Below are 144,179 nucleotides of genomic sequence, written 5' to 3' on the forward strand. Positions count from 1 at the left end.
ATAACTACGTGTAGTAAAATAATAAGACTGTGGATAACAATGCCATTTTTAATAGCTCCCGTATAACTGAACAAAATTCAACGGACGTGGTCTCCTTGAAACTTTCTAGTATAATCGAATAATAGTGTTATCTCCCACTCCGCGTATGTGCCAGTAAGTCAGCCATCTGACTCTCCGACCCGCCACGAAGGCACACGGATTTAAACCATAGAAACTGAATGACCGGACCGCCGCAGCAGCAACATTGGCGGTAACTGTTGTTGAATCCTAAGGGCCGTCACCGGCCACGGTACAACCCTCCCAGGAGGAAGTACGTCCCGTCAGCTATGGGAGGAGTCAGATCCCCCACCTATTAGTGTGCCCTCCAGGGTGGCGGGATCCAACCACCATGCCGGAAGCATCTCATCCTCATTTCGAGGTGCCCTCCCCCCGGGGATCTTGGGCAAGCCAGTAAATGGGACTAGAGCTGGGGGTTTTATTTTCAGGGTCGCATATGTAAGAGTTTTCTGCTTCGTAGTATAATAAAGAAAATCGCAATTTGGAAGCTCTTTTTCCAACCATTGAACTGTAATTTGGCATAGAACTGCAATTTTTGCAGCCTGGTCATCTACTAAATTTCATTTATCTAATCGTTGCGTTTTTGATTAACTATGTTTGCATGCATGTGAATATGCAGAGTGACAGACGGTCAGCTTTTTGACGTATTTGGTTCATAATTTGAAACTTTGATACAGAAGAAGTGTATTCAATTTTATTTATTTATCGCCCTGCCTTTTGTAATTCTTGTGTTCACTTGCTCTTAGGTAGACAAACGCATTTTCTCTGCATGGATATTTTTCAAAATTAGAGTGAAATTTGCAGATGTTTTACAAAATAATCATATTTATTCACAGACATACACACTGACATAATTTAAAAATGTAATTTTCGGATATTTCTAAAAGGTTTGAAATATGAAAATTCATCAAAATCTCTAGGTCGAATTTTTGAAATGATTGCAATATTTTCTCTTCGTGTGTTTTGAAAAAAATTACAACCATGATCATTTATTTTTTCAGGATGTATTTCTTAAAATTCTTAATATCTTAGAAGATTTTAGATACAAATACAGCAAATAATTTAATGAAATAAGAGAGAAAGTAAAATTGATTACGTATTTGTGAAAGTATTAAAAAAGCAGCGTAATCTTATAAAAAATAATTAAATAAAAAAATAAAAAAGCGTAAAAAATAAAAGCGGATGAAGATTTAAAAATGATATCCATCATGAAAACCGTTCCAATTTCATTCCAATAATGAAAATCACTTGTTACAAATTATACATCAAAATATTTTTAAAAATTCATTAAAATCAGGGGGTGGGGTGGAATTGGAAGACAAATAAATTGGAATCTTTAAAAATATTATTATTATTTTTGTATTAACGGTGAGTAAGAAATGATTTTTTTGTGATAACAATTATGAAAAATATAGCAAATTGTTTAAATTTTAACTAATAGAAATTCGAGCTAAAATTTAGAAAAAATTGCTCCGAATGCACATTTTTATTGTCCAAGATATTTTTGGCAATGGTCGTTCGTCCTTTTATGAAATCAACAGACACAGAAACAGAAAGGCACAACCAGATGCATGGACAGATAGACATTCTGCTTCATAATTAGTAAGAATTAAAGTTTTTCTGTGAATTTTCAAATGAAAATGTTGAACAGTATCTGTGACTCATTTTACAAAATATTAACACAAATGGAATTATATCTGGGGCAGTAGCACTAATTTTTTTTCGGTTTGCAATTTCGAATAGAAACTGAAATAAAAAAAAATCCAAAAAAACAATAATAAGCAACAAAACCGTCTTCGTTGTATGACAACAAATAAATAACGATTCGCGTGAATTCTAGCTAACTACTTCAAAATAAAATTAGTTCAGATATGAAAGTAGGTTGAAAAAAATTGCCCTTTCTAAGAGTATTGCGCACAATAAATTGGAAGCAAATGAAAACTAATTTACCTAAAGATCTTGTTCGGAACCATTAAACATTCGTTCTAGATATTAGTCGAAAATAAAATGAGAATGATCTTCCAAAGTTGGGAAATGAAAACTATTTTGTGACTCCCTCAAGCGTGTAACCATAGTTCTTTGGCATAGGTCGTGAAATTTCAAAGCAGGGCGCATTTGGAGAATGCTTTTACACACAAGAGAAACGCTAATTTTTTTTTTTTTTTTTTGGATCATAAATTAAACGCGTGCTAAAGAACTTGAAATTCTAAACATAAATATGTAGATAACAGTTTGGCTTATTTAAAAGCCAAACGATTATTATTTAAAAGCCCAATGAATCTTGGGAAAAATGTATGCTGAGCAAACGTAGAATGACATTTAGAATATTAAATAAAAAAATATTAAATTAATATAAAAATTACAAACATCAAAAATATTGAAACGAAATTTAAAAATTTCAATCTATATATACTTTTTGAAATTCTTGTTATAAAAGCAATCTTTTTTTTTCTGAGGAAAATAAATTATTTAAAGACGAAAATATTTTAGGAGATTAATTAATTGGCTTTAATTTATTAGAAGTTCTCTTAACTGTTTCTGAAAAAATAATAAATCAGAAATAATATCATAAATCTGTATATAGGCCTAAAAATAATAAATCTGTGCATTCTTAATTCTAATAATTGAAATTCTTATTGTAAACCATTGAAATTCCTATTATAGAAATTATCATAGTGAAAAAAAAAACAATTAATTTAATGATTAAAATATTTTAGGTGATAACTCTAAATAAAGTTACTTTTTTAGAAATTTTTCTGCTTTAATCACTGTTGTTAATTAAAGAAATTTGCTAGAAGATTACCATAAACGTCAATTTTAGTACTTTTTGGACAAAATAAGAATAGAATAATAAACGATAATAATAATAAGAAGAAACGATCAATATTTAAAATTCAAGATACAATAACGAGCGCTTGCTTTTAACAGTGATGAAATCTTATAATACACGAACTGGAAGTAAGATGTGCTCCCGATTCCAATGCAATGATCTCGAATTTAAATGTTTATCTCTAATTTTATTTGAAATATACGCGATGGCAACGAGTATGAAAGATGATGGAATACTTAAAAGATACGGTAATTGGTTGATTTGTAAAATGTTTAATGTAATATATTCGTAAATATATGCAAATATTAATGTAAATGATTATAAAATTGCCACTCGAGACTCGACGCCGGATTTGAAAGAAATATTGAAGAGCAGCAAATCTTTGCTGAATTAAAAAGTAAGTCAATCCTGATTAAGAGATTAAATCTTTGCCTTGAAATTCTAAATGCTTGTTTGGTGTACATTTGAGTCATAGTTTAGTGTTCTCTTAAAATGGCGTATCTTATTAAGCAGATAAAAGAAAATATATTGGAGTTAACCATGGAATCGGCTTTCGGTAGGTGATAAATTCAATCATTATAGAAGGAGTGAGGGTAATGAAAAAAAAAAAAAAAAAAAAAGAAAGCATTTCAATTGAAAATGCTGAAAAAGAAAAAGAAACAATTGTTGCTGAAAAGAAGATGCCGTTCGAATTAGAGAGTGTTTAGATTACAATTTTTGATTCGGAATAGTGATAATGTAAATGAAACAAATTTATTAAATGCTAAAATTGATTTTCCTAATTTAGAACTCAAAAAATTAGTTTAAATCTTATTTTTTTTAAAAATGTAATAAAAAATATGCATTGCTTTTATATATTATTATTTTGAAAATTTCTTACTAAAATTTTGAGTTCTCTTATTATATGTAAAGCTAATTAATTACTAATGGAAACATAAAGATTCCCTGTAAAATTAAAAATATATATATTTCTAAAATACATTTAATTCATTGATCTTTATTTTTAAACTTAACAAAAACTATAAAAAAATTAACAAAAAATTATATTAAACAAAAATTATCACAAGATAAAATAAGCATATACTTATTATTGTGTTTTGAGGCCTAGTGTTACTAAAAACCAAACCAATTTGACATATTTTGTTTTCAAGGCGACGTCTATATGTAGTTTTGGTTCCTTCCAGGAGGATTTTCGGAGAAAACTGGACCTCATTTGTGCTTCATTTAGAGTTAAATAAAGGTTATATCTAATAACTAGCACAACCATAGCGAACAATGTATTGCTAAAATGTACTTCGTTCTATCTGTTTTAAAATCATGCCGATTAAAAGCACTGGATGAATGTAAAACACAATCTTCTACCGTGTCCTAATATCCTTCTTAATCTGTGTCCTTTGGTGTATAATTTTGCAGTTCATTTAGTGGTCCGGAGAGAAAAAGTAGAATCCGGGGATCAATGGCATTATTTTGCCTCTCTCATTATCAAACGTGGCTTTGTAGGTTTTATGTGGTTACTTTCTACTACATATCAAAGTACAAGTGCTCATGGAAATATTAAAGTAAAATATATCGAATGAGTAAAATATGGAAGAACTTTACAACTTTAAGTTTGAAGACAAAATTAAGGATTGATAAGTGCAAAGCACCATTTTGGAATATATTGAGGATGTCGGGAATCAAATTATTAATACCGATGAATTGAAGACTGAATTATGTGTTGTTTCTTGTTTTAATAACGAAGATGATAAATCATTTTCGACAGTATAGAATTTCTTGTGATGATTCATTCTTTATAGCTGAGGCTTATGCCAAGAATTTTGTAATGAATTGAGCATAATCGGATACAACTTTGAACATATAATTATTGCTTCAAATTCCAGTTCTACGTTAATATTTCTGGACACAATAATATTAAAAGCAAAAATGTCTATTATAATAAAATTGCCGTAGATGAAAACCCATGATAAGTAGCAACGAAATGAGAGAGCAGATAAACTACCGAAAAACGCTCCGAAGAAATAGAGGAGTCATTTATGTCGTTGTTGTTTCTTATGGCACTTGTCATAGACAAGCCCGCTGACAAAGTGAGCGATTTTTAGCCGAGATTTACTTCCCTTGTTTTTCAGAAGGCCATCTGGGACAAAAAGTACGACTTAGCTACTCATTCGTCTCAACCCTTGTTATGGGACGAACTTCATTCATACATTTCATTCACTCATTCACAGATCGTAATTTAGACCTGAATCAGAGAACGATCACCTCTCAACCAGTGCTCCCAGTGGTATTGCTTCGACTTGAAGAACTTTGTGACCATGGCAGTTTCATATGTGCACTAACCACCTTATACACGGAGAGTTTTCGACCAGTGGAGTTCGAACTCATTACCCAAGGGAAGCGAATCCAATGCCGTACCTTCCAGGTTATCCCTCTCCTATACTTCTATAAAGAGAAAGCACAATTTAAAACAACCAGCATTAAAAAAAAAAAAAGCAACGCAGTAGCGTGTGAAAGGTAGAATAACTCTTCACAAGGAAGAATAGCGGAATACTTTGAGTGGAAGCAAAGTGGAAGTAAAAATATGAAAATAGGACTTCTATTTAAACTAAGTTTTCACTGGGCATAGAGTTCTCAAAATCAATCAGAATTTCTTTTTGGAAAAGAATAAAAGATATTACTAGTTAGTAATTAGTTTTAGGTAAATCACATTCTTTATTTGAGTGCGAACTCTGAGAAATCGAAAAAGAAAATTAAAATTCAACTCTCCGCATAGTATTCTCAACAGAATACATCTTCCCAAGTCTTTTTGAAAAAGTGATTATAAACTTGTGAAATGGAAATATGGAAATGAAAGAATGTGTTTGTATATTCATTTTATTCTTCTATTCATATTTCTTCACTTTACTTATTTGCATATTATACTGTTATTATTTCATTTTATTTGCTTTTTCTGCTATTTTGCTTTACTTTATTTCCTTATTTAATTTATTAATTAACACAAATTGATTATTTTGTGTCTTATAATTTTGTATGTGTATGAATATGAGTTCAAGACAAATTTTCAATTGATAAATTTCAAATCCCAGTCGTCATCAGCGCTTTAGTAAAAATAAATAGTTGCAGGAGCATTAGCTTAACCTTCTAGCTCTTTCAATATATTTGATGTGGCATAAAAATAATTTTGATCATTCTATGTCAGCCTCTAAGACTGACAACCGGGGCATCTGTACCCTTCTTGTCCCACTCCCGGTTGCTACGTAATTGAACTTACTAACAGGATTTCTCAAAATAAATTCACAGACCGCCCGTTGTTATTCATAATGCGATATCCGCAGTATTCGGAAACTTGTGAAAGATTTTTAGTCGTGCGGTAAGCGAATTTAGCAAAACGGAAGTTTATGGAGCAGGAAACATATTTCATTTGTTTAATTTCCCTTCTTATACCTTTTACAAATATAAATGTCCGTTTAACCTACAAAATTCTCTAATAATTTAATTTGTAGTCATGATGAATTCATTAATCAGTTAATTCACTGATTTGTGAATTAGTTGAGCTGCTCCGTAATTTAAATAAATCTGGTGTTCATCTGATATTCATCGAACATTTTTATCTCAAAGTTTAAAATATTTTGAAATTTTTCGTAAGTTCTAATAATAAATATGTCCTTTACACCGAATTCTTATGAGTAATATCTAAACATTTTCGGAATGTTCTAATTTTAGTGAACTGTGAAACAATCGGTCAGAAACGACTCATTTCTCCGTCTTGAATTCTAAAATAGCATATTCTTTTCTATTTCTTTCAATGTCTGTAACTACATCCGATATAGACACGGCAGACAGCAAACAAAGAGCATATCATAAGCCTTCTTAATCCAAAAATGTAGGCGCAGAAACCGAATTTCCCGCTCTGCAGCTCAAACCGTGGCCGAATGAACAGATAAGAAGAAAACGAAACAAAAGATTGAAGAAAAAGAGTCCAAACCTGTCCACTGGCCTCGAAGACTTACCAACCGGGTCTGTGACGTCACCACACTCACTATTGCGAGCGAACACGATCAGCCAGCACACGCAAAACCCAACAAGAGCTGGCTAGATACGGTTTGCCACACAGGATAGAGATACTAGTTTTTCGGAATCGGTATATCGCTGCTGGATATGAATCCTCGGCAACGATTCTTCAGGATTCACTGTGTGGTGTCCCTATAAATTTCGTGTAAAATTACCATTAAGGAACAGTTTCTTGAACTTGTAGTAGTTCATTGATTGAGTTAAGGTAGAGCAAAGGTTTGTTTGCGGAAGTAACTTTTTAGTCCTTTTTTTCTTGTGTGTGATATTTATTTTTGGCATGCTGGTTATGCCGTAAGAACTGTTGATTTTCACACTCGAGGATTCGACCGTTATTTGGGATCGATATGAAGTGTCTTAGGATTATTCGTTTCCTGCTGGCTGCTGTATGCTGGATGGCTGTTAGTACTAAAGGTAAGTTTTTCTTCCTTTCTTTTTTAATTAAAAATGTATTAAGCAAGAATATTATTGAAATCATGCGTAATAAATATATGATATTATGCATTTCCCACTAAGCACTTAAATTATTTTTGATAATGATTCATTTGTTAGAGAATGTTAAAGGAGCTACTTGAAAAGAATGAAAGATAAATAAATTCATGTAGAACATTTAAAAATAATGACCATCTAGCATTAATGACTAATTTTCTTATTGTATATTGTAGCTGTATTTTCATTTTAATAAAAATTAAACCGAGTAAAAATGGGTACATTATTATTATTCATTAAAAGAAGATAAAGCTATTATACCTATATCATAAGCGCAGTTAAGTGTTATATTAATTTGAATTAACTATAAATTTACGATAACTTGAAAGTCAAGCATTTAGAAATGGAAATACTGAAAGCTAGAAATTGAGAAGTGCAACAATAAATATTGCGCACAGATATTTAAAATCTTATTTAAGAATCTAATTCAAGATTAAAAAATTTAAAAACTTTTTATGATATTTAATTTAGTACACTAGATGAAAAATGTTAGTAGTGAGTTATAACTCTAAATTGATTTAAAAAGTAAAGATAAGAATTTAAGGACTACTAATTTTGAATATCCTTAGAATTCAGGATAAGTCATTCAGAATTTTAAGGAAGTTTCCCCTGATAAGAGAGATCATGTTGTCGATAATTAGGAAAATTCTATTAACGAAATTAAAATCCTACATTTTTTATGCAAAATTTTCCTTTTTGACCATTTAAAATTTCCCTGTTTTAAATTAATTAGCATGGTTTGAAATATTAATTTTTGTGTTTCGATATTACAGTAAATTTAATAGAAGTGTTTCCAAAAGAAAAATACTTGAATTTAAAACATTAATTTGTTAAAGTTACAAAGAGTTGAAACTCAAATGGAATAAATTGCGTGAATTAAGAATTTTAGAGACATTTATTTTCTTTAAATAATTAATAGAAAAATGATATATCCGTTATAACTTAGGATAAAATACTTAACAAAAACTGAATACTTTTTACGGAAATTCTTTGAAGATAAAGATATTGTGTATGCGACCTTCTGGAAACTAATACACTGAGAATTTTTGTTCTGTTTTCCTCGGGCTGTCTTTGGTTCTTTGCTGTTACACATCAACAATTTCTTCTTTAAACTTCTATTATACATAAACATATTCCTTTCTAAAGATTTTAAGTTTTGTAGTATCATAATTTATCATTTTTACTTCGGGCTTATAGAACTAAACTGATGATGTAATTTTATATTTAGTTTAAATTAGAATTCGCTGGATTATTTTCAGTTCAACGTCTTATGTCCATTATTACATATGACATTAATAAATCAATTTTAATGCATGCATTTATTGAATGCATAATCAAAACTGTTTAGGTATAAAAACCAATGAATCATTTTTCAAAAAAATAATGCATGCATTATTTGTAAATTTTGTATGGAAATAACTTTTATCAGAAATTGTTTCCCGTTGCATTTAGTCAGGGATGTAAAGTTGGTAGAAATACTTCTCGAATAAAGATTATATGTAAGAAAATGCTATTTAAAATGACGGTACTAACGGAAAATATAATGTTTATCACCTGATAAAAATTATATTTGATTTTAAAGCACTGGTAAGATAATAATCGTTTTCTTATTGCTATAGAAGTAAAATTTAATGATTTAAAAAAATATTAGCGCTTTTCCTTTCAAAATGTATACACCTTAAATATTAAGAGCCATGTCGCTTTTGATAATTGCAAATGTAAATAAAGTCAGCTATTTGTATAAAATACTTAATTTATACATTCAAGTATTAGTGTTAAAATAATGTTCTATAGGTTAGTTTGTTTTATTGCCTTTTACCTCTGTTTTAACTTTTTTTCAATCAGAATTTTTTTTATCATTAGTCTGAAAAAAAATGTATTCTTCATTTTTATCATTTAACCATCTGTTTCGTACAAAATGGCCTAACTTGACTGCAATTGAAAACCTCAGGATCCAACGGTAAACTGAAGATCTTAATACATCAGATTTTAAACTATATGTTCTTTATAATGTTTGTTTAAAATATAAAATGGACCTGAAAAAGAGAATAAGTGATTTATTGAACAGCAAACGATAGTTTAGAATAGAAAATTGTAAGCGAGTATGCAAAATATAACGATGTTATTTGGAGCTTTAAACTATTCTCAGACAATATTTTAGTTCTTAGAAATAGTTTTTAGAATATTTCTGGAATTAGAATAGTTCAAATGATCCGGAGAATAAAGCAACTGCTTTTAATAACGATATAAGTGTTTTTCAGAAAAAATGTCAAACTAGATAGATGTGAATTGATATGCATGCATTAAAATACATATCAATTTAAATAATTCACATCTAATATAATTTGTTATTTAAAAACGATAGTTAATGTTTTAAGTTTGAAAAATTATGAAAAAGAAACGTAAGTTTTCTTAAAACTTCAAATAAAAAATGATTGCCAATTTTCTTTTGTTACGGCCGAATGTTCAATCCTAATTATTTATCGATGATAAGTGAACATATATAATTTTCGAAACTGAGAAGTTTTTCTGTTTTTTTTAAGAGATTAGAATTTCTCCATAATGCTATGAGTATTATCGGCTAAATCACATTTTTGTTAAAGCCAAGCGACTGATAAGAATCTAGAATCAATTAAAAACTTGGCAAGATCTAAGAACTTCACTTACAAAATAAAAATCTTGTTCTATTTATACAAAAAATATCATCCGTTGAATGACATGTTTTAAAGCGAAACAATTGATTAAGATCTAGAATCAAATAAAAATTTGTTAAAGATCAAGAACTTCAAGCATTAAATAAAAACTTGTTCTGCTTATGCAAGAAACCTGTAGAATGATATAGATATAAAATATCGGTGTTTCTTTTATATATGTATTTGAATATAGACCTTTTGTGGATTTTAAGTAAAGCGAAATTTCCTATGACATATAACATTTTTCTTTCCTTAATAGATTATTTAGTATAGTTACAAATGGTTTGTGGTCGGTTTTCCTTGTGCCTCTAAGCCGTACACCTTGAGAAACTTGCCAATTCTCTTTTCTAAGACCTCCGCAACAGTTTTGCTTTTGACAGGATAATAGTTAGAAAGGGAAATTTCTTTGTTCGAATTATTTGATGTTTTTGTGCGAATCATGCGTGTCATTGTTTGAAATTTTTAAAAATAACTTTAAGGATACAAAATAAATAAATTAAAAAAACTAAAAAACAGTTTTAGATTTGTATTTTGGAAGAAATACTTTCTATTGTATTTGTATTTAAAAAAAAATGACATTTTTTTTAAAACTTTGTTGTCTACTTTTTTTTTCGCATTTCAGATTCTAGAATCAATCATTTTGTTCGAAATTCTGAAAAAAATTATTGAAAATTATTATTTATTTTTGAAAAGAATGATAAGATATGGGCTGTCAAAAATGAATGTGAAATGTAAATTGAATAGTTAAAAAAAACAAAAAAACAAAGAAATTTGCTATTGCTTGGTAAGAAAATTAGTGGAGGGTGGAAATTAAACAATTCCTATGCATTGTTTATGAAAAACTACGGCTTAAAATAATGTCAAATCTGTCTCTTTTTCTTAAAATGGATGACGGGAAAATAAAAAATGAAAAAACATCAAATAAAAATAACCTTAGAATTACTTATTTCACATGTCGCAATAAAATTGACATGTTGTAATTAACTGTTGTTGTAAAATGTACATGTTGTAATTAAATTTCGGTAGATATTACAATTCTAATGTTAAAGTATTAACATGTTGAAATGAATTCCGTTTGAATATTTGGTGCATGGGACGATACATTTCTCTTTCTTTGTCGTGGATTTCTGAAATGTTTGAATTTGAAAAGGCATCATTTGTTTTCTCATACTCAGAAGAGCCCATTAAATGTAGGGGTTCTTTGGAAGACGATTCATTTTTTTCAACTGAATGTTGAATAGAAATTTTTTGACTATAATATCTTCTACATCTATTAATGCAATCATCAGATGTGACTACATAGTTGGAAAAGCATTTTTGAATGTTCGTTTTTACATCCGATTGTAACGGCCGTTGACACTAAGTAGTAAATATTCAATTTGATACATTGAATTTGCCTTGCATTTTTTTCTTTCCTTTCTTGCTTGAAATTTTATTTTTCTTTCACCTTTCTATTACGCTTTATTTTGTTATTAATACTGTATGCGTATTAGATCTTGCTTATACTGCACAATTTCTAATATATGGAGTTGAATATTCATCCTAATTTCATTCACAATTTAATGAAACTCCAATTTCAGGAATATCTTTTCTATGGAAGACTGCTGACCATGCTTGTGGTGGTTAAGCTTCTTTCCCACTGGAGTGGCATGAAATTCTGAAAAAAGGGGAGAGGTGTCCAATGTGCCATATGACCGACCATATATCAGACGTTGTTCACCAAGTCTGCGGGAGTAGTTCTTGCATACTCTCTAATAAAGATGTTGCCCCAGAGAACGACTTGCTTGACACTGACGTATAATAGTTAACGAATGTTAACCTTTAATGTGAATTTAATAGTTTTACTGAATTTTTCGTGAGCATCTTGGCGAATTTTTTGACTATTAATGCCTGTATCCGAACACTCATTCATCGTATGCAAAAATCAAATTTGTGTTTTAAATGAGCTTTTCACATACAAAATCACATACTAAATTTGATATATTTAAATCAGCACATTTTTGAGTTAATGCGTATACATGTTTCTGAAAGTAGAGACCGACAGACGATCAACCCTTTGTTGAATATGGCTCAAAACTTGATAGATGGCAACATTATAGATGTTAAATCTGCGTAACGAATTTTATCCATCTAGCTCTCTTTGTTTTATAGTTATCGGGTTAACTTATATTCGAACAGCCGGACAGACAGACTTCCTCTGAACGGATTTGCTCTGAATTTGATAGAAATCCGCAAATTTGGTGGGAAGAACGTGCACCCATTTCATCCGTTTTACTCAAAGCGTTTTTGAGTTAGCTTTGTCACAGACAGACAAACAGGCGGATGGACAGACGGACAGACATTTTTCAAAAATATATTTGACTCAGGGAGATCTAAAACATGGAGATATATCATGTTTTAGACCTCCCTGAACATTTAAACATTATGTTCAAATTTTTTGAATAGTTTTTTTTTTTTTTTATGCTTCGTGTACAAAAAAGCAAAAAAAAAAAAAAAAAAAAAAAAAATCTGTTATTATTTATAAAATAAGACATAAATAAATTTTCATGAATATATTAATGGAACTTTCTATAATAATTAATATATCAGTGTTATATAATGGCAATTTTTTATTGTCTGGCAATAAGAAATATTTAAGAATAAATATACTTATTATAAATAGTATCTCTAAATGAAGTTACGTAAGTATTAAGAGTAATTCTTAAAATCTAAACTCAAACATTTCCACTTGTCAAGAGAAATGAATGTGTGGGCAATTTTTTTTCGAGCGACTATATTTGTTATTTATATCTTCAGACGATTTTCCTCTTAACTCATTAATATATCATTATAATAATTATAATGAGAAACTGATGTCGCGTTGCAGTAGTTAAAAATGTAGAACGTGACATATTTTTCTCCCGCGAGCCAATTGTGTTCATTAAACATTAATGTTCCAGTAATATCGCGTGCCATGTTTCACTTCTTCACTAACCCATTACACTGATCAGGCGTTACTAATGGATTTCAGATAGTATAAAAAATACACAAATAAGCCTTCTGAATTTTTTTTAAATTTATAAACTAATTGATTGTAGTGCTTTCTTTATAATAATTAAAAGTGAATTCTTCTACATCACTATATGCAATTTTAGATGTGATATATCTGTTGTTTTCGAAATAATCGCGTATTTACTCTTAATGATTTCTTAGTAGATCAGTTTATCGAAATTCAAAGAAAATAACATATAATTGACTGACTATTAAACTATTAAACAAAATACTGGAATCCTACAAACATTTGATTTGTCTTTCACTTTCTCATGTGAATAATAGGGTTTTTTTTCAATCTACCCAATAGATACAGGACTTGTTTAGCATCTAGCGAGCTTAACATCTAGCAATTGTCCTTTTCTGTAAAAGGTTTGAAAGTTCTGGTAGCTTGTTAATCATCATGGGTTTATTTGCTGAATGTAAGCATTTAAAAGAAGAAATATAGCATGGAAATAAACAAATGTCACTGGTATATAAGTTATCATTTAAAAATACCATGAACAACAACGGAATCAGGTAAAAAATGCTTTCAAAAATATTTCCTGAATTAAAAAAGATTCCTTGTATTTACTTTCTCGTATACGTAGTAGAGAAAAAGCATTGTAATCGTCAAAAAATTTGAACCCGAGATTTCAATGAGCCTCCAAATTTTTGACTTTCCTAACTTAAAAAAAAAAAAAAAAAAAAAAAAAAAAAAAAAATTGAAAACTGTCTCTCTATGTATGACAAAAATAAATCAAAATCTCTTAGAAGGAGACACAGGAAGTAGACACATGTATACAAAATATGTAGATTTTTATCAAATTTTGAGCAAATTCCGTTCAGAAGTCTGTCTGTCTGGCTAGTCGAATATAAATTAACACTATAACTACAATGCGAAGAGAGCTAGATAGATAACATTCGGTAGGCATTTTTAATATCTATTGTGTAGACATCTCTTAAATTTTAAACAAAATCCAACAAGGGTTTGGTTGTCTGTCAATCTGTATTTTCAGAAATACGTAAACTTTATAACTCAAAAATGCAATGACTGAAACGTATCAAATTTGGTACATGATTTTCCGACAACAAATGTAGTTCTGTCTCAAAATTTTTGCTTCAATCGAATGAGTAAAACGCGTCTGAAACACAAACTCGGTTTTCGGATATTGTTAGATACATGTCATGGATCAATCGTCAACAAAAAAAAAAAAAAAAAAAAAGAGAGTGAAGGAGCGCCCGATAGATTCAGCAAAATTGCTATATTCACGCGGAAGATTAATATTTCATAACTATTGTACGCCAATGCCAAACAGACAGCTCTCTGGGATATCATCTTTATTAAATTGTGTGTAACATAAATTAGCAGGGCATATCTCGTTAGTTTCGCTAACGACAATTTCGTTTTTTTTTTCTCTCTTCTTAATGGAAATCTAATATTTTTAGCAATTTGTCAGTGAAGGATTATGCATCATTTAGTGCAGATTATGCATCATTTTTCCAGTTTCTGGATGTTCATAATGTAAGAGTTAGCCACCATATCATTGTAATATACTAGAAAAATATTCATATAAAGCATAGAAAATAAGAAATGAATTTGCTTAAATTTTTAAAATAAATATTATGATATAGTTTCAAAGAGAGAAAAATAACTGAAATGATAATTCCCTCAACCATTTCACTCTTGCAGATTAGTTTGTATTACAGCTTTTCTTTCGAAAAAATTTCAGGTTTCATTTACTATTTACTGGTTATTTAGATTTAAAAATGATTAAAGGGAATAACCTAAGTAACTGTCTAAATGTGTCATCATCCTTAAAATTAAATGTGCATTGCCGAGAATACTAGAATAACAACGAAAATTGTCAGCTCTTTTTGCTTCTCTCTGTTCTTTGCCGTATCATTTCTAAGCCAATTTGGCTTTTGTAACGAGCTTAGTGCAATCATAAATTTATCAAAATGAGCTTTATATATCTTTCGGTTTATTTTAGATCTAGACATACATATTAGAAACTAAGCAGGTTATCTAATTTGTAACAATTTTCTATTGTTACCACACGTTTAATACTCAATCTTTGCAATTAATCTCATTTCAAACTCATTCAATTGTTTAACACGCATTTATCTGTAGCATCTGCACAAACCCTTCGAGAAAATCCTTTCTCATTTCTTTCAACAATTACTTTTAATGCTTACTTAAATTAACCGAAAGGGCAAGTTGCCATTTGTTTAACCACTGAAGTCATTATGTGTCACAAAATGCAAATGAGATATGATCGACCGAATTTAAATAAAATACGGATAAACAAATGCAGACGATATTATCTGATATTTCCTTGCATTGTACAAAGAAATGGGGGAAATGGTATTTGTAAAAACAAATTAGTCCACTTAAGCAATGAAATATGTCGTAGATTGAATCCTTCTGTCTGGGTAGAAATGTGGGTTCATTTATATTCTCCTGCATAGAAATTGATTGAAATGAGGGAAGAATTTCCTTTAAACTTTCCTCTATTCTGTATGATGAATCATAAAAATGGGCTCATGTCTGAGAAGATTTTTTTAATTTATTTAAATAGTGAAGACATTCATTTTAAAATGACAGGTATAAAACGCTGTATAACCCACAAAAACAATTTATGCATCAATCTTTATAGACTTTTAAAATAGTTTACACATAAAATTTTAATAAAGGGATTTTGAAATGTTTGAAGATTTTTATGAATTGATTTCTAATATTGTTTGTGTAAAAATAGCTTTACATTTTAAATTATTGTTTCTTTAATTATCTATGTCATTTCACCCGGAATATTTATTTTTTTGCTGTTAAACTATTAATAACTATATATTTTAGCTGTTAAACTATAAATGGAACTCGTGCTTTTAAAATTTCTCTTTCTTAATTGATAAGACAAAAAAATATGATTTTAATGCAATCATTTTATTACAAAATTTCTGCGCGATCAAATTTTTTATATAATACGAAATAAATGTAGTTGTGTAGTAGTAATTCTGCTTCAGAATTAAGATCCAAAGAAAACCATATTTAGACATACTTTAGAAACACCAGAATGAATTTGAACTGTTTATTGGAACAGAGAAGTTAGTTTAAATTTCATCATCCAATGGAAATATAGTTGTATATTAATATTAAATTAAATTAAAAATATGTTTAAAACTAGGAATAAATTTGCATCGAATTGAAATTCACATTATTTCAAAGGTAATTTTTTAAAATTATAAGTTAGCAAAAAAATCTTTTTGTGAGGTAATATTTTTAATTATTTCTTCTCGTAAAAAAATATTTTTGGTAGATGGGAAAAAAAAGACTTATGTAGATTTATGTAAAAGACATACAAACAAACATTCGTCTTTATGAAAATGAATAAACACCGTTGTAAACATGATTTCGGAGTTAGTTTTTTATTGAAACAAAATAAAAGTATTGCAACTTTCAGTTATTAATAAAAATTGAACGAAAGAAATTTAAGTTGGATAAATGTAAAAAAAATCATCATATCAGTTTACATGAATGAATGAACTTTATCACATGAATTCCCTTCATCATTATTATAACATATTAACAAATATATTATTAATATGTTTATGCAATATTAAAAATTAATTAGCAAACATACAATTAATACTGTTTCCATTTTTCTGATGCTTATTAAAATTTCGTTTATAATAATAATAATAATCATTCTTGTAGAAAGCCGTGGGAGTTTAAAATTACCTAATTACCAATTATTAATGTTTGCAAATTGCATTCACTGGAAACAATATTTGATGGTTTATGTTAAAGAGAAAAAAAATGACCGTAATTATTTTCGAAATATTATGAAAATCATGTATTTATTCATTTTTTTTTTTCGATAATTAAAAGGATATCTCTGAACTTGTAAATTCAAGGATCAATATTCTCATACTTATATTTAATATTTTCCTTTCCTAAAGTAAAAGATAATATAATTTTCATTTGTTGATTTTAAATTATCATGTATTATTGGCTATGGAAAAATCCTCGTGTTAAGGAATTGCTATAAATTACATAATTACTGGATGAGTGATATTTTGAAAAGTCCTCCCTTATTTGAGAATCCATTTGTGTTCATTCAGAACATTAATCTTTACTAATAATAAAGATAATTGTGTATATATGTGTTTATAAGAGAGGATTAACACTCTACAGATCAAATTATCATACCTATACAATTTGATACATATATATCTTGGAAGATGGATTTGTGCAACTCGCAAATATTTAAAAAAAATTAATTTGAAGTTTAATTAATTTAAGCTGAATTTTGGAATCATTTTGTGATAAATTCGTAAATATTACAGCACAAAATTGATTTTTAGCAACATCTCTTAAAATACAAAACTTTTTATTGATGCCTTTTAATAATCCTGCAAATTTTCTTTGAATTTTGTAAATTTTTTAAAAATAACTTTTGCCGAATTTCCCATAATGCATTATGCTGATACCTTGAAATTCTTACCCTTTTCATTGTTTCAACAAATATTCACGCGCGTGGTTTTTTCCCCTTATTGAAACCTAAAGAAAAAGGATTCTGTTTATCGCCTTTGGATAGTTGACAAGATAAATCCAATATCGCGAAATTTAGAAGATAGATCAACCAGATATTTATGTTTTTAATAGATCATGATATTATGGGACTGCCTTCATCAAAAATATTCATGTACTCGATAAACATAACTTCAGTAAGACTAAAATATGACGGGTTTAATGTCAGACAATTTGGCGGAATCATGGATATGAAGATATATCCAAAATATTTATCTGAAATCAAATATAACCAATATTCCTGGTGAAACAGCTGGTCGCCTAAAGGCGATTAGCTTGAAAAAAAAAAAGAAATATTTTCCGTATCAGCATACAATAAGAATATTTTTCTTTACATTAATTTTTAATCCTGAAATAACACAGCGTACTTAATAATACATTTGCTGCGTCCACAAAGATTACAGATGTTTGTAGAAAAGAATCAAATCCTTTACGACTTATAGAGCATGTAAAAAGAGTTGTAGATAGAGGCATTTTGGATTCACAAGTTAAGATAATTTTACTGGTCTATATTTATCTTTTATTTATGAGAAAAAAATTCCAATATGCTATATCATTTTCTGTAATGTAAAAAAAATTTCTTTGAAAATAATATACAGGAAATTTTTGGAAGATATGCTTACATGCTATGCAAATATAAAGAATAGAAATTAAGCAGTGATAGTGATGATGTATATCACCAGGAACATATTACAAACGAAACAAGATATATACAGCTGGAAACGATTATATTCTTCTGATGCTATCTCCAACCTTATGTGCAGCGTGCTTCCAGAGATTTGGAAGTCATAGAATGCTTGAAAAAGTACCCATTCTGTTCATATCTCAAATCGAGTGGTCGTTTTGAGAACTTCTGGAACAATTTAGTACCTGTTTTACCCGAATTTTTAATCATGGAATTCAAGAATTATTCTCAATATTCCCCAGATTTAAACTTTTTTTGTTTATGATTTGATTCAAAAAATAAAGAGGAGACTTCATATCCGCTTCTTAAGATTCTTAAAGCCATACACTGCTATATCTAAACCATTAGTAGAACTGGTCCTACGTTAGGTATCCTGCGACTTCCGCATCACTTACAGTAGTTTGTATATAATGTAAACGAGCCATGAAAAAGCTATAAAAGTTTAAAGCCAGTATCATTGCTGTATGGACTGTAATTGCACGTTAATTTTAAATCTTCTTAACTCTTTCTGTATATAAAGATATATGATACATCTAAACGCATTCAAATTGATGTTTCCTTTTCTTACTGAGTTTCGAAAGTGCTGAATCAGTCATTAGATAGTTTGTCAGGGTCTTGCGATTGAGTAGAGATAAAATATTCATTTCAATAATACTGCATTGATGTTAAAAGTTGACGTGAATTTTGATTGTATAAAAAGGATTTAAATATTTGGAGCTGGGGCTGATAAATATTAAATCTGCCAATTTCTACATGAAGCAAACGTCCTCTCATTTGCTTCGTGAAGAAGTTTTGCATGTTCAGGTCTATTTGTTTAATGGTAATTCAAAGTTAACCTCTTCGTCGCTCGTAACGTGTCTAATGCATTCAAGTGAAAGTTCTGCAGCGCGGCCATAACTCTCTTCAAGCGTTCTACAACATTTTAAAACTTTTAAACGCTTAAAATGCTTTATAAATGTTTATTAGTTTGAATTTTTATTTTTGTTTGTTCTAATCTGTACAGAGAAATCTAATCTGTACAAATATATTATAGTATATAGAGTATATATACTAATATAATATAATTAGTACACAGAGATATATAATAATCTGTACAAAGAAAACAACACTACATGTGGCAAAAAACAGAAGATTGCTGGGGCGATATTTTCGCGGACAGGAGAGGCAGGCAGGCGAAAGGGTTAATAAACCCAAAAGCTTTTTGTAACTTTAAAATAGGACACTGAACATTTATCGATTCAGAAAACACAGAAGAATACATAAATAGTACTCCAATTAGATTTTCATAGTAAACCAATTTCTTTGATATTTATGTTAAGATAACTAAAAGCATTTATTTATTGTTTGTATTTTTATATAAATAAACATTATTTTGAATTCAAGTTTTGGATTTTCTTGACAAAGTTTTTAATTAAAAGCAAAAAATAGGTTTGTTTGCAAGCTGATCCCTTGTTTAATGAACAAGAATGAGATCTCTTTAAGGAAACTTGAGGAAAGTGGTTTACTTTAATGCATAATTATATTTTGGATAGGAAAAACTGCTAAAATAATCGTGAATAAAGATGTTATTTGTCGATTTGCTTGAACAGGATTTTAAAAAACTATTTTTTATTTTATTTTAATGCTTTACATTAGATAGGAGATTTAGTCCAATCTTGTAACCAGTCAATAATCAGTTATATTTAACTAATGCTAAAATTTCTAATACACTCGAGTACCAAGATTTTTAAATATAGATATTTGAAAAAAAATGTAGTCGTTGCAATATTTGTTCAAATAAAAAATATTATCAAATATTATGTTAAATTATTTTTCCTAATACTTTCTTTTTTATGTCCTTGAATTTTAAAAAAAGCATATTTTTTTTCTCAATGGAATGCACAGAAAATAATACAAGACAGGAATTTTTTGTTTATGCTCTTAACTTTAGATTTAACCAGAACAAATAATAACATCTGTTAATTAAATGAAAAGCATCGGATATATCGTCTACTATTGTTTAATTATCAGCAAGTCATAGTCTGTTCCATATATTTTTTTGAGAATCGTTCTTAATTTGAAAACTCAAGAAGAATTTATCGGCATATCTCTTGCTGAGATCATTATTTTAACGGAAGAACAGCCTTCCGCAGAACAACAATCTCGCGTTATGCAAGGATTAACGGTAGGCTGGACGTTCTGAACAGAAGCTCGTATCTTCCTGGACAAACAATGACCAGGGATTGTTGCAGGAAGGGTGTGGTTGCAAGAAGAGCTTCGAAGGAAATCCATTCGCGATTTTGTGAGAACGCGAGCGCGAAAAAAACGCTTGCGTTCCGAATAGTCAACATCCATCCTAGCGTTACCAAGCATTTCAGAGCTTGGGTTTGTTATCTCTTGCCTTAATCGCGATTTGCCAGGCTTTTGTTGAAGTGACGTAAGGTAGAAAAGCTCTCAGTTTTTTACGAAGAAAAGAATTTTGCTGTTGTTTTTGTTTTTCCTGTTTTTATGAAATTGCTTGTTGAGTAAGTTAAAAAGTTTCTAACGTTGAACATTGTAAGCAACAGCAATTAGCATTGTTTTAAGTGGAGGAAATGTAATCATTTTGTCAGGTTTTTGCAAAATTCATTGTGATTTTTCACTATTGAAAATTCTAAATGTTGTCACGTTTCTTCAGAGTAGACTTTTGATAGTAATTGTTTTATTTGGAGTATTTGGAAGAAACAGATGTTTTTTTTTTTAAATTTGTAATTTAATTTAAGCCATTTCGCGCTAATTTACACCACCGTGGTCTTTACATAATTTAATTCGCAATTGCCTTTGTGTACAATTATTTAATCTAAGCATATTATATAATTGTTCATCTTTCATTTTAAATTAACTATCATCCGAAAATTTTATAACGGATTTATCGTTAAATTGTATGCTTCATGCGTGAATTCTGGTTGTGTTCGTTTTCGGCAAAAATGCTGACCATTCCTTTTCACTTGTTGAGCGGGAGAACTCAGCCTGCATTTCGTGGGTAGGCAGTCGCTTCACTCGGGGTCATTCGTTCATAATTGGCCAAGTGCCCACTCGAGTTGCCCGCATGGGCAGGTGAAAAATTCGTTCTGGGAGTGCCCTTGCCTTTCGTGATCATCTCTTCTTCGGACCACGGCTATGAGTGAGACTGTACATCACTAGTCAACAGGTACCTGCAGCAGAAGGTCGAACAGTGAAAGGATTAAAGGTCAGGGTGACTGTACGTCTCTGATAGTGCCTTTGGTTACTGAAAAATGCATGGTATTCAAGTTTCAAAGGCGTGTGATTTATGCAAGCCATTTTCCATGTATCGAAAGATGGTGAATTCTCAATTTATTATATATATAAATGAATGAAATTCTCTCTATTCCTTGGAACTCCTTGGAAAGAAAGATTTTAAAAGATCATGATTTTACATTTAAGAATGTGAAATTGATTGAAAATAACTTTAAGGCTACCTATTTCTATTAAATGCAACAGTTGAATTAATCTCGTATATTGAGATTTCGTCTTAAATACGAGTACATGAGTTACTGGAAATGACAAAATCATCTTTGTTTTCGAAGAAGCTTTCAGATTATAAATTCGAAATAATATTTAAACTGAAGACTTAAACTTGAATTTTTCATAGCATACTAGGATGTTCCATTTGAGGAAATTAACTCCAGCCTTATAGATTTGACAGATTTTGCAAAAATTTTCTGTCATAAAACTTCTTTAATCTATTTTTGTAGAATATTAAAAGCAAGACAGAAGTAGTATTCCCATAATTCCAATTATCTCGTCCATCATATTAACTTGAAAAATTATTTCAATTCCTTTTTTATTTTCAAATCAAAGGACAAAAGCAACAATAACTTTTAGGATTTTAATAACGAAATTATATTCCGAGAATTTATTCCATGTACTATCATTCATTATTTACATCAATATTAATTGTAAAAGCTTTTTGAAATAAATTTTTTTGTTTTTGTTTTGTACCAATTACTTTTTTTCTATGTCTTTATGGAAAACTACATGGTGAACAAGCTTGAGTTCGAAATGACTACTGACTTAGTGAACGTATTTAAAACAAAATTCAACTCGCATAAGAAGTAATTGTTAATTTGAATATTTGCCAAAATTCTGAATAATCATTTTCACATGAAAATAAGATTTAATAAAAAGGAACAGGAATACAGGAATATAACGAATATATAGAACTATTTCTTACGATAAACATAAAGGTAAATAATGAAAAAGAAATTAAAAACAAGTTATTCTAAAGTAAAACGTTATAGGGCTTTAATTTTTTTTCTTGCCAATTAGTGCATCTTCAAGTATTTTACGTTATAACGTTTAGCTATAGCTAATTAATTGTTTTTAAAAACCATTTGCCGTTATAAAATACAGTAAATGGACTTTTTATCTTGAATAATTTGAAGCTAGATATTCTGTTAACCTAAGCTGCCATTTCTTTTTTGTCAATTGCATTATCAGAAATCGGTAGTAATTTAGAGCAATTGTAGTAATTATGCCTCTAATATAATATGAAAAATACTAAGTTACTCTCCATAATTAATTTAATATTTCAAAATGTTATTAACAATAAAATATTCCATAGAAGATTAAGCTTAGGCCTTTATTCACATAAAATTTCACTTTATTTTTATAATAAACTTAATTCGATGCTCAGTATACAAATATCCTTTCATGAAATTGAAATCAAAACATTAACTTTCTAATTAAAATAAAAAATCAATTACTGCCAACGGTAAACAAAGCGAATCAAATCGAATTAAAAACAAACCTATCTACCCTTAACAAAGAGTCATCGGTCCATTAATCCAAATCAAGTATTCAGACATTTAAAGTAGTGCAATAGTATGTGTCTTAAATACGCAATCTAGTTCCTTTTCGTTACTATAGCGACACTGGTAGCTCAATGAACTCAAAAGTCGGCGTAAAAAGAACAAAAAAGAAAAAGACTTCCTCTTCTTTGGAAGAAGAATGAATATAAAAAAGTATAATAAATCCTCTCCCCTCTCCACAACTTCGAGCACCCTTGTCAAAATCCTTTTTATCTTAAATAGTCCCTTTGGCATTGTTTGTAAGATCATCAGAGCGTTTTAGGATGAAGTCTTCGTTTGCAGAAGGTATTTTCTGGAAGATTATTTCTTCCGAAAGACTGTTTAGAAAGCATCTTTAGAAAATATATTCGGTAATTTATGTTTGAGGAAATGTTTCCTCGTTGTTTAAGAGGACTTAAATACGCAGTGAAGTGTTATTGACTTCAGGAGATAATCCTTAAAACTCCACTGACATTTGACCCTCATTTTTCTTTAATCATATTGAGTAGGCTCTTGTGTAATTTTCTCACGTTTAAAATCTTAATGGTTACGTAAAATGGATTTCATCATTCGTTTTAATTTGAGTAAATTATTTTCTTTCCGTAATCTTGCTATGCTTTTACTTTTTTATGTAACAGAAATACAGAAAGAGACAAATGTCGTTATAAAAACATAATTCGAACACCCATTCAAGATTTTGATAATCTCTTTTTGTTCTTCCTGATTCTGAGAATCAATTTTTAAATCTTATCTGTCTGAGATGAAAACGATAATTCAGAAAAGAAATCAGCTAGACTAATTTGATATGATGTTTTTAAGTAAAATTTAGAGACTTTTTTTTCAATTTTTGGACAAAATCCTTTAAAAGTTTTCCGTAAATTCAGTCAAATCCATGTGAAAACATAATTTTAAAATACCATGAGACGATATATGAAATTTATCATATTATTTTACTACTAGAAATAAGAAATCTGCGTCGACTTATAGATGAAACCATCTATAAGCATTCAGTCTGTCGATATGTCTAACCGTATGCTTATAAACAAGATAAACATAATGAGCCGGGAAAATTACGTTTCGCATGAGATCTTGATACCAAAAGAATGTTTTTGTATCAAATTTGAACTAGTCGGCCTAGACGCAAGAGGTCTAAATTCTTAATAAGAAGTCTAGATGCGTAAATGATTCTTGCCTTTGTACAAAAAGATATAAGTAAACAACCCGCTATATTTTCTGAAGATGAGAGAAAAACAATCTAGCTAGTAGATTTTACCATTTGGAGATTTCTGGCGATATTTTCAAAAACATTATTTTTAAAAAAACACCTTTTAAAAACGCTTTTGAAATTAAGAAATATCATTCATTAATACATTTGATTGCTGAACTGTTTTTTCTTCTATTTCTGCAATATCTTGATATATGTTTGATATTTAAACACTTATTTGAAAAAAAAAAATTCTCTTTGAATTGAAATATTTTATCACAGTAAATTCTACAATGAGAATCCTACAAAAAGGAACCAAGAATTTTCTTTTCTCCATAAATTTAAATTTTTTTCTGTAAATCTCATATTAGGCATCATTATTAATGCATCAGTTGGCATTTTAGTCACTACTGTCACTACATTTTTCCGTTTAACAAGACTTTAAATCCAAATGTTATAATTTAATTTATGCTATCAAAAATTGAAATTTAATTTTAATTAAAATATTTCTATGCTGTAAAGCAGTTTAAATTGAATGTTACTAGTTAGTTCCTAGTATCAAGGTAACATATGAATATGTAAAAAAGTTAGAAAATATTTCATATACAGTTATCTAATATTGTATGTAAAAATTGATTATTGCATATATATTAATAGGGAATTCAACTATTCAGATCGATTTCATTCTTCATTAGCAGTAAATCAAGCCTAATTTTTAAAAGAATCTTGCAACTACATTTTAATCTTTTCAAACTTTTTTGAAAGAGCTAAAAAATATTAATAAGATGTTGTCTTCTTTACAATGAGGTATTCAATTATACAACAGTTTCAGATCGATTTCATTCTTCATTATCAGTTACTCTTTTATGTCGAAAATGTCTTTTCTTAATATTGTGTAGACTTCAATTCAACACTCAGAACACATTTTTAACTCTCTCACAATAGATTTGAAACTCCTTTTTTCCTCTTGTAATTTCACTTCCCTAATGATTTGCTCAGTTTTAATCCCGTTCGAAAAATAACAATGGAATTCGAAAAATAACATGGAACTCCGCCTCAGCAGATACCTAAAAACAAAGCCGTATCGATTCTATACAATTGAATCAGAATGATCTACAAAATACTTCTGTTTAGTTCGAATTGGGTAGCAGGAGCACCAGGAAAAAAATGGTGCACCCATAAAATTCTTCTCTGTCAGAATTCGACATGAGAATACTTTAATTGAGGCTTAGAGTGGGCTAATAAATGCTTCCCCCATACACCGAGCACCCCTTCTTTAACCACAAGCAGAGAAGGAAGTGAACGCACCTTCCTGTTTTAAAATTAAAGAAAAACACCAGCAATGGCTTTGAGAAGACAAAGACAAAGAAAAAAAAGTAAAACGGTGCGAAATTGGGACAGCTGCTCTTTTGTTCCGCGGCGGTTAGCAGTGAGCACTGGAGGCACGGGTTGGGCAGGTGGACAACGACCTTCGAAATGGGACTGAGAGATTTTCACAAGTAGGTGTGGAATGACAACGCCCTGGCATGGCCCTTGTCGAATCGCAATGCCCATTTTTGATAAAAGAAATTCGTCAGTTGGTTTGATTTGTGGAAGGTTTCGAGTTTGTTTTCGTAAGGTGGGCAGATTAATCGATGAGCATAGCAATCCAGAAAGATCGTATCGATACTTCTATGGTTGCAATAACAGTTTTTAATCCTGGAAAGGACATCTGTTAAAATTGCAGGATGTCCTTAATGCCTAGCTTGGGCATTATTACAAAAGCATCGCGATAGACAATCCAAGATCTCTTGTAATCGAAATATTCGAGAGGATAAAGTTTAGAAAATACGATAAATGTGAATGGAACTGAAATAGCTTGCATACTTGAAAGTCTGAAGGGCGGTCTATCTGAAAAATGGAGAGCGTCAGCACAGTCTAGATAGTAAATTCTAAATAAGTGGTGATTGTCAGTTTTGTGTATTTCACTGGAAACTGCAACTAAATAATCTATTTATTTTTTACGTTTATTTACGATTCGAAGCAAATGATTATTAGGTATTTTACTAAATCATTATCATTAATGAAATGATTTTACAGTGAAAATTGAAACCATATCCCAACTTAAAAACAACAACAATTGTAAATAGCATATTTGCATAAATATACTAGCCACGTTTAACGACCAGCTTGCTCGCCAAGATTGTTGATTTTTTTAGATTATTAAACGATTAATATTGAATACATTTTTTTAAAATTTCAGTTTATTTGATATGACTTAAAAATAGAACTTTAACTGAATCATTCTGCAATAAATTTGTTACGAGCGCCTTTAGCTAAAAACTAATTTTAACTTTAATCATACTAGAGCTATAACTTGCTTCTAGGACTCTAAAGTCAGAATTAACTGCGCGCGAAACTAATGTATTAACTGAACTTAATCTTAAAAAGCTTTTTTCACACAAAACTGAACCAAACATAAAATTGAAGAATCTATTAAAAGTAAAGAAAAAAATAGTATAATGATATTGATTTCATTTCTAAAGAGATAATTTTTTGAGTTCTAATATAATGTAATCTATTTCCAATCGATAAGTTATAGCGAGTATCCATCCTATTTTCATTCTCGATTATTAAACTTCCGATTAAAGTTTATTTCATAATTTCTTTTACATCATCTGACTAAATGCTCTATATCTTATCTATCTGAGCAAGATATAGAGCAGCATTTATAATATAATAATTTTATTTAATTAGCGAAGTGTTGACTTAAGTGCACCTATAAAAACGCTGAATAAAATGGTCTGCTGAAAATTTTGTACATCTATATATTTACATTTCATTGCTTCCATTCCATAATAAGCAATAAGAGTAATTTATGTGAAACATACGTTATAATGTTATATTATCTATATATATAGATAATATAACATTATAACAGAAACTTTTAATTTTTCCAACTTTAGTTATCAATTGTGATTATTAATCCAAATATTTTATATATGCCTGAAAATTTCTTTCAATAGATGTGTTCTATCTTTATTCAACTGGATTAATTTGTGTATTTTGATTCAGTTATCTTTAAAAAATAAAGGATACGAAGTCTACAGAATCCTGCATTTATTATTAATAATAAAAATTGCTTGAAGTATTGAGACTTTTTTCGTTGGAATTGGCACAATTTTCTCACATAATTTTTTTAATTACCACTCAAGCAATTTATCCATATTATACTAGTAAACTACATTTTTAAAAGCTGCTTTCCATGGTTTGGTGACATCATGCAGAAACTCTTTCTAGGGATTAGTTAACGAATAAAAATAAAAATGCAGCTTTGATAAGACAGAAACTCCGTGAAGCAAAACGAAACTGGAAACAAGGAACTTATTTTAATTAGAGAAGTAATAGCCAGGTCGTGTGTTGAAACATTTTCGCGGTCACGGCTTTGTACTCGAGTGGAAAGAATAAGTTCCATATCTGCCTGTTCCAGGTGACTCTCCGGTTAGTATCTATTGGAATAAAAGAATCTTTTAATTAGAGTTAACTCTCTTAACAAGCCGTACGCAGACAAAAGTGTGCGAGCGAGTTTTTTTCTTTGATTAGTTTTTGTGTTTCATTAAATTTGGCTTCAAAGCAATTTTTTTTACCCTTCTTCATTTACATAAGCTTTAGTTCAAAAGAATCAATTTTATATTAGGAATAATTGTTGGTATTATTCTAAACAAAACAATAGATATTTGTATCAAAAAATAGCTTCTTCCTTATGAAATAAAAGAGATACCATTGTATAAATGATATAATTTATTTTATGAAAGTGCTTGAAGAATGTTTGTAAAAGACCGTTGTTTCGGCTTTGTTTAGTTCAAGTGCTTATGGGAACATGAATTATAATAAAATTTAATTAGATGAGTGGAAGTTGGTATTAAGGCTTATTCATGATAAAAGACATTTACAGGAAGCTTTTCAGGTCTTCCCACATTCCCCCGCACTCCTAAAAAATGTAACAAACTTTCCATCAACAAAATGGGTCGGGAAAATAACCCAGATTTATTAAAAGTGTAAAATAGCAGTTTTAATGAAACTTTTCATTTAAATTCTTTTCGTTAAATTAACCTAGCTAGATAATTTTCTGTCATAAAATTAAAGACAAAGAGAAATGTTTAGCTTTAAAAATCTATACAAATATGAAAATTGACTTGGTTTGTTATTTTGAACAAAAGATAATATTTAGTTATATTTACGTCCCACTCCTGGGTTCGTCAAAGCTATTAAGAACAGACTTCGTCATCTTGAAAAGAAGAATTCATCCATGTTTCAACTTTTCCCAAAACTGAATTATCTTCAGTCTCGATGTCGTTCATCATTGACTGTAATAACATTCGAATTACTTGAAATGTACTAGTTGATTAAAATTAATATGTTTGAGTGAAGTCGTTCCTCAATTTCTTATAAAATGGCATACTATGATGATTAACCCTTTGACGGATTGAGTTCAAAATTTAGTATAGATCAACAATTTTAATGATGATTCTGTATGCTACATTTATAATTTGAGTCATTTTCTTTTTCGTGTTATCGTGTTTACGTGGATTTTTACTGGCCAATCGATTTCTCATAGACGAATTTCATACAAAATTGTGAAATGTTGAGCATGGATTATGAAAGTGTGCAGAAATATACATAATTAGTGGTAAAGCCAGATACTATGTTTAATTTTTTTACTGCATATTAGAGTTATCGTATTCACAATCTTATTCACAGATAATATTCTCAAACTGCATTTTTTTTTTTTTTGGAGTCAGAGAGGTTTGAAACTTGAAAGTTCACCAATATCTCGAAATCAATTTTTTTAGCAGTTACAATACTTCCTCTTTGCATGTTTCGTATGTGAAAAAGAACTAGCAGGAAGGATCTCCTATCCACACATTCTTTAATAACGATGCCATGAACCCCGTCTTGGTGGCATAACATTTGTGAACATTGGGCAAACCCGTGAACACCACAATTTTTATTTTCGGCCCCGAAAATGAGCGCTTACTATATAGTGAAGAAAACTGTGATCGAATTTTATGCATGTTTTGCGATCAAAGAAAAACAAAATTTGATAAGGAACAATAATTTTAGTAGCAGGAACATATATCAAATTTAATTTATTTTTAAGTCGTTGTGTTTGTAAGTTTTCACGTTTACCTGCATGCGAATGCACAGATAGACGACTGATCAACACCTTGATAAATTTCGCTCGAAACTTGAAATGGATCTTTAGATGCTAAGATGTATATTAAATTTTATCTGTCTACCTTTTTACATTTTGTAGTTGTCATATTCATTTGCTCTCATATAGACAAACAAATAAACTTCCGTAGAACGAACTTCATTCAAAATTTGATAAAAGTCTACGGATTTGTTCACTTCACTACGTATCAAGTTTTATCCATCTAACTCAAACCCCCTTTTTAAATTATCGTTTTTTTTTTTTTTTTTTTTTTTTTTTTTTTACAAATAGACATAACTCCAACAATATATTTTTTTGAACCATGGAAGGTCTTAAACAGGAAGATTCATCAAAATTTCGAGTTTCAGCTTTGTTGAGATTACAATACTCCCTCTCTGTATATTTTAAGAAGGAAAATCTATGTTGATAAAAGGAAATATATGTTGAGAGTATTTGGCTGATTAATTCCAATAATTTGAATTACTATGCGAAACTTTATTTCTAAAATCAGCGAAAATAAATAATTTTACCAAAATATTAGCAACCTGTTAGGCTACCGCTTGCACATATGCTCTGCATGTAATATGCGGAAAGGCGTATTGTTAATACTGATTTATTACATAGATAGCATCTAAGCTGCATAACCTAGATCTCAGAAATCAACTTTTCCAAGAAAATGGCAGTTTCAAGATTTATTACCAAAGCCATGGATGCCTCATTGAAATATGCATTCACATGCTAGGTACTATCGCATATAAACTGATGTTGTTCTCTGGAAAGAATTCACTGCAAAATATTCAACCATTACCGTTGGTGTCGTAAGCGCTTTCACCTTGCATTATGCTTTGTCTGTCATGACGTTTGACCTCCAACCTTTTCCTTGTGCTTCAATGTGAACTATCTGGTATAGCCGAAAAGGATCTTCAAGATCATTAAGAGACTTTAACATCCACTTTAGTTTCGGTTCGATGCGTTTTAGTTCCCACAAGTAATAGAACTTTGCTGAAGGAAGCAATACGGCATTAACCGTTGAGGTTCTTCACTTCGTTTTATTCCCAACGGAAATGATGGTTTCTGCTGCCGCATTTTTTTTTTTTTTTTTTTACATTCAGTGGAAAGATGACAAAACTGGTTTTGTTGAAAGAAAATCGCCGTTACGCAACTCCGTTAATTTATTAAATTTAAACATGATTACATAGTCTGAGTCATCTTGGGTTTAGCATTTAATATACTATGTATGTGTTGTACTACGGCAGAAAGATGTTAATGTAGATAGACAAATGGTTTTCAACATTTATAGCTTCGTATTAATCTTTGAATTTTAAATTCAACATAAACTTTATATTCCTTGTGTTGATGGATTAAGTTATGACTACATAAAATAACAGGATTGAAATATGATATGAATGTTTGCTCATTAAATTTAATATTTTAAAATTTCACAAATTGATATTTAAAAAAATGATATTACCAAATACTTTAACAACAACGACATCCTGTTGCTTTTAAACTATCATAGCAATAATTCTCTTCAAAAAATCTGAGAAAAAAATTCGAAATAAAGTTTGAGAATGAAACTGAGAACAACATACTCTAAGTAAGCCAAGCTCTTTCAATCATAATTAAAATACTTATGAATGATTTATGTACTTACAGTTAATCTTTTTTTAAAGTCCGCTTTAATAAAGAGAAAAAATGAAACAATACTTTTTTAGTTATTTTTATTTATTCTGCGCTTATACTTTTAATTTTTTAAAAAGATTTCTCACTAATTGCAAATCAGAAAAAAGTGATTTTTATATCATTCAATATATGACATAAACCTTGAATTAGTTGAACATGCCAAATTATGAGATTTTTTTCCCACTTTTATTTTTTGCAATGAAATGTACTTGATTTCGAATTATTCTTGTGTGTATCTTTCAATTAGCAAAAAGAAATTATCTTCGTCTATAATGCTTATTTTAAACAAAAGTCATGAACAGTTTATACAATCACTTGATATTATACACGAAAGCAAACATTTTACAAACAATTGACCCCTTTGAATAAAATTTTCATTTTCTCAAATAAATAAATAAAAATAAACATTACTGCAAAAATTTATCCTTTTAAACATGTATACCAAACTATATGATAATCTGAAATAATTTTAGGTTCAATGAACATAAATATTTTAAAGAGTAACGATATTCCATAAAAATAATAAATAAAAAAAACCCACTGTAATGCTTCAAATACTTAAAGTCACTTTTTATGTAGCCTCAATATATTGCGTGAAGCCTTTCTAACTTTTTTCTTTCAATTTCAACAAATTTTTAAAAAACGAATTAACTAGTTCACTTTAATAAAAGGACTTTTGAGTCTATGATGATTTATGAATACAAAACAAAATTAACTATAGCTTAAACCAATGTATTATGGTAGGATCGTTATAGAACTTAATTTCTTTGTGCTTCTGAGCTTTTCCAACTATTGTGGCCTAGTGAATTTTACGATTATTATTGTTGTTTATCTATTCTGCTTGCACAAAGGCAATTTCAGCCACTGTCTTTGCATCTCTAAAATGCCCGAAGAAAGAATTGTTCTTTGGTCTTGCTTATGACACAGTGCGAATTCTGTGTTCAAGTGATTTATATTCGCTTGTTGTGTCGCATCGTTGGAACAAGATTCAAGGCGATCTTCATTGTAACGGGTATGGTGTCACGGTCGGTCATGGCGAAATGACCTACATAAAGAATCTTGATATCTCTGCATATCTCGACACTCCATATTTTTGAAGTATTTTCAATGTCCATGTAGGCGTTCAATTGAAATGCGAAGTCATTTTTTGAAGGATAAAAATACATGCCATTTTACATTGGTTTCTATGGACCTTGATGGAATACAATGAGATATTTTTAAAAAATCAATCAGATTCTGTAAATAATTTCCATTTGAAGTGTAGGCAGCCATTGCAAACATATTTGTATGAAGTAAAAATTGTGTTCATTGTTTCAGAGTCATATTATATATCAATGAAATTTATATTTACCTTTCATATACTGTGGAAAATGCTATAAATAAATAAATGCATTCAGTATTTTCTAGCAATCATCTTTTTTTATTCTTGTTTTCCTACATACTCAAAAATAAAAGATCTCAAATATATGAGCATTTGTATCACTCTTTAGCATGATTTGAATCAAATATTCACTTCATCATACTCTTAATAGGTAAACAGTGAAAGATGGACTATCCCGGCCTATTCAGAATGTCTGATTATTTTACGGGAAAACCAGAATGATACAAGCTTCCATACAGCGGAATTTAATTATATTAAATGAATTACAGTATTGAATTACTTTTAAGTATAAAAAGTTTTGTTATAACAATTATTTATTTGTAGGTAACAAGTAATCAAAACAAGATAAGTTTAATCAAATATGGGACAAAAGGGTCCCTTTTAAGTATTTCAGTATCATCATTTTAAGTATTTCAGAAAGAAATAGGGTTCTCTCTATTGAGTGTTACAAAAACTTAAGGTACAAAAAATTTCGACATTAATTTATTTGGAAAATGTGTTAATAGTGCATGTATTGCGAAATACATTCAATAAAAATTAAAACGTCACTGGAGAAGCAACAAAGCATTTGAAAGTATTGTATTTAAGCAAGGGCTTAAATACATCAATTATGGTATGTTCATTTGCAAAACTTTCGAATTATTCTGGCTTCAATAGATTTCAAACAATCGCAATGAAAAGATTTAAATTGCTTTAGCGATCTCCCACGTTAACGATGAAGGTTAAACATATTTCGTCATTGTTTTTAATTTCTTTAAAGATATTTATACAGCATTCCTTTAGGGCTATCTCCTTATCTAGTAATGATACTGCTTAACCTTGTAGTGGAAATTTTAAAAACAATTAAAAGTGCTAGCCGTATGTCGCTAAGTCAGGATAGTCCAGCATTCCCACAGTCAGATCGTTGATTGCATTTTTATTTTTTAAGAATTTAAGAATTTTCAGATTTTTATAAGTATTGGCTTACTTTTTGATTTCATCTGCAACGTATTTCTGATTTACCTTATAATCCTATAAGCCGATTTTACAATCAATTGAGACCTGAATAGATCATGTCATATCGATTATTTCTTTAATAGCAACTGGTGCTATCAGTATCATTGTTTTAAAATGAAAGTTCAAAGCCATACATTTAATATAGAAAACCCGTTTGAATTATTAAAAGTTTTTCTCTATTACTTTCTTGCATATTTGCTTAATCTAACACTTTTTGTATTTAGCTTGGAAATATTGTGATAGAAATCAAGCATGTTATTTAAATATTTTCCTTTTAATTCATTGGGGTTTTAATATTGATTTTCAAATTTGACGAGAAAATCAGATAAGTTTTATATAAATAAGTTTATGCAATATCAATTTTTTTTTGATATTGCATTCACTTGCATATGAATAGACAGGCCAGCATATTCTAAACTCATTAACGGATTTAGCCCAAAATATAGAATGCATTCACAACTCTGGTAATAATACTAGATGTTAATTTTCATCTATTCGCTTGTGGCCCTTCTATCATATTCAGATTCACAAACTTATGAACTGATAAAAAAAAATTCTAAAAATTGTCCTCCCCCCATTCTTAAAAATATCTGAAAAGTGTGAATTCATCAAAATCTAAAGATGATTGACGTTTAAAATTTTTCCTTTGTGTGTGCACTTTGTATGCGAAAAGGTAAAAGAAATTTTAAAAAGGTGGAATAGAACATAAGAACTAATGTGTTTTACTGCTATTCAGAGAAGGTGGAATAATCAATGTCTAAATTTCGAGTTTGAGATTAAGTCAAAAAATTGTCATCTTAAAATCAAATTCGTGCTTGTCAAACATGGTGAAGTAAAATATTCCAAATTCTAACATTGTTACCATAAATGGTTTTTTTTTTTGTAATCAAGTCTGTCAAAGATAAAAATTTTTTGCAAGTTTTATTTTTAATTATATTTGACAAAATCTTTTATTACCAAAATAAGGTAAGCAATAGCGTTTATCTTGGATGTTATTACTTCCCTCAGTTTTAGTTTTACTTCCAGTTCAAATCTGTTTCGACAATATAAAAAAATGCGAAATATAATAAATGTAGATATTTATGCATTTAGGTTTAAATATTTTTAAATGACTGAAAAACTTGAAATGTACTTCCAAGTAATAAATTTACCCATGATTTATCTGAGGACGAAAATATACCATATTTCGAAGATAGAAAATGAAAGCAATGTTTCAAAATAAAAATAACCACGACAACGTAAACAAAGAACTCGTTCTTTCACGAAAGTTCACATCAGTTTTCATATAATAACACTTCTCCGTGTTTTTTTCATACACCCACTAACATTTCTGATCCTGCATTTGAGAGAGATTTATCTTGGAAAGAAAACTGCTCGCATGAACTTCATCTACTTTTGGGTCAAGTCATCCAACTTTTCCTTCGATTCTCCATCAAATAAGACAGTTTCAAGTCATTAATTCACAGCCTAGTCGAACTGTGTTTGGAATCTCTAGTAGGGGGTGCATTTTTTGACCTGAACTTTACTCAGACCCTGATATCTCCAGGCGGAGAAGAAAGTTCACCATGGAATATACCTAATCATTCCATTGGCATCGACCTTCGAATGTGGTTAACTAACTTCCTGATTCCTTCTTGTGTGTTGGATGCTGAACTTTCTTCGCTTTGGTTTCCTTTGCTTTTTCTTCTGTTATGAAGTCGTGGCGACCCGCCCTCATGATTCTATGTCTTTTACACGCTTTGGGTCGTTTCCATGCGGAGGCATACGGAAGATCAAAATGAAAGTTAAAAATGTCGAGACACTGCATGGAAGTAGGCGTATATTTCGAACCTTGTCGGCGTCATTTATCTGTTTTGGAAAATAAAGTGGAATGACCTCTTTTTTTTTCTGGGTATTTCAAAAAGAAAATGCACTTTCTCTCTTTTGTTGGTAATTACCATGGATCAACACAAAGTTTATTTTCGATGAATGCAGTAAAACGTAATCTTGCACGTCATAGTGGTCCTTTTACGCTTTTGTTGATGATTCAAAGATGTGGTAATCTATGTAAAATTAAACCATTTGTGTTTTACATTAGAAAGCTTTTATTAAAAATCATTTCCTCTGACATGTAATGATTTAACTTTTTGAAACTTTAACCGCAGTAGTTACTGGAAAAACTTGTCTTCAAACATTCTTTGAAAGAAACTTAAAGCAAGGAACACATTTAAACAAACAATAGTGACCCACTTTCATTTTAACAAGTTCAAATTAGTGGAAAATGAGATACTTAATCTAAAAGCAGTACAATTCTTATCTTCAAAATCTTCAGGGTTGTAAATATTATAGCGGCCAGTTAATATTATTCTTCAAATAATCTATTTTCACTTTTTAAAATACAAGCTCTAGAATCCTGTTTTGGGAAAAATTTTGAGATGCAAACAAGAAGCTATTTGAAATTCCTGAATGACGCTAAGTCACAGAATTCATACTTTGCATTTTATGATCATTTACATTTTTTTTTCAGAGTTTATTTCTAAATTTCTCATTTTATTTTTTACAAAAAAAGAAATCTGCACAATTCTTGGTTCTTGAAAAAAAAATTAGGAATGGATCTAATTTTCGAAATAATATTCAAGAAGGAGAGAAAATTTTCACTATAAAGCGCAGGCGTAAAATCTGACCGTATAACAAAATAAAAATAACCCTTTTAAAAACTTTTCATTTTTCAAAATTTATTTCAATAACATTGAAAACTCAGTTCATCTGAAACCTGTTTCCAATCTGAGATCGATTCTGGATATTAATTATTAAAAATGAGTAACCTGACATTCAAAGGACAATAAGAACCGTTCTTCCGCTGGATTCATTCCCACGCGATCTCATCATCGCTTCTAATTCTTATTTTCGGTTATTCAGACTTCTATGGCGATCATTGTTTTGGATCTGTATTCTTTTTGACCTTTGAGAAGTCAAGCAGGGACTGTGCCTTGCCGGATGTCAAGGCCAATAATTCGCATGACCGGATACTTTATGATCGCCCGGGTGCCCCAGACATTGACCCCCACCCCCTTGCCCATCTTGGTCATGGTTGGACAACTCGCAGAAGACGATCTCTGCTCGATTCCAAGATGAGTTTGATTGTAAAAATGATTTAAGTGTTCAACTTGATGGGAGTTCCCAGAAAACTGTGGTTTCACGTGAGCTGGTTTTAGATCCTGCGGTAATGTTTCGATACACTTGAAGATTTTAGATTCATCGGTGTTGGAGTTGATAGTAAAATAGTACTATACAGATGCATATGAATTAATAACTAAATTTTGTTTTGATTTTTAAAGTTATTCATAAACATTAGTTTAATTTTTTAATCTATAAATGCTTTTAAAATCAATGCTTTCGAATATTTTTGCATATTTTGTTGAACAAAAGTTTTAACCTCATCTGCCTGTTTTATCTGGAAAAATTCATGACAGTCTCTTGATTAGAAAGGAATAAAAAAAAAAAAAGAGCACCAGAGAAAATTCGTAGTTAATAATAAATAAGAATATTTATGTATATATAAATCCAATATAAAATAATAATTCAGAAAATCTTAATGAAATATTTTAAATTAAAATCCTTACTTGTTTTTTAACCGTAAGCCTTAAAATATTCAGTTGAATTGTGGAAATTTATACTCCCTACCTTAAAGATTAAGAAATAGTATTTTATGTATTATTTTTGCGCTTTTCACCACAAACCCTTAGATATTATGTTTCAAATTTTTTGTTACATCCTTAGTAAAACTGAAGCGAATATATACGAAACTGATTCAAATATTTCCACTCTTTTCATAAAAATTTTTGTGCGTTTTCTTATCTATACATAGTATAAAATGAAATCTCCTGAAAGAGTCTGTAGGTTCGAAAGAAAAAAACTCAAGTAATACTAAATTGATATTAGAGATATTTATACCATTTTGTAAGACATTTATTGGGGAAGGTTTTGGTATATTAAAGTCATATCAAAATAAAAAAAGAAGCTTTATAATTGCGATTTTAATTATTTCTACGATTCGCGCATGAGTAAAACAGCTGTATCTGTGCTTTGCACTTATTTGCGCATGTGCGAAAATCTCAAACTGCGCATGCGCAAATAGCAAGAGCTGTGGTAAGCAAATGCGATACATTTCTTTGTTTACGTCTGATTTTAAACAGCGATTCAAAACTCATTATGCCCTCCAAAAAAAGAAAATCCAACCTTGCCCAGAGCACATTAAATGCCAAAACGTTTCATTTATTGCGCGATAATGAAAATGTAGAGGAAAGAAACGTTCGGTTTGCGAATATCAGAGAAAGAATATTCACACTTAAGGAAGGTTATACTGCGGGCGACGCTGTGCGGGTACTACTAGCAAAATAATAAATAAAATTTCCTTTTTCTTGATATTATTCAACCAGAAAATACACAAAATGTATTTGAAAGGAAAATATCCAAAATGGTTAGATTTTTTAAAAATGGTATTATCGTCACGCAAAATATAATAAATGTAAAAAATAATTAACTTTTTTACGAATAAAGTTATAATCACTCCTTAAATTCCGAAATAATATTCGTGCATTTAAAATCTGATAAGCAAAGTGATAAAAGGACGCAAAATTATCACATTTAGTTTTAAACATAATTATAATAATTTTGTTTAAAAATCTTTAATAATCCTCTCAAAAACTAATAAGTTATCTTCGTTATTGTGTCATGATAACAGGAGAATTGCAGCCAATTCCAAAAATTCATTATGAAATAGATAGGCATGTCTAAAATGACATTTCTGAGAGAGAGAGAGAGAGAGAGAAAAGGTGTATGTTTTAACTGTTTAAATAAACTCGTGCATAATTAAATTTTTATCACAGGATAAAATTGCTGCGGAAAAATATTTCAAAGTATCTTATTTATTTTAAAGTATATAATGCAGAGAAATAGTTTTGAAAAATACTGAGAAAAATTCCTTTTTGTTTGTTATTAATAATCGCAAAGAATTTTTAACAGCAAATAGACAAGAATTTCTTCAATGAAAAAGTTTCAGCTGAGCGGAAACATCACCAAATTTCCAATTTATCCTGATTCCGTGGAAAATCTCAAAAATTTTGTGAAAGTGATATTCAAATATTATGATTAGAGGTATAATACATTCTTTTGAAGTGCGACATCCAAAAAGGTAAAACACTATCACAATCTGATGAATATAAACAAGTATTTTCAGTTATTTAAATAGTTTTTCTGTCAGCAAGCATTCATTCATTTTTTCTACAACTTATGGCATTTTGCCTGCAGCGAATTAGCAGAGAAAAAAAAATTGCATTTGTCAATAAACTCAAAAGATTTATAATTTAAAACTAAAAAATATCTGTTTCAGCAAATGATAAGAATACGAGCTTATAAATCAAAATTTGTGATATAACACAGCACGGTCCTAAGTGATTTCGTCAAAAATGTAAAATGCTATAAATAAAGATTCTAAAGATAAATAAAATCAGAAGGGAAAAAATATTTACTATTTGATAATAACCTATGGGAACAATATAACGAATAGGTATGGGGTCGTGTAGTATATATTATATATACATATATATTCTATCAATACTGGTTTGAAAATATTTCTGATAAAATTATTACATAAAATCACACATTAAATATGCCATAAGATTCTGCAGATTTTAGAGACACAACAATTGCATATATAACAAAAACAGTTGAAGGAAGGTTTTGAATGATTGTAATTTATAGTAGAAGAAATATGCATGCAGATATGAATGTATAAATAGTAGATATCTGTATCTAACAATTTGTTGAGTCATTAAAAAAATATTAACCATTTATTTGCTTGTTTTTTCTGTTAAAACATTTCTTTTTATTTGTGCTAAAGTTTCTTCAATAGCATTTTAGATTTATTTTCGTGTATAAATGTGAGTTAAATACATTTCAATTAAAAACATTTAAATATAAAAAAATGCGGCAAAAATGAGTAGCACCTTTCTTCAAATTTTAACAAATTCTGAAAGCTAATTAAACATTGACAGATTATGAAAACATTGTTAGTGTTTTTTTTCCACTGTTTCTAATATATTAATATCACATTTCAGAATTTTTTTAGAATTTAAAGTTTTATTTAAAAAACGACTTTTGTTTTATGAGCAGTAAATCAAATTTTATCAATAGTAACTGATTATCTTCTTTTAATTAAATTTTTACTGGTTTTCAGTTTTGCAAAAATATTTCTGAATGCCGATTATTAATCTTTCTTTGCATGCACTCAGAATTTTATTCATTTTTTTATTGATTGATTCTAAGAAACATCTAATATTATATTCATTGAACAAAAATTTTTTTGCTTATAATACTCATCACATTTCAAATTTAAAATAGCCTTTCATTTGTAACTGAATTAGAATTCTATTTGGATAAAGTTTTAAATATGATTCATTTTTCGCTCTAAATATCGCGATTTAATTTGTTTTTAAATCTGCGTCAAGGTTCTCTAAAAATTACTAGAAAACGAATTTTCGTGTTTAAATTCGAAAAAATTAAAATTATAAGTGCAAACTAAATTACCATACGAAAACATTTGAACCACAGATATCTTGCTCATCAATTTTAAATAGGAAGTCAGTCCCGTACAGAAGGAGATTAAAATAGATTTCAGAACAAATCTTGTCATCGCTTTTGCATTTCAAAACAGCAGCGCAACAAAACAAGATAGAGGAAACAACCGTCGAATTATTGGAAGGGATAGTCAAGGGACTGACAAGTCAACAGTGGACATCCTACTTCCGAGACTGTAATCGGACTTCAAATCTCATTTTACAAGAATATTTACATAGGATTAACAGAAATTAGAAGCCAACTTTCCCGCTTTCCCATGTCAAAATGAAGCGGAGCATTCAACTGTCATGGAAAAAAAAAGAAACCTTTTGGTCAATGATTTTTCTCGTTCTATTTCAAAACTGACTTCCTTCTAAAATACTGTTAACAGTAATTAATTATGACATGTGATTCATATTTTTATTGAAATCAGAAATGTCCATGGAACACGTGCGTGTAAGAAACCATTAACTTAACCGTCTCGACCATGCTAATCGAAATATCGCTTCTCAAACTTATGGATAAAAAGGAAATTATTCAAAAACTTTAAGATTCAATATAAAAATTACGCATAATTCCACAAATATCTCAGGTGTTCATTGGATTCTTAATTAAATCAGAAGGCCAACGCATTCCCGAAATACTTCTTGTGTATAGCACACCACCCTGCCACTACTGAACGAGGTAATATCGACAGGATTTGTTGTGGCCGATTGCATTCCCGAAATACTAAATATCATCTGGATCAGATAGTAGAAAAAAATAAAACTATTAAGAGGCCAAGAAAGCTGTGAAATTAGTTACCCTACCATCCTAAAAGATGGATTTTATACTGCAGTTATAAAGGTTATATTTAACTTTTGCCGGAATCTTCCTCTTCCTCGAACATCGGGAGACGTCTTTTATTGCTGTTTAAGACATCATAAAGATTTCTGAAGAGCGCACTTAGAATACCTTAGAAGATGCGGAACATTAAGCCTATAAATATTTGCATATGATTCTTTCAATTTCGATTGTTTTGTGGGATTTTATGGCCAAATAACAATTGCCAATGACAGTATTCGTTAAATTACGATGTTTCATTCTCATAAACATTTCCAATTGATGTTAGATCTTTTCTATGAAACACATATGATTTATTTCCTGTAATGTGAAATATTCTAATCAAATTTTAATAATTTTTGATTAGGTTGTTAACATCTGATTAACTTACATCAATTACAGTTTTAATTTTAATAAATGTTCATGAATTGTGAAATAAATCTTAATAAATGGCGGGAAAATGAAAATACTATATTAACATTAGTTTATTGTTATTTAATGCTTCTAATTTTATGATGATGAAAGAAAAATTCTCAAAATTAGATCCACAAAAAAAAAAAAAAAAAAAACTGAGTAAGTGGAATTACTCGAAGAAACTCTAATCTGCATTTTATTTACAAAATATATCTTTTTATTCATCTACTTCAGTATAGTAAAAATTGATCGACCTAGAACAAACTGAATGTTATATGTAATTTTGGTGGACATGAAATGGATTACTAAGAATCTCTAACATTCTTATAAATTAATCATAATGTTAATGGTAATCTTCAAAACGAAATTGTACCCGCTGTCAACTATCAGTCAGCGCCAAAAACAATCCTTTTCGATTATCCATTTCCTACATATCTGAAAGTATTTGGGCACAATTCGTTAAAGGGGTTCTGAAATTGTAATTTTTTTTTGTTGGCTTTTTAACGAACTTATGATTTTCTACTAACCTTGATAATAAGTAAGCACAATGATATAATGTATATTAAAATGTCAAGTTTAGCTAATTATAGTTAAAAGAAAATTTCCGTTTTTCTAGTTTTTTTTTACTTTGTTGATATTCTAATGCTCTTATAGCTTGAGGATATCAAAACTTTTTCATCGTTTCAGTTTTGCGAACTCCTCCGATTACCCACGCCAATCAAAATATAGGTGTCTATTAAATTACAGTCTCATTTTTCTTTCCTCGTGAATGAAGCATAGAGAAAGTATTGTATTCGTGAAAAATTATAACTCTACATTTTGACGAATCTTCACGTTTTAGATGTCTCTGAGCTCGACAAATACTTTTCTTTTGGAATTTTGTCTATCTCTGAATATTAATACGATAATTCACAAACTCTTAGAACAAGACAAATAAAATTGGTACTGGACCATACATCAAATTTGTAGATTTCTATCAAATGTTGAACGAAATCCATTCAGCGAAAGGCTGTCTATCCATCTATCCGAATATAAGTTAGCACAATAATTACAAAATGAAGAAAGCTAGATGGATAAAATTTGATGCACCGATTTAACATCTAAAGTGCAGATCTGTATCACATTTAGATCCAAATTCATTTTTCTGGGGGTTGATCGTCTGTCGGTCATTACTTTAAGAAGCCTGTAAATGTGATGACTCAAAAACGAATGACGGCACTCAAAGTAAACATTCTGTATTCTGATGTTTGTTTAGTAACCGCAATCGAACGATTCATCTCAAAGGATAGCACGTTAATATGCTCTTCCATAACTATTGTGGACCAGTGGCATGCTGTTGTTAATACCCAATTACATTTGATGATGATGATGTCGTGTCTGCGTTACCACGGAAAGAGGGTGCAGTAGCTCATGAAGGTAAAGACCCCTGAGCACCCGAGGGCAGAAGTCTGACTTCTAGCTCATATGCAGATGAAACACACACATTCGCTTGCCCTTTACATACCGCCCCTTTTTACAGGGGGGCACATTCACACACCTCACAGATAGAGCACAGATGAAGAGCAACCATGCGCGAACCGGGATTCGAACCCGGGAAGCCCTGATCACGGGGAAGATGCGCTACCCCTATGCAAGGACACTGGCTCCCAATTACATTTATTAAAGAATATACGGAAAGTTCGTAGGAGAAAACTCCCGCTGGTTCTGTATATGAATTTCTACACAGACTGATTAGTATGGTAATCAGTATTAACTGAAATTAGTATGGTAATTGGTTGTAAAGCTTATGAAATGGAGCGAATTCACCATCGTGCGTCTATTAGCAAAAGCCATTGTATCGATGCTTCCACGATGTTCTTCAATAATGCTGTAAAATATCGGGAAAATATCGTAACAAATCTGCTATTAGGAATAATAATAAATCTTTTAAGCATTATAGATTAAACTTTGAAATCAGTTGTTTATTTTGCAGGATTAAAACGAGAAATATTACAATATAATTTTGTTCATAAATATGGAACATATAGCAATAAACGCTATTATTTATTATAGTTTTTACATAAAAATTTTCATCAAAACATAAAAACTGTTTTTCATTTTGTTAGACTCGCATACTCAAAACCTTGCGGACTCTCATTGTAAGAAGCGATCAGTACTTTTCTATGCTGTAGAATTCAATGCAGGTATTTGAGCAGTTTATTCACCTTCAAAGTGTAGCTCAAATTGGTAAAGATCTTGTCAAATGATAACCAATGGATGATTGTCCCAATCATTGAATACATATTCACTGTATCGGGATGATCAACACTATATCGAGTAATGGACAACCAACACAGGTAATAAATATATAAAAGCCTTAATCTGACCTAGATTATACGTTCTTAAAAAAATCAAATAATAATAATAACAAAGAAGGTTTGAAAGAAAGCGAACAAGATAAAAATCGGAGCCATTAAAATGTAAAGTTGTCTTCAGATGGCTTCTGAGAAATTGAATGCCTAAGATTGTCCAGACGTGATGAAATGGATGCGGTGATCAAAACAAATAAAAAGCTCTTTCAAAAAGGCTGATGAAAGTAGGCCAACAGGTCTGCTTACAAGCTCGCAAATCGCCACACCGATATATTTATTTTTTAAAGGTTATTTCTTCTTCGCGGTCCACTTTGCCAGTCTGCCATTTTCCCTTTTTTGTTCTGTCACACGATGATGCCAACACAAATTTCGATAAGAGCTTTTACAGCTGGAACAATGAACTGCGAGCTCTTCTTTCGTGGTCTTATTCTTTTTCATAAAAAAAGAGTGATTTTTATAAAAGCTTTTTTTTTCTTTCTTTTGGTGATTCTCGCAATTTCACAGCTGGTGCACATGGATCTACAAAAGTAAACTTATAGTGTTTTTTTTCTCAACGGAGCTTTGGTCAATCACTTTCTGTGAAATGGAAAGCATACATATAAAAAAAAACCCGTTTCCTTATAGCTTTCTCTTTAATTATATAAATTAAGTACGAAGAGATCTTAGAGAGGCAACAAATAATAAAATTAGTTAAGAGCGATAAATTTTTCCTCCAATTTCTCCTCACATTTCTCGGTTATTAAAATTATTACTAGTGAGTATTTTTATGTTTCTTCTCAGTAACCAGTGATGTACCTTTCGAGTTCTATAGGATAAAAGTTAAACTTTTATTTTTACAGATAAGGTAAGATATTTCAATTAACTTCAAATATTCCATCCCTTGATCATCAGAAGGGACTTATCATTTTGCTGTCTTTTTATTAAAGTGTTTCATATATAGCAGACTTCAAGAATTTGAATAAATAAGGCATTTGCGTCTAATAAATATTATTATTCAGTTCTAGACTTTTTGAAAGGAAAATACAAACAGTTAAATAACAGGTAAAAATATCTATACAACCTTATATTTAAATTAAATCTCCTGATAATTCTCTATAGAAATATCTAATGATATGAATCCACCGTTCATCACAAAATCTAATAGAAACGAATGCAATCAGCTTTTATTAAATGTTTTAATGGATTACAATTTGAAGTCTACTTACAAAATATTCATTTATATTTAGTAATAAAAGAAAAATAATTTAAAATTAAACCTGATGAATATATCAAAGAAGAGAAAGAAAGTTTTCTGTGACATGCGTTGCATCATTAAAACATTGAAATAATTGCGACTAATAGAGAGTTTTGAAAAACTAGTGGAAGTGGTCTCCCTGTACTTTCTTACTTATCCCTTTGTACTTATCTCCTGTACTTTCTTACAAGACTTATCCCCTTGTTTAACACAAAATTATGGACCTTATGAGCGACTGCATGGCATTGGCATTGGGGAACAATAGTTACGAAATATAGATTTGGTTTGGATTTACCATTTTTACTGAATCTATCGAGTGAATATGTAGTTTCAATGAGGTTTTTCTAATCGATTGAAATCCGAATTTAACTTGGAATTACAGTTGTAGTTACAAAATGATGTACTGAGTTTCATTGATATAAGTCATTGCGTTTACATTTATGCGTATGTACAAAATGACAGACAATCAATGCTTTGTTGGATTTAGTTTAAACTTTGATAAAAATCTGAATATTAGATGTTAAGCCTGTGTACCAAATTTCATCCTTCTAGCCCGTTGCATTTGCAGATACCGAATTCATTTATAGTCGCATGAGAGATAAACTTCCACTGCAAGGATTTCGTTCAAAATTTGATAGAAATTAACAAATGTGGTCTTAAGTCTGTATACCAGATTTCAGACAATTGTTTTTTTGAGCTATTGTCTTTACACACATATAGACTTAAAGCAAATATCTGTGTTTGTCGAAGTCGGGGGAAGTTTGAAAAGTGGATATTCCACAAAATATCGAGTTCGAATTTTTTGACGGTACGAATACATTATTGTTGTTGTTTAATTATTGTTGGGGTTTCTGTACCTCATAACTTTCGAATAAAAAATATTACGCAAAATCTGATTACGTATTCGTAAATTACAACTCAAAGAATTTTATTAATGATATTAAAGTGTAAAGCTTGCACAATTTGCACTTTGAAGGCATTCAGTTGAAGGCGATTATGTATTCGTAAATTACAACTCAAAGAATTATGAATACGTAAATTACAACTCAAAGAATTATGAATACGTAAATTACAACTCTAAGAATTATGAATACGTAAATTACAACTCAATACCTACAAAGTGCAAATTGTGCAAGCTTTACACTTTAATATCATTAATAAAATTCTTTGAGTTGTAATTTACGAATACGTAATCGGTTTTTGCGTAATATTTTTTATTCGAAAGTTATGAAGTACGGAAACCCCGACAATAATTAATGAACACCCTATACTTTCTCTGTATTTCAAGTACGAGAAAATAAAAATACACAAAAAAGCTATTTTTCTTGGAAATGATAAGAAATATCATTTTCCAAGTTTCCGAAAAATTTCTATCTTTCTTTCTTCCACATATTCAGATGTCTTCCACGAACATAACATTCAGATTTTATGATACTTCGTCCTTTCATCAAGGCAAAGTTTTGATATGCGCCATTGCATTTACGGATTGCAGAAATGAGTTGCTTGTTTTGCTAAGTTTATGGGTTTCGAAATTTTTTCTGTTGGTTTTAGTAATGCATTTCTACTCTCTGTCACATGTTGTATGAATATTTATACTCACATGATTCATTTCTCTCTGATAAAATTTGGTTCAATGTTAAGCGAGAAACTATTTTTTTTATCAAATTTATTTTTGTTCTCAAAAGATTTTAGTTTTATACTGAATATTCTTGCTATTGTATTGGAATATTATATGCTTATTCCAAATATTGTCAAATATTAAATAAACGATTATATAAACAAATGTCAAAAAGCATTTAATATTCTAGTGGTATTTTTTTTCTAAACGATTATATAAACAAACGTCAAAAAGCTTTAATATCTTACTGTTATCTTTTTCTAAACGTTTATACAAACAAATATCAAAAAGCATATAATATTCCACTGCCATTTTTTCTATTTGCATTTATTTTTATACTCTATAAGATATATAATTAAGTAAATTCGAGAAACAAATATTTGTGAATTTTAAAAACGTTTTAAACACTAATAAAACTTTGCATTGATCGTTTATCTAAAATTCATTACCTTCAATTTGACCAATCCTAAACAGAATATGACATTCTACATTATTTTAAAGAATTATATACTAGCGAGGATACTGAATATTACCATCAAAGCATTCAATGTCATAGTATTAGTAAGAATATAGACTAGAAGCTATCTGCCTCCTCTGAAAGAAATCTACGCATTGGGGGCGTAACATCAAATTGAAATAAATTCTGTTTTCGTCGCGAAGTAACTTTTGATAGTCCTTGAACTTAATCAGAGATAAAATCTGAATTTTAAAGTGTTTAGAAGGAAGAGAAAGACAGAAATAAGTTTTTAAAAAAGGAAAAAAAGATTCAAGGTTAAAAGCAAAACAGCCCACCACTTAAATGGCATATTACCTTTGGATTAGAAATTAAAATCTTTGCTCAAGTAGTTTAGACTTCGCATAAAGGTTGTTGCAACTCAATATAATATTGAGAAACTCATTATAATTACAATAACTGTAAATTATAAATACAGCTATATAACTGTTTCGTGAAATTTCTTTATTTTTTAAAAATGAATCACATAAAATAATTTAAACGTTTCGCATAAATTGTTTGTATTTTATAAATGTCACTTACTATAAAACAATCAAAAATGGCATACTTTATTGTATTCTTATGATATTACGATTTTTTAAGTAACAGACGGTGCCAGAGTTATGCATATAAATTTAGAATGTTGCTCCTTAAAAAAGTCTAAAGTAATTAAATATTAATTAATGAAGGAACTACATATTGTTTAAATGTTTTATTTAGACCTATTGTCGTCTGACGAAAAGCGGAAGTTAAAAAATATTGCCATTTTTTGGTTTCTGAAAGATCCGCTCAACTGAATTCAGACAAAGCAGCAAGGAACATTTCGTTTAACTCCAACAGTGTTGAGGGCTTTTTCTTCTTGATCTTAAACCTCTAACCAAAAACTTAACAATACTAAAAACAAATTATACCAAATCATTATTATCAACTTCCGTTTGATACAATCATGCGACTATTGTTCTTTCACTGGATTTACATGAAATGGAAGCGTTATTAAAATCGTCACAGCATGGTAATGAAATCCTAACTTAAACCGTAACTGTCGAAGCTTTTCACCCGAACTGAACAACCATTCCAAACATTTCCGCACTGTAGGTCAAAAAACTCGGAAGTCGGTTAACAACTTATCTGTGCTTGCTTTTATGAAAAATTACATATTGTTTTCTGCGATCTAGTAGGGTATTTATGTCAATGTCGTAATTTTTCTGATTTATTATAATTTAAGTAGGAAGTCATTTTTGTTTAGAGTATTCATAGAATTTTTATATTCGTTTGCTTAAATTTAAAATAATTCACAAATATGAATAGGTCTGAATGAAGCAATATCCTTATTTAAGATCAAAATAAGTAAAGGTCGAATTGTTTTCTCTCTAAGGAAGTATTCTACGAAGAGAAAGTATTGTAGTTGTGAAAAATTCGACTTCACGATTTTGATAAATCTCGAATTATAAATCTCTTCAAATTTGTAAAACACATTGTTAGATGTCGATATATATGTCGATATGAAAACATATTGAAGCGCACCGAACTATTCTCATGATATTTTGTGTACAAGTCTTTGATGAAAATTTACAATTTTCCATCAAATTTTGGATGATTTTTTTTTTTATTGAGAAATCTGTCTATTCTCGGAAAAACAACGACTTATAGAAATGAAATTTGGTTTACTATTTTGGCATCATCACAGCAGATCTTGTATCTAATTGTTTGAAAAGAAGATACCCAAAATCCATACTCACTTTTTCCCACTACATTAAATATGGAGCACAAAATTTATCATATTGTTAGTTTACTTTTTGATTATATTCATGACTAGAAATGCGAGTCATGTGTTTATTAGAAAAGTATTAATAATTCATGCGATAAGTGTTTACTTTAAAATATTTATTGAAATATCCATTCTTATATTAAAAAGTAATCACTTTATTGAACAATAATGGCGGATTTAGGTATTTTGCGACCCTGGGTAATACTCATAATGAGGCTTTTTATTTAATAAGATTGTCGATTTAGTCTTATATTTCAGTACATATTTAATATGTTAATTATTTATTTCATATTAAAAACTTTTATTTTATTAACTTTGTGAATATATTTTTTTTATCTTATTTACTATGATTTCATACTACCAGGCATCCAGACTTGTACACAATATTATTGGAACAGGTGCCAGGTTTTATAAATATTCTAATAACTAAGTGAAATATATGGGGACCTAACCAATTATATGACGAAGTATTAATATTTTGTCATTATTACATCAATCAAAGAATTTGTATTTTTTTTATCGACATACTTGTGGCTCTCTTTAAGTCTAGCAGCCCTAGGCAATTGCCTTGTATATTTAATTGGAAATCCGCCACTACAGCAAAATACGATCCATATATGAGTGAAAAGTAACAAATGTTGAATTGTGATCGATCAAATAGAATTATCTTTTTAGAAATAATAATTTCTGGCGTTTAAAAAGTAATATATGTTTTAAGTATTGAATCATTCTGAATTTTTAAAAACTTAAGACACTTTAAAAAATTCATTTATGATTTTAAGCAAGAAGTTCCTGGAACGATTATTATAATGTTCATTTTTCATTTACACTATTTTCAATGGAAATTAAATAAGAAAGTTATAAATAGTAAATTTTATATATAATCAATATTGCTATTTTTAAAAAATCTATTTAATCTGGTGTATTTTATCTAGTTTCCTTTGTCATTTTTCATCCATAATGTAGAAATTATTTATTAATGAACTAAATAACCTCTTACTGTCTACAACTCAAGTTTGAGAATGTCAGTTGATATTATGAAATATTTTTCATCACAAAAACTGCTTGTAATTTAACGTAACATTACAAGATATCTCTATAATAAATAAAAAAAAAAGTCTTTTCTACTTCCATCCACCAGCTGCTTTTGCTATTTATTTAATTCCTGTCGAACTATGACTCATTCCAGTGTGTTCTTTCCGGCGGAACCGAGCACTCAATTTTGTGAGCCACTGACGTGTGAAACTAGCAGACTTTAAAACTCTGTATAACTTTCATCAAAAGAAACAGGCCCATAACGAAGAAGACCTTGAATATAAACCCCAGTTAAGTTGTTTTAAAGGAGGGACAGTCTATAACACAGTTGGTCAAGGTTTTACTGTGTTGACCTTCGTTTTGCCAACGAGAATAATTGTTACCTTTTTTTCTGTTCAGGGAACGTTGGTCTACGATTACAAGAATGTTTGCTGGAAAAATAAATAATTAAATTTGTTTCGTGGAAATGACGAATATAAGCATCTGAAGAAAAGCTATTGTGTTATATGTTATTTTTTTTTCTTTCTTTTGTTAGCTAACAATAAATTTTATTAAAGATCATTAAAATATACGGAATTAATGAGTATTTTATGGTGGATTTAATGCAAAAATGAATGCTTTCAATACAAAGAGGAATGCAATTGTGTTTTTTATTAAAAGCTGTGTAACTTCAAACATGGTACATAATAACATTTAAATGACTGCAAGAAATAAGATTCCTAAATATTAGAGGTTCTTGATATTAGTTTTAAACTTTTGATTTATTTTTTATTTTAAACTTCAACTATGCAATTCTGTTTAAATAAGTACAAGGATTTAACATGAAATAATTTGAACATTTTCATTCATAATTTAAGGAAATGAGTAAAAAAATAATCTGTCAGTTATTAGATTTAAATTTTTGCATTGATAAACTTGTTTTAAATTGTAAAAATAAAAACATATTGGTTAATGGCTAAATAACTTTACATTTATTTTGAAAATTCAAAAATTTAAGTTATGCAAATACGATTGCTATATAGCTTAGGACAAATAATTTGTATATTTCTAGATTTTCATTTGTATTTTTTTTACTTACTGCAACGTGAAAAAAATAATAGCTTCTGATTTTTTTTAAAAAAAAATCTTATTAATTTTTTAAATACTAATTATTTTAAGATAATTTTTTAACATTTAAAAATTTATTTTGATTTAAATTCTAGGACTGATGAAAAACAATCACCAAAATCAGAAAAAAATTTCATATTAGAACGTTGTTTGATTGAGGAATCTGACGTGATATTAATTCAGTTAGAGACAAGAAATGAAATCCTCTACAAATATTGATTAAAATTTTGAATTTAGTCGAGCATCTACATTTTAATTATTTACATTTCAAATAAAATCTTTCATTATAGAAAGATTTTTTTCTTTCAATTTGATTACTGTTAATCATTTAATAATCAATAAATAACATTGAAAGAATTTTAAAACATTGAAATTTATTTGTGTCTTGCACTCCATTTCAAGATTTTAAAATTTTTAAAATTTAATTCGAATTGCAGCCGATTAACAAGACTTGATACTTGGAAATGTCTGATCATCACGCTTTGCATAATACAAGAATACAAAAGTAATCAGAAGAAAATTCCAGATTACAGGGAATTATCTAAATAGGTCAAAATCAACAATAAAAAATATAACTGCAGCCTTCAAAGGTATTTTGCTTCAGATCATTTACATTTCTTTATTTTTCGGAACTTATCCTAGTAATAATGGCTATTCAAAGGCCTTTCCTGTCAAAGGAACATCAATTCAAAATCCTGCAGATTTTCGATGATCCTGCAGGTAACTGATCCGGAACAAATAGCTTCGAAGACAAGTGAAGTGAATGGAAGAGAACATCCGTAAATGGTGGATGCCCTTGTTGCCACTATGCAATTCGCAATAATGCTCAGGTTACTTTGTTGCCGGATGATTGTCATTTGAGAATCCCGTTTTCAACCTCATGCTTTTTCTCACGGTTCTTTCAACAGTTTAGGAGAGTCGTGAATCTAAAAACAATAAATAAAATTGAGGAAAAAGACAATATGTCATTTTTTTCTCCATTAAAGTTTTATTGTTTTTTTTAATGTGTGTAACATTTATTAAAGTTTGTCGTAGATTGTCAGGGGAAAAAAACCCCTTCATACTTGAATATAGGTTAGGCGGAAAAGGAATAAACATGCATTTTAATGTTTTTTTTTCTTTTTATTTTTGCTTACATTCTAAAGTGTAATTTTGGACTTTGATTAAACCAATTTTAGAAAATAAAATTTTAAACGGGTTGTTAAATTATTATTTTTTACTTCTTTATTGAATAATCCTTAATAAATTCTAATTTGAATGGACTGAAGAGATTTCGACAAATTTACATCCAGGATTGTATATTTTTTTTTAATTCAAGAACTGAAAAAAAAATATTTGCTGATATTAAAAAATACCCACCAAAATTTAAAGATCACTCCGTTTTCTGACGTAACTCTAAAATAAACTAATATAAAATCCTGAATTTGATGTTTATATAAGAAATGTTTATATTTCTGTCAATAATTATGTTTGTAATTAAGGTTACAAAAAAAAAGAAAATTAAAATTCATTTTCGTAATGAAGGCATAATTTATAAATTAGTAACTATAGAAATACATAAATATATGAAACAATGAAATCACTTTACTGGTCAAAAAGTTCGATGCCTGGTACTCAATAAGAAATATGTCCTCCTGTAATTGAAATAGTCTTGGATGTCGCTTTTCTGTTTCAAATAATGCTATCAATAAATTGAATGGAGAGATTCGGAACAAATCCTCTTCCAGTTCAACTACGAATTCTTCAAGCCAACTGCCACTTCAAATTATCTAAAAAGTGCTCGATACAACTGAGATTTGAAGAACAAATGGCAAGTCCTTTTCTTCTATTCTCTGCTCCTCTGCTCGTTCCATACTCTGCTCGTTAAAAAAGACTCACTAATAGAGCAAGCATTATCAGCCATCTTCAATGACATTATAATCTGGTATTGTATATGGACTAGGAATATCATTCTGATCATCTACGAAGCGCATACAGATCTAAAAGACCACCTAAAGATTACTCAGAAAATTAGGATTTTATCTCTCCCGTTTCTTTTTTGTTTATTATGAGACTATTTGTTCCTAGTCCTCTCGCTCTCTCTAGATGAAAAGAAACTAGAAACATTTTCCAAGGTAAATCTCAGCATATGGGAAGTGTATTAACAACATCCACTATTTTTGGTCCAAATGACGTTCTTTCTGCTCCATCATAATGTAGCATATCTTTTGCAATCATGTGATAGGAATACGTATACAAATATTCTTGTATATATGAGTGCAATTTGAAGATGGTTTCTATTTGCAACAGTGAATATTTTTCTTTTTGTTACTTAAAAGTTAATCACAGGCAAGGTGAGACGTGAGTAATGCTCCTTCTTTAGACTGTAAAAAGGCATATCATGATTATCAGATGGAATTTTGAAATAGGACCATTTTGGATACGTCTTCTTGTAACTGAATTTTCTAATTCGAACTGATTCCAAAAACTGTACTGTATAACTGTAAATCATACTGTAAGAAGCCGCAAGACGTTTTGAAACTTCAGTTTATTGTAATCTCTTTCCCCCCAACTGATTGCCTTCTACTTGAGTGAATTTAATAAATGTTTTTAAATGGTCAGGATAAGAACAATTTCACATCCAAAATTATTCCGAAACATACATCATTTTAAAATACATGGTATATGAATTTTAACGATATGCGCTCATGACCTATCCTTTAAAAACTATTTTTTATATCTGATTTAATAAATATATATAAGTTTCCATGCATGCCATTTGTTTTGTTTTGTATTATTTTTTCAAATGAGAATTGAAACATTGGTTTTTATTAGATATTAAAGAGGGCAATATTTTTAATCATTTTATTATTCTATTTATATTATATCTGATATTTTCTGTTAGTAATCAGAATTAGTTTTCATTCAAGGAATTCGTTTTCACTTAGCAAATTCTAATTTATATAATAAAGCCTTGATAAAGTTTTTAATATTATTAATTGAATATCATTACCTGGAGAAACTATCTACATATGTAAATTTGCATACATTTTTCATTATTTTCTTATTACTTTATAGTTTTTTCATTCCAACTACATCTTGCATTTCTTTACATCAATATAATGAAAAGGTTAACTTCTGCTTCGAATTCAACACTAAAAACAGATTCATTTAATACTCCTTTCTTTTCGCAAGAAATGTCTTTGCCCTATAAATGGTTCTTAAAAGAAATCACGACTTACACGCGGAATAACACTAGGAGCACACAGGCATTTTTATCTTCTCCGTTTACCCCAAGTATTTAAGTGTAGCAACCACAGTTCTTAGATCTATTACCCTCCAAAAATAGAAGACAGAAAACGTGTCCGATTCCGATAAGATACTTACGAATCATTAGGTGAATCAGATAGCAACGGTTACAACCGTTTGTATAAGAATCCCCACAAAAACAACAATGTACATCGTTGCCATAATTATTATTCTCGCTTCTACTTCCACGTTTCCATCTTAAACACTGCACGACGTGATGGAAAGATGCGGAAATAAAGTTTCAACCCTTTTCGTTTATTCACGAAATGGAAGAACGAGAGAGAAAAAAAAAAAAACATTAACGAAAGAAGAAACATAGTGATAATACCCCGTGGTCATTACGGCGTCACAGTAGAGGGGTAATCTTATTGTGTCCACGCACAAAAAAGCTTTTAGTCCATTTTATTTGATAAGATCAGTGGAGGGATTAGCGTAACCTGGGTAAAAGAAGTTCATGAATTGTCGTTCCGAATGTTGAACCCTGGGTTTCGGACGGACAGTTAAGGGTAAGAGGTTGTCCACTTCTGGATTGCTACTGTTTGAAGAAGTTTCGTTTTTGAACTGTCCACTTCAGGTCAAGCATTTTTTTTTTTTTTTTTTTTTTTTGCAATAATTATTGTGAAACACCTTTTGACAATGTATAAAGTACATCATGCAGAATGTCCACTCTTTGTTCATTCGATGTAGGATATAAGTGCGTTCCAGCGATTCAGGAAGAGTTCAAAGAACCCCCCCCCCCCAAAAAAAAAAGAAGAAGGATTGGTTTTAGGAATTTGGAAGCTTTTATTGCTTATTTCAATCAATGTTTTTTTTTTTTTTTTTTTTTAAGATTTTTTTCAGTATTCTTCTTCTTATTCTTGTATGAAATATTCTTACTACGGGCACATTTTTGAATTTTCTAATAAAACTATTTTATGGATACATTCGTCGCTTAGTTCCTACAAAACGCATGATTTTCTGCATCTTTTTTGCCGTTACGACGAGAGATTTGAACAAAATATATACATTATTTCTGTGAGAAACTGGAATTTTCCTTGAATTTTTCTAGATCCAATTTTTTTTTTTTTTTTTTTTACATTGTTTTAACACTATTTCCTGTTTATGCCAGTAATTTGTCTGTGGTTATCGAATTGTTTTCATATATGCTTCTATTCTTTGTTTCGTTACTGTTATGCTTTTTGTTCAGTAGTTAATTTTTTTTATATATTTTAGCTCCAATTTTACATTTAAGCTTATATTGAACCTAAGTTTTTCCCTTTGACATTGTTCATTTTTATTCTTTGCAAGCCCCAATCCAACCATGTCTTTCTCTCAATATTTGTCGTCAGTTGCAAATTTAAATCTTTCAACTTTTGACATGAACTTAATATGAACTCACCCCTTTCTCATTCCTTTTTATTAGGAATCTTCAAGATTCTAGGTGCCGGAGCATTCAGTGCTGTTGAAGTTTTAGTTAAAATAATGAAGTATTTCTAACTAGACAGCTGCTTTGAGCCGCTAGACTGAAATGGGGCTCCAGGCAAAATGATTTAAATTTTACGGGCCCATTTGCCAAATTGTAAACTTGTAAAAGATAAAAATTCAACGCATTATAAAATAGCAGAACTATATTGTATGTTTACATTGAATTATTAATAGCAATATTATATAAATTAAAATATACTTGATTACTTATTTATAATATATTGGAATATTAATTATTCCTTTAATTAGTTAGGTTATTTCCACTTGATAATTCATATAAAATAATAATTTCTAATGTTGCATTTGTTTGAAGCTTATTATAATGCTTTTTTTATTATCTATCATAAAAAATACATGCGTTTTTAATCAGAAAATATTAATTAATAATTATGGAAAAATTTTCAGGAATTTTATTACTTTAGTCAAATTTTCAAAATATGCATACTAAAAAATATTAAATAAGACATTAAACGTTTCTAGTATAAAATACTGAAATAAATCATAAAGATTTTGATTAAATTAAAAATGTTATTAAATCATTATTAAACGAGACATCTCATGATATTCACGTTCTGGAGCTGTAAAATATCTGAATTCACCATTGCTTTTCTCCCGAGACAAAATTAAAAATAAAATTTTTTAAGAAAGGAGAACTTCTATTGTAGTTCGAAATGTAATAATATGATAGTATAATAATATGATGATGTAATAATATTTTGACTTGATTCATCAGTCTATTTAAAATATAACACACACACACACACACACACACACACACACACACACACACACACACACACACACACACACACACACACACACACACACAGGAATATTAAGATCACAATTACAAAATTTTTGTTTCGACTTCTCTAATTGCTCTCGTTTATTTCATTTCATTAAGAAATTATTCTAGAACCTCGATAATTAGAAAATACCATTTTTGCTTGAATGACTCTCATTGGTGCTTGAAACTGTATGAATCTTTGAAAACAGAAACTCATTATTTCTACCACAGAAACCTATTTTCCACTTCATTGGATAAAATACAATAAGCGTTTCTCTTATTTCTTCTTTCGATAATTTTTTTTCATTTTTAAAATGTATTGCAGAAAAATGAATCATACTGGATTTTGTAATGATGCGTCATCTAATAGTCATTCAGTTTAGTTGATTATAAATATGTTTAGTTAATTAATCTGTTTTTTTGTTTTTTGTTGTTTAGTACAGCTGTTAATTCGTATCAAAAAAAGTAATTAAGGTTTGATAAAGAAAACATGTGAGCTGATCTGAGATAATAGGTACTAAATTAGCGTATCAATAGATAATACTCACATTTCTGATAACTTTTCCCAGCTGAAGAAAAAAAAACATGTAGTTTCGAAGAAATATGTAAATGGAAAGAAATAAGGGAATAAAAAGCGTTCTTAATAAGAGATTATTTTAATTTTTATGGTTAGTAAATTTAGTTGTGTATTCAAACTTCTATTTTGTGGTGAATAATTCATTAATGATGGATGCGAAAAATATCTTTTCAAACTCATTTATAAAACTCATCATTTGTTAAATTATTTAAAAACAAATCATAAAAAATAACACGTATCATAAAATAAAAGACTGCTTTATGATACTTGACGAAATACCATCCAACATTTTTAAATATATAGTTGAATCTAAATCTCTAAATCTTAATAAATGTTTCGTTCAGATTGTTTAGTGTTAACAAACAAAAAGGAAAAGGAAACTTTCTAGACTGAGAAAATTCATTGAAATTTATCAAGTAAATTTATTTATTCCAAGTTTAGGTTTTGATATCAACCGAGATATTATATAGAAAATTCTAGGATAAAGTTTTTCAAATTTTGTTGTGTAATGAGAAATCTTCTTATCCATAAAAATGAAACTTTATTTAATATGTCCAGCATTAAATATTTAGACATAAAGATTATTTTCTGAGAGAATTACAACAAAATCCTGTCGCATAAATGTGGATAAAAAAATTACAAGATATGACAACACCCCTTACAAGACAGTAATTTCGTAATGCATATATGGACATGGATAATAATTACAAATAAAATTTGGGCATGAAATCACTGAAAAAAATATATAGTCTGAACTGACCAAGAACTTAAAAAAAAGAAAAATGTGTTCAATATTCTTAATATTTAGAAAAGAGAAATATAATATTTTTAAAAAATTATATTATCTAATTAATTTCTCGTTCTAAACTTTCTAGTCGAGTGATATATAACAGTTTTTCGTTATGATAGAATAATTTGCAAATTGAAATGAATGTACTCGCATAATAAAGAAGATGCATGTAAGAACCTTGTGTATTAAACGAATTCTTTTTGTTCATCTTAATTTTTTTCATTCGTGTGCTTAATTTTTGTGTATTGAGCGCATGTAATAATGAAGATATTGTAAGTGTAGTCATAGTAAAATTAAGAATTATTTACTAATCGTCACATAGTTTTTAAATGTTCAAAAACAGTACTTTGATGCTTAAAAGTAGAATTTTTTGAGCTTACAGTTTTCTAATTATGATCAATTGGAATGGGAGAATGATCTAATGCTTGCTAATTCAGTAGTGCTTGAAGAGTTCTCGAAAAGTGAAACCCTCGAGATAAGTAGGAGTACTTTAGTTGACGCAGCGATTTTATTTTCAAAAATTAAGCGATGTTTAAAAGAATTTATAGAGGGAAAAAACTCTTTAGAGCTTCATTATGAGGTTAGCTGAAAATAATAGATGAGATTCAGGAACAATTATTTAATCATTTTTTGAGTTCTATATTTCACAAGACAAAACAAACACAAACACGAAAATACACGACATTCACTTAAAATACAATCTAATAATGACCTCCAAGAAGGATTGTGGGAAATATACCTTCATATTAATTAGGTAACGCCATCTATTGTATAAAAGGAGAAGGTAATAAAGTTATGTAACCACTACAAATTGATTTTAAAAGAGTGAATGAATTTAATTTATCGCATACGTTTATTAAAAAATAAAAATAAATGTACACAAAATGAAGTCGAGTAACTTTTACCGATTCAAAAATATTACGACTGAAGAGTGAAACGTAGTGAAAATTGTAGAAATGAAAGTTCGTCAGTCACACAGTTTAGTGGCAGGGATACTCCTATTTCTGTTTGACAGATTCAGTTGATCATCTAATGATCAATTTCAAGCGAGAAAGTAATAACACACGATAAGTTTAAAGATGTCTGTCCATGCCTAAAGAACAAAGTGCTATTTAAATTGTTCCCAAAAGAATTCGGAAGAAACTCATTCGGTATTGTTGCAGGTAGAATACCCAATTATTAACCTAGTTCTTCCGTTGGAATTTGAATTATAGAAATTCTGCGACATGTAATCAGCGCAAGAAAGAAAGAATCGGAAAAGTTTTACATGAAACAAACTAAATGAGAATTTTCGAACAAAACTAATTTTAAATAGTCACAAATCGCCAACACCCACCCGTTCCTTTCCAATACATGCTTCCTGGTAGCATTCTGCTTCAGATTAATCAATAGAAAAGACTATATGCCATTTATAGAATGACTCTTTTTCTCAGACAATGGGCTAGACTCTTGGAGGTCGATTATTGGACAATTACTTATCAACTGGGCTACAAAATGCGCGCGCATTTCCGCATGACCAGGTATGCGGAACATCCGGTCCTCCTAGAACAATCCCTGTGCTACCCTCTGATAACCATTAAGGAATTATCGAGTAACCAGAACCTTTTTTCCAGTGGGTAGTCCTTTCAGCACGTTATGGAAACAATAATGTGACACAATTTATTGAGCTTTCATGGAAGCAACAGAAATAGCGTAAGAATATATCCGTACCTGAAGGGTCTCTATGTACTTATGAGATTTAGTTCATTGGATAGACGGCTATCGATTCGGATTTAATCTTTTTATTTACGTCGATTTCACCTTATCTAGACGATACACATTGTTTTAGCACGTTGATTTAATGCGTTATAATGATTGGTAATAATTATATCCTTCTGATAATTTTAATACTTATTTTGATAGAGATTTTAAAATTATTTAGATGAGTAAAATCTGTTTCCTTTTCTAGTTATTTAATATTGGCAGCTTTAGATTTCGTCTAAAGTATTTGTTGAATGATATTTGACTTATTGCTCCTTATAATGATGTGACTTATTGCTTCTTATAATGATGTGACTTATTGCTATTTATAAATGAATCTCAAAATAGATTATGAATTATAATTATTTATTAAAGTATTAGAAGCGGGACTGGATCAAATCTTCTTCAGATCCTTAACCAATGCAATGACCTATCCCTTTCTTTTCAATAATTTCTAATATTATAAGTTTATTATGGATTCTAATTCGTCATATAAGCAGTTTTATGTAACAAACTAACTATATATCTAAATAAGGGCTCCTTTCGAATGAGATGGTTTCAGTATTTTACATGAAAAAAATTTAACATTGTGACCGAGTGATTTAAGAATGATAGACGCCGGCTTGCTCAAATAAAATTGTATTTAAGATTCAATAAGCTACAGTTGCAAACAACTAAACACAACATAATTAATACATAAAACAATTTAATCAAATTCTAACGATTACATTTTCGACGACTCCAGGTTTGACTACTTGTTTCTTTCTATAGCTGCAAGAGGGCTACCACCTATTTGTTACAAGATTCAATTTTTAAAAAAAGTAGTTTAAAAAATTTTATATGTCCAAACTAAATATTATTGAATAATAGAACCAAACATTTCTAAATTAAAGAGAAAAATATTTTTTTAGATTTTTAAACAACATAATATAAAATTTGTAAAAGATGATTAGTTAGGAACTTTAGAATGATGTTATACTAATCAAGCGATATTTGATTTAAATTTAAATCATTTTGAGTATAAACCCGTTGTAAATTAAATGGAATTACAGAATGTATGGAAATTTTGGGGTTCCCTAATGTTTCAAGCTCTTAAATAATTGCTTAATTTGCCTATTTCATAATATAACTTTGACTGAAAAATAATATTGTTGTAAATTTAAATTGAAACTAAGATAATGAACATTATTGGAAACTTCTGCTGTCCTTTCTTCTTTTTCTTTATATTTATATCTTCAATTTTTACATTCACTAATGATCTGAATAATGTATAAATTGCTTCTAATTCTTTAAATTATAGATTATTTATATTTATCTTATTAATCGCAGTTCAGTCATTCTTCTACAGTTTCAATTAAATTGAGATGTGTAATGAATATTTTTTCTTTCACATTAAAGTTTTATTTTTTTTTTAAATTTTATCTAATTTTTTTTTTCGAAATATTTTTTTAACTTTTGAATAAAAAGAATTTCAAGAAATTCATTTATTTTTTTAAAATTCTATTTATGAAAGTAAAAAAAAAAAGAAATACAATATAAATTTTAGAAATATTATATATAAAATATAATTATACTAAAGTATGAAAACTGTAACAAATATTCCTCTTTTATTTCTTAAAAAGGTAATATGTAGATACAATTTATTTCATTATAAGAACCAAAATCAGTCTAGATTATTAACTGAAAGTGAAATCAGTTATGTCAAACTAGTAACAATATACTGTGGATCTATCTATTGAAATTTCATTTTTGAAACTGTAGCTGTTTATTATAAGTCAATTTTAAATTTAAAAAAGACAGTAATAAATATAAATTATATTATACCATAGAATTTTTATTATTTATTTAGAAAAAAGAATTTGATAGTTTTTGTGATATCATAAAATTCTGTATTTAATTACATATAGAATATGCTTTGGTCTGCGTGTGTATATCATGAATGATTGTATTTGCTAATTATTAATATAAAAATTATATATATAGCTATAATATTAAATATCTGAATTTCTTTCCCATTTTGTTTGCAATGTTTAAATTCATAGTTAAATTAATGATGATCAGATTTTTTTTTTTTGTTTAATAAAACAAGAAAATTTTCTTTTTGAACGAACTGTCACTCAAAGATATTTTTTTCAATCATAATATAAAATATATAAAAGCTAAATAATATAAAAGCTTCATTCAAAACTAACACTAAAAATTTTGTAAGAACAAAAGTGAATTCAAACTTTTAGTCCGAAAATGTAACATGATAATTAACATAACAAAGAAGCGTCATTTTACATCTGACTTTTGATAATGTTATTTTATTGTCTGATCTAAGTTTACAAATTCACAAAATAATATTAGAATACTATAAAATAAGACATATTTCCATTAAATTTGAGACAAAGGTATTCAAATAAGTAATGGAAATTCAACATTTCTTAATCTTCTTCTTTTGTGTTAAAGGATATGGTATGAAAATCGAATTCAAAGCTCAATAAAAGCTGAAGGTTCCAAAGCTAACGAATTAAAATATAAAAAAGTTAAAAATTAATAAAATTCAAAAAGCGTAAAGCTTGCAATAAAATTGGTGCATAATTAAACTAGGTTACAACTCTAAGGCCTTCACCCTAAAATTAAAATAGATTATATATTTTTTTTAATGTTGAGATAATGTAAAACTGGTTTTTCTGCAATACTATATTCTCAAGTCATTGAGGGGGAAAATTTAAATTCTTATTGATTTTGAATTAATTAAAATTTTAATTAGATTTTACAAAGCTTTTTCTTAGTGACACTAATTTAATTACTCTCCAAAGAGTTACCCTTGGTCTAACGGTCTAGCTTGTAGAGCGTATAAAGCGGCTTTTACATCTAGCAGTTTACTGAAAGCATACTAAACTCAAAAACAATATCGTGTTAGAAACTGGAATTGTCAGTGTTCGAGAGATTCTTTAAATTCATAAGCATTTGTAATATATTCACGATTTCGAATAAGATTCCTTACTCTTATTTTAAAGAATTGTTTGAAGAAATTTATGGATGCTCATGTTCTATTTTGCATAATTTAAAGAACCAGTCTGTAAAGAATCATTTCCAATCTCGTATTGTTTTCGCATATTCCGTTTTGAAGAAGAAGAGTTTTATTTTATTTTCGTTCTTTTTTGTTTTAATGCATGGCAAACAGCGCAAACAGCAGGAATGAAAATTCGTGACATATTTACTTCCAAAATATAGCATGCGCATCTACCAAAAGAAAAACAAACTTTCGTCATCAAAAGAATAATAAATTGCATGATAATCAAAATAATATTGCAGTATTAATTTTTTTATGCAATCGCAAAAGATATATTAAAATATGTAAATCGGTTGATAATTTGTTAAAAAAATTTGTACTTAAAAATATAGTAAGATGAATGTTTATTTATTTATTTATTTTTTTTTTTTTTTGCACTTAAAACTATTGCTGCATGATTTCCTTGATTTAATCTGTTAGTAATTTGTATGCATGTGATCTATATAAGTGCTTTCTTTCATCGTAGAATATATTTATTACTCGTAAAAATGCGTAGAGAGAAAAAAAAAATTGTACCACGACTTTTATGGGCTAACAGGAATTAATAACTTCAGAATCAAAAAAATTCAAATATGTTTTCACTTTAAATATTAGATGAGTTATGCTGTATTACGCGGAAAACATGCAAACTATCTGGTAGCTTATTTCCAGAAAAACATGAAAAGACCTTAAGCTTGATATCTTTATGACCCGATCGAACATTTTTTTAATGATTTCTCAACATTTTTGTTCCTGATACTTACGGGGTTAACCATTTTTGTCATCATTTCTTTCTAGCAATTTATTCATAATTTTAAGTAGTAGATTATATACAGGGTGGTTATAATTAAAGTTCCACTTTGAAATGGTCATAAAAGGAAAACTACTGAACCAAATGTTATCAAACTTCATAATAGTTAAAAGAGATCATGGTAATTTCTTTCCCACCAAAAAAAAAGTTCAAACACTTACCACCAGAGAAGATATGGCGATGCAATATTGCTAAACAAAATAGGACATGAAGACATCGGTTTAAAATTGTGTTTAATCATTTCTGAAACGTGTTACAAAGCTTGTAAATGTGCATCCACATTGAACAAGCAACGCATCCATTTTCTGATAGTAAGTTAAATCGCATTACTGCATTCTCACCAGTAGCTCTTAGCGTATCAGGAGAAATATTAGTCGGTGTATCGCATCTTTCAGTTCCGCCAAATTGCTTAGATTATCACCGTAAACAGCGCTTTTGAGATAAAACGCAATGAACATGCTTTGTAACAAGTTTCAGAAACTATTAAATACATTTTAAACAGGTGTCTTCATGTCCTATTTTGCTTAACAATATTGAATGCAGTGTCATTTCACCCCTGGTGATGAGTTTTTGAACATTTTTTGGTGGAAAAGAAATTTCCATGGCCTTTTTTTAAACTATTATCAAGTTTGATAACATCTGGTCCAGTTGTTTTCCTTTTATGACCATTTTAAAGGAGAACTTTAATTATAACCACCCTGCATTTTATTAATTTAATCATTTTTAATTTTTTGTCAACTATTTTCAAACTTGTTAATATATATTACATTAATACCAAGAAATTATGAAAAAAATATAGAAAAATGTCTCACTTTTTTGCAATACTATTTCATTCGATATTCAGGAAAAGATTATTTTCCTGTACATGGCAGATTACAGATTTTACAGTTATTCGGCAAACAAATAAACAAGTCTAAGGATTATTCTTCGTTCCAAATCTTCCCTTAAAAGTAATATCCTTCCTGTTGGCGGTTTTGTGTTTCCCTTGTTTCTTCTTTCACCTAATCTCTTCAATGTGTGTCTGTCACGAGGAAATTCTCTAAGCGACAAGAAGATGTTATTTCATCCCCAAAACTAGTTTGAACTACTTTATCCAAGGACGACGAAAGATGTCTTTTAAGGCATTACAATTTTTTTCCCCGTTTCTCAAGCGTGGACAGTCTGGTGTCAGATGTAAGGTAAAGCGAATTCCAAGACGTATTATTTTCGCATTTCAAAATTTAACAGCTTGGTATACGAATTTGTATAAAACCTTTCCTTAATCGACTAGTTTTGCTAATGGTCAGTCACTCCGTTTCGAATCTAGACCTTGAAATTTTTCTTTTTGGCACCTGAATTAAAAGCCTTGAAAAATATATAAAAGGTAACTGAGGAACTTTTAAAAGTAAATTTTCCTTCTAAAACATTTTATTATTTGAATGTCGAGAAAAAATTGCAAGTAGAATAAATGCTGTTTTGAATAACCTCTTGTCAAAGATAGCACAAGCTTGGCAGTATAAGGCAGTTTACGTGGCTAAAACAAATAATGTCTAAGAGCACCATAATTTATTTAAAAACAAATAACTCCATATTATAATTAAGAATTCATCACTAAAGACTTGTAATTTCTAGACTGACATTTGAAACTCACAAAAGCGGAAAAATGTGCAATACATTATTTATTGGTGATTTTGTTACCGGTAGTTTACAACAGACTGGTAATTTGAATACATTGAATGCAAATCTGCCACTTTTAGTCATATAATTAAAGAGCTATGATGGAAAATGTAATACTATTCCTAGGGGAATTCCGAAGCCACTGATGTAATGCGTCAATAAAGAGAAGTATCTGGGAGACCGAGTTTCGCTCAGTAGTTTCTTTTTCTGTAAAAATCATGATTTTCCGGATAAAATATTTAGATATTTTCTTGAGATGAGTAAATTTTTTTTTCAAAGGGTTCCTAGGCATTGTAAAGTGCACAGGTTGGCTGCAAATACGCTTTATAAATAAGCCGTATGAATTTCTTGGTGTAAACAAAGAAAGACATATCCAACAATGATTTGATGTCCGAGTTCAATAATGTTACTTTTATGAGGAAGTGAAGCTTCTTTTAGTTTCACTATAAGTACAAAATGCTCAATAGTATTGTAGCGTCATTTCCACGATATTGACCGAAAATCTAAATATTGAGTAATTTCTTGAAAATATCGTAAAATATCCTATGCTAATAAGGTTATATATTGAATAAAAGGCATTAATTATCCTTCACCTTTAGATTTTTCAATAAAAAATGTTTTTGATGGTGAATTGATGAATTAGCTAAAAGTAAAATTTTATGTTCCGCCTGAAGTCAAATAAACAGTTACCGAAAATCTTGTACTGTCAAAAAAAAATGTGAAATTTTATGACATTTCTCCAATGATTCATTGCTTTAAACAAACGGATAAAATCAATTATAGATGACAATTTAAAATTCTTGCCAGTACTATGCTGAATTATTATATTTGGTGAAAAATATATCATTATTTATTGTATGGCATGACAATGAATAATGAATGAATGACAAATAATAATATTTTTTCATAGGCATCATTCATTCTGCCATAGTCTCATGATATTGGCGAACAATAACTACGAAACAGATCTTTGGTGTGAATCTAGCCTTTTTACTAAATCTATTGTGCGAATATGTAATTTGGACGCCTTTTTGTCTATCGATTGAAACCAAAATTTAACACGGAATTGCAATTACAAGTTGCAATCGCAGGATAACAACCTGAATTTCATTCATTTGAGTTCCATTGTCTTTCTGAGTTAGTTACAAGCATGCAAAAGTACAGACAGACAGATGATCAATCCTTTGACAAATTTGGTTCAAAATTTGACAAGAATCTGTATTTCAGATTTTTAACCTATGTACCAAATTTCATCTACCTAGCTCTTTGCGTTTAATAGCTACCGAGCTGCCTTGTACTCGAGTAGACTGACAGACAGATTTCTTGTGAATAGATTTCAAGCAAAACTTGATAGAAATCTACAAATTTAGTAGTAAATTTATGTACAGAATTTCATCCATCTAGCTCAAAGCGTTTTTGAGTTATCTTGTTCACAGACTGATGGACGCACAGACAAAGGCTAATAATGTGAAGAGAGTCTTTTCCGAACTCAGAGATGTTTAAAATTTGGAAACACGCCAAAATCTCGAGTTCGAATTTTTTGACGATTACAATACTTCCTATATACTTCTTAAATAAGAAAGTAAAAAACAAATAACATAGAATAAGGTGCTTATTCCGAATGATTTCAAATGTCATTGCTTTTTAAGATGGACCTATTTAGAACTCCAATTTCTTAATTGATAGTGATTTCCAAGGGAAAAAAAAAAGAATTTTGTGTGTGAAATAAAAATAAAATTCAAATAACTTCTATTTTAGCTCAATTCTTATCTGTACGTAAATAAGGCATTTATCAAAATAAAATTCAAATAACTTCTATTTTAGCTCAATTCTTATCTGTAGATAAATAAGGCATTTATTTTTAACATTTTGATTACAAGAAAGCTATAGCAATTAACCTGGCATCCGACAATGCATATCTTGATCTTAAACAAACCGTCACAGGTAATTTTCTGCTAACCTGAGCATAACAACATTTATAATTACCCTTCTATGATACCTCCATTGCGACAAACTACAGAATAAAAAGTACTTCTGCACAGAAACGAAATGGATATTGTCGAAATCGCGAGTCAAACACTTTTAACCGATGAAAACTCTAAACAAAAGCATCGTGAAATGTGTGCAGACGCCGGCAGGTCACGTGTGTGTTCCGCACAGGTCTGACCTTGCATCTTCTCCGCTCGACCTACATCCCGCGGCCATAAAGGACCCAATCGCTGAACCGGTGTGGCTTTCCTTTCAGAAACACAGATCCAATTAACGGCGGCATCACGTGTCAATAAGTGATTAGCCAGATTGTGAAATGAAAAACCAGGAAGTTACACTGCATTATCCAGCGGAGTCTCTGACTTATTTGTTTGAAACTGTTCAATGGATATTTAAATATCTTCGACATTAGCATTAGATTCTTTAAGTGCCTTTGGACATGGCAGGGGAAGTTGTTAAGGAATGTAAACACCGTTAGCTTTCATGACATAGACGGAAATTTCACTAACGTTTTTTCTTTCTCATTAGCATTTCCTGGTTCAAAGAAGGGTCTTTTTGTTTAGCTTTGAAAATCACTGGTTTTGTAATATCCCTATTAAAATTTTAAATGGCGGGGAAGATATTTATGTTTAATTTGTTATTGTTATTAAATATAAGACATATTTTGACATATATTGTACTAGTAACCTTTGCCGATCAGCTAGTCCGTCGAGTATATTGGTTATTCTTCATTTCTGATAAATGATATTATTTCGAAATATATTATTTCGTCAAATTGTTAGACATAATAGCCATCTTATTTTAATTGTCGTACTCAAGTTCTGTTTATTAAGGATATGAAGCTTTCTGATGGAAATCAGTGCCACAATGTTATTCGAAACGTAAACGTGCAGTTCGTCTATCTTCTAGATTTCGTGTTATTGTAATGACTAATTACTAACTGACTTCTCCAGCCAGGCCGTACGCACACGGATAACCGGACAACCTCGAAAGCAACACTGGTGGAAACTGTGGTTGAATCCCAAGGGCCATCACCTGTCCCGGCCCAACATTTTCCTAGGGAAGTAATCCCCGTCATTGATAAGAGGTAGCCAACCCCCGCCTCTTTCGGTACCCATCAGGGCAGCGAGAACCAATCACCATGCCGAAAGTTTCACATCCTCATTTCCGAAGTGCGCCCTGTGGGATTCGTGTTATTGTAACTTTTCTTTTTAAATTCATTTGGTAAAAAAACACAGATTTTAAACAGATTCCTTCTTTAATTTTCAATTCTGGAAGAATATCTTGTAATTAAATATTTGGCGAAACAATGAATGGTTTGAATTTCTGAGCAATAGTGCAATTTGTTGTTGGAAATGGGGCAAAAATATTTTCAAAAAAGTATCAAAATTTGGGAAAATTTTTTATGTCTATTAAATTGCTATCAATAAAAAGGAATTAAAATTTTTTTTGATACAATGTAAAATTTATTTTTATGCAATATAGTGCACCAAAATTCAGTTTAATTATTAATTAATTAAAATTATTGTTAAAATTTCAAAAGATTCGTTAAGAAGTGCACATTTCCATCTACCAGAGTGTCAATTTTGGTAGCCATAGGTTAAATAACCTGGCCTGTAGAGTGCCAACACACAAGCATACATTCATATTTATTATAAGTACAGAAGAGATAATATAGAGATTTCAATAGTTTCAAAGGATATAAACAAATTTTTGTAAAAATTACAAACGACTAAATATGAATTTTTGTACAATTTATTTTATGAAATAATATTTCAGATAAGAGAAATAAGAATGATGTAAATGAACAATGTTCAGAGGATTTAAGATATTGATTAAAATTGGGAGATCATATTCTACGCAGAATAAAAACTGTAAAAGAAAGGAGAATTCTTCTGAAAATGATTGTTTAAAATTCATCAAGCAAGGTCGACTAGTCAGTTCAGAAATAAGCAGTACTGCAATAAATATTTGTCAAGATAATGAAATTAAAAAAAAGTTTAAATAGCTTTTAAAAAATAGCAACTGTGTGCTTCTAAATAGTCCAATAATTGTAATTTTAATTATCTGCATTATATTTTAGAAAATCCTCCATATATATTTTTTTTATCAGTAACATCTAACAAAATGAAATAAATGTGTATGAAAGAGATGGGTGTCTATAGGGGTCCGTGAAAGTGAAACCAGAATTAATCAATAGAAAAAATGATGATAAATAACTTAGGAGAGCAAAGGCAAAACTTCAATTGTGAAAAAAGCGAACATCATACAGATATCCAAGCGACAAATTTTAGCTGCAGCCAAAGTAACCGAACCACCACTGATCAATAGGAGGAAATTTTTGTTCTCGACTACTATTTTTGTGCTGTCAGCGGATTTAGTTTAGTTTAGTTATATTACGTCCCGTTTTTAAGCAACACTACGACTATTTTGGGACGGACTCCGTAATTTTTAAGACACTTGACGAAGAAGACACTTGAGCTGACACCCCCTCTCCAAATTTCCACATCACACCAGCGTGAGGACGGTGCAGTCAATGGAAGTTGATGTTTTAGAAGGCTGTTCGAAAAGAGTCCCAACTTGCGTGGCTCCTAGTTATTGATGCATTTTCTGTCTTCTTTTTCCCCTTTTATTACTTCCTCCTATTTTCTTTGTGTATTTAATACTAGTTGGAAAAATAATCAAATATTAAAAGCTTTTAAAAGCCTGCTGCTTTCATAGAGAAACAGCCACTGAAATTAAGTATTCATTCGATTACACGATTTATTTCGTATAATTAAGATAACGATGCCATCTAGAATATTTTATTGAAAACAGGAGCGAATTTTAATTTTTCTGAAAACTAAATGAGACAAAATTAGCATTGTACTCATGAAACTTTTTAAAAAAATAAGTTTCCTGATCAGGAAATAGTTGAAAGTTCCAATAGAACTCAAAAACTGCTTTAGGAACAAAATGTGAGGCGCAATTAATTATAGACGATTTTTAATCTACGATCAAGTCTTTTATTTTCTAAAACGTATTGTAATGTTTATAAAATAACTTAAGTTTTTAGGGCTCTGTGAAAAGGAGACTATTTTTATATGAATCCATTTTATTAGTTGAATAATAATATAAAAACAGTATAAATATAAAACTATCGTAATTGAGTTATAATGGTATAACTGGAGGCAATACAACTAACGATAAAGTAACTATTTGCGAACGATGTTAGTTAATGCATTATATATGTGATTGAATTTTTCTCGTTTTTTTTTTTAATTCATGAAATCTGAGCAGAAATTTCAGTAATATTTTTTTTTTATTTTGTAGCATAGAGTAACAAATTTCCTATCACAAATATCTATTATCAAATAATTATTCGTCTTTGAATTTTCTTTTAAAGAAAAAGTGTGGTTCTCAAGTGTGATACAAAACCGAAATTAGAAAATAAACCTCTATGTTTTATTTTATTTTATTTTTTTACTGGCATTTAAAAATCTTTCAGCATGTGATAGTATTTATCTTTTCAAACTGAAAGTAGTACTAATTTTTCCATCAGTTTAGCTTAATGATAATAGATATAATTCCGTAACTTCTTAAAAGAGCTGTTCAAGACTTCTTTCTGAGCCTTGAACAACCGGTTATGGTTGTGAGTCGAAACACTGACTGTCAGTTTCAATTCAAAGACTTCCAAAAGAGTTTTGAGGTAAATATAAACTGAACTGGGCAGTGAATAAAAAGTGACACGCTTTATCCATTAAGATTTTTTTTAAGTCTAAAAGTGAAAAGTAAAAAAAAAAAAAAAAAAAAAAAAACACCTTCTTGGATCATTTATTGAATTATCTTAAGTGTTCTGATTGAAATACTTTGCAAAAACGGCGTGCCCTTAATGAAAGCATTTCTTTGCTCTAGTTTTTACTTAAACTAAAATATTTGCATTAAATGTGTTTACAGATATTTTAGCTTTCGCTTGTTTTCTGTAAAATAATGTTTATTGCATTAACTGAGAGAGATAATTATTTGGTAATTGCAGCAAATCGCTAACTATTTCAAGTTGCCTAATTGTTCCCATTTTGTTTATTTATCACCTGTAACTATTTTCAAATATAAAATTCCCATTTTCATAGTTAAAAAAAAATGCAAATTACGACACGAAATGATTTATTTTGTTAATTAAATTTTCAATTAAAACACGCAGATGAAATTTCCAATTAAGACCCGCAATGATTTTATTTGTAAATATTTGAACTCTTGATTTTCCTACTTTAAGACATAATTCCTTGCCATAAAATTAAATTTAGTTAATAAATTACCTTCTATTATGTAAAATTATATTTTTAATAATATGAGAAAAAAATTTAATTCTTAAAATATGATTGAACTTTTTTGCGAAAGTAATTTATGTTGAATAATTTTAGAAAAAGAAAGACGTATCTGTATCATATAATTAAATTTAGAAAATGATTTTCTAATTATTTTTTTTTTCATGTTATTTTTACAGATGTTCTAATATTACTTACGAAGCATATTATAGTTTTTTTTTTTCATTTAAAAGATTAATCTACAACTTTTTTCGTTATTTTTTATATACGAATACCAGTAGAAACCTATATATTGCATTCATTTTAAGTGTAATAATTATAATATTTGCTTGAAAACTCATGATGCATTATAATTCTTAAATTAAATTGATAACAGAAACATATTTTGAATATTTAAAAAAAAAATTCGTTGTATCAAGAAGAACAAGATTTTAAGATAAAAATAATCTTTACAAAATATTTAAAGTAGTTCAGACAAAAATAATATGTTTCAATATTGCTGTTTGGTTTTTAAACCCTTTAATTTAACAAAAATTGTTTCATTTTAATAAATATAAAATTTTGTAGCCGCTTTTCTACTCAATTTTTTAATGTGTTAGAGAATTACAATTTCGAATGGTTGTATATTTTTAGTTGATATTGTATTATTTTACTATTTTCAAAATTTAATCAGAAATTCCTTATTAATTTATATAAATTTTGATTTCCTACCAGTGGCGACACCTAATGATCCACTTAAGTAATATGGATTTTATAATTAGATTGTAAAAAAATAATTAAAATAAAAGAATTCTTTTGACTAGTACATAAAACTTTTCTTCATTAAATATATTCTTAAAATATGTAATGAAAAATATTATAGTTAATTTCTTTTTAAAAAAATTCATTAGATTTAAGATTTATTAGATCAAAAAGGTATAAAAATGCGAATAAATAAATGCCAATTTCCTCGAATAATATTTAACCAATGAAATAAATACTTGGCACTATTAATTTGTCAATTATAAATGACCTTCTATTCTAGGTTGATTACTATCATATCCATATACAATAATTATTTTTCCCAATTGTTTATTTGTTATCAATTAATTTTTATTTATGAATGGATTGCTTATGTTATCTTTCCTTTTTCCAGGACAAAGTGCGAAGGAAAAAACGTGTCCTTATCCCGCAGTTCCTATTTATGCGTCCATTGTTCTTTCCAATCAGGACCTGAGTGTGGGCACGACGGTCACTTATTCATGCGACGAAGGATATGAACTTTTCGGGTATGCAATACTTCTAAGCTTCCATTTTAATCACGCGCAAATTGAGGAATTTCATTATGGCTTCAACAAAAAGAAAAACTATTTAAAGTCGGCATGCATCGAATGTCATATAATGTCATTCGCTTGCGTATTTATTAAAAGGGAATGTAAGAATTTCCGAAAGAAGGTTTTATAAAATGTCTTGATTTGAATTTCTTATCTAAAACTAAAAGTATTCAGGGCTATACAAAAGGGCAAAGTTATTAAAAAATAAATTGACAGTTCTTAAAGTACGTCTTAAACCTTTCTAAGGCCATGGTAAGTATGCTTCCCACCAAATTTATCAATCTTTGTATGAATTTATGTAGGTTGGCATAAGTTCTGACAATTTTTTTGTAAAAAGGCAGAAAGATGCTTTAGTTCTTTATTTCACACAAAATGATGTGTCTTGACTTGTTACTTAATTATTAATTAACCAAATTAATTAATGAATCAAATTAAATTTATCTAATAAGCTAAATGAATCCCTTTTCTTATTCTAATTTCAAGCCTAAAAATATTTTAACATAATGTGACTAGAAAAAAAATGGCCCTTTAAAGGGTTAAAGCACATGCTAAATACACCGTGAGAACAAAAAAAGTTACAAAAATTAGGAGTAAAAAAATAATAAATAAAAAGGAAATATTTATTTATTATGCATTTTCTAAATATTCAAAATATACACAGATTAAGTATTAGTCGGAAGCAGCTTGATCAAAAATTCTTTAAAAAGATTTTTTTTTGAGTTTTGAGTTTGAGTTTTATGGCACAAGACTCAGGTTTGGCCATACTGAGCCAAACATATGAAAAAGTGTTCTTTTAAAGGAATTGATATCCATATAGACATTAGTTTGAAGATTTCATTACTATCCATTGCAATAGTTGAGCTGGTTTTTATTTCCTTGTACATGAAAACATACTCTTTCTATCCAGTATTATTAGAAAAATTATCTAACAAAAAATCTAGTATTATTCGTCATAAGAGCCGTTTCATTTTTTATGAGGTTTTATGAGGTCCAAAAAATTTAAAAGACATTTTCGATACATTTTCTTTTCTATAAATGTACCACACTTTTGCAAAATATCTATCAGTTGTTTAATTATTGGCAACCTGCACATTTTACTTAGATTTTATAAATTTGATAGTCAATGTAAAAATTTAATAAAAAGTTTCAATTTTCATCTTAAAATAATAATATAATAACCTGTCCATCTGTCTAGATATAATATAGTTTAAAATCTCTTTTTTTGTCTATTTAACTTATCCTTGGGATTGGAGGATATAGCATGTCATATGTCTTGGAATCTCTGGAATTCAATGGATTATTTCTTTGATTTCTGTCAACAAATACAAATTATCACTGACGAAATTCTACCATGAAAGTTTTTGCGGGACAAAAACATATAGATAGATACCACAGATTTACTATCATACATGTACCATAGATTTACCAGCATACATATACCATAGATTTACAATAAACCATGCATGAACTGATGCAAAATTTAAACAAATAAACAAAATAGATAGATACCATAGATTTACCATCATGCATGTACCATAGATTTATCACCATACATGTACCATAGATTTACAATAAACCATGCATGAACTGATGCAAAATTTACACAAATAAACAAAAATGAAGGTAGATACATGTAATATTAAAAGGAATATATACTTACATTTTATAAAAGATATTACATAATAATGTGATTTTCATTTTTAAAATTCAATATTATATGGCACTTGTGTGTTAAAATTTTAAGCCTATAATCAAAGCAAAACTTAATGCAATTTCCTTTCGTAATAATTACAACGGCAGGGAGTTTAGTCAATTTTTGATGGTATAGTCTTTTTAAAAACATATCACTTCCAAAAATCTGCACTTAATATTTAAAGGAAATGGTCTTGAAATTCTACTTATGTTTTTTCTCCTTTATTTCCGAAACAAAATTACAACATTGTTTCCGCGTTTCAAAAATTCATTAATTCAATAACAAACAATAATTTTTGATACAAATAACATGCCAGATTAATTCTTTGTTCTAGTCTGAATTATTTCAGGAAATCTCTGTTATCTCCGTGAGAAATTCCGAGCTTTGAAATGCACGTTTTACTTTTCGTTTTTCAGGGAATCGTCGCGAGCGTGTCTGCCGTCGGGAAAATGGAGCGGAGAAATTCCGAGCTGCGGTAAGTTTATTTTTCTGTTTGAAATAAGTAAAATAAGCATTCGTTTCTTTGTTCGGTACATTTAACCAGCATTTGAATTGCTGATTGCCCATGCTCAACCGAGCAAAAGAATGCATTTTGTTGAAAAACATGAAAAGTATGTCTGCAACTTTATAAAACAATGCCAGAAATTTTCATTGGTTTTTAAGATTAGTGGATGCCATGCATAAAGTTTATAATTCTTTTATTATTAATCTTATGTTTTTTATTGAAAAAAACATTTTCTTTTTTAAATATTTATTTTCTTTACGCTTATTTAAATATTTTATATCTTTGTACTTAACATGTCATAATATTCCAAATGAGTAATTTATTTCAAAAGAATGTAGGCAAAGAAATATCCGCTATTATTTGTGCAAATTTTTAATGTATTTTGAAAAATGCCATTAGATAAGAGCTGACTGAATGAAATGCAAAGATACTGCCATCACAATGGATACCTACATTTGAATGTGCCATCATTATTTGAAATATATTTTCATGAAAAATTTTGTTCCTTTAAAGGGTATAAAGTTACAATTTTTAATCCTTTCAAATGAAATTGTAGTACAGAAATATACCTTAAATGCGGTGAAAGGTATTTTATAAATTTAATTTAAAGTTTGTTGACATAAGATTAAAAACAAAGTTAAAAATCCGATATACAGCTTATTTTCCCCACAGGGGCTGTCATAGGCAAAACATTACAAGAAGTTGAAAAACTATTATTTTTGGAAATCTTCCAAAATTTAAAATAACCTTTTAATAATAACCTTGACATAATGTAAAATTTCATCATTTTTTTTTTCGAATTTTACATATATGTGAAGAACATTTTACTATCTTCCGGCTATCAGAGAGAACAGTTATTTACAAATAGATGATTAATATTTCGACTCTTTTAAAATAAATTATGGTCAGATGTTTGAAGTTTAAAATTTCATCAATTTTTTTTCACATTTTACATATTTGTGAAGAACATTTTATTATCTTCCGGTTGTTTAGTAAGGTATTTAAGCTGTAATCTCCAATTTTTTTATTTAATTGTTTTACTAAACAAAATTTTTCTGGAAATCTTTAAAAATGCCATTTATTGTTATACTATTTGTTCCTAAAATTTTTTTAGACGAAGAAACGAACTATAAAAAGCATTTAATGTAGATAGAAGGTTTTCATTTTGAAATTATACTTTTTAAAAGACGAATGGCACTGAAATGAAATTTATATTATATAAACATTAAAAACGATTTATGTTTTAATAAACAGTCTTATGGTAAAATAATTTTTCTTACATTGTGGTTTTTTTACGTTTTTTTTAGACGCGCTCCAATAATAATGAATTTCATTCTCTAAGTTTAAAAACTGAAATTTTGGATATTATTTTGGTAAAACAACTGACGGATTTTGAATTCAAAATATCTTGGACCATCGAAAATTCCTTGATGCGTGCTTTGCTTGTTGAAAGAAGCGTTCGCTCTCAGAAAAACCATTATGTAACCATTAAATCATTCATTTGTTTTTTTCCCCTTTGATTGCAATAGTAATGAATTGTATGTACTTCGTCAAGAAATGGAAATTCCATTAAATTCACCGTAAGATCGTTGATTCTTTGCTGTTCTTTAGTTTCCGTTAAATTCAATACTTCCGCATGTAATCAATCTATGTGCCATGAGTACATTGTTTATTGTTACCCATGCAAAAAAGAAAACAGCATCACTCAAAAGAATCTCATGATTCTGAAATGAAGAATGGGAAGTAACGGATCATTTACGATGTTTGAAAACTCAAGAGAATTACTACAAGAAACGGTGAGAAAACAATATGGCGTATCCCGGGCTTGCCTTACGCATCAACAAATGAAGTATAAAATTTTCTTCAAGAGAAATTTGGAAGTGGAATTTAACACTTCATTTTATGAAAGTTATGTTGTGAACTTTGAATATATTCAGCTGAATGAACAGATAAGTCCGTGGGAAATCGTTCAAGTGCTTACATAGGATTCAGCCTTTAGGAAAACACTATTTGATGATGTTGCTGTTTTAAAGACTTGTATAAATTAAAGACTAAAATACATCAGTTCTGCTGCTTGAAGTTTGTTTTGAAAGTCTGGGGATTGGTGTATTGGTACCCACTATGTAATCTGGCCGGAAAGAATTTAATATTTCTTTCCCAAACTCGAAATAACTACTTCTACCTGTTCTGTTAAAATTTCTTATTTGTTCTTTTTTGTATAAAATAAATCTACCCTTGTTCTTGTTAAAATTTCGTAGCGTTTTTTTTTTTTTGAAGCTTTGAACATTTAAGTGGAGGAATTAATCTATACCCACGAAAGTAATATAATCTCAAAAACTAATTTTATACCAGAAACTAACTTCCGTACTCTCGGTTTCACCTGTTCTTATCTATTCTATAAGTAAATTAAGAAAGAAAAACACATGAACTTTTACATCGTACAATTTTTACATCCAATTTCCTAAGTAGTTTTGAAAGATACTTACCTGTAATTAATTACTAATCTAAAGATTTTGGATAAACAATTTTAATTCTCAACTTTGGTGTATTATATTATAAGTGATTACATCTTACTTACTACGGGGGAAACATCGAGTTTCTAGGCTCATATTGACCTTTTTAAGAGATTGAATTCAATTTTAGGAACTTAAGAATGCAAATTGAAAAGACAGTTTGTAATCTCTGGTTTCAGATTATAGTCCCTTGATTTGATACATAATATGATAGCATATGTAAACGTCTTTATAGAAGCTGTTACTAAAATCAGAATTCCAGGAATTACAAATCAATATAATGCATAAGTAAATAATGCAATAGTATAATAAAAGCAAAAATAAAAATGTCTCATGAAAGTAACTTAACTTTAAGATTGATAAAAGCTGAAGCGATAGTTTAGTTCGACTGTTTGTCTCTTCCACAGCTATTCTAAATTTGATTCGGTTTTATCTTTTTTTGATGTTTCTTCAATATGCCACATCTGCTTTAAGTTGCGTTTTTTTTTTTTTTTTTTTTTTTTTTTACTAAAATGATATAGATCAATAAATATCTTTTGGTGTTTGAAGACGAATAGAAATTGCAGAACTTTCTGGCGTTTTATTTGTCATGATTTCAATTTGTTGTTATTTTTTACTGTAGTATAGGTTATTTTTGAAAATTTAGAAATTTAGGGGGCAATGACAAGGGGGATTAATGACAAGATTTATATATATTAGTATAAAAATTAAATTTATCAGCAGGGAGCTCTTGGCGTTAATTATTATTACTGTTTCAGATTAAGGAAAATCCATACATTCATCATAAAAATATACATTACTCTCTAATTGGTTTTCTGGCAATGATCTTCTTTTCTCTATTTGGATGCAAAGTATTCGTTTTTTTTTTATAAACTTATGCAAATTAGTGGAACCATAATATTTCATAATGAAATTAATTGAAATAATTTTAAAAACAATAATATAAATAAAATACATTTTTTTTAGTTCGAGGGAAGTATTTCAGTTAGTAAATTGCATAAGGAAGTTTATTCTTCAAAGAACGTCATCATTTTTTTATAATTTTTATAAAAATTATTTCATTTCTTTTTTAATTTACTCTTAAAATGTTTTATTTAATTTATATTACTTTAATTCATTATTATATAATGAAATGTGGTACATGTATATGAAGAATGAGCCGGAAAAGCTAAGATGTAATATCTCGTATGTCGTTATATAATTTCTTTCACATCACATTTGCAGTTTATAAATAAATACTCAGTTTTACTTTGTATCCAGTTCTGAAGTTGCCCTATCTGAACTTTTCTTTTTATCGGTTGTATTAAAAGGTAATTTTTTTTTTTTTTTTTTTTTTTTTTTTTTGTAAAATACAATTTTTGATTCATTACTAATAAATATTATGCTCACTGTTTTTAAAAATTGTCATTGTTTTGGTAGTCAAATTTGATCACATTTTACGAATTTTTATTGTAGTATTTGCCAAATTACTTACGAGAAATAAAAAATATCTCAAAATTTTCACTATCTTCAAATTTATTTTCTCAAATTTTTGTATTTATTTTCAAAATAAATAAATAAACGAATGAATAAAATAAATAAAATACATGCGCATGATTTTAAAGATATTGGAATAAATAGTGCATTCTGAATCATTTATGTTTATGTAAAAGAAGGAGTTTAGGAGTTTTCCTTTAACTTTTACGGTAAAAGAAATCGACATTTTCAAATCACAATGGCTAATTGCTTATTTACAATTCGTTTTAATCTCTAAAATGAAATTAAGTTAATAAAATACAATAATAAAATGAAGTCATCGTTTTTATCATTGTCTTCAACCTAGTTTTCTCTTCGTTTCATAGTAATAAAAGATACTATCTTTGTAGTGTGAAAAAAAAATTCAGTTGCAGGCGTTGTAATTGACACCTATGTTCTATGTTCCACATCAAAAGGCGTCGATATATTTTCCTAAACATTTAAAATCCCTTTTAATCCTTATTTTGTATGCAAATCATTTTTTTTAATTCTTTGCTCGTTAGCTATTTATACACACTTTTAAATTCACATATAAAAATGTCTTCTACATTGATTTAATTCTTTGGAGAAATTTATCCCTCCCCTAAAAGTTTAACAGCAATAAAAAGCACGGAAACTTGTAAATTTTCAAAATACTTGAAATGAAATGTTTGGGAATTTTGTTTGATAAAAGTTTGATGTTGGTTTAAATTTTTATCTGAGATCATATAAAATTTCTTTGAATTCATGGAAAAATGGTTGTGGTGATTCAATTGAATACCTTTCAGGGTCGCGGACAATAAGCTATTTAGTATATTTATGGAAATTTTGCAATCTTAAATCTATATTGAACAATTTAAATATTTATAATTTTTTAACTAATAATTAATTTATTGATAGTTTAGATAGTATATTTATTTGTACAGTATAAATTCATAAATATACTAAATTAATGATACGTAAGTGGAAGAAAATAAGTATAAACCGATCACATTACGTTCAATTTGAAAGTCTGAAATATTATTCAGGTGTTAATATATTCAAATACTGGTTATAATAATAGTAATTATAAATTAAAGTAATAAATTTTAATCATAACATAAAAATGAATTAATTTTGATTATAAATTTAAAACATTATTTATTTAAATAATTAATTAAGTAAAAAATTAAATTAAATTTTTTTAAAAAATTATTTTAAAAAATTAAGGTTTCCTTTCATTAAAATACGTTTTCGGTTTAAGTACATGTAAATTAAACTTATGTGAAGTCGAAAGGTAAAGATACAACATAAAGATCTTGATAAAATAAAGTTTATATTAAAAATTATTCAAGCATTGAAATAAATTTACTGTCATTATGCTTCCTCGGGAGGGAGAAAATGAGTTTAGGATGAGAAATAGCTTGAAAACTAATCAAATTCTCGTTTTTATTGGAGGTATGATAGTGATTTGGGGTTGCGTTACCCGCATTTCAATGATAGGTTATACATTCTGGGGATGGGAGGAGGATTGTACTGTGGTTAGCGAAAGGCCTTAGGATTTATCCATGTGTTTTCATGATGATCTAGTAACGATTATTTCCTGAATGTCAAAACAGGAAATATTTTGCGATTTTTATCAATTTACACATATCAATTGTTATGAATTATTAAAAGAATAAGAGACGTAAGTCATAACAAATCATCCAAATACGTCTTTCTTATTTTTCTTATAAATATTTTAAATGGTATAATTATTCTTATGATTGAAATCAAAATGCTTAGTTATGATAATACTGAGACAGTTTATTCCTATGGGACAAATTATGAATGATTAATAATAAGGAAACAAGAATTTAAAAAAGATTATGTAAAAAAAAATCCATAAGATAAGAATTTGGAATGTTTTTTTCAATTAGTTTAGTTTAAAACTAGATATGGAAGCGATACAATTGTTTGGTTTTGCAAATGTAACTGCTACCATCAATAAATATATGCATTTTATAATCAGACAAATCTAACTTCCTGAGACATTATCAAAAAAAAGAGAGTGACTCTGAATTTATAATTTCGATGCATATTCACTTTTGATAACGAAAGCATTTTGTCTTTTCACTTGAAATAAGAATTTCAATTATTAGGTTGCTCAAATGAAAAGTGGACAAGTTGGATGAAAAGAATACCTTTATTGAAAATCAAAAGAAATTGCTATGGGCGTTGTAACACAGGTCCCATAATTTAGGTAGCAGTCTATGCCTTTCTGTAGAAAGATGGCCGTTGATTCTTGAGGAAGTCCTGCACAGCTTCTTTCGGTTCGCCGTCCGAATGGAAACGTGTCCCCTGTAATGCTATCTTAAGTGGCCCAAACATGTGGAAGTCACAGAGTGACAAATTCGGACTGTACGGTGGGTTTCCAACATTTTCCAACGGAATTTTTTAAAGATCGTCTGGATTTTAAGGGAGACGTGTGGGTTAGCATTGTTATGGAGGATGATCACTTGTTGTGTGAGAAGGTCTGGCTGTTTGCTTTTGATTACTTTCCGTAGTTTCGCCATTGTACTGCAATATTGCGTTGAATTAATAGTGTTCCCTTGGAGCAGGAAATCAATCAAGAGTGGTCCACGGCAATCGATGAATCAAAAACCGCATTACCGTGCGCTGTTCCGATTTGAACATTTCCATGTATAGCACGACTTTATTTTCGACTAGTTTCCTTTAAGGTGTATGTACACACTTGAAACTTCGAAAATCGTTCAAAATATCGAATATTTTTTTATTGCTTAATAATGTTTTCTGATCCTTCAACTTTCAAACAATACCAAGATGTTGTCAATATTCGAAATATTTCTCGAGTTATAATTATTTTTCTTGAGGTGCTTTCATTAAAAACTCTAGTTACGGTTTTTTTTAAACTTATTTTATGAAGAATGATATTTTTCTACTATGTTGCTTCATTCAAACAATCATAACTCAATAAGAAATGAACCAAATACAATTATTTATATATCAAAATAATCTGTATGAAATAGCGGATGTTTTGTGCCTCAATCAAAGTTATATTTATAGAAATAAATTTTTAATAGCCATCTAAAAGTTAAAATTACAGAAAAAATCTCACTTTTTCTATTCATCGTTGATGAAAAAATTGTTTTAAAAAAACTATATATTTTTATAACTTGATTGAGGCAGCCAACATGAAGACTAATATTAGGCATAATTTCCAACTAGAATTGTGTGTCTGTATAAATTAGAATTTAAGATATCATGTTTCAAAAAATAGGCTAATTAGCTCATTAAATATTATTTAATTAATTAATAATTAATGTAATATGGGTTTTTCTCACTGAAATGAGTTTAAACATATATTAATGACCTACTGTGAAAAAACTGGATTTTTAAAGTTAAAATTTAAAAAAAAATCTTCTAGTGTGTACGTACATCTTAATACGAACATCTTTCACGGTTGAACGCAGTATTCAGTGGACATCTCCTACCGCCCTTTATATCCCTGTTCGGTAACACTGCTATAGCTGCAGTTATTCGGTCACAATCGCAAGTGTCCTCTTTTCATTTGGGCAACAGTTATAAAATACACTAAAAATATTTAATTTTTAGTCCTGAATGTTATTTATTTTTAAGAATGTTTTTAAAAAATTTCCATGCTAAATATTATTATTTATTTTGCTTAACAGCCGTGAATGTGGCGTACGGAAAACCTGCCAACCAGTCCAGCACAGTACGTGGAGGCGACGCGAGTCACGGTAACGATGGCGATTTGACCATTGTCCATGAAAACAAGTACTGCACAGAGACCAAAGCTGAAGATTCACCTTGGTGGCAGGTGGACTTGCTTCACGCCTATCCTGTCAAGGTAGTTAGAATTGTTACGAGGGGTTGTTGCGGTAAGTTAATAAATTATTTTACTGCTTTATTTCCACATGTATGAAATAAAGCCACTAGTGCAATCATCAAAAATTTTGACCTTGAAGTTTTATTGAATTTCCTCGTTTTACAACTTTTTTTTTTGGGGGGGGGGCTTATAAAACTATTTTTAGAACTATATCTTTCAGTCTGCGAATACGAGAATTCAAAAACGAAAAGATTAATGAAACCAAAAACGAAAATGAATGTAATTTAATGCTTGGTAATTGTACGAACATTGTTGCCCGCATCAAATTTAAATCAATCAGTATCAATCCAATTCTCTATCGGTTGAACTGTCATTCGGTCTATTTCTGTATATGTAAAAGTGATAACAATTTTACAATTTTTGGTCATTTGAAATGAAAGTGACAACATAACACAACGTAGGATTGTGTATTAATAAATTAATTTGTTAAAATTGATGTTAGATATGATTAGTTTCATGTGCTTTCAAGAGAATTACCTTTGTTAAGCCTATTTATAACGATTTCGTGATGCTATTGAATTAAATTTCGTTATATAGAGAGAGAAAGAGAAAGAATTTGAATAAGTGAATAATGGCAATTTTCTTCCAATCGAAGTCAAGTCTTTTTAGTTGGTTAATAAGTCAAATTTCTATTTAATGAAGTCTTATTGTTGCATTACCAAAGTAAATTCGTCGTAAAGAATATTAGTTAAATAAAACTTGTCAGTTAAGTTATAAAAACCAGAAACAAGATAAAGACTGGAACTTATGTATTCCTTTTATCGATTTTTAATACATATACCAAACTGCAAAATTATCTGTAATCCTTTTTCATGGAGATTTATAATAATAAACTCCTTATTCGTGAAAAATTCTAATCTCTTTTAAAACTGAAATACAATAAATAGCATTTTCTTGAAAATTAATTCTTCTTAGTTTTTGCATTTCTTCTAGCGACGTTTCTTCATGTCCATTTTCATCTTCTTTCATTACATTTCTTATCAAATTTCAATATGCTCTTATCTTCTTCATTCGCTTTCATATCATTCAGATTTTGCAATTGTTTACTGCACTTAAAAAGCTGCAAAAAAAAAATGAACCAGAAAAAGTTTGCAGCATAGAAATTATCTTTTGTAATATGGAGAACAAATAATACATGATTGCAATTGAAAATCAAAGTTTTGTAGAAAATTCTGTTAAATAGGAAACTTTGCCAAATGAAAAATTTTTGAATGAAGATTCTACTATATTCCAAAAGAATATCGCAATGGAAAGAAGAAATATCACTTAAAAGAAATGTTAATGTAACATAATTAAATTATTGTAACATATTTAAATCTAATATAAATATCTAACATATCTATTGTATCATATCTAAATCTAATATAATATCTAACATATCTATTGTATCATATCTAAATCTAATATAAATATCTAACATATCTATTGTATCATATCTAAATCTAATATAAATATCTAACATATCTAATATAATTATTGTAACGTATCTAAATCTAATATAAAATCTAACATATCTAATATAATTATTGTGTTATGTTAAAAATGTTAGAAAGATGTATTCTAATTCTTTCAATATTCGCAAGTGAATAGAACTTTAAAAAAGAAATTATGAAAGTATAATAATTTATAGAAGAATTCATATTTATTTGTCCATTTTTTATACAAATATTGGTTTTTCACAGGTCATCGACCCCTTCAGGATCTAGAAATACGTGTTGGTAATAGTTCCTCCGTTCAAGGCAACAGACTTTGCGCTTGGTACCCTAAAACTCTAGGTAAGGATGATTTAGTGATTATTAATTACTTTTTATTACTTTATTGATTATTTACGAATTTTTTAACTGTTTTTTTAAGAAATTCTTTTTTGAAATAATGATTTTTAATTGTTTTAAATTAGAAAATATTTTTAGAAATAACATTAAAAACTATCTAGTTCTACTAGTAAATAGTAATAAACATTGTGTACTGGATTTGAATTGAGATAAAGAATATTTTCCGTTTTTTTCAACATTATTATTTGTATATTATTTACTATAATTTTAAAGTATCCTAGCTGACTAAAAATGAAAGTTAAGAACTCTTAAAAGATATTCAAAGATTCTTATTTCTTTAGCCAATGTTTTTTTCAGTAAAAACAATTTTGTATCAAAATTCAGTTTATTTGAATTTTTTAAAAAGAAAAATTTTGATTTTTAGATGATGGAGTAACCAAAGATTTTGATTGTGCCTATCCTATTGTTGGGAGATACGTCTACGTTCAAATGGTAGGCATACAAGGTTCTCTCACTGTATGCGAAGTCATGGTCTTCACCACACAAGGTATATTTGTTTGGAAATTATTGCTTTAAACACAATACTCCATAATACTAAATAGAGCTCTAAAAAAAGATAAAATATTATTTCTGAATTTCTTTGCTTTCTATTTACAATTTTTATATTGCATTTGGAAGTATAATATTACAATATCATTTATGAAGTTGTTCGAGAAATAATAAACGTCAGCGAAATCAAAATCGCAATAACATATTGAAAATGAAACCTGTAAAAAAATGTTGATGTTACACATTTTTTTCACCATATTAATATGAGCTGGCAAATCGCAGACGATAAAAATCTAAATAAATAAGTGAGCAATGAGAAAAGAAAAAAATTGCAATTAAATTAGGAAGTTTGCTGCATGTTCCTATAATATAAATTGTGTAAAAATTATTTTCAGCATTCCTAAAATTATTGGCTTTTGTTGCCAAGTCATAGACTTAAAAATAAATAAAGACAAAAATTCACTTGTTGAGCAGACCAGTGATAAAAATCCGTGAATTTATTAGACAAACAGTAAATAAAGAATACTTCACCCGTTCTTGTTCCAAAGCAGAAGAAAATGTTCCAACTATTATATAATAAAATTTTAAAAAAATGAAATTAAAATATCGGAAGTAAGAAATTTGATTTTGATTTTTTAAAAATATTGGGAAAAACTAACACTTTTTTTAAAAAAAGTCTCAAAATTTAATAAATTAGATGTTTTGGGCATTTTGTCTTAATAGGGACTTACGACTAAATGGTCCACCTATTATCTCAAAAAATTGGGGAAAAAATGAAATTAAAATATTGGAAACAATAAATTTAAGTTTAATTCTTGAAAATTTTGGTAAAGTGATATTTTTTAAACATTCTTAAAATTAATTAAATTAGATGTTTTCAGCATTTGGTCTTAATAAGAACTTAAAACTATTTTTTACTTCATCTAAAGCATTTTTCCAATTCGAGATACATGCCTATCTCTATTAGTTAATTATTGGTCTACTTTTAGAGAGAATACTCTGTTTAATGCACAAGAATTTTAGTTGTTTATTACTATAGTAAGTTTTAACCAATGCAAATTTAATTTTTCAGAGATATCCTCCGGCCGTTGCGGAAACCAGCTGGAGCCCCTGGAATTAACCACCTTCAGTCGTACTTGCTATGAATTTCAAGTGCAAAAAGGCGGTTCCTTTGACACAGCCCGGGATTACTGCAAAGCCAGGGGCGGGCTTCTTCTGCATGGCGTTAAGGATCTCAGCCATAACTTCATAGCCTCGGAACTGGAGCGAAGGAAAGAGGCTTTCAAGTCCAAACTGGTCTGGCTGGGTGCTCAGAGAGACCAGGGGATAAGGGCTCGAACCTGGCACTGGGTGGATGGTAAGGAATCTTCTCGTACCATCTAATCCTTACTGATAATAAAAAGGAAATATCTGCCATGCGATTATATTTTATAGTACCTAGAACTACTAAATATTGTAGATATATTTTGGGGGAAAAAATGTGTTTTCTTGAGTGATTTATTTAATTTTTTTAAATTATTTAATAATTGTATAAAATTTTCTCCGTTGAAAACTTCTGGGAATATTATAGCAAATGTCATTTTTACATTCTTTTTAAATTTAATGATACTTATTTATACGTTGGCTAATTTTTTAATGTTAAATATTCTTTAATGAATTTATGCAGTATATTACAAAAAAAATTCTATGGTTTCAGCGAGATTTAAAGGCTAAATTTTACGTTTGTTTGAATATCAAAACTAAAAAACAAATCTGTTCGAAGGTTATCAAATCTATCGGAATAATTAAAGGGTTTTATTTGTTATTAAGGAAATCATTAACTAATAATTATATTGATTTCGATGAATATCAATTTATGCTCAGATGATTTATAGAACAAAAGTATAATTAATATTCTCTGCTAACTAGCTAGGCAGCAGACACAGATAGCATCCAATAAATTTGAAAAAGAGTCTCTGAAATGTGTTATTATCTAACTTAAGAATAATAATTTTTACCAAATTTATTATTTACCGGTTATTCCAGTTTTTTAAATAAGAATGTTTCAAGAACGTTTTTTTTTATATAATTTATTCCAGCTTATATGTTGGATTATATTATCTGTATTTTACTTTTTTACTTATTTAATGAATTTAATAAATTGAAAAATAACCACTTATTAGTTGGTTAACGACTGTTTGTAAATCTGTCTATTATTTAGTTGCCATCTTCATAACCTCATATGCAATAAGCTGTAGGAATGAATTTCAGTATAAGATATTAACATTAAAATTATCGATATATGTCAAATTTTGAATCAAAGTACTCACTACGGTTTTCACTTTAAAGTTTCAAATCCATAATGGTTTTTAATATGGTTTTATGTAGGCATTTAGTGGACATTTAAAAGAGCGTGTAAAAGGGTCACCAGTGAGAATAAGTTCAAAATCGTTTCTTAGATTTTTATTACTTTTACTACTTTTGGTTTTCTGTTTCTCATTGATGTCAATTAGATATTTAATGGGACTTTAGGTATTCCTCCAAATACGTAATAGATGTGGGTTAAATATATGCGCTGCAGGCAAAAAGAATAAAAAATGCAAAATCATTTTAATTTCGTTACGACGCATTCTGCGTAAATAATGAAATGATTAATAATGGATTAATGTATGAAAATCAAAATAATGTTATTGAGCCGTTGTTACAAAAGAAAACTGCAGTAATTCTTTTGTTTTTTTCATTTCAGGCTCTGCCGTGGACCAGTTCCTGTGGGCAGAAGACCAACCCAACAACTACAATGGTCAACAAAATTGCATCGTGCTGGACGGGGGACGCAGGTGGTTGTGGAACGACGTCACCTGCGACCTCGACTATCTTCCGTGGGTCTGTCAGTACAGTAAGTAGAAGCCCACTCTTCCTAATTTCGCCAAATATCATAAAATTATAAATATAAAAATGTCCTTATCGTTGATAAAGAGGTTGATTTAGAAGGACCATATCTTAAGCAATCAAGATCATGCGATCAATCATAAGGCAAAGCAATAAAAATAAACTTGAATAATTTGCATTTTATAAAGAAAATGTGGTTTTTAGAAACATTTCAAAAGTATTTTCTATTTTTAAAATATTTTGCAATATAAAGGTATTGAAAAGACCCTATAAAGCAAAACGCTAAGTAAAATCACTGAAAGAAATTCAAAGGATTTATTCGAAGTCTTGTACTGACGATTACAATATTTTATAAACATGAATATATTTAACGAAAAATCCTCCTATAGAAGTTATCAATAATGAATAATAAATTTCAGAATTTTCTTCAGCAGAAATATAATTTTTTAAGCCCTCATGTCCGGAATTCTTTTGTCGGTTTGGTATGATAATTAAAATTTAATCTTCGAATGCATTTTAATATTCGAATGCATACTGACAATTTCTATCTTATTTATTATAAAAGAGAACAAGAAAATCTTATTCTTAGCATTATACTTATTTATCATTAATAAAAAATAATAGCTGAATACCTTTTTGTTACTTTTAAGATTTCATTTCCGAAATATTGTGATTTAAATTGTTTCTCATCTAATATGTTTCATTATTGATACGATAATCTAAAATTTTTAAATACAATTTCGAATGGAAACTAGAGTAATAATTAATATTGTCTTTGTAAAATCTTTTTCCATTTGTTTTCAAAAGTACATTCGACATAGTATGATTCAATTCAAAAAATTTTTTAAAAAAATGTATTGATAGCGCTCGTACAAAGATTTGTACAAAGAACGTATAACGTTCGTACAAAGAAAAGATTTACAGAGATTGGAGAAATCTTTATTACTTTTTCTGTTGCCATTCTTCCACACATCTGACCTAACTTGTTTTGCTTTGCATAAGTTAAGACTTCTTAATTTTCTTTTCTGCTTACTTTTCAGGTCCATCTAACTGTGGTAATCCGGATCGCCAGGAGAATTCGACTATTTTGGAGAACGATTTTAGGCTGGGTCAGTCGGTCACCTATCAGTGTCCGACTGGAAACAAAGTGGTGGGCGATCGAATCCGGCGCTGTGAAAGCAACGGATTCTGGAGTGGAGCAGCGCCTTCCTGCGAATGTGAGTTTTGTTTGAACTTTCATTAGGCATATCTTTCACTTAATTGTTCTAACTATTCTAAGATCTTTAAATCACCTGACTCCCTTTAGGATAATTTTATATTAGATGCATTTGAGAAGGATGTCTTAAAATTAAGTCAAATACCGTTGACTTAATTTTAATTGACTGTCTAAGTATTCTAAGTTATTTAAATCATCCGACTCCCTTTAGGATAATTTTATATTAGATGGATTTGAGAAGGATGTCTTAAAATTAAGTCAAATACCGTTGACTTAATTTTAATTGACTTTCTATGTATCCTAAGCTATTTAAATCATTTGGCTCCTTTTAGGATAATTTTATATTAGATGCATTTAAGAATAAAGTCCTAAAGTTAAGCCAAATACCTGTGATGACACTAAAAACAAATTTCAATAAAGGGAATCAAGGAATCATAATCACGAAAAAAAATCATCACCTAGAATAAGTATACAAAAGATTTTATCATTTTTATAATAATCTTTGCAATGAATAATAAGTTGTCGTAGAATTTATTTCCATTCTCTTTAAGTGAAATGAAATTCTATACATTTAAAACCTGTTTAGAATTGAAACGTTAAATATTTTGGAAATTTTGCCCATTTTTAAATAGTTTCAAATAGTAATAAAACTAATAGGAACTATTAAAAGTCTATTTAATTGAGTCTATATTTTTAAATTGTTAACGAAATTTTTAATTAAATCTAAATAGGATATTTTACTGTTAGTATCTTGTATAAACTCCGAAATTAATCCTTTGCCTTCTAAAAATAATTAAGTATCCAATGATTAAATTAAAACAGGAACTATTTTCTCTACTTCAAGATATAAAAATATACTTATATAAAATGTTTTTCTTTTAGAAAAATTTATCTACGACTCATCGTAGCACCATCAGAATATATTATTTTAGTTATCGAAATCAAAAATCATTAAAATAATGAATAACCAAAACTGGTGTCTGAAAAAAAGAGTGAATAAAGAATAAATATGAAAAGCGGAACATGACAAACGGAATTAAATGGAAATTTGAGTAAATTTTTTTTTTTTTGAGAATTTTTATTACAATTGTTCTAATCTGAAAATTGTTATGAAATCTTTTGAAGCAAGGTATTTTTAAATAATTCTTACGCTTAAATATTGAAAATTTTTTTTAAAAAGTAAGTATTTCAATTTGTGTACACATTCTGAGTCTTAATTTGAGAAGCCCTTATCCAGATCAGTTAAGGGGAAAGAAAGCGTGTGTGGTGATTCACTTTTCAAACAAAAATCAAAACTCGCTGGACAAGTAACAACGTTACGAGAGTAAATTTTTTTTTACCGCAGATTTACTTCCTGTCTTATTAATAGGTCATTTTCACTTGAGTTGGCAGCTGCAACCTTATTTTTTGACAAAAATTAAAGCAGCTTTAAAAGAGGCGTCTGTTGAGCTCTGAAAGTCTGAACGAATGAATTTTTCTGATAATCTGTATAACATTAATACGACGAGAATGATTTGAAATGTTTTTTTCCGTTTATTTCGTGATAAGCAAAGGGAAGCCACACCTCTTAAAAGTCTGAGAATATTCTCCGGGGCGAGGGCGCTACTTTTCAAAGTATCGAATTAGTAGGTCGATTAATTAATTCCTTTATCGGAAATGTCAGCATGAATTGATTTTTTGAGCCACTTCTCTTGTTATTTATTATATTTCTCAAAATGTATTTTTAATTCAGAAGAGCTCAGTATGACCGAAGTGTTTTGAGTAAACTTTTTTTTGTAAGTTACATAAGTAAAATTATATGAAATGTTATTTTGTGTGCATGAACTTGTAGCAGAACAATTATTCATATGATCGTTATGAGGAATACTGCTTTTCTAATAATTCTAACATAAGATTTAATAAATTTATTTTGTATCAACGATAAATATTTTTTAAAAAAAATTAAAATAATTTCCCATTAATTTAAATTGAATATTTTAAGCTAAAATATTTTGCTTTGCTAATTTTGTTTATAAACATTGAGGAATACGAAAGGAGCATACCTGAAAAACTTTTATCATCCACTTAGGGATGACAACAATTAAAGCTTTGCTCTAATATATATTCCACCTGAGGTAAATTTAATGAATTTTAGTATACAATATTAAAAATCAATTACTGAGAATCCCGATCCTATAAATAATTATTAACGAATAATTGTTTTAATTGCAAATATTTGATTGTCAAAATTCTAATTTTTTTTTAATCAGAGAACAATTTTAATGTTTTTAATTATTCAAATTTTGATACATATTTAAAAATATCATACATTGTAATGTGCAGTTTTTTTTTCAAAATCTGCAATTTGAAGGAAAATAATAATAGAAAATATTTCATTTATAATCTATGATTTTTGAAATTATGTATGGTTTTTTCCTTGTAGTCGTGGATTGTGGACCCCTGAAAAACATCAATTTCGGTAAAGTGACGTATGGTGAAGATAGAACAACGTACAATGCCACTGCTGAGTACGTCTGTGATGAGAACTACACTCTGGTGGGCAGCGGTGTGAGAAGATGCGCTGAGGATGGAAAATGGAATGGAACGGAACCAAGATGCGAATGTAAGCTCTTTTTACCACATTTATTGTCTTTTATAAATTAATTCTATTTTACTGGATTACTTTAGCTAGTTTAATATTTCATACTAAAGCAAAACAAGGGTTATGTTGAGATGGACCTTCGTAATCTTGAATCGCGGTCAGAATACGAGGATGAAACAAAAAATGGCTGCCCTAATCTAAATTTACGCACCACATCAACGGGAGGACATTTAGTCCTGACAGAATTAATGTGCTCCAGGTCTGCTAATGTGATAGAATTTGTATAGAATCGGGTCTCGAACCTGAAGCTTCAGAGTTCAAAGCCGGGTCTTACCACCAGCCCACACTCGGTTAACTGAATTAAACTGAAAAGATTCTTGCCGATGGTGGATTGGATTGTTTTTTGCGTGAGATATAAGTATATAAGTAAAAAAAAAATACTCTTCAACCATTTCAAATTTATTGGTTCCCTTAGATCTTTCAAAAGATTAGATCTATAAAAATGAAAAAGGGTAGGAGTGAATTTGACTGATTGATGCTTTAGATATTTCGTTCATGAATTAAACAGCAATGGAAGTTAGGGGTTAAAAATTACTTTTTATGTTATAACTTATGTTGAATTACAGGTTATGAATGGAAAAAATACTTAGCATCAGAACAAAGATTGAGAAACGTATTGTTACATACTAGATGACTAGTTTAGATACGTTTGTGGTGTGGCAAGGACATCAGTATTTGGCAAATTTAAGCATATAAATTTAAAAAATAAAAGTGAACAGTAAAAAGAAACATTTATTAAAAATCACTCCTAAGATATATAATGTCATTTGTATAGCGTATGAAATATTTCAATCTGTTAAAATACATATTTTACATTTCGATGATGATAAACTGCATTTTCATTAAGAAAAAGAATTTTAATAACAACATTTTAATTAAAGCTATTTTCTTATTAATAGACTTTTAATTAGTGTGCATGCGGTTTGATATTACTCGTTTTCAAATTAATTTGTAAAGTAATTTTCAACATTCAACAGCGTTGATAATTCATATAATTTTTCTTTATTAGATGCTGGTTGTAAAAAAATATTGGGAGATATGAACACGCTTGATTACATATTATATTAATGTTTTAATGTTATCCTGTTGCTTCATGCATTATGCAAGCCGTAATTTAAGAGAAATTTATATATTTAAAGGATTTAATATCTCAAATGAATGAAATAAATTGCAAATAATCTTTTACATCCAAATAATTATGAAATTTTGGCAATTTTATAAAAAAGTAAAAAATAGATTATTTATTTTTCAATATACAAACTTACAGCCGTTTATATTACAAATTTTTTTAATGATATTTAATCAACTTTGGCTTATTAGCTTAGTTCGAAGCAACAATCTTTAATAATTTATATACTTTTATTTGACATTCATATCTACATTATGTTAATTTTCCGATTAATTTTCTTTCTTCTAGATCACTGGTGCCAGAGCTTACAAGTGCCGACAAATGGCTCCATGGAGATGACCGGAGTAAAAGCAGGAGATGAGGTCACCTACACTTGCGACAGGGGGCACAAATTAGTTGGGGACGAAGTCCGGAAGTGTCAACTGGGAGGAAAATGGACAGGAAGAGATCCCATTTGCAAATGTAAGAACCTTTTGAAAATTTGTTTCAAAAAACCCATTGAAGTCGATCATGTCTATATTTGAAGTACACACACGACATCCTCATATATACAATGGATTATTCCATTCATGCTTGAGGATATGAAGGCTTGGTGCTGCCATCTAGGATTGAAGAAGGAAGTTAGATCTTATTCTCTGCATTGCTTGACGCTTCAATATATTAATAATTTATGTTATTATTATTTTTGTTTTTATCTTGAGCACCTAATAAAATGGAAAACGAACTTCTAAGATTATGTTAAAAATTAAGTAAAAAAAAGGAGCAAGAAATCCTCAAAATTATTTATAGTATTGCACTTAATGAGCTTTTTAAAAATTAAGAAAATAATATGAAATGAATTAAGTTATGCAAGGGAAAGTTTTTAACTTTGGTTTAATGATTTGGATATTGAAAAATAATATATCTATATGATCTTCCTCCTACTACAAAGTCTTTTCATATTAAAAATTAATTCTATTTTATACTTTTTTAAGTTTAAAATGTCGCATTGAAATAAAGAAGTAACTAGTTCACTTCACCAGTTTTAAGAAGAATTTATAAAAATTTATTTAAGTTAAAATAGATAACATTTATTTCCGAAATATATCGCTGAATGATAAACTGTTTTTAATCTGCTGTTATAGACCAGTTTAAATAAAGCATTGCAAACAAATCAATTTTAATAAAGCATAACATGTAAACAAGTGCTAATTATGTTGTTAAGAGCATCGAAATGTAGCATATTTTTCAATCAGATGGATAAGATATTTCTTTGCTGACATTTAAAATTTTTTTTAAATATTGATTCTGTATTTTTTTTTTCTAGTTGTGGAATGCGGACGTCCTCTGACTCTAGAAAACGGTTCTTATATACTCATTGACGACAACTTGACAACATATCAAAGTCGCGTGACGTATAAATGTAATGACAACTACACCATCATAGGACACGATCAGAGATCTTGTTTAGAAACGGGAAAATGGAGTGGTAGAGAACCTACCTGCAAACGTAAGTCTTCTTATGGAATGTGTTTTATGGTCTTATTATGGCCTAAAAATTTATGGAAAGTACGAGTTTTTAACTTTGAATTTACACTTTAAGTGTTTACTTATTATCTAACTCATTTTTATTAGTTTTTTGCTAAATAATTATCAGTTTGTTTATCTTTGTAATAATTTTGATGTTTTAAAATTTCGTTAGTTAATTTGTGATATCTGCACAGTTGTAAATGATTTCGTAATAAACTTTAAATCTTATAAATAGAATTTTTTTTAACTGCGCTTAGCTAGATTATCTTCTGAAAGATATTATATTAAAATTTACATGAATAAAATTCTTCAAAATGTAAGGCTTATTATTTTTTTTTAAATTCACACCATTCTATTAGAGTTTTAATTAAGATATATAATTTTATTTTTTTATTTTGTAGTATAATATAATGAATATTTTTTAATACTATAAATTTTTGTCCCGTATTAAACATACTAATTCTTCAACACTTCTTGAAATAACGTTCAGAATTAAGATACTAAACTAAAACTAAAACGATTTTACTTTTAATGTGGGCAGAAAATTTGAAATTATTATTTCATATTCGGATCTAAAAATATCAAATAAAAACTAACATAAATATTACCATACTATTATCTAACCATGCAGATCACAATTTTCTTTTATCACATCCTTTAGATAATTTCAAAACGGAAATCTGGAAGAAAAAAAAAAACCTCCACAGGGAAATTTTTTTTTCTTGGTTTCCCGAGAATATATATCAGTTATTTATTTTTAAAAATTATAAATAAAAGCTAGTTATCATCTTTAACAAATTATTCTATTATATCATGTAATTCCTATACCTATTATATGAACACAGCCTGCTGGCACCTTTTTGTGCACTTCATATTTTACAAATTTGTTATTTTTTTATTGTAATATGCATTTTGTATTAACCTGACGTTTTTCAAACTCAATACCTGCAAGATCACTGAGCTTTAGCTGAAAGAAAAACCTTTAGAAATCACAGTCACGTCACAATGTATATAAAAAAACTATTTTTATGAAAACCTATTCTCATCTTTTTTATCTTTAACAATGACGCATGCCTGAAAGGCAAAACTGCTTTCTCTTTTTTTAAACGAATTGTAACTTTCGTGCGACAGTAACTATGAATATTCTCACAAGGTCATTATCGAAATCCACATATTATTTCATATATGATCATTTTGATAATATTGGAGCTAGTTAAACTACAATGGTGTCCTTGTTTAGAAACAATTTTTTGCTATTCATTTCTATAAATTTCAATGTAAGCATTATTACATAGTAGTAGGGGCGTTCAATTAGAAAGAAACATTGAAATATCGGTGCATATGCATTATGAAATGATTTCCAATTCGTATTGAATTTCTTCGTATAATCATGTACTAGAAACGATGCATTCATTGTCGAAATTTTAATGGATATTATATGAAAGGATAAAAGCAAATATTATGCTTTTTAATTGATTGTTATTTTATTTCTCATTCTTAGGATGAATATTTGTATTTATCTATTTCTTTCATTTGCTAAAATTATCATTTTTCCAAACGCGAATATGTCACTATTCCTTTATATTTTTTATTTCTGATCTAAGACACTTGTTAAAAAGCGACAATCAAAACCTTTCCACAAAATGATGAATTGTTTATTTTGAATTCAGCTTTTGAATGGATGAATGACAGATAATATGAGAGAATTATCTTTTAAGAATCCCGGGTCGCGTATTATATAGATCAAACCTCAGCCATCTGATAATTCGTGAAAAAATATCTTGTTTGAAAGCTAGATATTTAGAAATATTTAATTCGCGATTCATTTTAAAATTTTCTCACTGTCTCTCTCGGTTTTAAGTGAAGCTATTATCTTGGTATTACGCTCTCCTAAGAAGCACTTATATAGATACATGAAATCCTCTAATATTTTTTATGCACCAATTACCATTTACCATTGAAGCTAAGGAAGTATAACCAAATTTAATATAATAGTTATCGACTGCATCAATGAATTGTTTTTGTGCATGAAATATGTACGTTTAAATGGACCGTAGAACCTCGATTATCCGAACTGATTTAGTCTGCAATCACCTCGGATAATCGAAGTTCAATTAACAGAGAATAAATTTTATATCATAAATATTTTTGTTAAAAATTTTCAAAATTACATTTTGATGCTATAAAAATTATTCCACGACACAAATACGCATTAAGATTTTTTAAAATCTCAAAATTCCATCATTTGTAAGAGAATTCACAAATATTAGTGATTTTTATTGCTTCTTTTGCAATTCTTTCAATGTTTCTTTAAGGATATATTCATTCTTTCTCGATAAAATGAATCTTTTTGGCACATTTACTGTGCCATTTTTTCATAGAAACTATTATTATTTATCATTATTGAAGTGTTTATAAATGGAACTGTCTTTCTGTCAGTTATACTACCAATAACTGCTGAAAAGTGACAGTTAGATACTTTCATATTGCTAAAATAGGTCGGGATAGCCTGGTTGGTAGAGCGTTGGATTCGCGTCCGTTCGGTTGCGAGTTCTAATCTTGCCGACCGAACATTCCCCATGTGCCTGGTGGCCAATGCGCGTATAAACCTGTCGTCTTCACAAAGACCACCATGTCGAGAGTAATACCACTGGGGGGTACTGGATCAGGAATGATCGTTCTTTGATCCAGGTCTAAACTACGATCTGTAGATGAATGAATGAAATGCGAGAATGAGGTTCGCCCCGTAAAAAGGGTTGTGACGTGTGTGTAGTCAAATCGTACTCTTGGCCCAAGTTGGCTCTACGATTAAAACAAGAGGGGCTCCCCCATAGGCTTAAATCAGCTGTCTTCGTACAGTGGCCTTGTCCGTGGTAAGTGCCATAAGTAACAACAACATATTGCGAAAATTGCTGCAAGACCAACTTTGATACTTTTTCTGAAATGTCCGTTGATTTTATGAAAAATGTTAAATATAATTCGTTTTCTGGTTATGGCTTAGTTAATGAAACCCTCTGTTGGCAGAAGCTCAGATAATCTAGAATATTCTATATCTGAACTTCAGTACACAGCCACATAGAAAACTATACTGTTAACTTAATCTGAAACTTTTTTTATTTTATTTTGGTATTTTAATTCATAATTTAACTCATTTGAATGACATTTCTAAACATGAGCTCTTATGAGAACAAGAATGCGGAATTTATGCCATTGCACTGAATATACTTCTTTTTTTATTATTATTTGGTATCTTACAAATGTGTTTTTGAGGAGCTAACCAGCTACTATCAAATTGCTTTTTGTCTTTTCTAATAAGTACCGACTGGGGAAAAATATTTTTATTCAATGATTTAGTTTACCTAATTCATAGAAATTAGTATTCGTCGTTAAATTCTATAAATTTGTCAAAAGAATTCGATCCGTTTCAAGAAATGCACAATTTCAGTTTTTTCAAATAAATTTTTAAATATCCATTATTTAAAAGTATAATATTAATACATTTTATGCATGTTATAATTACGCTAAAATGATGTTTTCACAAAAAAGATTATACAAAAAAAAAAATATCCTTTCAGTAATCGAGTGCGGTGAACCGGAAGTTCCTGATGGTGCAGAAATGCCCGAAAACGCCACCTTCACCATCCACTCAGAAATACACTTCCGGTGCAAACCTGGCCACAAAATTTCAGCTGTCTCGACTAATGATGTGGCCACTTACAAAAATGGAGGCACAACACTCAAGTGCAATCCCGATGGAAAGTGGTCTGGAAGTCTGCCAACATGCATTTGTAAGAATTCCGTTTGTGTATCTATTCCATGGTCAGGGCAATTCCAAAAGTTTAGAATAGTTATAAGATTTTAGAACCTAAAGATCTATAAACAGTCTTTTCATCGTTGCTCAGCAAGTTTTACATACCATAATTTGAAAACCAATAAGAACTTTTAATCATAGAATCTTGGTTAATGGCGTCTTGTTTGAAACAAAAATACTTTTTAAATATATTGGAACATGATTTTAATTGAATATAACGATACAATGCAGAACTTTCCTCGTATCATCAGCTTTGTTTTTGTAATATAAGCTGACGTAAAGTAGTCAGATATACATTTTCAACGGTTAATCCAAATTTATCAATTTTTGTCCGAAAACATATTTTTTTATTTGCTTCATATTCATTTGCATAAATAATGTTAACAATAAATTTTCTATGAATGATAGTGATATATTGTTGATTATAATGCAAAAATCGATTACCAGAAATTAAATATGATTAAAATCTAGCTTGTCCCATTATATCAGAAATGGATACCTTTTCTGATATGATGGGGCCTTGCTTTTCCTTGGACCTTGCTTGCTCCTTCCCACCTTGCTTTTTGGCTTAACAGTTTGATATCAGTTGACGATATGAAAGAGCTTCTGCTAGTGGATTCCAGCCAGGTTTAATTTTAATATAAGATTTTTTACACTGCGAGCCATGATATGGATCATTTTTCTAAAAGTATTTCATTTCTGGACTGATGTTATTACAAAAATTATTTTCATTTGTAGAATAATATTATTTCGAAAGTTATGACATTTATAAAATGTCATCTCGAAAATTATTTTCATTTGTGGGATGATATTATTTCTAAAATTATTTATGAAGTGACATTTTGAAAATTATTTCAAATTAGAGGCAGTGTTATTTCTAAACATGTTTAGATTAATTGAATGATGTTAGCATTAATGCGAAATAAAAAAAAAGTTTTTCATTATTTAGTTAATGTTACATATCTATTTCTTCAGAACCAATCTGGAAATCTATGTATTATTTTCCAAAATTACTAATAACTAAACTGAGAAATAAAATTAAAAAAAATTAATATATTTCCCTCTAACTTCAGTTTGTTTTTTGATATGATTCTTTCATTTATTTTTAAATAAAAATGCACTCTCCATAACTGAAAATAGTTTTCATGTATTCAGTACATAAACCTGCTCCATTGAGTTTTTAATTTTGAGATAAGTAGAATATCTTTCCGAACATTTCAAATATTTCCCTACTTGGAAATGACAGGGGGGGGGGAGAGAGAGAGAAAAAATATGCATGAAAAGTGGGATGTTTCCTTTGAAAAATGCTTTCTTTCCATCAAATAAAATAAACAAATAGTTTCCTTTCAACATCAGTCCATACCAGAAAACAAAATGATTTGAGCGATTTTTTTTTAAAATTTTAAAATTCTTGCAAAGCATCTAGATAATTTTATAGAAACTATATTGTTTAAAATGAAAACTTAAAGAGCAAAAAAATAAAAGATTTTGTACATATAAATAAAACTGTGAGGCGGAATTTCTGACAATATTTTGATGATATTTTCTCCACAGATGTTGACTGCGGCCGAGTCCAACCCTTGCTTCGTGGAGAAGTGCAATACGTGAATGGAACCACCCATTTGGGCAGTTTGGCCAGCTATTCTTGCAATCCGGGATTCCGCATGATCGGAAGCCGAATCAGAACATGCACGGAGAACGGAAAATGGAGTGATGGAGCACCCAAATGCGAAGGTGAGATTTAAATTTAAAAATGTTTCTCTTGTTTTTATAATATTAATGTTCACTTATAAATATGGTAGTATATATAGGCTATCATACATTAAGTAAAAAATGTATGATGCAAAATTAGCTCAAATGCTCAATGTTGTAAATTTGGGGAGTGATCACTTTTTGAATAATAAAAGATGAATGAGAGGCCTTTTTAGATTTTACGTCGAGGTATATTATTTAAATAAAAATTGTTTTTGCATTACATTTTATAAAATTAGCTACATTTAATATAGTTGATAGCTTATATATACATTTAATTTTGGTACTGTTTCAAGAATCTGTATTATATGATTTAAGAATTTTATTATAGGATATATTTTAAGAAGAAATGCATGTGTTCTTTTAAGAAATGATAATTTAAGTGTAAACATAAACAAATTTTTGCTTGTCGTGAAAGATAGCTTTCATTTTCGAAAGATCCGTTCATTATTACTGATATAGGAATTTAATGATTTGTCCCATCTTGTGTCTCAATGGAAGTCTTAAACAATGAAGCACAAAACAGGAAGATGCTTTTAATTTGATATTTCGCTTTAAGAATGATAGTTAATTAATGAATGACAGACTTAAGCTTTTGAAACCGATTCGCAGTTTCATCCTGTCTTCACAACAGAAGAAACTATAAATGCTAGACAGATGACATTGAACTAGAAAATATCAAATCTAAAATTTTGCTATAAGGGTTTCTACATATCTTTTTTAACTTGATAATATTTATAAGCTGGGTACGATCTATAAAGAAATATATATTGTGAAATTTTATCGACAAGACAGATCTTTGGATTTAAGACAATCAAATTTAGCAAATGGCGACTTTTTGATTTATAGATGAAGGAGTTTTTTTCAAACTTTAAATTCGAAATGTAAATTATAGTTATTGTATTGTGGTACAAAATGGTTAATACTTTGCCTATTTAAAGGCTGGAGAAATTATAAACAGATAATAATTCATTCAATTTCGATTGCAGGTTTTCCTAGTTGTGTAACCAATAGATTGAAAGTCGAATTCTCTGCAAGAGAATAAGATTTCACTCATGAACTAAAATTTTGCTTTAGCATTATATTTTAACTATAGGCGGTGGACAAATGAGTATAAATATGATGAAATGCTGGAAAAGTACAAAAATAATTGATTTGTAAAATAGTTTAGGATAATGGAACTGTATGTAAATATTATATTAATTATTTTATAAAAAGCTATAAAATTCTGAATTCCATTTGGGTGCCATTTTTATAGCTGTCTTAATTGGTGTAAGCTGATTCAGACCAAATTCGAGAGCGCTTCTGACTTTCTGTTCGGTTACAGCTGTCTTTAGTTATATATTTATTCTCTCCATTATGTTTTAAGTTAAATCATAAACTAAAGATATGATAGATATATCATTGTTTCGTTGTTTATTTTAATAATAAATAAACAATCGCACATATTAAAATGGTTTTTAAGCCCGTTGTGTAAAATTATGCATCAAATGTATGATTAAACCTTATAAAACTTTTGCTATGTTTAAGAAAAATCCAACTCTATAATTTCTTCCTCCTCTTTGTTTCTTTGGTATACATTTTCAAAAATACATATTTTACTTCCTCAGAAATCAGATGTGTTTCACCCGAAGTTCCGAAGAATGCCACAGTCGTGTATGGAGGCAATGATAGAGCATCGGCCGATTCGTTCCGCGTGGGATCTACTGTACAATATCGGTGCATTCCTGGTCATCTACCTGTCAAAGGAGAACCCCTTAGGACATGCTTGCCCACTGGAGTCTGGTCCAACGAACCACCTTTATGCATGTGTAAGCAAAACTTGAATTTCAGCGCTATCTTTAATGTAATCATATATAAATTAATACATATAAAAACTACTATTTTAAAAAAATGTTTAACTTATTGCATTTTAAGAAATAAAAGTCCAGATAAATACATATATTGATAGTAATGTTATCATTTAAATACTTAATTTTGCAATACAGTAATAGTGTATGTAATATAAACACGGCATAATTCTGTTTATTATTTCTATTTTAAAAGCACAAAGAGCGTTTTTAATTGCTTTAATAATTATAAACTGCGATAATGCGCATGTTTTGTTAATGACATTGAAAAAATTTGGCTTAGCAAAATTCGTGCAATGGCTATCTTTGGTTCTTTTTTTTTTTTTTTTTTCATACTATCTGAAAATTTTCAGCTTTTTGAAAAAAGTTTAAGTCTTAGTACTGCTAAATACTTAAAAATATATAAATAAATAATAAAAAATGGTGTCTGTTAATTAAAATTCTGGCAGATTCAGTCGGTATTTTTTTCGCATACTGTCTGAAAAATGTCAGCTTTTTGAAAAAGTTTGTCTTATTGCTGCTAAATATATTTAAAAAAAAAACCTTGAAAAGTTACATCTATTAAATAAAAATGACAGCTCTTGAATACAAAATTTTCAATCTGAGGAATTATATATAACTGTTCATGATTTACAACGATGCAATTTTAAATATAACGTTTTTCTTTCTTTCATTTTCTTTTCATAGTTCTGCCTTTAATTTATATTGACTTCTATCTATATTATTGTCCAATAGGCAAACTTATTTGATTTGTGGTATTACTTTGTTTCGGTTGTTTCTTATGGCACATGCCATGGACAAGCCAGCTGTTACGAAGACAGCGATTTAAGCCGGTGGGGGAGCGTTTCTTGTTTTTTTAATAGCGCAAACTCGGGCCAAGAGTACGACTTTGCTACTCACGCAACACTCATTCGCTTGCACAACCCCTTTTTACAGGAGGGCACATTCACACATAGAACAACGGAAGAACAATCATGCCCAAACCAGGACTCGAACCCAGGACGTCCAGACCACGGGGAAAACCCGCTACCCCTATCCCAGGACACCGGCTATTTCGTTTCTTGTGTGGTCTATCAATATTTAAGCTCAAAAATGCTCGGGATTAATAGATTATTAAGAATACAATGAGGATTCAAGTTGCCTGAATTGACTTTATACATTTGATATATATTTTCTAAAACATTAAAGATATTCGTGTAGTCTTGAACATATTAGACAAAATTATGTTAGACAAAGATTATGAGATATAGAAACAAGTTTTCTTTGAAAATTTACAATAGAATACTAAAGTAAACAAATATGAGTAAGAAATTTCTTGGGGTTCCATCTGGCCAAGCAATTATCAAATTCATGCCAAACATTTGTAAATATCTGAAGAGCTATAAACTGAATAGCAACTATGAAATGGTACTTTAAATTCTGCAAATTGGTGTAAGGTACCTAATAAATAAATCTTTCACATAAAACCCATGTGAAAAAAAAAAAAATCTGAGGAACTTAAATTTGAAAAATTTGTAACCTCTAGAATGTAGAAGGAGCCCTCTGGAATACAATTAAATGAGAGAATTTTTAAAAATAATTTCGTGGATAAAAAAATATATATAATATAGAATCTTCAGGCACTTTTCTTTGTAAAAAAATGGATTTATCCATACTTTTCCAGATATCGATTGTGGGTTACCGAGACCAGTGCCTCATGGCCACTGGCTATTGCCTTCAAATACCACCTACTACGGCAGTCAAGTAGAATATGTATGTGACGTAAATTTCGAAATTCATGGCCCCAGAAGACGTCTATGTCTGGAAAATGGCACATGGAGCAGCAATGAACCAATTTGTGAAGGTAATTTGATATTTCAGTAGCATCTCTTGTTAATTCTTTTAAATCAAAGCAACCTTTCTTCGTCGCTTGATATTAGTGCAGTAATCATCTCATAAGTTCCAACAAATCTTCTATATAATCTAAAGTAAATAATACAATGAATTTAATTTCGGTTCTTTGAATTTTTTAGTCGTGGCTTGTGGTAAGCCAGATACCAAAGACGACCAAACCATTGTAGAAGGAGACAGTTATATAGTGGAACATTGGGTAAATTATAGTTGCTCGGAAGGTTACGAACTCATTGGCAACAAAAGTCGAATGTGCGGAAGTGACGGACAATGGACGGGACAGACGCCCTTCTGTAAATGTGAGTACATTAACCTTTTCTCGGTGAATTTATGGATTTAGAATTAAATCAAAAAAATAAATTGAAGAATGTAGTCAGTGATAATTTTGGTGAGATACAGTAACATTTTAATTCTTCTGCGCGGTTTAGAAATTTAAATTCGCAGCTGGTATAACTTTGGGATGTACAACAAATAGAGTTTTTAGGTTCTTAAGGGATTATGCATGAAACAAAAATCTGAACGAAAAAGCACTAATGAATGTAACGCTAAGAGAATCTACGTCTATATAACTCTATAATATAAATGCGTAACTGTAGTTTCAATTGATTTAATTTACTTCTGGTCGCAAATTATTTCAGATACGTTATAATCGAGATTCAAGTGGATTCTAGTTTGGAGGCGAATTTCATTGAAAAATAGGATACACAATTTTTTTAAATATTTACTCACCAACAAAGTTTCAGAAGATTCGAAACCATGCAAATAAAATTTTTCACTTTTTATGTATTTATTGGTACAAGCAGAAATTTACACTTAAAACGTGGAAATAAATTTTCCACAAGATGCAACTTATTGCCATTAACTAAAGCCAATTAAGAAACAGTTAACACATGTAAAATTTGCTTGAAACAGGTGAATGGGCAGAAAAAAAACTAAGAGCCCGAAATAAATATAAATTTCAATTATTTTATATCTGACTTATTAATAATAAACCATTATTTTTCTAAAAATTGAAGATTTTTTTTTCGGTACATATAAATTGGTGCTTTGTTTATTTAGTCTGTGTCAACTTTCCAATTCCATGTGCATAATGCATATTTATAAAAAAAAACTTGCTTAGCGCTTGATTTAAGATGAATTTGGAAGCTAGTAAGAAATAAGACAGCTAGACTTAAGATTTAAAAAGATTAAAGATTAAGGTTTAAAAGATTTTGGCTTTTTGAAAGTACTGCGGATGTACAATTATTTATATAAACAGGTATGATTTTAGGATGAAAACTATTTATTTTAGACTCAATAATAAAATCTGTTTATGATCTGCCTTTGTTATTACTTTAGGAATTTACATATAAATTGAACGCCAGATATTTTTTTGGTTCAATTCACAAAGAGTTATTTTTTCCTAATTAGTGAGCGATCAGCTCAATCTATAATCTGATGCCTGAAAGAATAAACGCAATTTCTCATTTATATTATGTACATTATTCTTCATTGCATTCTGAATTTATTTTTTAGTGGTGGACTGCGAATCACCATCGGCGATCGCAAATGGTCAAGGATTCTTATCCAATGGAACAACCACTTATTTAAGTATGGTGCAGTACCGATGTTTGCCGGATTTTCAAATGGTTGGTGAACCTATTCGTACTTGTCTTGCAACGGGAGAATGGAGTGGCCTCGAACCGAAATGCGTTGGTAAGAATTCCTAATTGAATATGATATATGCGTGTAAAAAAAAGAGGAATGTTCTTTCTACGACAATATGCTGATGATATATGCAGTATTCAAATTCGGATATCCGTTAGGACAGAATTTACTACATTTCTTATATGTTACTTTAACTACTTTTTTTTTATTTAGCCAAAGAAGAATGAAAATTATATATTTGTTAATGAAGTAACGGTTTTTTTAATAGCGGTACAGATTCTGCATCAACACATTTTTTTTTTTGAACTTCATATTTTTTTCGAACAAATGTTATACCCAAAAAACATTAAGATTCTCTTCCATCTTGATATTCATCTATTCAGTCTATTTATCTCCCGTTTGAGGATACAGAGTGGCTTTGATATGTTGACAACCGACTTTCGATTTCAGGCGGATGAATGCATTTACTGAGATAAAAAAAAGTATGGAATAGAAAAAGGATTGCGGAGAAAAAGTAGGATTATTGTAAATACAATTGCGCTGAACTCATCGCATTTTATCATTACTTCTCATTGTTATTATATCTTCAATCGCATTCATAAAGAAGCGAAACGCAGCCAAATCTTGCTTTCAGATCACGTCCGCCTCTTTTAAAAAAAACTCGTATAAAATAATATAATTCTTATATCACACTATCCAACTCAGAACTAATAAGCCAGTTTATATTGACACGTAGAACTATTGTATAGAACTCAATGACACACACAAGAGATAGAACTAAACCAATTTATTAACTGAACTCTGAACTGAGAATACATTAACTGACAAATCTTCTGCTTTATACAAGCAGAGAAAGTTCCAGAATACTCTTCTGGAGACAGTAAAAAAAGTCCAGAACACTTGTCTGGTAAACTAAAGAAATGTCCAGTATCTTCTGGAACATGAAATAAAGGAAAACATAAAATCGAGGAATTAAGTATTTACATATTTGCATATACTATTAATCGTATTGTCTCTAACGGGATTCAAACCCAGGTCTCTTGATCATGAGACCAGTGCCATGACCATTCGACCATGGATATTCGACTGTCTTTCTTCAATGCGGCAATATTACTCTCTCATTTTATTGTACCATGACACCATGATGAAATAAAGTAAAGAGATTATTTGGAACAGACTTATGGCCAATGGAGGAATACAGTACGTATTCTCACAGGCAGCTAATAGTTACCTCGGATATGATATAAAAATGTCTTAAATAGTAAAAAAGGCAATTTTTGTTTATTGTTTACAGTCTTTATCTGTAAAATGTATCTAAAATTTAGTTTAGACATCATTGAAAATTACTTATATTTATAAGAAAAAAGATTTGCCTAAATGTCGATTATTTAATTATATATTTTGTTTCTGTCAACATTCTTCCACACATAAAAAAAAACTTATTGAAAAGTAAGATAAAATACATTTAGTTAAAACTTTTTAAAACAATTTTTTTTTCTCTCTTCAAAAATTCATTTGTTTATAATCTTAAAATGTAATTTTAAACGTAAATGTATAAAAACATAATTTATTCAATAACGTACAATAAATTGATATTGTGAATAAAAATAAATATGATGGTTCACCGTCACTGTCTTTAACCAGTTCTTTCAAAAATCTTATTTCTTATCTTAATGTTAGAAAATCAGATCTCGGTTTCTAAAATGATTTTTTTTTTTTTAGATATTGTGCTAGAAATAGAAAATTCAGCTGACGGCAGACGTAAGTTTTTTAAATTATTTTTTCTTTCATTTCTATTTCTATCAACACCATTGAATAAAAATGAATGCGTGTTGTGTTACTTGTTACACTGAGTTTGCTTAATCTACACTAATAATAAAGAACGATGCGTGTATTTATGTATTGGTGATCTGCAAGCCAGACCATTTGACCTACAGTTTTTGAAACTTGCATATATATACTTTGGCGGTTCAAAATGTGCATTTCTAAGAGAAGAATATTCAAAAATTTTAATTAGAATTTTAAAAAATTAAAAATTAAGAAAAATCTTTGGCAAAATTAAGGGAATTTTTTTTCGCGATAACTTCCAAAATATATTATAGCATAGAAATCACTTTTAAAATATCTTAAAACTGAAAAATCATAATTTTAATCTTGTCTAATATTTTTCCATATATATTTTTTTCTCTTTTAAATCCATTCTTAACAAATATTTTAAATATGTTTTCTAACAATAAATTTCATAAAATAAAATTTAGCCTACTCGAATGCGTTAAGCGTACATGAGAAAAGTTGCAAAGTGTTGCCATCACTTAAGAAAAACTCAAATTAAAAAATAAAATTTATTCTCACTACAAGCTTAACGTATAAAACTGTAATTTCCAGAAAATGTGATATTTTCTAAAAATATAAGATCGAATGCTCATAATTCTCCTTAAAAAGAAGATAATAAAAAAAAATTAGTATCAATATTATTGACATTGTACAAAATATGTCAAATTTAGATGAAATGTATAATAAAAGTGAATAATTTTTAGTGTACAAATGTCATTAAATACATTTTAAGAGTGAGAAGATACTTTAATTGGTCAATTTTCATCCAAACAAATTTATTAATTTATTTTTTATTCTAATATTTTAGATGCCGAAGGTCAAGATGTAGACGCATCCAAAACTATTGGTAATCAAACTTTTCTTGAAAATGCTTATTTTTAAATAAAAATGTTATAACTTGGTTTACATTTTATCAACTATATTTCTTTATAATAATTTCTTTTATTTTAATTATTATGTACAGGTATTGCTATTGCGGTAGGGGCTGGAGCACTCCTCATAGTTATTATCATTGCTGCAGCTATATGTGTTAAAACGTAAGTTAAACGCCATTTATTGTCTATAAATTGAAGTATTTCGCTGCAGGTAGAGGTTACTAGAATGATTTTATTTATTTAGTTTGGTGTGTTCAGAGATGTCAATCAGCTAAATCACAATTGTTTAGCATATAATGTTTAATTCCTTAGAACCTGGCTTCAAGGCCACGAACCTGGTCATGAAAGTTGAGAAATAATAGAAATATAATTCATGCATAAATTTGACGAATTTTATAATAGCAAAAATGAAGCATCTATGTCTTTTTCACTTTCGTTTCTTCTTGATTATAGAAGGAATTCTAAATCACAATTATTTAGAATATAATGTTTAATTCCTAAGAACCTGGCTTCAAGGCCACGAACCTGGTCATGAAAGTTGAGAAATAATAAAAATAGTATTCATGCATAAATTTGACGAATTTTATAATAGCAAAAATGAAGCATCTATGTCTTTTTCACTTTCGTTTCTTCTTGATTATAGAAGGAATTCTAAATCACAATTATTTGGAATATAATGTTTAATTCGTTAGAAGCTGGTTTCAAGGCCACGAACCTGGTCATGAAAGTTGGGAAATAATAGAAATATCATTCATGCATAAATTTGACGAATTTTATAATAGCAAAAATGAAGCATCTATGTCTTTTTCACTTTCGTTTCTTCTTGATTATAGAAGGAATTCTAAATCACAATTATTTGGAATATAATGTTTAATTCGTTAGAAGCTGGTTTCAAGGCCACGAACCTGGTCATGAAAGTTGGGAAATAATAAAAATAGTATTCATGCATAAATTTGACGAATTTTATAATAGCAAAAATGAAGCATCTATGTCTTTTTCACTTTCGTTTCTTCTTGATTATAGAAGGAATTCTAAATCACAATTATTTAGTATATAATGTTTAATTCCTAAGAACCTGGCTTCAAGGCCACGAACCTGGTCATGAAAGTTGAGAAATAATAAAAATAGTATTCATGCATAAATTTGACGAATTTTATAATAGCAAAAATGAAGCATCTATGTCTTTTTCACTTTCGTTTCTTCTTGATTATAGAAGGAATTCTAAATCACAATTATTTAGAATATAATGTTTAATTCCTAAGAACCTGGCTTCAAGGCCACGAACCTGGTCATGAAAGTTGAGAAATAATAAAAATAGTATTCATGCATAAATTTGACGAATTTTATAATAGCAAAAATGAAGCATCTATTTCTTTTTCACTTTCGTTTCTTCTTGATTATAGAAGGAATTCTAAATCACAATTATTTGGAATATAATGTTTAATTCGTTAGAAGCTGGTTTCAAGGCCACGAACCTGGTCATGAAAGTTGGGAAATAATAGAAATATCATTCATGCATAAATTTGACGAATTTTATAATAGCAAAAATGAAGCATCTATGTCTTTTTCACTTTCGTTTCTTCTTGATTATAGAAGGAATTCTAAATCACAATTATTTGGAATATAATGTTTAATTCGTTAGAAGCTGGTTTCAAGGCCACGAACCTGGTCATGAAAGTTGGGAAATAATAAAAATAGTATTCATGCATAAATTTGACGAATTTTATAATAGCAAAAATGAAGCATCTATGTCTTTTTCACTTTCGTTTCTTCTTGATTATAGAAGGAATTCTAAATCACAATTATTTAGAATATAATGTTTAATTCCTAAGAACCTGGCTTCAAGGCCACGAACCTGGTCATGAAAGTTGAGAAATAATAAAAATAGTATTCATGCATAAATTTGACGAATTTTATAATAGCAAAAATGAAGCATCTATTTCTTTTTCACTTTCGTTTCTTCTTGATTATAGAAGGAATTCTAAATCACAATTATTTGGAATATAATGTTTAATTCGTTAGAAGCTGGTTTCAAGGCCACGAACCTGGTCATGAAAGTTGGGAAATAATAGAAATATCATTCATGCATAAATTTGACGAATTTTATAATAGCAAAAATGAAGCATCTTTGTTTTTTTCACTTTCGTTTCTTTTTGATTATAGAAGGAAGGCTAAGGCCATCAAGACAAGTACTACCTCAACTATGGGTGGACGCATCGACCATAAAGACTCATCCACACTTAGAGCATATCCTAGCATCGCAGCCATCACCGCTTCAGACAATCATAACAATGGCTTCGGTGTTCGAAATCACCCCAATGGTTTGGTGACCTTCAGCAGCAATCCTCAACCAATTTATGCAAATGTAAATGGCCATACACCATCCGATGCTGACGATAATCCACCTCCTGCTGTTCGAGCACTGCGTAATGGAGTCATACAGAGTGAAAGCTTGTGAAACGAAGACTTCTGTGAATAGATCTCTATAATTTATTGAAACTTGAAAACACATCTATTTGTTCTCCTTTTTTATGTGTACAGACTATGGATTTTTTTACAAGAATATATTGTGTTACCCTTCAGTGCATAGTTAACGTCCATATGGAACTCAAACAATCCAAGAATTTTATTTCTGATAAAGTGTTAAAAGAGATGCGAAAAACATTTTTTTTTTTTTTTATTCTTACTATGTATTGGGAGTGAAAATATTTTCGTCTACCATATTGATTACTGATAAGGATAAGCATACAAGGATCATCACTGAAAAACTTACTGAGTAACAAATGCTTTTTAGCATCTGGATTTTTTTATGCTTTTTTATTAACTCTGAATACTTAAAGGACCATGAAAAAAATTATAATTTAATTTGAATGCGTTTATCCAATGGATTACTATGTTTCCTAAATCAATCTAAGTTACAAGGCATAAAAAAAATCTGATAAATTGTTGCTTGATATGGTGACAAACGATTACGATAATTATGTTTCCATTATTATCAGTTTATTGCATAACTTTCAGGAGTGAATTATATTATCAACAGAATTTTTTCATACCAAACTCGAAACAATTTCAGAAGAATGCCTTTCCAATTTACATTTTGCAATGAAACGCAAATTTAGTGAATGTTTTTCCTTGAAATGCTAAAGCCTTTTCAAATAACCATCTATTTTAAACATCTAAACTGTATAGAATACGTCCTACCATTTATAATCTAGCGTTGAAATGCTTTATGTTATATATTTATAGAATATACATGCATGGCCTGTGCATGTTCTTTTATTAATTATCTTTTATTATTTCACGAGGTATTAATTATTTCCATTGAAGTTCCTTGATAATAGATATCAAAATAATATGCAAGACCATGAAATATTTATAAGGAAATTATCATCTTTTATTTAAATAAAAATAAATTCAAAAGATATTCTATATTTATTGAAATGGAAATAAATGTTTTAAAAACTTGTAATTTGTCAAAATTGATGAGAAGATTATGCATTCTGTTTATTAAGAAAATTGTTAGGAAAAACCAGTGCTATTTGAAAGTTACTTACAACTATTATAGTATATTGGAGATGTTACACCATAGGAATTAGAAAAATCATATGTTGAATTCTAGTGTGAAGTAAAATACTTATCGGATGTGACATTTGCACTACCCAATTGTATGAATATAGAGAAATATGCATTCTGCTAAACGTTACTGAATCCTGCCGTTATACTTGCATGTAAAGGTGTTAATTCATGTCATCATGATTATGTGATATACGTAAGTTGGATGTTATCTGATATGCAGTCGTGCGATAGAAAATCGGAGCAAATTAATTTCACATTTTTATCTTTCATATTTATGAAAATTATGAAATTTTAAGATTGATGTATGTAACTATGCTTACAATGAAAATGTATCAACATATACATAAATAATTATATAATATCAATATATAAAGTGCTGAAGCAACTTTCATGGATAAAGGAATAACGGATAACGAATCTGAAGATTATGTAGTAACCTCTTTTAACTAAATACTATCCTACAATCACTTAAAAATAATTTGTTTTAATATAATATTATGTTTTCATTTAGTAATTTTCAAGGAACAGAAAGATTGAACTTCATTATTCATATTTGAAACCACATTCTTTCCCTTTTTTCCATTCCATTCGTCTGAAGAAAAAAACTATTTTCAATAATTTGTTGTATTTAAAATTTCGTATTTCAATGTATATATTAGGGTGTCCCATAAGTTTATTTCCTATTTCTAATATGAAATGAATACACAATATTTACTGTTTAAGATATTATTTATTTTATTATATTAGAACCCTTTTGCTCTATTACTTTCTTTCATATTTCAGGAAATCTCATTATGCCTCCTTTCCAAATTTGTTGTGTTTTGGACAAGAAATAATCCTCGAAGGGCTCTTTTATTTCGCTGAAGGATTTAAAGCGCTTATCGCGAACATAATTTTTTAAGGACAGAAAAAGTAATAATCAGATGGAGCAAGATCGGGAGAGTATGTAGGATGCGGTAAAACATTCCAATCAAACTGAAAGAGCTTCTCTCTTACGTCTAATGCAATATGTGGTCTCGCGTTCTCATGATGAAAAATAACGCCTCGTTGGTACATTAATTCTGACCGTTTTTTGCTATGGCAGCTTTCATTTGATCCAGTTGATGATAGTATTTCGTAGAACTTATTGTTTCACCTTGAGGAAGGAACTCGTAGAAAATTATGTCTTTCCAATCCCACCGTATGGATAAAAGAACTTTTTTGGGGTTTAGTCACGGCTTGGGGTTAGTAGAGCTCTGGTACGACTGAAACCGATTGCATTGACGGCTAATAGATAGGCCTGCATGTTTGCACAAGTAAAGCCAGGTGAGGCCATTCATAGCGCGATGAGAAAGAAACGTTTGGGACACCCAAATATATATATATATTATTTTGTGATTAGAAAATTATTATATTTATAATATTATTTCAGATTTCTAGAATCATTATTCCCCTTAAAATAATGAATGTGAATTGAAATAATTATAAATTAAAATTTAATAAATATCCAAGACAGCTTTCATCGTGGATGGCAAACAGTTCTTGTTTAAATCATACTGTATGTAAAAAAAATAATTTATATGTGAATTTTATGTTCTTTTCTTTTGTTTGTTTGTGGATAATTTTTTATAATAATTTACCGTCATCGCATTGTATTTATATGTATCATAGTTAATTATTTTGTGATATGTTTTGATGTGTGAAACAATGGCTGGACCACTCAAACCAAAATAGTTGTCCTTAGAAGATTTATTAAAGTGATTTTGTCTTAAATGTGTGTGTTTTTTCATTAAATATGCATAACTGTAACGTTCCAAAATTACATTTATTCTAGGTCGAAACATCTTACTAGGACAATCAGTTCCTTTCATAATTAAACAGTTTAATTGACTTGTGATGTATACTTTAATTGTAAAATTGTTTAATTCTAAGAAGCGATCATACAGTCTATCAGTTGTAGTTGAAATTTCCCATCGGTAGTCATGTGAGTCATAGCAATCTACCACAACAAATCCTGTCGATACTGCTATGTTAAGTGGTGGCGGAGTGGACGGCTGTGGACAAGTCTACTGATGGGATCTGGTCATGTTAACAAAATTATTAATAAACTCTACCTACAAAACGATAAACAAAATGAAAAAAGGAATAATCATGCGTTTGTATTTTGCTACGTATCGAATATACAGAAAGGAAAAGAAAATACAGTAGACAGAAGATATAGTAAAGTGACTATGCTGACTGGCGAAATAAACTCAATAATTAAAGGAGATTAGCCAGGAAAAATAATAAATAAATAAAATCGGTCAGTTAGAAAAATGTACTCTATACTATAATAAAAATATAGGTAAATGCTTCATGAAGTTATCTATAAAATTGATGGAAATGCGATAAAAATTATTAACCTTTTAAGACTTGAAAAAGGTTTCTTCATAAGTTGAAAAATGTATTCTACAGTATTATCATAAAATTCTTTCCAGTTAAAAATGGTAAAATAAAATTTAAACAACTAAGAAATTAAGAAAAAAATATTATTTAAAATATTTAAACCCGCCACTTGGAAGGGTAGGAATACCGGTCAGTAATTTTTTTTTTTAACTTTTTGACGAACCCTTCTTCAAGTCTGGGGAAGTTCCTAATTTTAATCCCAAATATCTTCACCAATTATATAGATAATTGTAAGAAAGTTCTCCCTGCATTTTAAAGATGGTGCAATATATATTTTTCTAATTAAGAGGGGTTTTTTTTATTTGTGGTGGTATGTAGATTATTATGATCCATGCAGGAAGCAACAGGATGAATGTTTTTAGGAACATTTCTTTTAATAATCACATTCACACACTAAACAAGCACAAACACAAAGAAAAGACATTCACGCGCGCGGCTTCACAGTTCAGCGTCACATCTCATTCTAATTACAATCGCAATGCACTATGGGATGGCCTAATCAGGTATCGCCATCTAGTATCCAAAAGAGAAGATAAGAGTAATGCAACTGCTACAAGTTATCTTTGTAACTTCCAAATTTCGCCGTCAGGGCGCCTATTTCAATAAATTCAGCTTTTATTATAGAAATACGTTGTTAATAGCTATGTAAGACGTCATGACGTCATTTTTAATTTAAAGAACTTAGCACACACACATATATATTCTAACAATTCTAACATATATTCTAACACAGATTTCTTATTTTAAAAATTTAATCGTTTTCACGCTTTCTTAAAGTAATCGAGTATTAATTAATGAGAACAAAAAAAGTCTGTTAATCATTATAAAGCATAAAATTCTTTTTAATAATCTTTGGTAGTAACTGATTTATTTTATATTTACTATATTTGCTTCTTCAAAGAAAATAATCTACTAATTAACTAAAATAACTAACTATAAAAATTTTCAACTATTTGACCAAAATAAGTTAGCTTTAAGATTGATTTGAGGATTATTGAATTAAAATTATATACTTACTAAGAGAGATAAGTAGTTAATTCTGTTAAAATCATTAAGAATCATAAATTATTCACATGTTAAAGATCTGTTATAAATAATATAGATTAAGGCATAGAGAAAAACACATATATATATTTTTAATATTCAAAGACTTTTATATTAATACATTTCAACATGAACACAATTATGCGCTCTAAAAATATCGACTATTCTCAATTTTATTCCAAACTTTGTCCAGTATGCGCAGTCAAGGTAGGTTTTTCTGTGGTAATTTAATTTCTCAATTCTTTTATTAAGCGAATTTTTGTAACATAAATTTGATTCATAGGAAATCTCGAGAAAAATATTGAGTGGTAGAATATTTGAAGATAATGGAGCCATGAAAATGGTTCATCTTTTTCAATCCAATAATCCAAGAATTTTTCATCAAGGAAATCGTGCATACGCTTTCTTGATGAAAAATATGCCCTGTTATGTATAGTTTTAAACAACTTTTTATTGATTATACTGTTGGTAGAATTTTTTTTAATTCATATCTAAAACGCCCTTGTATTATTTTCGGAATTCTCGCTTCTCGTGAACAAAAGAATGTACGTGCATCATATTTTCACTGCATGTCGCTGTTTTTCACCGAATAAAAAAGTTTTCCTGTTGCTATTTATGAAACTGAGAAAAATGATATTTTTTGGTTTAAAAATTATATCAATATGAATAATTTTTCATATTTTCCAAGATCATATTTCAATTTAATTTTTAACCAATAAATAATTTGTGGAAACCTTGTATATTTAGAATTGATGACTACAATAAAATATTTATTTGATAAACGGCAAAGGGAAACCATGTATATTTAGAATTGATGCCTACTGTAAAATATTTTTTGATAAACGGCAAAGTTTCGGTTATATATGACTTCAACGGATTTATTTGAAATAAAATATTTCCTAAACTCAGAAATATAAAAAAATTATAAATGAATTAAGTTATTTGCAAGCAAAATATATTACACTATACTTAGAAATTTTTCTAGCAATATTTCGATACGAAATAAGATTCAAAAACAGAAGAAATGGTAAGCAATTAAAGAAATAGAAAACATTTGATCAATGATACTCAACAGCTTCTTAAATGAATATATTTTCTTGGAACTTTATTTATCGTTATAAGATTGAGTATAAATACTTTAATTACTATTTTAAAGAGTATACCTTTAAGCCACTTAACAAAAGAGAAGTTGAACTGATTTGATTCCTCATGTTGAAGCACATTTCTTTAAAATTATTTGTATTAGAAAGTTTTACTGCACTGTTACATTTCTATTGACTGTCTCAAAATATGTGGCTGGTGTTATATAATTCCATTATAATGAACTGTTAACATTAATCTGAACCAGTTGTTATGAAAAACATTATTGAGAGTGTTTCTGCTCTTAATTTTAAACACTGATGTTATTACAAAAATTTTTTTAAAGAAAAAAGAGAAATTTTTTAAATTCCTTCTTTTTTTTTTCTAAAATAAATTACTAAAGAATATCATTAAAGCTTAAAGAAGTTCCTCAACTGCGATAAAATAATTCACATATTCTTTAAAATTCAGATATAGTAAAATAGTCATATGTATTAATGGAGGAAATGAATTTATCAAAATACAAATACGAAGTGGTTTTTCATTACAATTCCTTTACAAGTAGGAGAAACTTAGAGTCACTGGTACTTTACAGTGATCAATGGAAGATTTATTGAATCCAAAATTATCTAATCTAATTATTTCTACGCTATTGTAAATTTTATCTTTTTTAAAGAGGATTATTTAAAGAATTTTTTTTCTATACAAGTGAAGATAGCTATGAAGGTCATCCGGATCTTTAAATAATCGGGGAGTCATGACAATTATCTGGATGCAGTGGTTAGATGCGAAAAAGCATAATTAGTCCATGTGCATGTATTTCTCCACTCGGAAATACGGCCAAAACTACCATACTAACATAATAGAGTGGTAGTATGGTATATACTACCCAAAAGAAATAAAAAACGAATTGTCGTATAAAACCATTTTCTTATTCACTACTACATGATGCCTAACCCTACAAAATGAGAGAAAATAAAAATTACAAAAAAATTGTTCGATACAAATAGATAGCTAAAAAAAAAAAAAATTGAAGAAAATTATTCAGCGGTTTACATTTCAAATATCAATCATCAACAGCCTTCGTTAATTTGAAATGCCCTCGAAAAGATTATATATATATATATATATATATATATATATATATATATATATATATATATATATATATATATATATATATATATATTGCAGAGTATAAGCTGATTTCCTCTTTCTATATAGTAACACAGTATTCCAGAGCACATATCCGAGTTTTTGAATCATTTATTGTTTCTGTAATATTGCTCATGCATCGGAAATACAACAGAATTATGTTGACAGCAGCTGGATGATACGCATAGACGTTTGGAATAAATAATGACAGCTTTTCTATAATAGAAACCTCACTGCAGTGACGCAGCAATTCGACATGCAGGGTGAAGTAGATTAATAGCTGTCAAGTAGTGAACATGATTCCAACAATGCATTTCCGGTCAGAGGTAGTGGACAATTAAATAAGCTACAAAAATTGGGTGTGTGCATTGGTCTTAGCTAGCCCCTAATGAGAAGTAAAGGAACGAAATAAATATTATAGCTTTCATCTCGGCAGTAAGTTCAGGTTTATTCTCGAAATTTTTATGCTGAAAAAAAGTGGATAGTGATAGTGATATATAGCTACAGCATCCCTTATGAAACCTAAGGTCAATTTTGATTCAAACGAAGGGGTAGGGATGTGACTTTAGCGCACTACTTTAATCTATCATATAATTTTTTTAAAGATATAAACTTATATTTTTACGTACATTATTTCATATCCATATTTATTCATTCAGTTATAAAACATTCATGAAAAATAAAAATAAAATCTCCATTTACTATGGTTCTAAAAACCGTTAACATTTTTATTAACGATTTATAGCACAAACAGATTTTAAAAAGTCGTTGAACAAGATATATTCAAATAAAAGGAGATAAATAGTCGGCTTCAACAGAAAAATATTGATTTCTGACTGTCGGATTGGCAAAGGGGATAGTGATACATAGCTATAGCATCCCTTATGAAACCGAGGGTCGATTATGATTCAAATGAAGGGCTAGGACTAAAATGGATAATATGTCTATATAATATGTTTTATAACTTGGAAGAGTCTGGAAGTTGAAGATTGTACCCCAAAATGTAGACAATCCATTCTTTGTATAGCCCATCGTAATGTTGCTATAGAAGTATACCTTCAACGTTCCACCATATAAAATAGGAGACATTGAAACCAAATATTTGAGAAAGAGCGTCTTTTTCTTTTTTTTTAAATCTCATTTCAAGCTGGAATTGGCTGCAACTTCTTTAAATTACATCAAATTGTTAGATGCTTAAAATTCGAAGAAAATTTCCATGAAAACACAAAGGGAACATAGTAGCCATGGCGCCATAGAGTAGTTAAATTGGGGAATCGACATGATCTTTTGCACGATTACACACATGGCTAGCATATTCCATCATTAGTTCAGAATAACAACAGCATCTTTAACTGTTAGTGAATTTTTCCACTATGCCATTTAAAATCATTTGATAACTCGAGGTCCAAATTCTCTGTAAACTTCAAAATTTGATCAATTTTGAAATATCTTTTCAGGATGCGAAGGAATCAAGGTTCAAATTCTCTCTGTGTGTGAAGATGACGCGATCTGTATCGTGTCTTAGGAGCGTACATTTACTACGGCGGATTTAAGTTCTTGCGGCTTTAGGCAGTGCACATCATGAGGCTCTTCTTTCAATTGACTAGATACTTTAATTTCTCATCTCAACATACAGTGGCTCCCAAAATTGAGTATACAGTATACTTCTTCTTCTTTAATGCTATTCTTTTTTATCGTAACATCCCTATTTATGGCTAATATTTATAAGAACGACAAAATATACATTAACAAAAATATTAGACTAAAAAACAAAACGAAGGAATCAATAATATTTTTATTACGGTAATTTTTATGTCAAAGTTGCAAATTCCAAAGTCACAAAATTGAGTATACACCTTATAAAATATGCGACTTGACTATCATTATTTATTTCCAAATGAATAAGTAAAATGGTTTTGTTACTTTAATTGGCAATCATTGATTTCCAAGCGAAAACGCACCAGAAAAGAAACAAATGTTGAAATTCGGAAACTTGCTATTCGATTGTCTGAAGATGTTGAATCTCTGCGAGAAATTGCAAGGGAAATTCAACGCAGTCACGAATGCGTTCAAAAAATTATCCAGAAGTATAAAATGTATGGACAAATTGCTAATAAACTTGGAAGAGGAAGAAAAGAAATCCTCAGTGCCACGCCCAAGAGAAAAGTTATTAGAAAGGTAGCAAACAATCCTAGGGTGAGTGCGACAAAAATTACTGCATCTACTTCAAGAACAATTGGAAAGTGTGTTTTTGCAGAAACAATTCGAAGAGTAATCAGAGTAACCCGTAAAGCAAATTATAAGGGTCGCGTAGCCAGCACAAAACCATTCATTTCCAAATTAAATCGAGAGAAAAGAATTTCATTTGCTAAAAGTCATATTTCAAAGCCTCCTGACTTCTGGAATCAAGTAATATTCAGTGACGAAAGTAAGTTCAATGTTTTTGGTAGTGATGGTCGATGCTATAGTTGGAGAAAGCCCAATTCTGAACTTCTTCCTAAAAACACCAATCCTCTTGTCAAGCATGGAGGTGGTTCAATTCTTGTATGGGGCTGTATGTCTGCAAAAGGAGTGGGAAATTTAGTTTTCATTAATGGAATTATGTACAAAATTAAATATTTGGATATGTTGAAGAACAATTTAAAACAAAGTGCCCAGTATTTGGGTTTAGGGTCAAGTTTTCTGTTCAACAATATATAATATGTTGAACGCAGTATATATATATATAACCCAATATATATATATATATATATAACCCAATATATAATAATAACCCGAAACATACAGTAATAATAACCCGAAACATACAGTAATAATAACCCGAAACATACAGTAATAATAACCCGAAACATACAGTAATAATAACCCGAACCCAATACCAATAATATACCCAAAATAATAACCCGAACAAACATAAAATAAGTTATAATTGTTGTATAATTGTAAAATGCAATTAAACACCCCTCATCAATCTCCAGATCTCAATGTGATTGAAATTTTGTGGGCACAATCAGGAAAATCAGTTCAAAAACACGATATTAGGAGCAAGGAACACTTAAAAAGAGTATTACAAGAAGAATGGTCGAAAATATCCGGCGAAACAACTCAAACTCTTGTCAACTCAATGCCACACCGTTTACAAGCTCTTCTAAATGCAAAAGGATATGCAACAAAATATTAATTTATCTTTTTCTATTTTTGTTGACAGATTTTGCTAGATATATACTCAATTTTGCGACTTTGGAATTTGTAACTTTGACATAAAAATCACTGTAATAAAAATATTATTGACTCCTCCGTTTTGTTTTTTATCGTAATACTTTTGTTAATGTATATTTTGTCGTTCTTATAAATATTAGCCATAAATAGGAATGTTAAGATCAAAAAGAATAAAATTAAAGAAGAAAGAGTATAGTGTATACTCAATTTTGGGAGCCACTGTATTTTGAATACATAAGTGGTGTAAATAGATTAATCTTCGTTTATTTTATTAATTTATCGAAAATGAATTTATCTTTATTTATTATGATTTCATTCACATTTGCAAGCAATATTTCTGAGGCAGACTTTTAGTGCCAATAAATATTTTAATAACAAACTGAAAGCAAGAAAATATAGTTTCGTCTCCTTTTTCCTCTAAAATAATATACATATCCAAGAGTTGAAAAAAAAATAAGAAATATATAGGGACCCAAATAATTATACTTGATAAAATGTTACTATTATCCTAACATTATATAATTATTTTATAATCTACTTAATCTGTAAATATTGCAAATTTATTTATTTGATTACTAGAATCAAAAAGTTTTTTAATTGATCCACTTGCGATTTTTCACTGTCTAGTGGTCCTAGGCTGCTCCCTAATTTGAAATCCGCATCTGACCTTTCCTCTAAAATAATGTATGTATTTAACACATTGACTGCCACATTACGCGCCCGTGTTTTACAGATAATATATAATTGTACCAAACCATCTATCTAATTAGATGGCCCCTTCTCTACTATAGTTAAGAAATAGCTAAGAAGGGGCATCTAACTAGATAGATGACCCGGATATCAGACGTGAGTTGTGGCAGAAAATACATTAAGAATTATTATTATTATTATTATTATTTTTGCTACCATAATACACTCAATAAAAACTTGCTTTATAAGAATAACTGATCCCTCCATGTTGAAAAAAAATTAGACAAAATATGGGAGAGCCCGTCTTCCATCTTTGATTCTTATGGTTCAGATTGGTACGCCATATTGGTTCCAAATTGAGAAGACCCTCACTAACAAAGTATCGTTATTCAACCGCCGTCTCTAGGTTCGAAAGATTTCTCTTAGGAAGTGCATAGCAAAATTGTTCGAAACATTTCCTCATTCAAATCTTCCGAACAATTTTGATTTCACAGACTTTCTAAATGATATTCGCCCGATCATGAGCATTTTTACCATTCGTACTTTTATGAATGGATTGTCGGTAGCCTTTAAAAAAAGTGCAAATTTATTCATGAAGATCCGGGTTTTCTTTATGAGACTAAGCTTCGTAATTAGTAAAATTATAAACATTTTAATATGGTAAGTTGATGCTTTTAGCTGCCCTTTTTGACTGTGTTTTAATTTGTATACAATGCATTAATTATGTAGAATTCTAACTAGTTAACTTTTACGACGTCTTCGGAGAATGTATAACTAAATTGTCATAAACATATATATTATTTTATATATAATAAATAATTAATTATAAATATAATAAGTAAACAATAATTATATAAATATAAAAATTGTCATAACGCAAAATGTTGTACTTTTTCCATGGCGAGTATACTCGTCAAAAACAGTTAAGAGGTTTGATGGGTATAAGATTTATATAAGGATAAATTATAAATGACCGGAATGTCAGTTTTTGAAAAAGTCAAACTCAGTTTTTGAAAAAAGCTATTTGCAATGATTAATATTATGATAAAAAGTAAGGAATTTAATATTGTATGGTGACTACTACAAATCAAATAAGGAAATGGCACTTGTTGCTGCTATATAATTATAAATAAGGAATAATTTTATTGAATATTTCGGTGATATAATTATCAAGAATCGTTAGAAAAATCTGTGATTGAACTGGAGGACAAAATTAAAGATAGTGACTAACTAATTAAGTATTGAAATAAATGAATTACAAAATAAAAAACGGCTATACTACAAGGCAGAATAGGAAAAAGTTCGAATACGATTAGTCAAACTCACAAACCTCTAACAAAGCGCATAGATATGAAACAGGATATAGCAGAAAGGGATGGAGAGCTTTTTTCAAAGACATTATGTTTATATATTTATGCTTTCCAAAATCATAACGTTTTCTATTTAACACGTTCAATACCATGCTAATTTCACATGGCTGGCCTATTTAGCAAACATGAATTTCTCATTATACATTTGAATACTTTAATGAAATATTAATTACAACAGACAAATTATTTTGTATATTTTATTTTAATTAATTTTGGGGTCACCGATGACGATCATGGTGCTATATGCAGTCATTTGTTAATTTGTATGTTATATATTGTATAAATTTCTCCACTTCGAAGATAATTCTGAAAAATTTGAAACCATGGAAATTTACTTAATTATGAGTTTTAAGTAATTTCGGCTACACCATTCACGAGTGACTCCCTTGGCGCTATGAAGAAATTCAATTCCGGTCAAAAGTGACCCCATGACATTCAACGTTTTTGCACTTTCCTTGACAAAAGTCATGCATCACATTCGGACCGTTTATCTAATTAGATGACTTATTCTTTGCTATCTTTTAACTATAGTAGAAAATGGGTTATCTAATTAAATGCTGCGTCATAATTAGATATTAAGTGTGAACCACAGGGTAACAACGCGTCAGTTGATGTGTTAATGGCGGATTTTGATGATACGTGAACACAGACGCAAAACTTTGTGACTTTTCACCCAAATAAATTTTGTAGACGCCTTTTACCCAATGTCTGTGTGGCGTAGTATAGCCAACCATGGCTTCTTGCGCCCCCCCCCCCAAAAAAAACCCAACACAATGTCTGTAATATGTAGAGTTTTCACAGGATATATTAATATATCTAGATTAGTCAATCATCTGACTCTCCGACCCGCCACGAAGGAACACGGATTTAAACCATAAGGCTGAATGACCGGACCGCCGCAATAGCAAACTGGCGGGAACTGTGGTCGAGTCCTAAGGGCCATCACCGGCCATGGTACAATCCTCCCCGAAGGGAGTACGTCCCGTCATCGATGGGAGGAGTCAGATCCCCCACCTATTTATGTACTCTCCAGGGTGGCGAGATCCAACCACCATGCCGGAAGCATCTCATCCTCATTTCGAGGTGCCCCCAGGGGGGGATATATCTAGGTAAAGAAAAATGCTTGTACACCTTATTAACGGTTGATCACATATTCACATGCATGGAACTTTAAAAAAAAATTTCTCTCTCAAAATAACAATATTATTGAAATTATAAGAAAAGAAACGTTCAAACAGAAAGTCGTGTTTTAAACATTATCATTCTACTTAAAAATGCTTGATAACTGGAAAATGAATGCATATTCATATCACTTTTTTATGAGAAATGATATAATTTCGCCTTCTTGTTTTAGTGAATGTTTGAATTAACACAACGACATTAAGATGAGTTCCATTATGCATTCAAATGTTATTGTTGGTAAACCGATCAGCCTGGTTTGGGGGTATTATTGGTCGATTTCACATAATAATCAATTCAGTTTTGAGATCTAATATCGATTATTGGTAAAGTTGTAAATATGTGTAACTCGATAAATGATACTGGAATGATGTTGTCAAATATATATTGGTATACAAGGTGATTGGTAAAATAACGTACGCCATGGAAGTAACATGTCCTATAATAAAATGACTATGTTTAAATAGTTAATCCCAACGGCGAAATAAGGATATTACAAAAAGAACTAAAAAAGTAAACAACTTCATAGAAAAATGTATGCTATACCAAAATAAAATGTTTCATAAACAAATTTTTAAAAAATGTTTCGGGAAGTTGCATATAAAATTCATGGAGATATTTGCAATTAAAAAAAAGGGTCAGTCAAAAATTGAAAAAATGTATTCTCTAATATTATCATACAATTTTTCTGAAATGGCGAAGTGAAATTTAAGCAACAAAGAAATAAAAAAAATCAGAAAAAACACAATCGGATGGAGGATTTCAGGATACAGTATTCAGTTTTAAACTTACCCCTTTTCCAAGTCACGGGAAGTACATAATTTTAATTGCAAATATCTCCTGCAGTTTTACAAAAAAATTTCGATGAAACTTTTTCCTGTACTTTCATCCTGATGTAGCGTACATTTTTCTAATCTGATTTTTGCTCTCCTTTATTTTTTGAGTTATTTTTGCAACTTATCCATTGTAATTTCATTCCGGATTTATTACTCACATTTATTTCATAATGGATTTTTTTCAGAATAAGTACAAACACAAATTATAAACTTTATAACTCATTAATAAGCTTTTGCTATTATGATACAATGAAGCTTGGTTAATTAAAGTCTGAAGGGACCACAATATATATTTGGTTAATTTAAATATTCTAATTCCGAGCAAATGGGTCTTAAAACAAAAGTAACAGATGAAACGGGAATTCGTAAATTAAAAGCGGCAGAAAAGATATGATAAAACTTTTTAATAGAAAATATATAATATTATATTTGATATAAATAACCAAAAAAAGTTCTTATACATAAAACAATGATAATAATTAATAAAAATATTTTATTTATTTTTTAAAATAATTTAATAGATACATAGTATTTAGATATTTTAAATATAATTGATGTTCAAAACTTCAAATTAAAAACCATCGAACTGTCACTAGAAAAACCAGCGTGAGTGATGATCATTCTGAAATTTTCCCTCATCTCCCCACTAAAGTTCTTATTCCTCTGTTCTCGCATAAAACTGCAGGCTTTGAGTAAGACCACAAATACCTTTCATTTTATTGGCGAATAATAGTTACAAAATATAAATCATTGGTTTGTTATTCTAGTCATTCTAGTCTAATATTTTTATTGAATTTATCTACTTCGTAGGGTTTTTTCTCAAGAGATTTGAATAAAAATTTGGCGTGGAAATACAATTTCAGTCACAAAATTACACCCCAAATTCCATTGACTTAAATCAGTGCATTTATATGCACGCGAAAAACACAAACTCACAGACGATCAACTTTTTCATAGATTTGGTTCAAAATTGCATTTTAAATGCCGGACCTGTGTACCAAATTTTATCTTTGTCGATATCTTGTAATAATCAAATTCAAATGTACTCGAACAAATGGATAGAAAGATTTTTTTCTCATTAGATTTCGTTCAAAATTGATAGAAATCTATTTATTTGGTCAATATACCGAATTTCATTCATCTAGCTAATTGAGGTTTTGAGCTATCATGTTCCAACAGATAGACATAATACCATGAATGTGTTTTTAGGACGCAAGGTGGTCTGAAACGTAAAAATGCGTCAAAATTTCGATTTCGAATATTTTGATAATTACAATATTTTCTTTATATTTCATATATAAAGAAATAAAAATAGCGACGGGTACGAGCTCATTACATTACAAAATATAAAAATAAAATAGAATTTTTACTCTATTTTATATCTACGAATTGCTAACAATAAATAGATAATACGTATTTTAAATGAACAAGAATTTCAAAGGTCTAGAAAAATGGAATTAAAAGCTTGATCTTCAGAATTCAAATGCTAAGTTTTGCGTTATCATCATTAAGCCCTTGCAAACGATCATAAAAGGATATTTCCTCCAACGCTTCTCAAGCATGGATAAATCAAATGTGCAATGCTTCAGATAATTTTTTTGAATATTTCATAGATTGGTTTAAAAATAAAACGAGCTATTTGCTTTTTCGAGTAATCTCGCCGATGATGCCTGATGGGAAAATATACATCCAAACATTAAATTCTTTTAAAAAACAAAGTGGCATCTAAATTATCGGCAGGATTACAATTTATTACTAAATTCAGGATATCGATTAATTTTATATTTCTTTAATAATTTATTAAAGATGCTATAAAATTTAATTATTCTTTTTTTAATCTAAGAAAGCATTATTTTATTTTAAAATCGTTCATCAGTGCACTTTATATAAAATTGGTTTGTAAAAATGAAATGACAGGAATTAAAACTCATCTGAAGATTATTTGACTTAATAAGCTCAAATCCATACAATCGTTTTTATAAAGATGATTATTAATATTTCATTTTAATTTTATACATGAAAGGGAAAAAAATATGCACATAAGGATTAATTGAATTTTTTTTTTTTAAATTTTGGAATATTTTGGAATACAATTTCATCACGGCATAACGGCTGTTGGTGTTTTAATTCCTTAAAGTGATGTTCTATTTCGTTACTGTTCCTTGTGTTTTCAAAAAGAATTTAATAAAAAAAATACAGTTAATGAATTTGATTTTATAAAAAAGTAATTATTTTTGTAGAATTTAAATTCAGGAAAATAGTTCGATAATTGGTGCTTCAATAATTGCAAAGATGACAAATAATCGTAGAGTATTGATTAAAACTATTACTCATAATTAAATAAAGTAAAAACAAATGTAATAAATTTAAGCGAAATTAAGGAGTTCTTTTTTTATATATATAAAGTAACGGATGCAGTCACAAACTTCGATATATGAAAAAAAAATCATGGAATTATAGGGAAATTTATAATTATGATATTTATTAAGAAATATATACTAAAAAACATTATGATATGTTAAATAAAACTTGCCTCATTGTTTTCTAATAAATTTGTTTGTATAAAATCTGGCAAGTCCTTTTACCATGCAGCATTTTGAATTTAAATCAACTTTGACCAACTGTTTTTCAATTCGGTCTATACTTTTCTTAAACAGTAAATATTCCCTCTACCATTCGAAAAAAAAGTCGGGACACTATAAATTTATTATAGTGTCCCGAATTTATTTTATTATAGTTTATTTTAATTCAGGAATACAGTTTAAAAGCACAGCCATATAAAACAATTAAAAATTATCATTTTGTAACTCTTAAATAACAATCAGTATTATTCGTTCCCTTTTGGACGTTTGTATTTACCTAAGGGGTAAGAAAGATGGACTGTTACTAAGCCTTATAATTCCTCGAATAAATGGATTCATTCTTGGTATGTAAACATCTTATCTTTTCATTTCCCTCTCACCCCTTCTTTTACGAAGTAAGCAACTCCCGGTAAATTCACAGAAATGCCATGGTTTTCCAATCTGAAAATGAACAATGCCTTCACTTGCCTCAGCTCAACTCTCCCTCACAATCATTGTTAACAGATAACATGCATTGTATTGAAACACTGGAACACGTGTTCACCATATGAACACCTGTTCCAATGTATCACTTATAACTGCTCGAGATAATCAATTCATTTAACTTACTGAAATAGAAGCTTCAGAAGAAGCTTTATCTAAGAGATTGAAAAATATATATTTTCTTTTACTGCTTCACTGTGCCCATAAGATGTTTATCGTCTGAAGACGAAAGCCTAAAAACAAAACTGAGCATAACATTGTATGCCGAATAGATTTTTAGCCTTCTCCAAGACTTTGTGTCCAAAATGAAAATCTCTAGCACTAATGCAGCAAGGGAAAAAAATTAAAAACAAACAAACATTTTCCTAACTTTTTTTTACAACAGACCCTGAAAGGGAAGGGTTATATGCCAATTTTTCATTGTTCTTTGTTAATGCTTTAGAAAAATAAATTTTAGTGAAATGCGTTAAATCAATCTATAGTTGTGATATATATTTTTTTCGCTTTTTTAATTTCAACTTTGTAAATATCTTCTGAATCCCATTACTCTTGCTTTTGACACCGTTCTGAAGTTGATCAGATAAATTTTTACTATTTTTAAAGTTGTAATAATTAGTTTTATTTTAAAACAATTTCGAGAATTTTATTTTGGAGAGTAATAAAACTAGTATTTATATTCCCGTTCATTGAAATTTAAATAGTTAGAAATTGCAAAAAGGTATTCTTTAAAAAAAAAAAGATACCTACAACCTTTCCACCATACACGAAACAGAGCTGTGAAATGGTGTAGAGGAGATAAATGCTTTACAGGTGCTCCAAGAAACTGTCCTAGAGATCACGACTCTTTAAAGCATTCATTCTTCTTTTCAAAGCCAAATTTTGTGCAGGGTAATATAATGTTCTTGGCATCAATTACACTAGGGAAGTCACTGATGATGATTGGGACAAAAAACAAAATCATTATGCCCAAGAACATCTTACACTCACTGGTTTGCATTGGCACTGAAATCCAAAGAGTTTTCATACCATCTAATCATAAAAATATTTTATTTATTAACTCATATCATCACAAAGACTGGCCATTTTCGTGTTTGAATATGTTTGAATATTTTAAGCTTCAGAAAATAGTTTGGTTTATTTGAAAATATCAAGCAAAGACAAAACGAAAAGTCATTCTGTATTCAAAGATAAAATAAATCATAAAGTATATTCAATGGACAGAAAAAAAAAAGCTCAAATTTGTACATCCAGCAAAAGTTTCTGGAACTTCCTAAGTTGGATAATTTAACATATTGTTGCCAGAAAAATTTTAATAGGTTAAAGAAAACTAATTAAATAAAACACCAAAAAACCTTGGGTAGATGCGTGTCTAATTTCAAAATATAGAGGAAAGTGAATCTGTAGAAATTTTCTCTCGAATGCGGCAATATTTTTGAAGAATAATTGTTCACTCAAAAGTTAGTTGCGATTTCTTATTTTTATTGCCTTCAAAATTTATTATTTATGTTTTCTTAAGTCTTTGGTAAGTCTTCTTAAGTCTTTGGTACAAAAAAGTCCTTAATAATTCATCTTCCAAAAAAGAATCATAAACATGATTAGATTCCTAATTAATCATGGAGAACTGATCCAATTAGACTAACCTATCAATTTTTAGGGCATCATTTAATACTCTTGGTTTTTATTCATAATATATCCATAAGCCCCCTCAAGTAACTAATTTTTATAATTCCTTTATATTTTCGTTCATATTGTACATTATCATGTTCATTCATCCAGTTTTATTATATTCCAGATATTTTTCATTCTAGTTTTTATCATTTCTTGTTATGTTATATGTATTTGTATTTTGTCATTTGTTTGTGTCTTTCAAATTGATTGTTGTGTAATTAAAAAATTAATAAAGTCCACCTACATCTATACTAAATCAGAAAGGGGCCATATGAGCTCTAGAAACGGAGGTGTGGTATGGTGTTAAACGTTGAAAATCGTATTGAAACTTTGAAACAAATCAACAATTATTGTTGAAGATTTTCTTAAAATCCGAATAATCTCTTCAATGTTTATATGGGCTAATTTGTAATAGATGTGGACCCAGAAATTGAAATCCGATATTTTTTCAACAAGAAAATTGTTTGGAATTGAAAAAAGCCTGGTATCTTTAGCCTGGAATTTCAAATCTATTTCTGCCTTCTTTTTTACATCAATAAAATCCAACACTTATCAGGCCATTTGCAAATTTTCAAGTGAACTGTCTTTTACAATGCATCCTTCCTTTTGGCCGTTTGTATATTCAGTATTCATTTGAAAGGGCTCCTCTAAGGGGCTTCACAAACGACAGGAAATGCCACGGCAAAGGCAGATTTCAGTTCTATTGAATGAAAGGAATTTCCCCTCAGGTAAATGACTAGTTACCATCTTGGAATAGAAAAATCTCAACTCAATGGTTACCGCGTTCTCATACCGGACACGAACAGTGGGAATATAGATAAGAAAGACAGAACCATCAATAATCATACATTTTAACTTGACAGATAAAACAGGGCTAAAATCCATATCAGTTACCATTCAACTAGTATCATTCTGATATTTAACTTGATGTCAACAATGACATGCAATATGAAACCTCTATTTTAGGAAAACTGAAAGCAGAAATTATATATGGGGGAACGATTGTATCGTGTTTATTTCTACTTATAATAGAATTCTATGACAATTTTGTTCTTTTTTCATTTCCTTGGCGAACAGCAGATTCGCCAAATTTCATTGAAGTATTGAGTTTGAATAATGTTCAAGGTTTTTTTAAAGATATTCTTAACTATATTTCACATAAATTGTTTTGAATCAAGGGCATAAAATTAAATGATAAATTTTATTTAAAAAAAACTGCCGAGCTAAGCTTGGTTTTTTTGGTACTTTCATTAATCTGTCTCCTTTTACTATTTGTCTTCCTTTTTTATGTTGCCATGACTAAAAAAACATGAAACATCGACATTGGAAAAATTGAGATTCTATTCTACCAGAAAAATAATACCAACAAAAGCGATGAAATCGAGTATGGAAAATAAATGGCAGAAGTTTTATTGTGGATACAAAATATAATTGATAAGAAATATCTAAGAATAGTATACAATTATATATTTGCCATGGGAGCCCACAAATGCCCAATATTTTCAATAGTATCAACTCAATTATTGAACAAAAAAAAAAGATTGCCAGTAGAAACAGATGAAACAATATTAGTTTTTCATTATAATTTTTAAATGATTGTGCCCAAACATGATTTTATAAATTAAGAAATTGATTTAATTAAGAAAATATAATCTATTTTAAAATATCGGTGAATTAAAAAAGATTAACCTTGCCTCTTTTTGCTACTCCAAGTGTTCATTTCATAAGATTGTTAAAATTGTTTTTTTTATTGGAGTAAAATAAACCAATACTTACCCACTTCTTTCATGTTTTATTTATTTAGCACTTAAATGTCCCGTATTATAATATTCGGCAATTATCACAACATTACACATATATATCATAAATAATAAAGTGGCAAGTTATAAAATATGTAAATAGGGAAGATTTATTTTTGAAAATTAGAACCAAACTTCAAAATTTATTATTGGATTCTTATTCTGTACCTTGAATTTTTGGCTATTTTGATTTCTTAAGCCTTTTGGCTGTAGATGAAGATGCTGCTAAATTTAAACAGGTGGCATGCAGGAAACTCGCAAGATGTACAGATGGCAATTTCGACTGGGGGGAAATTCCATTATGAAAGAATTCTTGGAATTTGAAAGGCAAGGGAAAATCAGGTGGGGGGGGGGCTCTATTCAGAAATAGTCTAAATAGCCACTGTCCATCTCATTTTTCGAAGTCTTTCTTTCTATCCTCCCTGAGGTTGTTAGTAAGGTTACCATCAATCAAAGTCGGGAAAGGGTCGGGGAAAGAAAAGACAAACGTAATGTTGATTTTGAGTAAGTTGTAATGTTTCTAATGTTGAGAAATAATAAAAAGAGACTTTTTCGTAATCTAATATAGTGAAATAAATATTTAAATTCTTAAAACTATGCCCTTTGGTTTGCGAATGGATTGTTTCAAAACATAAAAGTATGCAAGAGTGTTAATTATCAGCCCATGCTATTTGAAAATAAAATTTTAGAATTCTCCAAATAGATTTACAAATGAATATGTACCAAATACCTTTAATATTTAAGAACTTTAGCATAGTTAAACTTCTTAAGAAAGCAAAAGGTTGCACGGATGCATTTTTTTTTATTTTATAAAGCATATTTTTGCATATTTTAAACATAAAAGTATGCATGTCTTTAAATTAACAGTATGTGCAATTAGAAAATGCTGTATTTTTAATATTTAAAAATATTGACTTAGTTGAATTTCAGAAAGTTTGTAGTTAATTTTCTCATTTCAAGGGTTCCTGGTGAAATTGCCGTTTGTTCAATATGTTTATTTCATGACCTGCTAAAAAAATCAAAAATTTTGAACAATTTTCTGTTCTAGATTTCCAACAAAGGATTGTTCCTTTATGTTGAATTTAAACGTTATTAACAAAATATAACATCAAGTGTTATTCCACAAAAATAATGCATAGAAATAATATTTGATTGAAATTTTTATTTTTTTACTCGCAATTATAATTAGTTTCCTTGAAATTTTGGATTATCCAGTCAGAGAAGTTAGGAACAAAGATTTTTTTATGCAAGTTCGGGTGTTTTGTATACTTATATCAATCCGAGAATCGGTTTGACTTATTATTCGAAAAATTCTGATTAATAATTCAAGCAAATGACGAAATTAGACTTATTATCTTGGCAGTACAACAACCCATCTAGAATGCGCATCTTAAATTTTCCAAATAACGTGGTTTATTTTCTGAACCACTGATATCAAAGTATTTAATACATGGCTTTCAGGTATTAAATTACTTTCGAAGAAAAAAATATTTCTTGCATTGAAAATTTACTTTTCTGTATCTAAAGGATTAAAAACTAAATCGTCATTCATTGATATAAGTGGTCCAGGAAACAAAACCACCATACTTCAAATTAAGTGAGGGCATAAACTTTCAAAGAAATTATTTTAGTTTCGCATTTCATTAACTTTTTTTAAACCAATCCTCCCCAAAGAAAAAAAGGCAATACACCTCTTACTGGACATATCCATCCATACGGACAAAATTAAATTAATAATATTCAAGATACTGAATTTTTCTAAATGGTAAAACTGAGACGGCCAACAATTTCAAGTTGCACCAAGTTTCAAAAGTTCACCATCTCCAAGAATACTTTTAAAAATGATTAATGGGAAGGGGAGGGGTTAGCATGAGTTCTATCCAATTATGCTTATTGTTATTTAAACCTATCAGATAGAAGGATTCTCGTCTTTAAAATGTCCTTTACTCCAGTGGGGGACAATATGACTCTGAAAAAGGGGAGTATGTAGAAATAGTTCTATTTTGGGACCCCTTTGCAGACCATAACTTGTTCGCTTAGTGCAATAGTTCTAATAATTCAGTCTTAGGTCAAAGCTTGTAGTATCATTTTTATAAACAACAGCTTTTTTTAGAAAGAATTCAACTTTTAAAATGATGAACAGGTAAGGATTTGTATGCTTTTTTATATTTTTTCATTCTTTTGTTATGGAGATAACTTATTTCTAGATGGAATTATTTCTATTTCTAAAAACTTTTGATGTAACGATGTAAAAACTTTTATGAGTTCGCATAGTTAAATTTTAGATGAATCAAGATTTTCCTGCTGATAAGTCCAAAGATATTAACTATGACTGTGATCATATATGTTCACTGATTAATTTTAAATAAAAGAGTAAAAAAGATTAATGAAATATTAATTAATATATTTGTGATACTTTAATAAAATGTATTAGATGAAGAATGCTTTTTGAATTATTTTTGTTATCGATAAGCGTTGGTTTTTGTTCTTTCTGAGGAAGAACATATATTATTTTGTAGTAAATAAGGCAGAATCTAAGTTTCTAAAAATACTATTATGAAGTATTAATAATTTGTTATGCTTTTTAGAATTATTTGCGTGGATTAGTTATATTTATTATGAATGTTTTTATTAGGAATGAAATACTTGCTAGAATACTTTTATTAAATAATGAGACTATTTTCAATCGAAGATGTTTTGAACCTGTGCATAATTCATGTAAATATACTTTTTATTTTCCATTTAATTTGAGTCGAAATCTGGATTTTTTCAGATTAATAAAAAATTTGTTATTTTTTCAAAAAGGAAACTTTTTAGACTTTTATTTTGAAGTTTTGAGATTTCTTTCATAGAGCTTTCGTTGATTTAGATTTATCACAGCTATTCGAGAAAAATCCATACTTTGGTTAAATTGTGCCAAACTCGGAGATATTTGCCATTTTTTTTTATATCTGGTTAAATTTTTTGTGTTTTCTGTTGTATCAGTTCATAAAACAATTCATTCTAGTTAATTCTTAAATGTATAGTGTACGATTAAATTATGTGAAAAGCTTCATTTTATTTATATATAATTTTTTTATTTTGCATTCGTGAAATAATTTTCATAACTATTTGAAACTGTGAATATTTCTCTGAGTGTAATAAATTCAGAAAATCAAAAGAAGTTTGAATATTTATTAAAGAAATGTATTTAATGAGAAAATAAAGATATTGAATAATTTACCAGTAGCTTATATTCAATTAATAATCTAAAAAAAATGGCTCCACTTTTTGTTTTAAGCTTAGTTTAAGTTTTTCACCACAATATATATTTATTTGAGTTCATTTTATGATGAAACGTTGTTAAGAAAAATGTCAATTTAAAATTAAAGTACTTGTAATAAAAATGCAAGGTTTATTCAATAAATAAAAAAAAAAATCTTTAATAGCATCTTGGTCTGTGAAGGCAAAATAAAAGACCGACCATCTTCTTTGGTGCTCAGATTATCACACTACTAATTTATCCGCATAAATAGCAATCCAATATTTGTTTTAAAATTCTAGTTTTATCTTAGAGATTTAGTCTGAATACGTTAGGCAGATTTCACTTTAAAAAGCGACAACCCATTGAAAGGTATGGCTATTAGAATTAAGCATAAATTTCAATTCAGTGGGAATGCTCGCTCTCTTTACTGAAAATTCTTAGAAAGGAAGGACAATGCACAGAGGAGACTATTCTACTGCCTTTTTTTTGGGGGGGGGAGGGTGTTCCGAACCATTTTGTTCGTTTTCTAGCTCGCGTTGAAGATTCAAAGAAAGTTTAACAGTTTTTCCTTTTCTAGTTTCCACGTGTTCGGCTCTTTCTTTTAGATTTCGTTAGGACTTTTTTCTTTTGGATTCATTGGTATCTTCTTTTTTGTTTGATGAGATTTGATATTAAATAATAATATGAAAAGAAAAATATACTTTATAGAACTAAGTGCAGTTTTATTGCCCAAGAGTTTCAAAAATGCTAATTTGTTTGAAGAAGTGTGTATTTTACATTAATTATACTTAACCTGAATTATAAATGTACTTTAAAGTAATTTCCTTGTTAAATGAAGGAAATTGAATTTTAGGAATTCTCCAATTAAAACCAGTACTTTTTGACTTATCTTTTAATAAATTACATAAATAAATCATAAAATTAAATTTATATAAAACTCTAAATTAAAAGATAATTAAATTAAATACATTTCTAATATACTTATTCAAGTCTATATACGACAATTATTTCCAATTTCATGGCCATATAAAACTGTTTAGGAAATATTCGTGCGCTTTCTTTGAAAAATAATTAAATTTCTTTTGTCAGGACAAATTAATGGATACTGGCATAGTTTTACTATCTATCTTTGATACTGGCATAATTACTTTCTATCAATATTTTATCCTTTTTTTTCTGGTCCATTTTTTAAAAAAATAGACGTGAACGAGATTCTTCTCTTTAATTGGGATTTTTGGAGTTTATCCTATTTTAACCCTTTCTAGGGCCTTGGGAAGTATGCTTCCCAACAAATTTATCAATCTTTGTATGAAATTATGTAGGTTGGCATAAGTTCTGACAAATTTTTTTAGTAAGTCAGAAACTTAGATGCTTCAGTTCTTTATCTCAGAAAAAATGATGTGTCTTGATTTGTTAATTATTAATTAACCAAATTAATTAATTAATCAAATTAAATTTATCTAATAAGCTAAATGAATCCCTTTTCTTATTCTAATTTCAAGCCGAAAAATATTTTAACATAATTTGACTAGAAAAAATGGCCCTTTAAAGGGTTAAAGCGGTTCTTCACACATTTTCTCTATCTGCCTCTCTCTTAGCAAATTCTGACATCACACTTTTTTAAAGTGTCTTGGAATAACCAAAAAATGACGACATATTTCTATTGCGTTTCGTATCAGAATACAATATTCAGACTAAGCCATTGATGGACATGAGAAGACATTCTATTTATCCACCATGCTTTTAATACATTAATTGGTGAAATGGTTTATTATTAGTGATGCAATATTTGAATGAATGTATCTATAAAACAGCTGAATTTATGCGAGATTTTAATATCTGAAACATATCAATTTTAATAGCTCTCTCCTTTCTATAATTTTTCAATCTTTAAATAATTGTTTCCCATCTTTATATCAATTAAACTGACTTATATGAATTTACCAATTTTTAAAGATAGCATTTTTTTTACGTATATTATCAAAAAGTATTTTATATTTTCATTTTCATCATTAGTTATAAGAATTTGAGTTTTGTATTTTGGTTATATAAGTAGCTCTTCCACAGAAAATTTCAATTCTATAAGTGGCTCCTCCACAAAAATTTATTTCCAGACAGCTATCACCCATGAAAGATAGCTTCTTGAAAGTAATTTTACTTTTAAAGATTTCATAAATTATTTATTTTACACACTCTTTTTCTGAAATTCTGGAATAAGTGTGGTTATGTTGAAGTCATGTTTGAAGAAAAGTGAAAGCTATTTTGAGGATGAATCTCGTAATTCTGAATCGTAGTCAGTTGACGAAAAATGACTTCTGCACCACAATAAACATTAATTAATATGATAATTTCAACCAGTCCCACACATAAAACAGTTCTTTGGTGGAATCTTCCAAGTTTTGACTATACTACGAAGTTAACGCGAATTTCTTTAAATACTTTAATTAAACAGTAATTAGACAATCAACTTTCTTGAATTCGGAGAGTTCTTTCTTTTAAATTTTTATTAAGATAGTTATTATTATACGACCATACGTCTTTTGCTCTGTTTTTCAATTTAGTGATTCTTTCAATCCTTTAACAAGGTTGCTTGATTAAAACAAAATCCACCGCTTTTTTTGCCAAGTGTTAAAAAAAAGCGCCAATCCGGTATTGCTAAGCAATAATTTTCAGGGTTTTTTTTTAATTTTTTATTTGTTGTAAAAGATTTTTCGCCTTTTTACTTGGTTTCTCTTTTTAAGAAATATCTGGACAAAGCATTTTTATGGTACTTTAAATTTTAACAGTAAAAATGTAATGAAATTCTTTTGAGTTTGTTTGATATTCTTAATACCTCTGGCAAATTCTTTAAGAGTTTGCATTTACTTTTTTGATAATCTTTTATCTTTGGAATTTCTTATCTTATAATCTATGATACAACTAATGGCATTTTGACTGTGACTTCTTTAAATACCATTCCGGGCCGCGGTGGCCTGATGGTAAGATCTCGACTTGTCAGCCGTAGGGTTTCAGGTTCGAGACCCAATTCCACCGAAGAACCGTCGTGTAAGGGGGTCTGTTCCACGTTAAATCCGTCATGCCAAACGTCCTCCCGCTGGTGTGGTGTGGCGTGGAGAGGGGGTGCCAGCTCAGGTGTCGTCCTCGTCATCTGACCACGGTTGAAAATGACGAGGTCCGTCCCAAAATAGCCCTAGTGTTGCTTTACAATGGGACGTTAATATAACTAAACTAACTTAAATACCATTCCACTGTTGATACTGTCAAGGAATCCTTTGATTTGCTGACAATACCCTCAATCACTAACTTTAAATTTTTTGGTACTTGTGCCAAACAAATTGAAAACTGGAATTTTTTGCATTACTGTCGTATTATGACTATGGGTATAGGAAGGAAGTAGTGATTTTGGCAATGACTTTCAATGCAATCCCTCAGACACTTTCTTGTCAGCTGACAGACGATGGCGGTTATCTATTGTAGTTACTAAGCAGAATATTTCCTGCTTGTAAAGAAAAGCAACATTTTCAATAAAGATTTCAATTTCTTCGAATAGTGACTTCAAAATAAAACTTTTACTTTCCATTTTGTGAATTCCATTCTATTTAAAGATTGTAACTGTTTGATAAAAAATTGTTATGCATACAAAAAAAAAATTGTTAATCCAATCAAACCTTATTCTACCCTGTTTCGAAGTAAAATTTTATTTGTTTTTCTTATCAAATTTTCATATTTCACGAAGAAATCGGGGCTCGAAATTCCATCTGTTCTTTGTGGGGTTTCCTTTGTGCAAGCTAATGGATAGTAAGTTTTGAGCAAAATCTTTTAAAGGTAATTTAGCTAAATGATACAGATTCATTAATGTTTATTTAACAATGATTATTGCTGATGCGTCAGCTATTGAAGAAGTAAACTTTCCCTACTGGACAAAAATTGACGGAATTGGTGCTGTGATTGTAATAATAGGCTCTTATGGTTTTTCTCTTATAGAGACTGTTTTTGAGATTTCTCTCGATAATGGAGTGTGTGAGTCAGTTGATTTGAATATATATTTAGAGTTTATAAGCCTTCATATAAAATAAAAATTGGTGAAATTTCTCTTCTATATTGTTTGAGCATTGTTTTGGGCTGGGTTGTTGTTGTATATGGTTTATTGGCGCAAGAGTCATATTTGGCTATACTGCGCCAAGCATACGGTAAAATCAGATCAGACATTTAAAACAAGACATTTTAAAAACAAGTGAAAGTAATAAAAATCACGTAAAATGCGTCGATACAAATATTAAAAAACTGTCTTAACGTAGGACAATGATTAACGTAAATGTAAAATAATCATATAATAAAATACATTTAACATAAAAGAAAGAACAAACAGATGAAATAGGTATTATATATAGTTGATAAAACCAATAGCTCTTAAAAAATTTAAAAATATTTGGGTGGTATTTTTCACCCACTAGGTCTTGCAAGTAAAGAGAAGACGAGTAGAAAAAATTATTACGATGAACATTAAAATCGGGACATTCAATTAAAATATGTTTCACACTAAAAGCAATATGACAAGTGGGGCAAATTGGCACCCTTTCACCCAAGATGAGATGACGATGAGTAAAACGGGTGTGTCCTATACGGAGGCGAGTCAATTTCCCATCAACCTCCCGTATAGGGTGAACAGGCCATAAACCAACTGTAGGCTTGACGGAATGAAGTTTATTCTCCTTCTTCAAATCCCATGTTAATTGCCATGTTGAATAAATATGTTTAATGAAAAATCTCTTAATGTCGCAATATGGAAGTTTATGGGACAAAAAAGAGTCAGCAGATTGGGCTGGGATAGCTGTTCTTTCTTTTTTTTATATATAGAGACTGTGCTTCCCTTATTTTTTACATAAAAATAGAAAAATTAAATCTTGCAGGTTTTATTTCAAATTTTATTTCCTTCAGCTATTTTATTGAAGCCAATTAGAGCAATAAATTTAAAGTCTCATTTTTGGTCTAGTTTATTAGTTTTTAACTTTTGAATAATTTTTATTAATATTCTGAAAAACGTTTTAATGATTTTTTTCTCTTCCGCAGCTGGTTTGAGAGAAAACCTGCACAAGTGCCTAAACAAGAGCATGTTTTCAGATACGTGGATGATGCGTTGGAGACTCCGTATCCTTCCTTTGTCAGTAAGTGTGACTCAATTTGTTTAATAAATTGCATGATTTGTGCTACATAAGTTATAAAAATTGAGAGCAACTTCAGCCAGTACCACCTCTCTCAAAAATCAAGTTCACTTGTTAAAAGAAAAATGAATATCGAAACGAATTGGAGATGAAGTTTCTCACAAATTATTTTTCAGGGGGAAAACAGGCATAAAAAGAGTTTTTCGACCTTTCCATAATTCTGAAAAAAAAGTTCGATTACTTCCTACTTTTTATGATCTTAAGAAAAAACTTTAACTAATAAATTTGACTAACTCATGAGAAATGAAATGAACTGCAAATTTTATAACATCTCTCACTAACTTCACTTTTAGCAATTAAAAAAAATTTGAAAGAAAAATCTTGTTTCTAAAGAGAAGTTTTGTGTAAAATGTGCTGCCGTGTATGATATCTTGTAATATAATCATTTTCATTCCAAACAGTTTTTATTATGATAATGCTGCAACAAATGAAATGCACAACTATTATGCGACATCTCTTCTTTGGTTTAGGAAAGATGTTTGCTTTTACTTTCAAATTTCACTTATAATTTTAAAATTGCGCAGAATACCAAAAATTAAGATAAAATTTCCAGTGAAATTCTGATATTTCTTTAATTTTTAGCAATAATCTATTGAATCTTATTTCAACTATAAAAAAAAGCATATTTAAAATATACGATTTCTTGATATCTGAATGAACAAATTTATTACTTTTTCAAATTATTCGGATACAAATGAAAAAATTCTTCAAAATATTGCAATTTTTCTAAACGCTATAAAAAAATCAAATGTTTGAAAAGTTTGAAACATTTCACCAAAAATACAATGAGATATCCCAGATTAGAGAAATGAAAAATGGCTCTTGAATTTTTAAGAAATAATGTAACACTTACTAAAGTTGTTAGTCACTTTATTTTTGTACAGTTAAGTTTAAGAAATTCCTTGTAATTAATGCAAGAGACGACTTAAACGTTTTAAGGAAATCCCGTTCATATTATTAAATTATGTTTGAACTTTAATATTTTTGACAGCTACCATTAAACACACACCAGACTTTCATTTAATTTTTAACTGAGAATCTAATTAAAAATTTAAAGAAATTCCTATTGTGCCAAGTTTGGCAGTTTTAGATCAAATGGTCTAACCTGTTAAGCGCCAATAGACTCATGCTCAAACACATACTTATTCATCTTTATTATAAATAGAGACGAATTCATCATATATATGGAGTTAGTACATTTCAAACTTTTCCATTTATTAATTGTTAAGTTTTATTTAAATGATATGGCGAAAATGTTTAAAGAAAAATCAATCGATTATGACATCATCTTTGTTTTCTAACGTGTTTACAAACATAAATTTCGTCCCAGGAATCTTTGCAAAGGGGGAAAGGGATTTTTTTTCAGGCTGGTTTTATAATTTCTAGGGCTTTAGATTCTGTTTATAATTAACTGAAGTTTCCTAATTGATCTGAATTCTTTAATCATTATTTATAAGCCGTATGTTTCTTACTAAAGTCTTATGTTTTCAGGAGGGCCTCCACGCTCACCAGTTAAGATGTTTGATGACATACATAATAAGGCAGTGAAATTCTTCGCTCTCCCTCCGGCACCGAAAGATTCTGACAGAACTTTTATCAATTTTGTCAAGTCTACTAAAATATGCGAGAAAATGCGCGAAGACACAAGTGACGAAGACGAAAATATCAAGCCAGCTCAACTTTCCCAGGGCCCTCAATCAGGACTTGGCCAGTGGGCTCCCAAGAAGCTGCTCATGGCAAATCAGACATTCCCTGAAGGATCTGCTCATGCAACTGCAAAGCCCATTCCCATTCCTTATCCAACTGCAAATTACCGGTTTAAGTTGTATTCACAACAAAGACCAGGACGTCAAACTTCAGTTTCGTTTTTAAGCCCATGATCTTCATAAACAGAATCATTTCGCCAATATCATCTTTGTGATCATCAATTATCACCCACATCAAAGAAATTTTTCATGTTCATAAACGGGATCATTTCGCCGATATCATCTTCATGTGATCACGAACAACAATTGAACTTGTTTTCATCTAGACAAATTGTAATCTATGCATTCTATTCATCTGCTCATGTTTTGTATTGAAGTATTATTTTATTAACGCAAGAAATTTTTTTAATTGTTCAATTCATGTTTTTAAGATTCATTGTTTCTCCCCCCCCCCCTTCTAATTATTTTAACATTCTCGATGATATATTCGTATATATATTTTTTAAGAATGGATATTTTTCGAATAATAAATTCTTAGATTTTTTTTTTTTTTTTTTTTTTTTTTTGTAAATTGAAAGGCTGAACTTTTTTTGTAAGCTTCAAAGAAATTTTTCATGTTCATAAACAAAATCATTTCGCCAATATCACCTTCATGTGATCATTAACAACAATTGAGCTTCTTATCATCTAGACAAATTGCAATCCATACATTTTATTCATCTGTTCATGTTTTTGTATTCATGTACTTTTTTTTTTCTGGAAACTAATTTTTTATATTGATGTATTATTTTATTACAATAATTTTTTAAAAAATTATGCAATATATATTTTTAAGATGCAATGTTTCTGTTTTTCCCCCTCTTTTCTAATTACTTTCACACTCTCAATTAAGTATTCGTATATATATTTTTTAAGAATGAATATATGAATGAATAACAACGATTGAGCTTCTTATCATCTAGACAAATTGCAATCCATACATTTTATTCATCTGTTCATGTTTTTATATTCATGTACTATTTTTTTTGCTGGAAACTACTTTTTTGTATTGATGTACTATTTTATTACAATAATTTTTTTTAAATTGTGCAATACATATTTTTAAGATGCAATGTTTCTGTTGTTTTTTCCCTCTTTTCTAATTACTTTCACATTCTCGATTAAGTATTCGCATATATATTTCTTAAGAATGAATATCTTTAAAATGAATATATTCTGGATTTTTTTAAAAAACTTAATGGGTTTTTTCCATTTCCGATAAAAACATTAAAAACTTAGTGGTAAATCTAAGGAACTTATATAAAAATTAAGAACTTTTTTAGCTTTGAAAAGAAGAATTAATGTAAGGAGCTATTAAAAAAGGATGAATTTTTAATATAAAGATTATGTCCAAGCAAATTTTCAAACACCTAATTAAAGAAAAAAAATTATAAATTATAATCAATTAAACTTTGCATTTTTAGTCTGATTTCGATTTTATCAACAAGCAATGTATGAAGAAAAATGTAAATAAAAAGAAGCTTTTTACAATTAACACATTATGAAATGTTATCCTAAAATAGTTAAAAATCTGGAATTTCTTAAAAAATATTATTAATATTTAAATTTCAAAATTTATTACTTCCTAAAATGTATGTTATTTAGTATTAATACGCTTAATACCATATGTTATTTAGTATTAATACGTTTAATACCATATGTTACTTAGTATTAATACGTTTAATACCAAACAATGTGTTATAATGAGTTTTGAATATTTTTTCCTGATTAGCATACTACTCTCAATTTATTATTATATGAATATCAGAAATAAATCAGAAATATCAATAAATGATGTTTAATTTATTTACTAAGCAAATAATTTTCTTTAAAAAATCAAATTGATAAATTTATACTTGTTTTCCTAGTAGAAATTTTTTTATAATTATTCTTCTATGAATTTTAATTAATCTGTTGGAAATGATTAAAGCAAGATTTTAGTCATTTCTTTTCTCAAATTTCTTCTGATAAAGGCAATATATAATCATTATATTATACCAATACACATAGAGTTAAAAGTTTATTAAAAAATATTTTGTAATAAGATTTAAATATTCAAAAGCCGAAAAAATTAGTTTTCACAATTGTAATATTAATATAAATAAAATTGAATACATGCTTTTTTTTTCAAAGGGTAATTCAAAAATATACTTCACAAATATTGGTCCTATGTTTAGTAATAATATTGAAATATAGCTCGTTTATAATTTCTCCAATACAGACTGATTATTCCGACAGCTTTAAAAAGATCTTCTAATTAGTTAGCAGGGCGATAATTTCTGCAAAAGAAATAAATCTCATATTTTGTTTTAAATCTGTTTTTACTTTGGAGGACTTGAAAAGTAATTTGGTTGTCTTATTTCGAGGTTTTCTAAGAAAATATAAAACTATTGCTGAATTTTTATTAAATAAACTCTCATCATTCCATTTAGAATCATTCTTATGAAGAAAATATTATGAATAAAAATTTATAAGTGAAATTATAAAAGCAAGTAAAAATAGAATAAAACTCTAAACTTACCC

The 144,179-nt window shown here is 29.0% G+C and overlaps 1 protein-coding gene across 1 annotated transcript; it reads left to right on the forward strand.

The window, feature by feature from the left end:
* The first annotated feature begins 6,956 nt into the window (after nucleotides 1–6,956).
* LOC129963790 (sushi, von Willebrand factor type A, EGF and pentraxin domain-containing protein 1-like) lies at nucleotides 6,957–113,647 on the forward strand. Its single transcript, XM_056078344.1, has 22 exons — nucleotides 6,957–7,366; nucleotides 72,727–72,859; nucleotides 75,014–75,072; nucleotides 82,781–82,990; nucleotides 84,681–84,773; nucleotides 85,195–85,317; nucleotides 86,392–86,676; nucleotides 88,045–88,194; nucleotides 89,228–89,404; nucleotides 91,826–92,005; nucleotides 93,462–93,635; nucleotides 94,480–94,662; nucleotides 98,258–98,470; nucleotides 100,048–100,227; nucleotides 101,856–102,056; nucleotides 103,759–103,938; nucleotides 104,108–104,284; nucleotides 105,501–105,680; nucleotides 107,355–107,393; nucleotides 108,274–108,312; nucleotides 108,430–108,502; nucleotides 110,504–113,647. Exons 1-22 carry the CDS (start codon nucleotides 7,300–7,302, stop codon nucleotides 110,796–110,798), a joined length of 3,411 nt encoding a protein of 1,136 aa, XP_055934319.1. The 5' UTR covers nucleotides 6,957–7,299; the 3' UTR covers nucleotides 110,799–113,647.
* The last annotated feature ends 30,532 nt before the right edge of the window (nucleotides 113,648–144,179 follow it).

The sequence above is a fragment of the Argiope bruennichi genome, chromosome 3, assembly GCF_947563725.1.
Source record: "Argiope bruennichi chromosome 3, qqArgBrue1.1, whole genome shotgun sequence".
Lineage (NCBI taxonomy): Eukaryota > Metazoa > Arthropoda > Arachnida > Araneae > Araneidae > Argiope > Argiope bruennichi.

What these genes read in the sequence shown, in the direction of transcription:
- LOC129963790 (XM_056078344.1), top strand. Translation starts at nt 7,300, where the DNA reads ATGAAGTGTCTTAGGATTATTCGTTTCCTGCTGGCTGCTGTATGCTGG. An exon ending in GATGGCTGTTAGTACTAAAG is followed by an intron (nt 7,367 to 72,726) that starts GTAAGTTTTTCT and finishes TCCTTTTTCCAG; the next exon opens with GACAAAGTGCGAAGGAAAAA. An exon ending in TTGGTACCCTAAAACTCTAG is followed by an intron (nt 84,774 to 85,194) that starts GTAAGGATGATT and finishes TTTGATTTTTAG; the next exon opens with ATGATGGAGTAACCAAAGAT.